The following is a 144,179-nucleotide window of genomic DNA, read 5'->3' on the forward strand; positions in this document are numbered from 1 at the left end:
TTGACGTTTTTTAAAACATTGTTGGATTTAAACAAATTCATAAGAAATTTAACTCTCAAGAAATTCTTTGCACATTCAGTTGAATCCACAGATACTACACAGCCGCTGGCTTCTACTAACACTGACTCACTTTCTTTTTCCCAATCCTGTGATGTTGTTTCTTTACAACAATTACAGTTAGAATCCAACACTGACACTCAGGCTTTGCATTACAGGGGTCCAACCATGAGGGGCAAGTCCACATTTTATCCCATACAGGTACGGGGTAATATAGTGGAAACCTTCTATCATAGGGTTGAGCAAGATCTCATTTCCCTAAAACTAAACAACAAAAAGCCCAAAAATAACCTGAGCTTCAGGGAAAGGACAGCTGTCAAGGAGTTAAAAGATAACACCTCTATCACAATACGTAAAGCCGACAAAGGCGGCATGACTGTTGTCCTAGATCGTGAAGCTTATGTAGCAGAGGCTATCAGACAACTGAGCAATAGAGAAGAATACTCAATTTTGAGAGGCGACCCTACATCAGTTTTCAGGAGGGAACTTGTGGACATTCTGGATGAGGGAGTGGAACAAGGGTTTATTGACCAAGCGACTTTTGCTTATCTGGTTCCGGATTTTCCCAAAATCCCTGCATTCCATCATTTCCCGAAGGTCCACAAGTCCCTCCTAGAGGTTAAGGGACGCCCCATTGTAAGCGGGGTGGACTCCCTGTTGTGCAACTTATCGGAGTGGATAGACAGCCTCCTACAGCCACTGGTAACCTCTTTGCCCTCGTATTTACGAGATACAAAGCAAGTGTTGCAACTAATGGAGGAGGTAGTTTGGACATCACAATCCAAATGGTTGTCTGTGGATGCTGTCTCACTCTACTCGTGTATACCGCACGAAAAGGGTTTACAAGCTTTGTGTTTTTTTCTTGAGAATTTTGCAGGTTATACTGAAGAATTTAACATTTTCATTGTCAAAGTAGTGGGTTTCCTCCTCAAACACAATTATTTTGTGTTTGAGGGGGTTTACTATCTCCAGAGATGTGGAACAGCGATGGGGGCTAAATTTGCCCCCTCGTATGCTAATCTATTCCTAGGATTCTGGGAGTTCTTCCACATCTTTGGAGATAGTAACCCCTTTCGCGTCTATGTGTCTCTATACAAGAGATACATAGACGATTTGATCTTTATTTGGACAGGTACCGAAGCCCAAGCTGAAGAATTCTTTTCATATCTTAATCATAATGACATGAATCTTAGATTCACCTTTGAATTTAATGATAGGTACATCAATTACCTGGACCTTACCCTGATAGGGCTCCCCAGGGGTAAAGTTAAGACTATTTCTTACAGAAAACCCATTTCAGGGAATTCAGTCCTCTTTGGGACCAGCTGTCACCCCAAGCATGTCCCTGAGGCTATAGCCAAAGGGGAGATGATTCGACTTAAACGTAACTGCTCAGATGGCAATGACTTCAGGACTTTAGCCAGGGATCTAGAATCTAGATTGCAGCAGAGAAAATACCCTAGAAATGCCATTTGTAGGGCTAAACAGTTAGTGACTACTAGGACCAGAGAGTCTTTTGACAGATAAAGGGGGTCCCAAAAACAAACAATTCAATGGAGTCACTTTTGTTACTACACATAGTGGTCAATACAATGACATCTGCTCCATTATACGGAAGCACTTTAAAATTTTGCAGGCTGATGACAAACTCATTGATACTGTAAAGAATGGAGTCAGATGTTCATATAGAAAAGGTCCCACATTAGGCTCTCTACTATCTCCTACTGTGTTGCCTACCAATACCAAGGATGATTGTGCCTGGATGAGACATCAGGGCATGCATAAATGCGGTCACAACAAGTGTAAACCGTGTGATTATGTAAGGACAGTCAATACTTTTTCAAGTTATGTCACAGGCCAAACATACACCATCAAATCACTTCTGAACTGCATGTGCAAATATGTTATTTACATTTTAAATTGCTCTCAATGTAGAATCCAATACATAGTTCTCACCTCCAGGGACATTAACACCAGAATTAGGGAACACCTGTCCTCCTTTACAACAGCCAAATCCAGTACCCCGGTAGTACAGCATTTTGGAGTATATCATGGTGGTAATCTCTCTACTTTCTCATGGAGTGCAATAGAAAAAGTGCACAAACCCAAAAGAGGGGGTTCTATTGATCGCATATTGGAGTTGAGGGAGGCATTTTGGATTTTTACACTAGACACCCGCATTCCTGGTGGCCTCAACTCCAAATACAACATAATGAACCTATGGTGAATACTCCCTTTCTTGTTCCCTTTCTTGTCCCCCCCCTCAGTCATAAATTTTAAATTTTAGTCATACTTTCTCTTACTCTTACATACATCCCATCACTTTCATTTTCATATATACTTTTTTGCCTGATCTATGTATACATGGTTTTGTGCCATGTACATATATTTTATATATTTTTTGACATCTAAAGCATGTTAGTTCTTTCATATTTCAGTGCTTTGACATTTGGTAATAAAATAATGCCCCCTTCTCCATGTTACCAGGGCCTCGAACTTTAAACTGTCTAATTGGATATACCCTGGCATTTTAATTTCTTTCTCCAGTGTCTATTTGAGAGTATATAACACACAGTATATTTTGTGTATCTTCCATACATGCTCCATACTTTATATATGCCTATATTTTTGTTCCCTTTAGTGTCTCACTGTTCTATAGTTCACTAGTATAAGCATAGGTCCCTAGTGGGTACAATAAGCATCAGCACTTTGTCTTACTAGGGAGGTTGTATAGTTAATGTTTTTCCATTATGTATATTATTCAGGCAACAGGTGTGATAAAATACTTTTAACCAATTAGATTTTAGGTAAGCGTATATAAGGGGTGTGACACATAGCACTACAGGCTATGACTACGGCTACAAGCCGAAACGCGTAAGCCATTCAGTGCCACACCTGATTGCTCTTATGTTGTTTGTATGCCATCGATATTTTAATATTTTTCAATAAAGACGTTTTTATCAGAATCTCCAGGGTCTCCGTTTTCTAATTTTGCTGTTCTGGCCAGTCTTCCTGGATTTTTTGCTGTGGGGAGGTGTGTGCATTATCCCTTCAGCCATTGGTGGAGTACGTGATTGGATTTGTGCAGCCGTGCTGCTTTGGGTGAGTGACGGAACCAAGCAGCCAATAGGAAGCAACGCCGAGGATTTCAAATTTACCTACAAGGACGCCAAGCGAGCAGAACCGGTGGACAGACGAGCACTTGGAGAAGGTAAAAGATTAACCGTGCATCGCAGAGCCTTTCATGTTCCGGTTACAAGGTAGCTCGTTTTGGGCAGCAGTGGGGACATTTGAACTGTGATTTGAGATTTTGGCTATATACCTGTGTTCGTTAAGTCACGCCCTACATCCAGCAGACAAGCACTTGTTGGACTTTGACAATTTATCCACAGTACTGTCGGGACATTAGTAGTTACTAACTACATATTGCAAAACGTAACTGAGTTTCTCTTTTGTATGTATGGATATTAACTAAATAAAATAATTCAGATATTTATATTAATTGTATGGTCTAGTAGGTGCATGTTGATTAAGGGTTTCTATTTTTAAGGAAAATTATTAATTATATTGTGTTATAACCCTGCCATAAGCTGATATATTATTTGGATAGCACTACTAAGATTTTCATAAATATACTGACACTATAGTGGCTAATGCTAGATATTTGCCTATAGTGGCTAATGCTAGATATTTGCCTATAGTGGCTAATGCTAGATACTTGCCTATAGTGGCTAATGCTAGATACTTGCCTATAGTGGCTAATGCTAGATACTTGCCTATAGTGGCTAATGCTAGATACTTGCCTATAGTGGCTAATGCTAGATACTTGCCTATAGTGGCTAATGCTAGATACTTGTCTATAGTGGCTAATGCTAGATACTTGCCTATAGTGGCTAATGCTAGATACTTGCCTATAGTGGCTAGTGCTCTTTTGCAGCAATTTTACATGAACCTGTGCAGATTTATGTATATAGTCCTGAGGACTTGCAGACTATGAAGTTTTATTTTTTAAATACTTTGTCTTTGAAAGACTTCCCTTTAGTGTGTAACAAGGCAGGACAGAGCGTAGGTGTGCTGTAAATAGACCTCCTTGGTTTACCTAAAGCTAGCTAACTATATTATTAATACTGGTACAGCTATTACTGAGCTAGCATTAATATCTTATTATAGCTATTCCTATTAATACTGGTACAGCTATTACTGAGCTTAGCTCAGTAATAGTTGTACCAATATTAATAATAGGAATAGCTATTATAAGATATAATTAGTGCTAGCTCAATAATAGCTGTACCAGTATTAATAATATAGTTATAATAAGATATTAGTGCTAGCTCAGTAATGGCTGTACCAGTATTAATAATATAGTTATAATAAGATATTAGTGCTAGCTCAGTAATGGCTGTACCAGTATTAATAATAGGAATAGCTATAATAAGATATTAGTGCTAGCTCAGTAATAGCTGTACCAGTATTAATAATATAGTTATAATAAGATATTAGTGCTAGCTCAGTAATAGTTGTACCAGTATTCATAATAGGAATAGCTATAATAAGATATAATTAGTGCTAGCTCAGTAATAGCTGTACCAGTATTAATAATAGGAATAGCTATAATATTTAGCTATAATAAGATATTAATGCTAGCTCAGTAATAGCTGTACCAGTATTAATAATATAGTTATAATAAGATATTAGTTAGTGCTAGCTCAGTAATAGCTGTACCAGTATTAATAGTAGGAATAGCTATAATAAGATATTGGTGCTAGCTCATTAATAGCTTTACCAGTATTAATAATAGAAATGACTATAATAAGAATTAGTGCTAGCTCAGTAATAGCTGTACCAGTATTAATAATAGTAATAGCTATAACAAGATATTAGTGCTAGCTCATTAATAGCTGTACCAGTATTAATAATAGTAATAGCTATAATAAGATATTAGTGCTAGCTCAGTAATAGCTGTACCAGTATTAATAATAGTAATAGCTATAATAAGATATTAGTGCTAGCTCAGTAATAGCTGTACCAGTATTAATAATAGTAATAGCTATAACAAGATATTAGTGCTAGCTCATTAATAGCTGTACCAGTATTAATAATAGTAATAGCTATAATAAGATATATTTGTGCTAGCTGCTAGCACTAATCTCTTATTATAGCTATTCCTATTATTAATACTGGTACAGCTATTACTGAGCTAGATCTTATTATAGCTATTAATACTGGTACAGCTATTACTGAGCTAGCTATAATTATATCGTATTATAGCTATTCCTATTATTAATATATATAATTGGCTTTGTGAAGCCAAAGAAAAAAGTATAATAGAAGAGATCTGTAAACACTTCATACATTTGCATCTCTTCCAGTAAAAAAGGACAATACAAACACTTTTTTATTCAAGAACTTCTTAGGATATTATTTCAAAGAGTTGAAACAGAAAGTTCACTTTAGGTATACCAAGGAGGTTTGGCCACTAAAGGGATTAAAAGAACACCTGAAAAAAAACCTGAAAAACACGGATGCTTTATTTAGGCTGCTGGTGCCTGTTCGAATATAGCTGGCACTCTTTATGTCCTAGTTTGGCCATTTCTAAAGTTATACCTATGTGGTGCTGCTTAGGCTCAGGAATTGCAGCCTACATGGGACCCGGATCGCAACACACTGAACTTGACCCTGAGTTCAGACGAGAGCCGTTAGAAGCCGCGGTCTGAAAATCTCTTACCTAATATCGGAGTCTCTGCTGTCTGACGGTCACTACGGTGTTTCCCGGATATGAGTTAGACTCACTTGTCCTAATGTCCTGGCAGGTATGGTGTGGAGATGGGGACGACGACGAGACCCTTTGCCTAATATTACACTAATGCGCGCATGCGTAATAGCACTCACCCCCCCGGCACTAATTGGATTAAAATTGGCGCCGCCAGCCAATGCGAAGTAGATTATTCAGATGGCTGGCGGATGACCAAGGTAGAGTGGAGGTGTGAAAAGGGACACTAGGAAACAGAAGGGAAGTAAAATGAAGGCGCCAGGGATAATTTGCACTGTGCTGTTAAATTACTGTTAAATTTCACTGGATGCAGTCTGCTTCTACTTGCCCGCATCAGGGCTAAATGGGGGGAAAAAACACATGCCCTGTGCCCAGAACTGCTTGTCCCGGGCGTCGGGCGATAGGAATTGCACATCCCTGCAAATATCCATGCCACCACCACCACCAGTCTTCAGGTAACCGCAAGAACAGTATGCTCCCAGGCATGAGCATGGTTGGATTGCTTCAGTTGAGGAGTTGGGAGTGATGCCACCACCATTGCCATATGACCCCTCACAAGATTCCTGGCCAGAGGAATATCCTCCCTTTTGGCTTTGAGGGGGAGCCAATACAGCCACAAAGGGTCCATGTATTTACCCCCCTCCCCCACAAGACAATCTCATGGCAGTCATGGATTTTACCCACAGACTATGTCACAAGAAGTGCCAATTGGACAGGCTGAGTGGTCACACACTGGTCCTCAGTGGGACTATCAATTAACCATAAGAGCTCCACCATCCTCATCACTTGAACGAGCTCCACCATCCTCATCACTTGGACGAGCTCCACCATCTGCAGATGGAAATATAGCAGAAACTACAGCTGCACCTCAAGCACCATTGGTTGCAGCTGAACCTGCCCCACAAGAACCATTGGTTGCAGCTGAACCTGCTCCACAAGAACCATCAGATGTAGCTGAACCTGCCCCACAAGAACCAGCAGATGTAGCTGAACCTTCCCCACAAGAACCAGCAGATGTAGCTGACCCTGCACCTCAAGCACCAGCAGTTGCAGGTGACCCTGCCCCACAAGCAACTAGAAGCCCTGCTGCTCAAGAGCCTGTGGATGCATTGTATTCTCCCCTGGGTGAGGAATACATTGCACTCCAGAGGAGGCTCATAACAAGCCCCGAGAGCATACAAAGAGGCCAAGAGAGGTTCTTCAGGAACCAAGAAAGGTTCATCAGGAACCAAGAGAGGATACAACAACTTAGCATAGAGCTACAGAGGGACATGGCAGCATCGTTAAGTGCAAGTGTTCAGAACCAGTCACAGATGATGTGAATTCTGTCTTGATACGCAGATGTAAATGGACAATAGATGGAGAGAACAAAATCAACTCTTGGGTGTGTTGGTTGAGCACTTTAGACACCAGCAGGACACTGCCTCCAGCCTATCATCTGTGGCCAGCACACCAGCAGAAATACTAGAATCTTCTCAAACCAGGAGAACATGGACATCCACTACAGGCACCTCAGCTCCCTCGTCCAAGAAGCAAAAAAAATAATAATATTCTTATAGTTCACCATAAACCTTGTCCTCAGTTATTTACCATATAATTATCATACACATCCATGTGAGGTGTGTTTTATTACACTAATATTGTTAAAAAATATGATATGACCTGTGTAGAAATGGCAATAAAAACAGGTAATAACATGTTTATGACATATTCTTGTACTATAACTCACATCCACAATAGTTGTTTATGAAGGGTACATATAGTAATATTCACTTCCAAGATATAAATCAATGTATCTCACATCCAATATAAATTGAAACATGGGTATATAATACTGATGTTACTGATAGGGTGTGCATTATCAGGTGTTTTAAGGCTGGTACAGCTATTACTGAGCTAGATCTTATTATAGCTATTAATACTGGTACAGCTATTACTGAGCTAGCTATAATTATATCGTATTATAGCTATTCCTATTATTAATATATATAATTGGCTTTGTGAAGCCAAAGAAAAAAGTATAATAGAAGAGATCTGTAAACACTTCATACATTTGCATCTCTTCCAGTAAAAAAGGACAATACAAACACTTTTTTATTCAAGAACTTCTTAGGATATTATTTCAAAGAGTTGAAACAGAAAGTTCACTTTAGGTATACCAAGGAGGTTTGGCCACTAAAGGGATTAAAAGAACACCTGAAAAAAAACCTGAAAAACACGGATGCTTTATTTAGGCTGCTGGTGCCTGTTCGAATATAGCTGGCACTCTTTATGTCCTAGTTTGGCCATTTCTAAAGTTATACCTATGTGGTGCTGCTTAGGCTCAGGAATTGCAGCCTACATGGGACCCGGATCGCAACACACTGAACTTGACCCTGAGTTCAGACGAGAGCCGTTAGAAGCCGCGGTCTGAAAATCTCTTACCTAATATCGGAGTCTCTGCTGTCTGACGGTCACTACGGTGTTTCCCGGATATGAGTTAGACTCACTTGTCCTAATGTCCTGGCAGGTATGGTGTGGAGATGGGGACGACGACGAGACCCTTTGCCTAATATTACACTAATGCGCGCATGCGTAATAGCACTCACCCCCCCGGCACTAATTGGATTAAAATTGGCGCCGCCAGCCAATGCGAAGTAGATTATTCAGATGGCTGGCGGATGACCAAGGTAGAGTGGAGGTGTGAAAAGGGACACTAGGAAACAGAAGGGAAGTAAAATGAAGGCGCCAGGGATAATTTGCACTGTGCTGTTAAATTACTGTTAAATTTCACTGGATGCAGTCTGCTTCTACTTGCCCGCATCAGGGCTAAATGGGGGGAAAAAACACATGCCCTGTGCCCAGAACTGCTTGTCCCGGGCGTCGGGCGATAGGAATTGCACATCCCTGCAAATATCCATGCCACCACCACCACCAGTCTTCAGGTAACCGCAAGAACAGTATGCTCCCAGGCATGAGCATGGTTGGATTGCTTCAGTTGAGGAGTTGGGAGTGATGCCACCACCATTGCCATATGACCCCTCACAAGATTCCTGGCCAGAGGAATATCCTCCCTTTTGGCTTTGAGGGGGAGCCAATACAGCCACAAAGGGTCCATGTATTTACCCCCCTCCCCCACAAGACAATCTCATGGCAGTCATGGATTTTACCCACAGACTATGTCACAAGAAGTGCCAATTGGACAGGCTGAGTGGTCACACACTGGTCCTCAGTGGGACTATCAATTAACCATAAGAGCTCCACCATCCTCATCACTTGAACGAGCTCCACCATCCTCATCACTTGGACGAGCTCCACCATCTGCAGATGGAAATATAGCAGAAACTACAGCTGCACCTCAAGCACCATTGGTTGCAGCTGAACCTGCCCCACAAGAACCATTGGTTGCAGCTGAACCTGCTCCACAAGAACCATCAGATGTAGCTGAACCTGCCCCACAAGAACCAGCAGATGTAGCTGAACCTTCCCCACAAGAACCAGCAGATGTAGCTGACCCTGCACCTCAAGCACCAGCAGTTGCAGGTGACCCTGCCCCACAAGCAACTAGAAGCCCTGCTGCTCAAGAGCCTGTGGATGCATTGTATTCTCCCCTGGGTGAGGAATACATTGCACTCCAGAGGAGGCTCATAACAAGCCCCGAGAGCATACAAAGAGGCCAAGAGAGGTTCTTCAGGAACCAAGAAAGGTTCATCAGGAACCAAGAGAGGATACAACAACTTAGCATAGAGCTACAGAGGGACATGGCAGCATCGTTAAGTGCAAGTGTTCAGAACCAGTCACAGATGATGTGAATTCTGTCTTGATACGCAGATGTAAATGGACAATAGATGGAGAGAACAAAATCAACTCTTGGGTGTGTTGGTTGAGCACTTTAGACACCAGCAGGACACTGCCTCCAGCCTATCATCTGTGGCCAGCACACCAGCAGAAATACTAGAATCTTCTCAAACCAGGAGAACATGGACATCCACTACAGGCACCTCAGCTCCCTCGTCCAAGAAGCAAAAAAAATAATAATATTCTTATAGTTCACCATAAACCTTGTCCTCAGTTATTTACCATATAATTATCATACACATCCATGTGAGGTGTGTTTTATTACACTAATATTGTTAAAAAATATGATATGACCTGTGTAGAAATGGCAATAAAAACAGGTAATAACATGTTTATGACATATTCTTGTACTATAACTCACATCCACAATAGTTGTTTATGAAGGGTACATATAGTAATATTCACTTCCAAGATATAAATCAATGTATCTCACATCCAATATAAATTGAAACATGGGTATATAATACTGATGTTACTGATAGGGTGTGCATTATCAGGTGTTTTAAGGCTGCAGGTGAGAGGTTGTGTTGTTTGTGATTGGTTTGACACAATTGCAAAGAGGCGGCCTTCAAGAAGGTCTTAGAAATTATCATATGAGCCATCCTAGGTTTAGCTTTCAACTAAGAATACCAAGATATCAAAGCAAAATTGGTGTTAGAATTAAATTTGAAAGTTGTTTGAAATGACATGCCCTATTTGAAAAAAGAAGGTTTTCTTTGGACTTGACTCAATGCCAAGCTGTATTGACATTAGAATAAATTATACTCCCAGTGGGTTCTAAAGAGATAAAGGTAATACAATTATGATTTCCCATTGTTCTCTCCAAGTATTGGTGATTGTTTTAAGAACAAATATAAAGTAAAGAAGCAAGTATATGTACACAATGTGATAAAGTAATGAGATCTGATTATACTTACAAGCTCAATCCATTTGATTAGGTTGCGGCTTCAAAATACAAAATCAGCTATTTCAAATACACAAATAAACCTTAAAAAACAATATCATAGTATACTGTCCCTTTAACTATTTGAGATGCTGCTTAAATGTATGTGATTGTTAAGGCTTCCAGGGAGTTACGTTGCTCTTTTAGTCAGTGCAAAGGTTGCTGCGCCTGCAATGTGTGGCGAGATGAGAATGTAGTAGATTTTTTTTAATTCTGCGTGCGTAAGTCCTTACGATGTATATTGGATACCAAATTGCACGGCTGTTCTATGTTAATCTATGGGAGAAAAATACGGCCGACGGGTGAAATATATGTACGTAACTTGTATGCTATGCCGTATATGTAATACCAAAATCGTGTAAAAACAGGCGGCGGAGGATTTTACGGGCAACGCCGCATATGTGATAGAGTCCCTAGAGCCCAAATAAGCATTTTTACTCTGACCACAAAGATTAGAGCTGTCATTTCCTGCAGATTTACATTGCTGAGCTCCCCATCAAAACAGAAACCCTATAGATGTGCATTCAAATAAATGTGTTATCCACCCTAATTTCACATAGATGATCCCAAAAAAGAGAAATACATAGAAAATCCACCTGTGAGAGTCCATGTGCATGGTCTAGGGAATAATTAGATCCATACAATTGAGAAATCACTGGTCTGTACTTTTTAGTTTCCGTCATTGCCATAATAAATCTATAATATATTGTATATGTGTTCTGCTTGAGTTAACCCAGGTGTAGACCCTGCTGAGTAGTGTTAAGTGTACCTGGAACACAAACATTTCATGATTTAGGTAGAACATACACTTTTATACAACTTTGCAGTTTACTTCTATTATCAAATTTCCTTATTTCCTTTATTCTCTTTGTATCATTAGTGAGCTAATGACAATCGGTGTATATATAAGCAGCCACCAATCGGCAGCTAGTACCTAGGTTCTTTGCTGCTCCTGAGATTACCTAGATAAACCTTTCAGCAAAAGATAACAAGAGATGGAAGCAAATTAAATAATAGAAGTCAGTTGGAAAGTTGTTTAAAATTATATTCTCTGTTTAAATCATGAATGTCAAATGATGACTTTACTGTCCCTTTAATTACCATACAATTCTGCTATACACAGAGCAGCAGATGATGCATATAAGGGACACGTGAAACATTTCAGCTTTAACCCTTTAGCAGGCACAAAGGGTCCTCACTGGAACCATTATTTGTTTAAATTAACCCTTTTTGTTATACCAGAGAGTCGTCAAATTGTTGATACCCTACTGATCTGGAGCATTGAGGCCTAAGACAGACTCTTCAACGAGAGGCACTCAACACCTCCCCCCCTGGTATCTTGTACGCTGGGTATACAGTGCTTTGACACTGCTAACATCACCATCTGTGGTAAACATGGAGAAGCATATACTTCAGGAGTTGGAGAACTTACTTTTACAGCACTTTTCCCAATTTGAGGAGGACTCGCTTAAATCTATGCAGTCGGTCACTAACGAGGACTCCTGTACCCAATTTACCAATGTGGCGCAGATGAGCGATACAGAGTTGGAAACTACTAGCCTGCCCCCTAACCTACCGCTGTGAGGGTCTCTAATAGGGACAGACTCTGATGTTGCACTACAGTCCTGCAGATGGGAGACACTAAAAGGTAGCGGTTCACCACATGCAGAGACCGGAGCTATTGCTGCAGCGTCTTACCAGACCTCCACACAGTAGCCGGTTATAGTTCTGGAAGGACTGCAGACCAGCAGTGCATATGAAATGATGCGTAGTTCTAGCTCGCTGCCTATGCCCCTTACCAACTTACCCTTGTATATTCAGCCTAAACCTCTCCTGTAAAATGTGGAGATGGCATCAACAGATCCCAGGGGACTTCCTTCAGATACACAGCTTATAAGTGAGAAGCGTCCTCTTATCTCTTTGCCTGTACTCTATACATATGAGAGGGATACTATCTTATCTTTACCTCTGTCCTGGTACGGAGCGGCTAGATCCCTGAAACAGGATATAGGGTTCATGCATCGCTGGGCCATCTCACATTACACGTAGCCAGCCTTATTCAGCAGACAGTGTCAAGTCTTTATTTTGATTAGTGACAATCTCCTAACTAACGATAAAGTCTATGAGAGACATGATCCGGTTTGGCGGCTTGTGGTCAAGTCCTACAAAGAGATTAAGGCTAACATTTATTTGGTCTTTGTATTTTTGTACTTGCGTTTTGGCCATCGAACTCGGTTGCAGCCCATCAGAATAGTTGGAGTAGGCTAATCCTCATGTCTGTTCTTGATGAATAATATCTCTCCTTATATTCAGCCTAAAATTTTTTTTGTTGTAAGGCTGTACCATATACTGGCTGAAATAATATATTATGTCTTTTTATTGCTATTTATATATCAGCCGTTTATTTTCGGTAATATCTGAGATCTTCTGTGTTCTTATGCTTTAATCCTATACAAAGCCTGTTTCTTCAACCGTGGCTTCCAAATAATAAGTAGCCTCGTATCCTGCTTAGATTTATTTAGCCTACTTCTTGGTTCACTGAAGTATTAATAGTAGTGTGTTATAGCAAAGTCCCAAAAATAACTTTATATAGCACAGCAAACGCTACTGAGATGTAGAATAAGTTATTTTCATTGATGTTCTTTGATCCTGAAATATTTTTAGAGTCTTCTTTACTGCAAGTTTAAGAGGGGTCAGAATATGTTATGATTTTTTATGATTTGTCTATAAAGTTTAACAACTTAAGGTACAGTCGTGTAAATAGTGGAAAGGGCAACAACTTAAATGACTATTTTCATGTCCTGCTGCCTGTGTCCGGGGTGGTAGGATGACGATCTTGATTTATAAACTACTATGCCCTGTCCTGTTACAATTTGAAAATTAGGAGATTATTTAATGCTTAAAGGGACACTGAACCCAAATTTTTTTTTGTAATTCAGAAAGAACATGCAATTTTAAACAACTTTCTAATTTACTCCTATTATCAATTTTTCTTTGTTCTCTTGCTATCATTATTTGAAAAAGAAGGCATCTAAGCTTTTTTTTGGTTTCAGTACTCTGGGCAGCACTTTTTTATTGGTGTATGAATTTATCTACCAATCAGCAAGGACAACCCAGGTTGGTCACCAAAAATGGGCCGGCATCTAAACTTACATTCTTGCATTTCAAATAAAGATACCAAGAGAATGAAGAAAATTTGATAATAGGAGTAAATTAGAAAGTTGCTTAAAATTTCATGCTCGATCTGAATCACGAAAGAAATTTTTTTGGGTACAGTGTCCCTTTAATACTCCCAGTTGTATACGGTAAACCCAGGCTAATATGGCATATATGAATACAAGTAGAATGTAACAGGTCAGAGTACTGGTCTGTAAACAAGCAGCATTCAAAGTAGCGCTGATCAGGGAGAGTAAGGTCTTTAGCAGCTGTTAAAAGACAAATACATCAGAGGGTAGTACAGAACTCCCCAATAGATGTAAGGGTTAAAAATGTGTACAAGGGTATAACAGCGCTTAAAGATTCCTCATCTAAAACAAGAAACATATAAAATAGTAACTTTGTGGGTGTGGATAGGATTGAAGAAATAAGTAATTAAACGTAATTATACTGTCTTGTAGGATATCAGTGTCCTCCACTGATTATAGCCTTAGTGCTGGCAGAGATTGCCAAATCTGGATTCCTCCTTGAGGTAACGTCAGTAAGGCACAGGAGGTAGGTGAGTGACGAGATTGTCTCGCAGCCAAGAAAAGCATGCATGAGCAATGTTCCTTGAAGTAACGTCAGTAAGGCATGGGAGGTAGGCGAGTGACGAGATTGTCTCGCAGCCAAGAAAAGCATGCATGAGCATTATTCCTGAACAGAATATTGCTCATGCATGCTTTTCTTGGCTGTGAGACAATCTCGTCACTCGCCTACCTTCCGTGCCTTACTGACGTTACCTCAAGGAATATTGCTCATGCATGCTTTTCTTGGCTGCGAGACAATTTCATCACTCACCTACCTGCCGCGCCTTACTGACGTTACCTCAAGGAGGAATCCGGATTTGGCAATTTTTGCCAGCACTAAGGCTATAATCAGTGGAGGACACGGCCACTAGTACTGCACATAATAGCTGCGTATTATATTTGCACAAGTCCCCCTCTTCAGGAAACAAAGCGATTGCTGCCTACTGAATACCCTGACCCAGACTTTAAGAGAGAACTGAAATGGCTGAAGAGGAGGTGGAAACAAAATTTAAAGCTACATACTCCAAGAGGTGGATGGCATACTTGAATATCCTGGGAGGAAAGTATTGGATGTGAATCTATTCATCACTACAAACTCCAAGAGGTCAATGAGATCTGTAAGGCACCCCTCGCTACACCGGACCTACCTGTACCAGTATATGAGTACCCCTTTCCTATCCACACAGTTACTATTTTATATGTTTCTTGTTTTAGATGAGGAATATTTAAGCGCTGTTATACCCTTGTACACATAATATGGCATATACTTTATATTTCTTGTGTCACATCAAAGTACTCTGTCCTTTGTATACCCATAACCTCCAACCAAGACATGTCAGCTGAACTGATCACACAATCATTATAGTTCTTACTACCTACACGCACTAACTCCTTTCTGATCCTATTAAACTAGAACTGATGTTTTTTTATGTAGGATAAATAAGTGGCGCAACTCTATCAGGCTTCACATTACATATGAACCACTTAGGTTAATTTCTAATTTACCTGGTGCAAATTGATCCTAAGATACCTTTCTCACTTATTACATAATTGTCCACTATCCTAGAGCTGTTCATCACTCCCCTCTGGTCACACATGCGGGTAAACCTTATGTTGATCTCCATACAAAAATCCTCTACCTAGATACTTTACAATCTCCTGAAATACAAGTTACAAATATCTTAACTCAACTTTATATAACCATAGTTTACCACCCCCTTAATGTTGCCTATCTCTAGCTTAAAGAGGTCTATCATAACCTCCTTTGTTCTTGGGGACCTTTCAAATTCTAATCAGAACATTTTATTCTATCATCTTGTTATCAGTATAACATAATAAAATAAAATGAGATCTCTCACTAGAGGCTCATGAGTAGTCTCCTTTTTTCTAGCAAACCCACCGCTATTTTAAAATGCCTTATAAGCTTTGGAGGTCCATAAGTGGCCTCACCAGATGATCGGAGGGTTTAGAATTTTATCGGCATCCTATTTATATACAGTTCTTTTCAGACTTATAGCTTTAACTTTGAAACAGTGAAAATTGTTATATTTTATGTTTATAACTATAGCGAGTAATGTGGAAATTTCTCAGTGCTGATGTAGTATTTGTTTTGATACCTTTATCACATTGCAATGATTTATATGATTCATATATTGTTTGTTTGCCTCAAGATGCACCTCATTAAAAAAATCCCATATCGTATGGGGCTTCATTTAAATATAATAGTAATACAATAAAAAATACAAAAACATACAGTTAGCTGCAGAGTACAGCAATGCATATGTGTAGAATAAAATAGTCAGAAGAAATATAATTTATCCTAGAAAGATTAAAAAAGTAAAATTAGATAATACTGTTAGTTAACAAACAATAAAAGGGTGAGTTATTAGTATTGACGTATTCAGCTTTGTATCTCATATGTATCTAATAACATGGTAATATTATACATCTGTTTGCAACTAAGTTCTGTTAAAATAACAATTTCCATCAATAAAAACATAATATAATGCTGTATCCTGAAATATTTTAGGACACAACAGAAAAATCTCTCACATTTAAATAAACCATTTGTTTCCTCCTTACTTATCCGAATGATAATCACACCCTGAGGGGGAGGCAGGGACTCTGTATTTATGTGACACCAGAGGGGACAATAGACATCTATATGAGAACAAAAGTCCAGGTGTGACCCTCTCATTGTCTCCCAACTGACAAGTTGTACTCATGTGAGTCACACAGAGAAAGGTGACACTCCCACATTAGTATAAATATCTGTGTAACACTCTGTGATATCACAGGAGGAACCAGAGAGACTTCATACTTACAGAGCTTCTGCTAAACGGTAATATGCAAAACCTGACATAAATCTTTATTAACAGCCTCACACTGTTGTGTTTTATATAATGATGAGAAAATATTGTTCTGTATTTTGTTCTTATTTCTATTAGCTGCACCTGTTTATCATCAGAACGTTTATCCCACGGATCTGTGACTGATTCTTGTTGGGACCATTGATATTCACAGATCTATAGAGAGGGGGTCTGGTGATTTTTGATATAGTCATGCGTATGGTAGATAGTGAGATATTGATATATATAGGTAGCAGGAAGTCATGGCACACTATAGCAAAATGTATCATAAAGGTTTAGTGGAAAGTGCTGTCAATAAGTAATTATAAGAGGAGATTTCTACAGCTGTGCAATGAGAAAAAAAAATAGAGTCCTCTTAGACTGGTAAATAGAGCTAAACATAAGGAAGGGAGTATATGAGACAGCAATGACTTTTAAATCTGCATCAATGTATACCCTACATAGATAGACTTCTCACAGCTAGCAAGCGTGGGCTACATTATGACATCATATAGTAATGGGAAGCTGGGGGAATGTGAGTATGATCTAATATATGGCTTAATTAGACCTTTGACTATTTTAATATTGAGACAGACCTTGCTGCCTGCTAAATAAGGTTGAGTTTAAACTATATGCAGACAAACTGAGGGGATTGGAGAGAGAAAAGAAGCAATTTAAGCACACCTATCCCCCTACGTGGTCTCTCCATGAGAGTCTTGATCAGACCTAGTGGTCGTCATTGATACCATATTGAGAGGGGAAGCTGAGAATGGTATATTGCTAAGTTATGAGCTCATAGTAGAAGTGGACCGTATTAGCAGTGTATATTTTATGTACATTTGGCTTCAAAGATCTCAGTAACAAACATACATGATAAACCCTCATAAATTTATATCATGTATAATATATCTGGTAATTTATAGCAGACAAAATGAGGAATATGAGGGCATACAACCTCCCAGGTGATCTCTCTGTTAATACTGCAGTCAGACCATGCGGCCATCACTAACACTGTTAAGAGGGGTACGCTGAACATCATATATTACCCATAAACTTTTAACAAATATAAAGTTAATACCTACTCCACACATCGGTAGTGCATATTCTATATACAGTAGGCAGCAAAAATTGTTGGCGTTCTCTGATCCATGTAGGAAAACATTTCATCCATAATAAACAAAGATGATAGGCATGTGAGATACATAGGGGAACTTAATAGTCAGAAGTGGAATAATAAAGTCTCGTAATATGAAATACAAAAACATATTGTTGTCCATGGCTTTACATGACAATTTAATTAATAGGTTAAGATCCTTGATGTATGTACTTTTGCCTCCCAAACTGCTCTCAGCGTAGAAGGGAAGCATGTTTAATTAGGGCAGGGGGGGAATTCTCAGCCCATTCCAATGCGATAGTTCAGTACCTGGATAATTGGGAGAATATTTTTCTAGGGGTGAGGTGGCTTCGGGAGCCAGTTCAGCAAACTCGAACTTGAGGTAAGACAGTTGGGAAAGATTATCTGAGTCCTGGAGTATACTCCTCATCATCATGTATTCACAGATAGCTGTCATTTGTCGTGAGACCCGGTAATTTGCAGCGACTCTGCTAATCAATTGGGTGGCTAGCCCAAGGGTGATGAGGAAATGCATAATAGTGAAAAACAGTTAAGAGTGAGTGCACCTATTGGATTGAGACAGCTCAACCCTGATAAACAGCTGTTCCTTCAAACAACTGTGAGGGATCGATGGGGTAAAAAACAAGTGAGGGGAGCTGTGTGTATTTCAATACATAAATAATATGTGTTACCGTGACCTTTAAATGAGCTTCTCGTATTGGTTTCAAAATTCAATCATAATATATATTGCGCTGTGATAAGGTAAACAAATAGGTGAAAAATAGTGAAAATATGACTACAAGAGGTTAAAAAACAAAATATTTAATTGTTGCCATACAAAACAATATTGGACTAGATAATATATTCTGATAGGATAATAAGTGGTAAAGAGCTCTATTACCTTGCGTATATTATATATTAAAATTCCTTAATCACAAGTTAAAATTGACAATAAATTCACAATAAATTCCTGCTATAGTGTTCAAAGCATATGATAAAAACAGATTAAGTTAAAATAATTAACGTAGGAGGTGGAAATAAATGTTCATCTGATGAAATGCAAGTATCTTTTGATGTGACTTTAAATGTGACTTTTATTTGGAAATGAAATTACTCACAGTTTGCTTGAAATAATTTTTCCAGGTGTCTGATTGGTTGAAACAGACAAGCCTTTATGTGAATAAAACATTTTTTTTCGCTGTAGTTAAAACTTGTAGATAGAAATTGTAGATGAAGATAACAACTACTGGATGGTAAAGATGCTGAAACTGTTTACCTAAACTGGGTTTGCAGGAGTTTCAGTTGTTGATAAAACTTGGTTCTATATGTAACGTAGGAGGTGGAAATAAATGTTCATCTGATGAATTGCAAGTATCTTTTGATGTGACTTTAGATGTGACTTTTAGTTGGAAATGAAATTACTCACAGTTTGCATGAAATAATTTTTCCAGGTGTCTGATTGGTTGAAACAGACAAGCCTTTATGTGAATAAAATAATTTTTCCGCTGTAGTTGAAACTTGTAGATAGAAATTGTAGATGAAGATAACAACTACTGGATGGTAAAGATGCTGAAACTGTTTACCTAAACTGGGTTTGCAGGAGTTTCAGTTGTTGATAAAACTTGGTTCTGTATATTTAAACTGTTATCTAAGACTTGGTTTGCAGGAGTTTCAGTTGTTGGTATGACTTAATTATAGAAACTGTTTACCTTGTATTTATTTGCTGGAGTTTCTATTTTTCTGGTTGCGTGAGGTGTTTGAACGCTTCTCTTTGTAGGTGTCTGTTTGTAGCTGAAACTATATACCCTCCCAGGGTTTGCTGGAGTTTCAGTGATTGATGGTTGGTCTGTAGTGAAACTGTTTACCTAGGAAAGGTTTGCAGGAGTTTCAGACCACCTGTTGGTTATAAAAATCTTTTCTTAAGAGTTGCTGGAGCTGTATACCTTTTTCAAGGTTTGCTGGAGCTTCAGGTCTGGTGAGTGTCCACTTTAAGTCTTGTGGTGCTCGGTGTATAGCAATCACCGGTAACAGATTTTTTCGTGTTCAATCCTGGGTAGTCTCAGATGCAGACTTGAGTTGTTGGAGTGCACACTAGGGGCAAATCTACGCGTTTCGGCTTCAGCCTTTATCAAGATGCCCAAGGTGTGCTGGTCTTGAGTTTTTAAAGGTGTAGGCGTGATTTCATTGGAGCAATTTGAAATCTGGATCAGCCAATCAGCAAATTGATTGGTAACTACATAGGTTTGTAGCAATTAGTTTTATTATGTTGAAAAAAGGACCTTAGTTTTACCTTGAACATAGGAAAATTGATAAATAAAATATGACATTTATAGAATAGGAAACAATAATAAAATATTTTGATAATTTTAATGGACATTGTTTAAAAAAACTTTTTAAAACTTGTAGATATTAGAACAATTAAATATTTGTTGCCTCTTATAGTTGGGAGTTAAAGAATTTTTTTGCAAAAAACATATTTTAAAATTAATTGTGCGTGTCTAATTTCATTGATACAATATTTTTATTGTTATATTCTTTTCTTTGATGCATTATTTTGGACAGTTTGGTAAATGTACCATTGCTTAAATTTTATTTGGATTTTATGGACTTATATTGGTCTCCCTTTAAATTTATATCTTTGAGTGCTAATGTGAGAGGTTCTTATATTCAAGTATAGAAAGGTATTAATTTAAAGAGGAATTTTTACTTATTCTATATGTGAGGATCAATTTATTTCACCTAAAATTTATAGGTGTAAATTTGTAATTTATAGTACAGATTAGTATGACGTTATTGGCTGTTTTTTTACATGAGAAAATTAAGATCAAATTCCATATTTAGTCCGTGGGGGTGTAGAGTTTTAAAAGAGTGGATATATTCTGCTTCTTTTCTCAGAAGTAGATTTTCTATGTTTCCCCCTCTAGGGTTTAAAATGATTTTCTGAACACCCCAAAATTTCATATGTCTAGTATTGCCATTATGGCATTCTGTAAAGTGTTTGTATAGAATTGTATTAGTAGCTTTATGCTCAATGTGATGTAAGTGTTCTCTAATGCGATCTCTTAGCATTCGACTAGTTTGGCCAAAATATTGATGGCCACATAAGCATTGTATGCAATAAATTACATTTTTGTCTGAGCAGCGGATAATTTCTTTAATATTAATATATTGTTTTGTGTTGTTTGATTGTAAAGATTTAGTTTTTGTACTGTGTTTGCATGATTTGCAAGTTGGGCAGGGGAAGAAGCCTTCTACTTTTTTATTCAAGATGTTTTTGGTACCTTGGATGTTTCTTTCTTTATTTTTAAATTCGCTGGGGGAAAGAATATTTTTAAAATTTTTAGCTTTTTTAAAAATGATATCTGGTCTGTTTTTTAGTTTGTGTCCAATAATCTGGTCTTGTTTTATGTAGTGCCAGTGTTTATTTAAGATTTTTCTAATCTCTTGATGTTGGGAATTGTATTGTGTTATGAAGGGTATGAAGAGGGGATCTTCCTCTCTGTTGACATAATCTTTTTTTATTTTTGGTTTTAAAATTTGATCTCTGTTCATTTCAAGGACTCTCAATTTGGTTTTTTTCTAGAAATTGTGGGTCGTATTTCTTTTCTTGAAATCTTTTTGTTAGTATTTCTGATTGTGTTGTAAAATGATTTATATCTGAGCAGTTTTTTCTGATTCTAATGTATTGATTTTTTGGAATATTTGTTTTCCATTTCGGTAAATGACAGCTGTCATTGTGAATGTAATTATTGGCATCAGTTTTTTTGAAAAAAGTTTTCGTGGTGATTTTATTGTTTACTATTTGTATTTCTATGTCAAGGAAGTGGATATTATTAGTGCTTGATTCGTGTGTGAAACTAAGGCCTAATGAATTGCTATTTTATATATAACTCCTGCAAACCCAGTTTAGGTAAACAGTTTCAGCATCTTTACCATCCAGTAGTTGTTATCTTCATCTACAATTTCTATCTACAAGTTTCAACTACAGTGGAAAAATTATTTTATTCACATAAAGGCTTGTCTGTTTCAACCAATCAGACACCTGGAAAAATTATTTCATGCAAACTGTGAGTAATTTCATTTCCAACTAAAAGTCACATCTAAAGTCACATCAAAAGATACTTGCAATTCATCAGATGAACATTTATTTCCACCTCCTACGTTACATACAGAACCAAGTTTTATCAGCAACTGAAACTCCTGCAAACCCAGTTTAGGTAAACAGTTTCAGCATCTTTACCATCCAGTAGTTGTTATCTTCATCTACAATTTCGATCTACAAGTTTTAACTACAGCGAAAATTTTTTTTTTATTCACATAAAGGCTTGTCTGTTTCAACCAATCAGACACCTGGAAAAATTATTATAAGCAAACTGTGAGTAATTTCATTTCCAACTAAAAGTCACATTTAAAGTCACATCAAAAGATACTTGCATTTCATCAGATGAACATTTATTTCCACCTCCTACGTTAATTATTTTAACTTAATCTGTTTTTATCATATGCTTTGAACACTATAGCAGGAATTTAGTGTGAATTTATTGTCAATTTTAACTTGTGATTAAGGAATTTTAATATATAATATACGCAAGGTAATAGAGCTCTTTACCACTTATTATCCTATCAGAATATATTATCTAGTCCAATATTGTTTTGTATGGCAACAATTAAATATTTTGTTTTTTAACCTCTTGTAGTCATATTTTCACTATTTTTCACCCAATTTTCACCTATTTGTTTACCTTATCACAGCGCAATATATATTATGATTGAATTTTGAAACCAATACGAGAAGCTCATTTAAAGGTCACGGTAACACATATTATTTATGTATTGAAATACATACAGCTCCCCTCACTTGATGAGGAAATGCAGCCATACTTCTGTATTTGGTGTATCCAAGAGAATAGCTGTGATCTCAGGGGTTGCTGACAGTGTGTGCTCCAAGCTTGCTGTGGGAGATGATCCTTCCATGTCAGCAGAACCACCGCAAGTTTCTTTCATCAGAGGAAGATTTTCTCCCATGCTTGCGCAGCTCCTGTTTGCTCCATCTGTTGGTTTGTTGATTTAAAGCTGGAATGTGGCAGTTTCATTCGCAGATTCTTCCCTTGCTGTGATAGCCAGGCTGTTGGGGCTAAGCTGTGTCAGTATATCCACTGTCTCCAAATGTAGAGTATCCTGGTTGCCAGTTTCCAGAGAGGAAGCTCTTTTCCCTGCTGTGGGGTAGTCCCCTCTCGCCGTATCTGTGTCTGTCGGGTCGGAGTATAAGTAGTCGGTCTCTTGTAAGCCGGTTGGTCTTACCCTATCCGGCTTGTGGAGAGCTGGTTAAAAGATCACCACCATTCTTTCATCCAGTCTCTGGGCATGCAACTGTAGTATCGCTCACAATTGCGTAAGAAAGAAAGCTTCCTCCATTTTCAGTTAGCATGTAGGGGATAGCGTAAACTTTAGCCTTAGTATGCTGCGAATATGTAGTCCTCTCAGCAATAGGGACAGTGCTAGTTTTAGAGGAAGGACTGCACACTTAGGCACAGCTTGTTGTGGGGACGGTGTTGAGGATTCTGTGATAGGGGCAGGCCTCAGAATGAATAGCCCAGTACTGAGGGCAGTTAAGCAACGCCAAGAATTAAAACCCTAAATTTCAAATCAGGCTGTCCACAGACCAGTTTCTCCAATAGTTTGAATAATATATATCCAGTTTTAGCTTCACAATATTAGTGATTTTTGGAGATAACTTAAGGAGTTGAAGCTCAGTGCGACCATTAAGATGGCTGCCGCCCTGAAGTCCCCCCGTATTACATTGTATTTTTATTATGCATCTGTGGTTTTGTAATTCTATATTTTATGGTCCTTTTTAAATGGACTGAGGAAGCGTTCGTGAAACGCACATCAGGGGTCCGGTAGGAGTAGCTTGGTCTATCCTATGCTATGCTGACTCTTGTGGTTTAAAAATATATACAACTTTATACTTACTAATACAGCCTTTGGTCTCTTATGTGTAATAGATTAAAAGTTAATACAGGATGCACCTCTCTTCCCCAGAATACAGATGTATTTGTTCCCTGGCTGAGAATATTATCCACACGCACCTTGTTTAATGCGGCCCTATGACTTGTTTTCATCAGTAATTTAGGTTACTATGATGTAGCAATGTCTACATTCTATGTCATTCTTTTAATTTGTGATTACAGGTAAATACATTTAAAAATACAAAAAGGAAGACATTTTTGAGTACAAAAAAAATGTTTGTTTTTTTTTTAGATGGATTATATTATAAAGAATAAACATTCTTATTTTTTCTTTATTCCATTTCTTTTTATGTAGACAAACACGTCAATAGTTCATATCCATCCTTCACTACAAGAAGCATCAGAATGATACCGCAAACTCCAAAAGTCTTAGACACCAATGACTATTCACAAACATTGGGGATATCACAGCAGATATTTAAAGGAGATGGTGAATTGGCAGGGACTCGGCAGCAATCATTATGTACAGAGAGTAATTTAGTCATCAAACAAGAGGACAACATTTATGCCTTATCTAGTGAAATTATTATCCCTGAGGATAATCCACACACATTTACTGAGTTTTCAAAACATATTAAAGAAGGGAAAAGGCTACAGTCTAGCCAAATAATTGATACAAAGGAGAAACCTTTCAAATCTACAGAATGTGAGAAAAGCTTTAGATGGAAGTCTCATCTACTAGAACACCACAAAATTCACACAGGTGAGAAACTACACCCATGTACTGAGTGCAGCAAATGTTTTACACAAATGAATCATCTGAGAAATCATAAAAAGATTCACACAGGAGAAAAGCTTCTCACATGTACAGAGTGTGGAAAAAGCTTTACAAAAAAGAGTAATCTGAAAACTCATGAAAGGATTCACACAGGAGAAAAACCATTCACATGTACAGAGTGTGGAAAAAGCTTTACAGCAAAGGGTCTTCTGAAAACTCATGAAATGATTCACACAGGGGAAAAGCCTTTCACATGTACAGAGTGTGGAAAAATTTTTACATTAAAGAGTAATCTGAAAACTCATGAAAGGATTCACACAGGGGAAAAGCCTTTCATATGTACAGAGTGTGGAAAAAGTTTTACACAAAAGAGTGATCTGAAAAAGCATGAAAGGATTCACACAGGTGAAGAGCTGTTCACATGTACAGAGTGTGGAAAAAGTTTTACAGGAATGAGTAATCTGAAAACTCATGAAAGGATTCACACAGGGGAAAAGCCTTTCACATGTACAGAGTGTGGAAAAAGTTTTACAGAAAAGAGGACTCTGAAAATTCATGAAATGAATCACACAGGAGAAAAGCCTTTCACATGTACAGAGTGTGGAAAAAGTTTTACAGTAAAGAGTAAGCTGAAAACTCATGAAATGATTCACACAGGAGCAAAGCCTTTCACATGTACAGAGTGTGGAAAAAGTTTTACACTAAAGAGTAGTCTGAAAACTCATGAAAGGATTCACACAGGGGAAAAGCCTTTCACATGTACAGAGTGTGGAAAAAGTTTTTTACAAAAGAGTGATCTGAAAAAGCATGAAATGATTCACACAGGAGAAAAGCCATTCACATGTACAGAGTGTGGAAAAAGTTTTACAAAAAAGAGTCATCTGAAAAGACATGAAACTATTCACAAGGGAAAAAACCTTTAACATGTTTATAAAGTAGGGTTGCTACCTTTTGCACAGCCGATTATCTGACACTTTGCAAATGGGCGTGGTTGAGGATGTGGTTAGGGGTGTGGCTTCACACAACCTTTAAAGGGACATTCCAGCCAAATTTGGAATCCACGTGTATGCATTTCAGTTTTGAGTAGAAGCATTTTTGCAGTATACATGTATTTAAAAAAAATACTTCTAATAAAAGTTATAGTTGTTTCAAAAGTGTTTTTAAGTGTGCACCATGTACCAGCATTTTAAACACAACACTTCCACAGAGAGCCTAAGGTGCTTTTACCATCTGGTAATGACTCAATTTGTTCATTGCTGATATGATACAAGACCCACTGGTGCTATGAGCAGCTGCAGTGTTTAAAATGCTGGTGCACTGAGAATATCTAGTTATGCTTCACATGCACGTGCAGAGAAAAATATTATCGCTTAAACAGTGATAACTTTTACTAGAAACATTTTTGCCAATGTATGTTTATTGCAAATGCTTCTATCCAAAGATTTATTTCATCTGTGTATTTAAATTTTGACCGGAGTGTACCTTTAATAAAATATATATATATATATATATATATATATATATATATAACCATTTTTTTGTCTGCCATTTAAGGTTTGAGTGTTATGTTTAATTTAATACACACAGCAAAGATATATGAGAGAAAGATATATATACAGTTTGGTAGACAGACTAACAGATAGGTATATACATAAACAGAGAGAGAGACATATATATATATATATATATATATATATATATATATATATATATATATATATATATATATATATATATATATATTATTATATACACATTGGTAGACACAGATATTTAAACAGATGGATAGAAAAGATAGGCAAAGAGATAGACAGACAAATATATAAATAGATACAGACTAGTATACAGAAAGATGAGCAGGAAGAGACATATAAGGGAGATTTAAACTGAACTTGATGACAAAACATTTTATATTAACAAAGAAATGCAATAAAAACATTATGTAAATGCTGAGACATTTGTATTTAGATTTTTTGCTGATACATATTTTATTGTTCAGAATAAAGTATATAAGTAATGCAGGTTCTAGTAAACAAACTAAGATCTACTGTGTAACTTAGAGGACAATTACTTCACTAGAGCTCCCTCCATGCTACACTGATCTGTGTAATGTAACACTAAGCAGCCACTGACCTCTCTGTCACATCCGTTTATTGAGGCTCAGTGTGTGACAGATAACTGCTGTTCCAAAGTGCCTGCACATGGGTGAGTTTGGTCAGCTCAGAGTACCTTAAATTCCTGACCTCACATTTGCCTTAGCTCCCTGTAGACTTCCTGCTTGCCGTATGTGTAACGCCCCCCTTCCTCCTGCATCTGGTCAAACACAAAGTGTGAACAGATATCTGATGATCTGTGTGCAGCCTACACTGTCCGGGTGGCAACCCTATCTGAAACATGGACACATGACTCAAAATTATTTGAAACCTGTATTTTATTGGTGCAACCCTATTAGAAAGTGGAAAAAAGGTTTTTATTGAAATCAGGTATTACAAAACACCAAATATCATGGATACCAGATAGCCAAGGCTGCCCCCCCCTCTGCCTGCCTGACTCCTTGTCACACCAGATCTGGCTCTTTCATGACTAGCAGGATCTTGCTGTCTTATGCTATCTACTGATTTGCCATGCTGTGCCAGACTGCAAGAGTTGAACCCCTACCACCTCACCCCCTCCTGTTCCTCAGCAGATTTGGGCTACGGAGAGCAACCGCGATCTCCCAGACGTTTTGTTTCATTTATTTGGTGATGAGTACTTTGTCAGAGAAGAGCTGGTCTCTGATCGGAAAAACCTTCCTGGGCTGGCAGGCTCCTGGAACTCCCGGTCGGCTGCTGTGACAACAGACACCCGCCTAACCTCTCTCAGGCTGGCCAGGCTCCTGGAACTCCCGGTCAGCCACAGAACAGCAGGATACCCGCTGACTTTATCCCTGTTTGCAACAGCAGCCATTTGCCCTAGAGCGCTGCTCTTTTGGGAATTGGTAGCGCCTAGGGGAGCTCCTTTGGGAACAATCCTACCCCCATAACTTCAACGGACTGTCTCTCCAGTCCCCAGTAACGAATCATGCCGCTTTTTGGACTGTGGCATTTGGGGACCAAGAGCTTTAAAATGACACCCTGAAAGGGCCACCTCTCCACTGGGATTATCCCAAAAACACACCACAATTAAAGAGAGTCCAGCACACATATATATACCAGCTGCACGCTGCCAGGGATCCTGCAAACCCCCAAATAGACTCAACCAAAGAAGGCAGCAGCATAAATTTTCAGCAAGTTTATTTGGCACAAATATTTGGCACAAAAAGCCCACAACGTTTTGGGGGGTTTTACCCCTTAATCATGTGGAGCCAGTTGCCACTGTACCTGCCGCTGCTTGTCGGATGTTGTAGTCCCTTGAGTGGAGGCTGTACTGGGCTGTCCTTCGCTTTGGTCGCTGTCTGACCCACCAGCCTGTTCGCTAGCCTGATCGTCCTCCATCAGTTTGGCTACGAGCACTGCCTTTGTCTTGTTGCCGGCGATTTTCCCTCTAGTCTGCAGCAATGTTCTCAATGCCCATGGTACTGCTCCATCCGGCAAGATCTTCAGTTGGTGGTTTGGATGTTCCAGGTAGACGGAAGCATCCCACCACTGCCAACCAATGTGACGGTCTTCCCGCTACCCCGACTGGGTAGGGCCGCCAAACGGGTCCTTCCTCTGCCTGGAACAAGTGGCTATGTAGCCCAGGAAAGGGATTCTAGCTGGAGCCCACCTAAATGACTAGACAGACTAGTATTCAGGTGAAAATAAGAACTGCTTTATTGCACAGAAAACACAGCTTTTATATATTTCCAACACATGGGGGTAGTTACTACACAAATAGAAACAAATATTATACAATGAGACAAACATCAGACAATGGTTAGTTTAACAGATGCTAATCACATCCTGACTTACAAAAGGACAATGAATGACTCACACAATTAACAGAAAAAAACTTCACACCTAGACTAGATAACAACAGGGGTGAGGTTATAGGGGGTAGGGGTTTATTGCACAGAAAACACATCGTTTAGACATTTCCAACACATGGGGGTAGTTACTACACAAATAGAAACAAATATTATACAATGAGACAAACATCAGACAATGGTTAGTTAAACAGATTCTAATCACATCCTGACTTACAAAAGGACAATGGATGACTCACACAATTAACAGAAAAAAACTTCACACCTAGACTAGATAAAAACAGGGGGAAAGTTATAGGGGGTAGGGGTTTAACCCTTGCAGCCTGGTATCCGTGACAACTGCAATAACCGGAAAGCGACTGGAAGCTATCAGGATCGCTTCCACTGCTTTCCCAGACCAACGACGTACAGGGTACGTCTTCGGTCGCTAACTGTATTTTTTTTAGAGGATGTACCCTGTACGTCGTCGGCCGTTAAGGGGTTACATTCTGCAAATTCATAACATTAGTAACTGAGCACAGTGTCACTGCCATATCCTCTACAAGTACATTGAAGCTAAACTATATACATAAAGCTACACTATATACATAAAGCAACACAATATATATTAGCAGTTTCACTAGAACTGAGAAGAGCTGCACTTTGTATTAACCCCTTCACTAGCACAGAGAGCAGCACAGTGTGCATTAACCCCTTCACTAGCAGGGAGAGCAGCACAGTGTGCATTAACCCTTCACTAGCACAGAAAGCTGCAGTGTGTATTAACCCTTCACTAGCACATAGAGCAGCACACTGTGTATTAACCCCTTCACTAGCACAGAGAGTAGCACAGTCTGTATTAATCCATCACTAGCACAGAGAGCAGCACAGTGTATATTAACCATGGGGCGTATTTAGGTTTTGTGCTGCCCTAGGCACTCATTTTTTTTGCCATATCATTTTTTGGTTAGGGAGTTGTGACTTGCTTTTTTTTTTTTTTTTTTCTGCTGCTGCGGCATTTTAAAATTACATTTTCCCCAGCCAGGGCTCGTAAAAAGCTTGCATACAGTCTCAGGTAGGTTGAATTAGCAAGGATTAAAAAGGATCAAAATTACACAAAATACAGAAAGTGTTAAGCTATGTTATGATGAAATGAGCATGGCTATTATTTGATTAGAAACATTACTGCAATATAATTCTATTAACACAAAATATTCTAGTAAATGTTATGACTGTATTAAGTAGCATATGCACATATGCTGTCAATACCCTGTGAATAAGCAATTAAACTTTACACGCTCTAATACTAGATGTGATTTCTAATTTCTATAATGCAAATGAAGTCATCCCTAACACAACAGACCCCATCACTGGCTATCAATTGCACAGCATATGTGCGTAGTATGAAACTTAAAGCTGTCATAACATTTACTGTAAGCACTTTTTCTAGAATAAAACAAATATATATTGCTAAAATTCTTGTATTCCAGTAATACAAATTCAATGTCACATGCACTATTGATTTTTAACTACTATGATGACCCTTTAAATTAAATGAATCCCCTTGTGGTTGTCCATACAGCAATTATATAATGTACCGACGCCGAATGATCATGACAGACAGACTGAGTAGTACACACACACTCTCTGACTTATTTATTTAGAGCTTACTAGCTTAGAATAGAGCCGAGGCGCAATGACCCAATGCTAACCACAAAACAAAAAGTACCTTGGCTTGCAATTTTTGACCTGTGTCGTGACCATCTGTGTCTGCAAACTCTGCACAGTGCACTCACTGCTATGTGCCGCCTCACCCCCTCCTCTCCAGTCCAGTCCTCATCACTCTTAGCCAGGTTCTGCTCCACTCCAATCAATCACTTCACACAGACAGCACTCACTGACTGACTGAGTCTGTCTGCACTGCAGTCTATAGTCCGTGTCCATGACCGTCGATGTCTCTCACATCTGTCACTGTGACTTACCGCATGGAGAGAGGTCCAATGCCTGGGCCTGCTCAGAGATCACGTGTGCACATGTGTGGCTGTGGCTCCCTCAATCCATGTGTGGCGTGTTAGAAGACAGGAAGGCGGGCGGAAGGAGGAAAACGTCACGTGATGACGGCAAAAGCCGGGTCACGTGACTGCTGCACGGGAAATGTCCAAATTGGGCTCAAAGTGTCAATAAGTTGTGTGACCACCATTATTTTCCAGCACTGTCTTAACCCTCTTGGGCATGAAGTTCACCAGAGTTTCACAGGTTGCCACTAAAGTCCACTTCCACTCCTCCATGATGACATCACGGAGATGGTGGATGTTTGAGACCTTGCACTCCTCCACCTTCTGTTTGAGGATGCCCCACAGATACTCAATAGGGTTAAGGTCTTGAGACATGCTTGGCCAGTCCATCACCTTTATCCAGTCTCCGAAGGGAAGGGATCATGCTCTGCTTCAATATGTCACAGTAAATGTTGGCATTCATGGTTCCCTCAATGAACTGTAGCTCCCCAGTGCCGGCAGCACTCATGCAAGCTCAGACCATGACACTTCCACCACCATGCTTGAATGTATGCAAGACACACTTGTCTTTGTACTCCTCATCTGGTTGCAGCCACACACGCTTGACACCATTTGAACCAAATAAGTTTATCTTGTCTCATCGGACCACAGAACATGGTTCCAATAATCCATGTCCTTAGTCTGCTTGTCTTCAGCAAACTGTTTGCAGGCTTTCTTGTACATCATCTTTAGAAGAGGCTTCCTTCTGGGACGACAGCCATGCAGACCAATTTGATGCAGTGTGCGGTGTATGATCTGAGCACTGACAGGCTGACCCCCACCCCTTCAACCTATGCAGAAATGCTGGCAGAACTCATATGTCTATTTCCCAAAGACAACCTCCGGATATGACGCTGAGCACGTTAACTACACTTCTTTGGTTGACCATGGCTAGGCCTGTTCTGAGTGGAACCTGTCCTGTGAAACCGCTGTATGGTCTTGCCCACCATGCTGCAGCTCAGTTTCAGGGTCTTGGCAATCTTCTTATAGCCTAGGCCACCTTTATGTAGAGCAACAATCCTTTTTTTCAGATCCTCAGAGAGTTCTTTGCCATGAGGTGCCATGTTGAAGTTCCAGCGACCAGTATGAGAGAGTGTGAGAGCGATAAAACCAAATTTAACACACCTGCTTCCCATTCACACCTGAGACCTTGTAATACTAACGAGTTACATGATACTGGGGATGGAAAATGGCTAATCGGGCCCGATTTGGACATTTCCACTTAGGGGTGTACTCACTTTTGTTGCCAACGGTTTACACATTAATGGCTGTGTGTTGAGTTATTTTGAGGGGACATACAATTTACACTGTAATACAGGCTGTACACTCACTACTTTACACTGTAGCAAAGTGTCATTTCTTTAGTGTTGTCACATGAAAAGATATAATAAAATATTTACAAAAATCTGAAGAAGAAAAAAAGGGACAGAGGCGCCACATGGCCTAGTGCCGTCAGGCAGAAGGATGTTAGAATATATGAGATAGGGTACTCACAAACACAGCGCACCCAATGTGAGTACCCTATCTCATATATTCTAACATCCTTCTGCCTGACGGTACTAGGCCATGTTGGCGCCTCTGTCTTTTTTTCTTCAGAAGTTCGCATCCCAGGGATTGACCATCCTGTATCAGAGAGCGGCCACAACATTGGAACCCTAAGATTTTATTACTGGAATTTTTTGTTGTTTTTTGTTTTATTTGGCTAACATCTGATTTGTGATAAATGGTTGTTTTTTTAATTATGTTTTGACTAATTTATTGTGTATATATACTATATAGCAATTATTATTTATATATGTGTATAGTGGTATATACTTAGGAAGCACCCCCTATGGGACTGATGCCTAGCTGCATTTTTCCTTAATTTTTATTTACAAAAATGTGAGGGGTGTACTCACTTCTGTGGGATACTGTATAAGTGAGTGTGTATGTATGAGTATGTGAGTGTGTATGTATGTATATTCAGGGGTATGGTTTTGTGATAAAAATTATTGGTGCCCCCTCCCCCCAGTTTTGACTGTGGTATCTTATGTGCTCCCCCTATATATTGCTCCTTGAGTCGCCACTGGAAAGGGTAAAAATCCTTTGGGCCACTTATTTCTGTGTGGATATATACAGGGTGTGAGCCCCTTCATAATGGCCCAACGGTTTCTAAGGCAAAGAAACTGGTGCCATCCTTGTCACTTTATATATTTTACATTTTCTGAATAAGAAACTGGTATTTTAAAAGGGTTAAAATCTTTGGGTCACTCATTTCTGTGTGGATATATACACGGCATGAACCCCTTAATAGAATAGACATATTTTCAGCCTGGACCAATGCTTTTTGAGGCAAACAATCTGGTGCCAACCTTGCAACTTCATATATTTTACCTTTTCTGAATAAGTAACTGGTATTTAAAAAGGGTTAAAATCCTTTGGGCCACTAATTTCTGTGTGGATATAAACAGGGTGTGAACCCCTTCATAGGATAGACAGGTTCACAGCCTGGCCCAATGCTTTCTATAGCAAAAAAACATGCCAAACTTGCCATCTCATATATTTTACCTTTTCTGAATAAGTAACTGGTAATTTGAAAGGGTTAAAATCATTTGAGCCACTCATTTATGTGTGGATATATACAAGGCGTGCCATGAACCCATCATAGGACAGACATGGCATCAGCCTGGCCCAAGGCTCTTTGTGGCAAACAAATTGGTGACAACCTTGGCACTTCATATTTTTTTACCTTTTCTGACTAAGTAACTGGTATTTTTTAAAAGGATTAAAATCTTTTTGGACATGCATTTCTGTGTGGATATATACAGGGCATTAGCCCCTTTATACAATCCATATGTTTTCAGACTGGCAAAGGGTTTCTATGGTAAACAAACTGGTGCCAAACTTGCCACTTCATATATTTACCTTTCTGTAAGTGGTATGTTAAAAGGGTTAAAATCCTGTCGGCCACTCATTTCTGTATGGATATATACAGGAAGTGAGCCCTTCATAGGACAGACTTGTTTTCAGCCTGGCCCAAAACTTTTTATGACTAACAAACTTATTTTACCTTTTCTAAGTAAGTTACTGATATGTTGAAAAGGGTTTCTTGTTCATAGAAATCTTTGGACCAGTCTAAAAACACGTGGATAGTATAAAGGCGCTCATCCTATATAACCACACAGAAATCAGTGGCCCAAAGGATTTTACCCGATTTAAAATAATATTTACTTACTAAGAAAAAGTAAAATATATAAAGTGGCAAGGTTGGCACCAGTTTATTTCCCATAAAAAGCATTGGACCAGGCTGAGAACATGTCTCTCTCCTATGATGGGGCTCACATTCTGTATATATCGACACATACATGAGTGGCCCAACAGATTTTTACCCTTTCAAAATACCACTAACTTCTTCAGGAGATGTAAAATGTATGAGATGGCCACATTGGCACAAGTTTGTTTGCTACAAAAAGCATTGGACCAGGCTGAAAACATGTCTATCCTATGAAGGGGCTCACTCCTTGTATATATCCGCACAGTAATGAGTGGCCCAAATGATTTTAACCCTTTTAAAATATCGGATTCCTTATTTAGAAAAAGGTAAAATAAATGAGGTGGCAAGGTTGACACCAGTTTGTTTACTTCAAAAAGAGTTGGGCTACGGTGAGAACGTGTTATTCTATGGAGAGGTTCACGCCCTGTATATATCCACAGAAATGAGTGGTACAAAGGATTTTAACCTTTTTAAAATACCAGTTACTTATTCAGAACATAATCACAATTGTGTCACGTTTGCCATCTGTTTATTGCAATATAAGATCATGTAACAAGTTTTTGCAGTTGGGATGTCTGCTGTAAGTTTGTTTAGATTTTTAGAAAGTGTATTATTTTATTTAAATAAAAATAATGCTAGATATTTTGTTTATAAAGCTTTATTTTGCAAATTGCAAGTGGTTGCAGAATAAAAAGCTGACTGAATAAGAAGACAATTTCAGCCTTGTTCAGTTTGCTTTCTTGTGCTTAATGTTCACTCACAGTGGTTACTTTATAAATGACAATCAGCATAAACCACTGTGAGTGAACATTAACCCCTTAATGACCGAGGACGTGCAGGGTACGTCCTCAAAAAAAAGGCAGTTAACGCCTGAGGACGTACCCTGCACGTCCTCGGTGTGGAAAGCAGCTGGAAGCGATCCTGCTCGCTTCCAGCTGCTTTCCGGTTATTGCAGTGATGCCTCGATATCGAGGCATCCTGCAATAACCATTTGTAGCCATCCGGTGCAGAGAGAGCCACTCTGTGGCCCTCTCTGCACCGGACATTAACGGCTACGTTCGTTGGTGGGTGGGAGCCGGTGTGGGAGGTGGGTGGCGGCCATCGATGGCCTTTGTGATGCGGAGGGGGGCGGGACGTGCACGGGGAGGCCGGGCGGGCGCGTGCACGGGGAGGGAGCGGGTGGGAACCACTACGCTACAGAATTTTTTTTTGTTAGAAGTGGGGATCAAAGGCGTTAATATGTTTATTTTGGTGATCGGTTTGGCTGGTGGGGTATTGGACTGTGGGGGGGAAGCTACACTACAGAAACAAATAGTAAAAAATTAAAAAAAAAACATTTTTATTTGCAAACTGGGTACTGGCAGACAGCTGCCAGTACCCAAGATGGCCCCAATAAGGCAGAGGGGGAGGGTTAGGGAGCTATTTTGGGGGGATCAGGGAGGTTGGGGGCTAAGGGGGGACCCTACATAGCAGCATATGTAAATATGATTAAAAAATTTTTTTATTTTTTTTTTATTTTTTTTATACCTTTTATTTTAGTACTGGCAGACTTTCTGCCAGTACTTAAGATGGCGGGGACAATTGTGGGGTGGGGGAGGGAAGAGTGCTGTTTGGGAGGGATCAGGGGGTGGGATGTGTCAGGTGGGAGTCTGATCTCTACACTAAAGCTAAAATTAACCCTGCAAGCTCCCTACAAACTACCTAATTAACCCCTTCACTGCTGGCCATAATACACATGTGATGCGCAGCAGCATTTAGCGGCCTTATAATTACCAAAAAGCAACGCCAAAGCCATATATGTCTGCTATTTCTGAACAAAGGGGATCCCAGAGAAGCATTTAAAACCATTTGTGCCATAATTGCACAAGCTGTTTGTAAATAATTTTAGTGAAAAACCTAAAGTTTGAAAAAGTGAACAATTTTTTTTTATTTGATTGCTTTTGGCGGTGAAATGGTGGCATGAAATATACCAAAATGGGCCTAGATCAATACTTGGGGTTGTCTACTACACTACACTAGAGCTAAAATTAACCCTAGAAGCTCCCTACATGCTCCCTAATTAACCCATTCACTGCTGGGCATAATACACGGTTGGTGCGCAGTGGCATTTAGCAGCCTTCTAATTACCAAAAAGCAAAGCCAAAGCCATATATGTCTGCTATTTATGAACAAAGGGGATCCCAGAGAAGCATTTACAACCATTTATTCCATAATTTCATGAGTTGTTTGTAAATAATTTCAGTGAGAAACCTAAAGTTTGTGAAAAAATTTGTGAAAAAGTAAAATAATTTTTTTATTTGATCGCATTCGGCGGTGAAATGGTGGCATGAAATATACCAAAATGGGCCTAGATCAATACTTTGGGATGTCTTCTAAAAAAAAATATATACATGTCAATGGATATTCAGGGATTCCTGAAAGATATTAGTGTCCCAATGTAACTAGCGCTAATTTTGAAAAAAAGTGGTTTGGAAATGGCAAAGTGCTACTTGTATTTATGGCCCTATAACTTGCAAAAAAAGCTAAGAACATGTAAACATTGGGTATTTCTAAACTCAGGACAAAATTTAGAAACTATTTAGCATGGGTGTTTTTTGGTGGTTGTAGATGTGTAACAGATTTTGGGGGTCAAAGTTAGAAAAAGTGTGTTTTTTTTCCATTTTTTCCTCATATTTTATAATATTTTTTATAGTAAATTATAAGATATGATGAAAATAATGGTATATTTTGAAAGTCCATTTAATGGCGAGAAAAACGGTATATAATATGTGTGGGTACAGTAAATGAGTAAGAGGAAAATTACAGCTAAACACAAACACCACAGAAATGTAAAAATAGCCTTGGTCCCAAACGGACAGAAAATGGAAAAGTGCTGTGGTCATTAAGGGGTTAAAGGGACACTGAACCCAATTTTTTTTCTTTTGTGATTCAGATAGAGCATGAAATTTTAAGCAACTTTCTAATTTATTATCAAATTTTCTTCATTCTCTTGGTATCTTTATTTGAAAAGCAGGAATGTAAGTTTAGATACCAGCCCATGTTTGGTGAACAACCTGGGTTGTCCTTACTGATTGGACAGTACCAATAAACAAGTGCTGTCCATTGGTCTGAACCAACAATTGGCTAGCTCCTTAGCTTAGATGCCTTCTTTTTCAAATAAAGATAGCAAGAGAATGAAGAAAAATTAATACTAGGAGTAAATTAGAAGGTTGATTAAAATTGCATACTCTATCTAATCAAGAAAGAAAAACATTGGGTTCAAAGTCTATTTAAGCACAAGAAAACGGCAAAATGTTTAGTTTTCAGAATTATTGTCTACTGGTTGTTTGTTATATTAAAGTTGATTTAAAAAAAAAAAGCAGACAAAAAAAAAACCTTTGAGTGGAGGTCACATGATATTTCCTGTCAATAGTGGAGCTCCAGTGTTTTGTTTTGTTGTTCCCCTCCCATTTACTTCCTGTGCAGCTGTTGCTGGGTGAGTGAGTCAGGCTGTGTGTATTGTGTGATAAAAAGTTTTAGTGACTTTCTAGTCTTCTTAAAAAGTTTAATTGTTATAAATGTTGTTCTATTAGTGCATGTTATTCATCTGCTTGTGCCAGGCAATGGGATACTAAGTGCTGTTCAACTCTTTGTATTAGTGAAGGGTTAACTCACACTGTACAGCTCTCTGTGCTAGTGAAGGGTTAATGCACACTGTGCAGCTCTCTGTACTAGTGAAGGGTTAATACACACTGTGCTGCTCTCTGTGCTAGTGAAGGGTTAATACACACTGTGCTGCTCTCTGTGCTAGTAAAGGGTTAATACACACTGTGCTGCTCTCTGTGCTAGTGAAGGGGTTAATACACACTGTGCTGCTCTCTGTGCTAGTGAAGGGTTAATACATACTGTGCTACTCTCTGTGTTAGTGAAGGGTTAATACACACTGTGCTGCTCTCTGTGCTAGTGAAGGGTTAATACAGACTGTGCTGCTCTCTGTGCTAGTGAAGGGTTAATACACACTGTGCTGCTCTCTGTGCTAGTGAAGGGTTAATACACACTGTGCTGCTCTCTGTGCTAGTGAAGGGTTAATACACACTGTGCAGCTCTCTGTGCTAGTGAATGATTAATACACACTGTGCTGCTCTCTGTGCTAGTGAAGGGTTAATACACAATGTGCAGCTCTCTGTGCTAGTGAATGATTAATACACACTGTGCAGCTCTCTGTGCTAGTGAAGGGTTAATACACACTGTGCTGCTCTCTGTGCTAGTGAAGGGTTAATACACACTGTGCTGCTCTCTGTGCTAGTGAAGGGTTAATACACAATGGGCTGCTCTCTGTGCTAGTGAAGGGTTAATACACACTGTGCAGCTTTCTGTGCTAGTGAAGGGTTAATACACCCTGTGCAGCTCTCTGTGCTAGTGAAGGGTTAATACACAATGTGCTGCTCTCTGTGCTAGTGAAGGGTTAATACACACTGTGCTGCTCTCTGTGCTAGTGAAGGGTTAATACACACTGTGATGCTCTCTGTACTAGTGAAGGGTTAATACACACTGTGCTGCTCTCTGTGCTAGTGAAGGGTTAATACACACTGTGCTGCTCTCTGTGCTAGTGAAGGGTTAATACACACTGTGCTGCTCTCTGTGCTAGTGAAGGGTTAAGACCCACTGTACTGCTCTCTGTGCTAGTGAATGGGTTAATACACTCTGTGCTAGTGAAGGGTTAATACATACTGTGTGGCTCTCTGTTCCAGTGAAGGGTTAATACACACTGTGCCCCCAAACCGAACATTATCAGCCCTGCTTTATCGAGGGGAGCCCAGTAACTAGCACAGAGGGGCGCCCGGTAACTAGCACAGAGGGGCGCCCGGTCATAGTTTGCCTTATTTGTAGGAGCCAATCTGACCTTGTTACAGAGTAGACAAAGTGTCACTGCTGTTTCGTTAGCAACACTTGTATTGTTTTACATGATCTTATCACCCCTGCTCAGACTAACTAGGGGTAGATGTGTAGCAGGGTCAGTTTTAAAGGGATATTAAACCTAAAATATTTCTTTCATTTTACAGTGTTAAACTAAATACAGAACTACACAATATAATTTAGAGCTGCAATAACTAATCGGTATAATCGATAATAATAGATTATTAAAATAGTTGTCAGCGAATCTCATAATCGATTAGTTGGTCTGTGCACAGCACCAACTACTTCACTCCAGTGATGCTAATTTAGCCCATGCTCAGTATTTAGTGTCATTGGCTGTTATATGTGATCAGGTACAGACAATACATTGTGTCTAATAGCACCTTATGTCATTTACTGCCTCTGTGCTCTATACTCCCCTATACATTATCCTTCCCTATCTCCCTTCTTACCTTATCTACCCCACCTTCCCCAGCACCTATTCCTTCCAGTTACTCAACACCTTGTGCTGATTGTCACATTCTCCCTTATCTATTTGTGTATTCTCAGATAATATTGTATTTTGTTTTATATTCTGTCCCCAGAGGCAGAACTTTTTTTCACTTTTTGCGATGAGATTTTTTTAGTGAAAAACTTTCTGCAGGTCATTTTTAAATAAAATAAAATTTTAAATTAGACATTTCTGTGATGACATCTCAGATCACTGTATGTTCTGCCTTGGGGTTCTGTCTGTTATTAACTGTTTGTTTTATATATCTTCTTACTTTACTGGTCTGTGTTTTATTAATATCTCTCTGTTTCCTCTTGTCATGTGAATGTTTATGTAAATATATATAACACATTAGCAAAAACCTTACTTTAACCCCTTAAGGACTGGTCATTTCAGACTAAATCTTCCCCCAAAAGACCAGAGCATTTTTAGAATTTTTGCCATCACTACATTTAAACAGAAATAGAGCCTTGTTTTTTATTTATTTTTTATTTACCTATATAAAACTATATATTTTTAGTAGATAACCCAAAGCATTGATCTAGGCACATTTTGGTATAGTAAATGCAACCATTTCACAGCCAAATGTGATCAAATAAAAAAACTTTTTCACAAACTTTGGGATTCTCCCTAAAATTATTTACATAGCGCTTGTGCAATCATAGCACAAATGGTTATAAAAGTTTATTTGGATTCCCTTTTGTTCAAAAATAGCTGACATACATGGCCATTGCTTTTTGGTAATTAGAAGAAAGCTAATTGCTACTGGGCACCACACTTACTATTCCCAGCAGTGAAGGGGTTAACCGGGTAGCTTGTAAGGTTAAGTTTAGCTTTAGTGTAGAAATTGCTCTCCTGCCTGACACTTCCCACCTCCTGACCTCTCCCAAACAGCTCTGTTTCCTCCTCTCCCCCCACTGGTCGTCCCATCTAAGGTACTAGCAGGCAGTCTGCAGTTTTAGACCATTTTTTTATTTATTATTTTTTTCAGTGTATGATTACCCCCTTACCTTCCCACCTCTCTGATCCCTCCCAAAAAGCTCTCTAACCCTCCACCTTTTAAATAATTTCTGCCCTCTTAGGTAAGAAACCCAAAATGTATTTCATTATTTAAATAGAACAGATAATTTTTAACAACTTAACACTATACTTCTATTAAGATATTTGCTTCATTCTCTAGGTATCCTTTATTGAAGCAGCAGCAATGCACTACTGGGAACTAGCTGAGCACATAAGGTGAGCCAATGGCAAGAGGCTTGTATGTGTGACCACTAATCAGCAGCTAGCGCACCATAGTGCATTATATGCTTTGCCACAAAGGTCTCCAAGGTAAAAAAGCAGATTTGATAATAGAAGGAAATTGTAGAGTTGTTTAAATTTGAATCATAAAAGTTTAATTGTGACTTTGCTGTCCCTTTAATGTGTTTCTAATGACTTGTTTTACCGGTGTATAAAATAGTATAAAGTGTATGGGAAATTTCACCTTTAGCTTTAGTTTTTAAAATATCTTTATTTATTGAGAAAACCCTCAACGGGTGCGCCACAACAGGTAAATCACATACAGAGATATTCACATTTTACATAGTATTGACATCATAGGATGCATATAGTTCTGTTGTGTCCCTGGAGTGGGAAACACCCATGTGGGCACTCTTTTTTTTTATTGAAAAAACTGGGGGGGGGGGAGGGAGGGGGGGGACTGGGGAAAGGAAGAGAGAAGAAGAAGAAGAGAAAGGGGGGGGGGAGGGGGGGATTAGTGAAGAAAGAAGGGGGGGGGGGGAAGGCATTGGAGGAAAATATGGGGATGAGAGATCATATCACTCTCTCACCTGGACATTACAAGAAGGGTCATGCAAACATGTATTTCTTTTCAGAACAAGGTAACTAGGTTCATCTGATATACCTGATATACCTTTCAAACCTGATAAGTACGATGGGTATGTGGAGAGGAGGAGGCACCCGGTCCGCCCTCTGTGAAACATGATTCAGTCGTTATTCTGGTTTCTCACAGGCCAGTTTCCTTTTAGTCTTTCTGTCATGATATATGTGCTATTAGTAAAGGGTGCTAGTAACTGGGTGTACCTATTGGCTGGCAAGGACAGTAAATAAGGTTGCCATTTTGTACAGAAGACTTTGATTCGTGCTTCTAGGTCTCCTTTAACATCAGCCTGCTCGATCAGCACCTGTGCGTGTAGGGAGCTAATAAGTTGGGAGATGTGTGGTGGTTTGCTCACGGCCCATTGCCGTAGAATCAATTTTCTAGCTAGCAGTATGGTGATGTTTAGTAGGCGGTCATGTGCGGTACTTCTTGTGTGTCCCCTAAGAAAAAAGGTGTCTTGAGCTGTAAGAACTATAGGGGTTCCACAGATCTTTGACAGCCAAAACTGGATTTTACCCCAGTATTGGGCTATTTTCGGGCAGCTCCAAAATAGGTGTTTTACATCTGGTCTAGGTGAGGAGCATTTAAGACAAATGTCCAGCGCCTCTGGGATCCATTTGGCTCGCAGGTGGGGAGTTATGTAACTCAAGTGTATAAATCTGAGATGCATCTCCCTATGTGAGGTTGCTAGTGTGCTTTTCACTACTAGGTTAAAACTGTCAGTGATCATATCTGTAGTGACATCAGTATCAGTGTTTTGTTTCCATTTGGCACTTAAGTGCTGCAGGGTCTCTGCGGTTTTTCCCTCCAAGATTGAACCGTAAATGTATGAGATAGAATGTAGCCCTTGTTTAGTCAATGAGCAGATAGTGTCAATCGGGGTATTGATTTTGTCACAAAGTCCCTCAGAGAGCAACTTCTGCATGTAATGAGTAGCCTGAAGGTATGCAAATGTACTGTGTCTTGGGAGGTCATATCTGTCTCGTAAGTGGGTTAGTGAGAGTATCCTAGTCGTGAGCGGGTCAATTAGTTGTGAGACTGCAGTTAGTCCCCTTTCTCTCCATATGGCAAGGGTTCTAGTGGTCATACCCGGAAGAAAGGTGGGGTTGCCCTGTAGTGGAAGGTGTTTAGTGATTTCAGGAGAGAGTTTCCAGTGTTTGCATAACTTTTTCCAGGCTCTGAGTGGGTCTTTAAATAGGATATTATCTCTGATCTGATCAGGAAGTGTATGTAAGGGAGCATGTGGCAGGAACGCTAAGTGAAGTGGATGTGCTAGCGATCTTTCAAGATGTTCATCATTAAAAACTGATGTACGTGCTAACCACTCAAAGACCAGTTTTGCTAACGTCGCCCAATTATACCACTCTACATTCGGGAGTTTCAGTCCCCCTTTGTCAAAGGGTAGTGCTAGTTTCAGTCTGCTAATTCTGCGTTTCTTCGAATTCCACACAAATGTGTCAAAAGCGCTAGTAATGTTCCCCAAGTCTTTCCGCGTTAACATAAAGGGGAGCAGTTGTAAAGGGTATAACAGTTTGGGCATTGCTATCATTTTAATTAAGCTTACTCGGCCCGACAAAGCAATTGGCAGCTTAGCCCAGTTCTGTAGAAGTGTTCTGATTTGTGTGATCACCGGTGGGATATTTAATTTATAAATTAAGTTCGGGTTTACATGTAAACGGAGGCCCAAATATTTGAATGAGCCGTCTGTGACCCTGAGTGTGTTTGGCATTGATGTAGATGAATCTGTTCTAGTGAGGTAGGTCAGTTCTGATTTGTCCAGGTTTACTTTATATCCTGATATTATTCCAAACTGATGGAATATGGAGACCAACTTAGGAATATTAATGGACGGGTTATGTACGTATAGGAGTAGATCGTCTGCATAGAGTGATAGGTGCATTGAGTGGGATCTAATCTGTAGTGGTGGTATCGTATCTCTTATGTATATAGCTAGGGGCTCTATGGCCAGGTTGAATAAGAGGGGGGACAAAGGACATCCCTGCCTGGTTCCCCGTTCAAGATAGAAAGGATGAGATACTGAGCCATTTACTATTATTGAGGTGGGTGGTTTATGGTATAATGTTTGTATAAGATTATGGAAATTTCCAGTTATGCCAAATTTTTCCATAGTGATCAGGAGGTGGTCCCACTCCACCCTGTCGAACGCCTTTTCGGCGTCGACAGAGAGGAGGCATGCCTCACCAAGTGTCTCTCGATCGGTCTGATTGTTATCGTTATCTCCCTGTCTCCCTCTCCAATAATGGTCTATAACCGCTAGGGTTTTTCGGATGTTGGCAACCCATGAGCGGTGTTTCATGAAACCGGTTTGGTCTTTGTGTATGACTGTACCTAGTACTGATGCTAGTCTAGTTGCCAAGACAGAGGTGAATAATTTGTATTCATTGTTTAAGAGTGCTATTGGCCTGTAGGATGCTGGGAGCGTCGGGTCTCTACCTGGCTTCGGGATTAGACACATGAGTGCATCCGCAAAGTCAGCTGGAGGCGTGTGTGAGCCCTGTAAGTATGCCGTGAAAGTTTGTGCCAGAAGGGGACTAAGTTCCTGTTGTAAGAGTTTATAGTATTCGATTGGCAATCTGTCTGGGCCAGGAGTTTTTCCCAATTTGGTCTTTCTAATTGCCCTCAAGATTTCTGACGTTTGAATTGGGGCATTGAGTTTGTCTAGGTCTTCCGAGGTAAGAGTGGGGGGGGTAATTTTATCCCAAAAATGATCCTTGTCGCTCTGCGCGCTTGGGTGAGCTGTGTAGAGTGTGGAGTAGAAATTTAAAAATTCGTTTGTAATGGATTGGGTGTCTGAATGGTAAGCCCCTTGGACTTGTATGGATGGGATAAGGGATTTCGGATTAATCAATTTAACCATATTGGCTAGCAGTCTCCCTGTTTTGTCTCCAAATCTATAGAACCTTCCCTTCCTATGTGTCTGGAAAAGGCGGTCCTGTTGGGCCAGGGTGTCCTCTCTCAACTTCTTCTTCTCGTAGTAGTTATGTCTATGTCTGGGGGAAGGGTGAATCAAATATTGGTTATATGCCAATGTGACTTCTGTTGCGGTAGCAGTTGCTAATTTTTTTCGCTTGGCGTTATAGTGCGCTGTGAAACTAGTGATTTGGCCTCGCATGACCGCCTTAGATGCTCCCCAAAACACTCCTGGGTTGTTAAAATGTTGTATGTTAAAATTGCAGTAATCCCCCCAATGAGTTTTTAAGTGTTGCCTGAATTCAGTATTATGGTATAAGTAGGTAGGGAATCTCCAATTGTCGTGGGTGTGAGTTGTGGGTCTAGGGCCAAGTTGCAGCCAGATGGGTGCATGGTCTGAAATGATGATGTCTGAGATGTCTGTTTGCTGTATTTGCGGGTATAATTGTTGGGAACATAAAAAATAGTCAATGCGTGATAGTGTTTTGTGCGTTTTTGAGACACATGTGAAGTCTCTCCTGGTCGGGTGACGGGCACGCCATGGGTCTATGAGGCCTAGTGAGGTTTTGAAGGCGGTTATGATTGACGTCTCTTTTTTCCTTTGTTTAGCATAGATTTTCTCCTGTCGTTTTGTGTGATTGTCAGCCCTACGGTTCAGTGGTAGATCTTGCGCTAGATTATGGTCTCCTCCTATCAGTAATGGTTTATCTGTGTGTATCGTTAAGATGGTCTGAAGGGTGTGCCAGAATTGAGGATTCAATTGATTAGGGCCATATATGTTTACTAAGATGTAAGATTGGTCATTTACGGACAGATTAGCTATAATGTATCTGCCTTTCTGATCTATTGTGATGGGGCGGATTTGTGCTGAAAGTCCCTTTCTGACAAGTATCGCTACTCCCCTTTTCCTTCCTTCGGTGGGGGTGTAAAAGACTTTGTCTACCCAGCGGCATTGTAGTTTCGCATGCTCAGGTTCCGTAAGATGCGTCTCTTGCAAAAGAGCAACATCTGCATGTAGGTGCCTCAGGTGCTGTAGCACCATGCTGCGTTTGGCTGGGGAGGTGATACCTCCCACATTCCAGGAGACCACCTTAAGCAAGTGTGACATGGTGTTGACTGGTAGGGGATAAATGTGCTAGGTAGCGAGAAGTGGGTGTATAGGTTACGGAGTTATACTGTCTCAGGCTATGTAGGTTGAGGATGATGATGACGTCAGAGGGGGGGTTCGGAGGTAAACAGTGAGGTGTGTCAGAGCAAGACAAGATGTGTGAAACTGAAGTGAATGTTGTAAGGGGTAGTTGTGACTTACTATCCAATCGTTTCACCTTGAAGTGTCCGGGCAGAATCCGGGTGCTCCTCAAATGATCTGGGAAGGTAGAACAGTACAATTGTAATAAACTGGCAAGTTTAACAGCAGCATTATATAAGGCATATTGCAAGGAATTAGAAAGGGGGAAGGAGAAGGAGGGGTAGCATAGGTCAATCATACTTAAAGTTAAGTGAGCGAGGAAGCATTCATGGAGGAGATGGTTAATTAAGTTTGAACCTAAGTGACATTCAAGCATAAACATTTCTGAAGATGTAGTAACAACATTGGGGAAAAAATCCAGGCCGTTAGGAAGTAAATACCTAAACAACAGGTGTCCAAACTGGGAACTTTTGGCAATTTGGCAATTAGCAACATGTATAACATAGTGGGCTGGAGGGAGGGGAGAAGGGAGAGGGTAGAACAAGTCTCTCCTACTCAGAACTGAGAAGCTTGAGTAATGTCCATGGATTAAGTGGGAGATTGACTCTAGTCTCTTATGGAATTGAAATAGGGACAAATTGGGAAATGTAACAGTAGTAAGAGAGGAGAGCAACACAATTAGAAACATAACATTTGAAAACAAATACTTAGACTTAAAGTTGAATAAGATCAGCGATCTTAGTGTCCTAACTTCCATTTTATCAAATGGATAAGATGAGGTGCAAAAGGTTGGACTGATTGTCCCTTTCAGCCTTCTTCATGGTGGGCTTCCGTGTCAAGGAATTCCTGCAGTTGTTTCGGGGTCGTAAAGAATCTAGCACCTCCAGGTGTCGCCAATCTCAGCTTAGCAGGATAGAGAAGTGAGGCCTGACGGCCCATGGAGTGAAGTTTAGAGCAAAGGGGGGCAAACTCCTTGCGTTTTCTAGCCACCTCAGCAGAGAAGTCCTGAAAGAGGAGGAGTTTTTGGCCCTCAAAGAGGAGGTCAGGTTGAGATCTGTATGCTTTCAGGACTGCCATCTTCTCTTGATACCTGAGCAGCTTGAAGATAACCTGTCTCGGTTTTTGATTGAGCCTGGCAGGTAGATGATCAGGCCCAATTCTATGTGCTCGCTCTATATCTAGAGGCATGGTTTCTTGGTCCATCTTCAGTAACTTAGGTAGCGTGTAGGCTGTAAACTCCAGAAGGTCCTTGTTTTTAATTGATTCTGGGACCCCGACAATTCTCAGATTATTTCGGCGGGATCTATTCTCGAGGTCTTCGAGTTTGTCCTGTAGTGAGGAGTTCTGGCGTTCTAATCGTTGTACGGCTATGGAGGAGGTGTGCTGAGAGTCCTCTACATCAGATATCCTCTGCTCTGCATGTTGGAGTCTGGTGGAGTATTGGCGGATCTCAGTAGTGAGAGTGTCCATTCCCGCCTGCAATGTGTCCATTTTGGGGAGGAAGAAAGCTTTGAGGTCTTGAAGTAAGTCTGGTGGTGGTTCTAGACTAATGTCTCTGTGGGCTGGAGTGGATGGTTCTGGTTGTGTCTCCGTTGGTTGTTTGTTTCTTATTTTTGTCTGATGCTTTCTGTTTGCCTGTCATGATAGGAATGGCTTGTGATGTTGACACTTTGAAATACTTGTCCACTTTCATAAGGGTTGACGTAGTGTGTCTCCTCTTTGTGCACGGGCGAGGGTGTCCCCTGGAGTAGGGTCTGAGGCAGCTGGAGAGGTAGCTACTGCAGTGATTGTCCCAGCTATGCAAGGAAGTATGTCTTTTCTGTTAGATAGGGTCACCTTTTGCTGGGCTTATATTGTATTAGTAAGAGATGCTGGGAGTTTCACATAAGGATTGGGCTTATCTGTCAAAGGTGCCTTTTTTTTAAGAGTCTAAGGTCTGGAAGTGTCTCTGATACTGTGAGCCTTTTTAAGCTGCGCAGCTCCTATGTTTCTTTTGCTAAGGTGTTACTCTTATTGTTTGTAGAAGGTTGGCTGCCCTGGAAAACAAACCCCAATCATCCGGTTCACTAGCAATGTTCCCCTGAGCTCTGTTAGGTGTCCCAGTGATGTGGGAGCAGCGTGGGTGGACTGCACGTGTGCAAATGTAAGGTGAGGCCTTCTGTTACTGAGGTCTGGCAGAAGGAATTATAGTAAAGGGTTTGGTGTTAGGAAGCTGTGAATCTGTCTTTGCTAGTAAATAGCCTTGGAGAACTACTGTAGGTCTAAATCTCTTCCCCAGGTGTGGGCATGTAAAAGTCCCCGCTCCGTAGCCAAGGGATCATGCAAAGCAGTCCGGTAAATAAACAGTAGGCCTTGGGGCCGGTGAGGCCGAGTGCGACTAGGATAGTAGCTGCTTACCCTGTTGTAAATACTATCACTGCCGGTCTTGCTCCACACAGCTGTCCACCGTTACTTGAGTACAGCCCGCACAAGTGCAAAGGGGTTCAAGGCAGGCACTCCGGTTGTGTAAGAAACAGTTCCTGCGGGGTAAGTAATCAATATGTCAACGCGTTTCTGCCCTCAAAAAGGGCCTTTCTCAAGACTCCTTTAGCTTTAGTTTTTATGTGAAATAACTGTTTGCTGTTTGTAATTTATTTTCATTATCAAATTGTACACAGCCTTTTAAATGACCTGAGGCAGCGGCTCCTACTTAACATATGCAGGAGTTCACATTCTATAAAAATATGAGTCTGTTATTGGCTGATAGCTGTCACATGGTACAGAGGCAGAAAAAAATGTCAGGAAAAATAATCTACTGATCTTTTGAAATTCACATTTTATATATTATGGTCCTTATTTAAATGGACTGAGCTTGCCAGGAGACCATAACTCATGATGTTATTACTCTATGCAAACAGGCTTCCTTTCCTTATCTCTAGCCAATATACCAATTGAAACAAACATTTTAGTGCCCATCTCTCCCACACCCCATTGCAGTGTGATTTAAGACAACTCAGTATTGACCAAGGACTGGGGTGGAGCACATGACAAAATGTCTGACAGTGAGAATTAGTAGGAAGCACAATACCAATACTGCAGTATCCAATTTAACTTATATTTAAACAACTGATATTTAATATTTCTTTCAGGAGAAAATATTGTTTCATATGAATGAAAGAAACCAAAGATTATAATATATTTGTAACGTTGTGATATGGCCCCACTTAAATAGATTTTCTACTAGATCTGGAAGATTAATATTTAAGGGTAATTATATTAGAGGATGAACAATATAAAGATTTGAAATCCTGATCACAGAAGTATTCATGTAACTAAGGTAGATATAATGACATCTGGCATCATTTTGTAAACTTCCATATGGAGTTACTCTGGCCAGATGCTTTTTTTACATTTTGTTTAATCAACGTCTGCATTTCTTTTATGTATAGAGTTTTGATTCAGGAATTGCAAATCATCAAAAGAAATCTGGGGCGCAAAGATATTTTATCCCAAAATTGTATTCCTATTCTGCTGATTTACCTCACCTTTTATTATAGATATTTTTATAATACTCAAAATGTATTAATATTTGTATATCTTACACCTTGATTTTTTTTATTGCCTCAATCCTATTATTATTCTGTTTAGTTCTAATAATCCTAGAAAGATCTTGGGCAGACTTTACAAATTGGTCAGTATAACGTGCTCAAACATCTCAATCTAAAACAGAAAGATGCCCAGTATAGTAGAAAGTAGAATTTTTATTTTTTTTCCCTCTGTTGTTGTGCCTTGTGTGGATGGTTGATGGAGAATGAATGGTAGGGGAACATGGGATATTATCCAATAGTAGAGCACAAGTACATATTGTGAGATAAAGGATAAAGGGAAATGGCCTTAATGCTTGTTACACAACTATTTGAGCTTTCTTGTAAGGGCAAGGAATAATGTGTTTAAATATGAAGATTTTCTTTCTCTTTTGCAAGGCTAAAAAGCACATGACTAGGTTGGGTAGCAGCTTTTTTTTTGTTTTTCTTTTCTGTATGGTATATAAGATCTGGCCCTGCGTGGTGCAGAAGACAGAATTTATTTCTCTTTTTTGTTCATTTGTAATGCTATACATTGCTGGTAATAAATAAAAAAAAAAAAAAAAAGGTCCACATGACTATGTAGCCCCCCGCCAAAGGAAACTAAGCCAGCTGCCTTAGATCTGCACACCTCCATCCGCTTCAGAACCTGTAAAGGAACCACAACGAACAACAAAAAACCAGGGAGGGCTGGGAGGGAAGACAAGAAACAGGTTAGTGGTTTTACTTTCAGTTCTGCAGCTCTATTATCAGCTCTGAATCTCCTCCTCCTAAAGCTCCCTCCCCCCAGCCCTGCAGGGAACACTTCCTTTTAACACAATCCCATTTTCTCCTTCCTTTCAAAAAATTAACCCTTAAATTGTTACATCCCTAAATAGGTCTTCCACTTTCCTAAGGGGTTACATTTTTAGCTAAATTCAGTTAACATAATACCAACCCTACACAATACCAAACTTACATATATGCAATAAAGACACAACACTCAGGGTTGGGAGAAAAAAACGAAATTTATGCTTACCTGATAAATTGATTTCTTCTATGGTAAGACGAGTCCACGGATTCATCCTTTACTTGTGGGATATAGTCCTCCTGCTAACAGGAAGTGGCAAAGAGCACCACAGCAGAGCTGTCTATATAGCTCCTCCCTTAGCTCCACCGCCCAGATATTCGACCGAAGGTACAGGAAGGAAAAGGAGAAACTACAAGGTGCAGAGGTGACTGAATTTTAAATCAAAAAAATATAATCTGTCTTAAAATGACAGGGCGGGCCGTGGACTCGTCTTACCATAGAAGAAATCAATTTATCAGGTAAGCATAAATTTAGTTTTCTTCTATAAAGGTAAGACGAGTCCACGGATTCATCCTTTACTTGTGGGATACAATACCAAAGCTACAGGACACGGATGAACGTGAGGGACAAGACAGATAGTTAAACAGAAGGCACCACTGCTTGAAGAACTTTTCTCCCAAAAATAGCCTCCGAAGAAGCAAAGGTATCAAATTTGTAAAATTTTGAAAAGGTATGAAGCGAAGACCAAGTATCAGCCTTACAAATCTGTTCAACAGAAGCATATCTTTTAAAAGCCCATGTGGAAGCCACCGCTCTAGTAGAGTGAGCTGTAATTCTTTCAGGAGGCTGCTGTCCAGCAGTCTCGTACGCCAAACGGATGATGCTTTTCAGCCAAAAGGCAAGAGAGGTAGCCGTAGCTTTTTGACCTCTACGTTTTCCAGAATAGACAACAAACAAAGAAGATGTTTGACGGAAATCTTTGGTCGCTTGCAAGTAAAACTTTAAAGCACGAACCACGTCCAAGTTGTGCAATAGACGCTCCTTCTTAGAGGAAGGATTAGGACCCAGAGAAGGAACAACAATTTCCTGATTAATATTCTTATTAGTAACAACCTTAGGAAGGAATCCAGGTTTTGGTACGCAAAACCACCTTTTCAGCATGGAAAACAAGATAAGGCGAGTCGCATTGCAATGCAGATAGTTCAGAAACGCTTCGAGCTGAAGAGATAGCAACTAAAAACAGAACTTTCCAAGACAGAAGCTTAATATCTATGGAATGCATAGGTTCAAACGGAACCCCTTGAAGAACCTTTAGAACTAAATTCAAACTCCATGGCGGAGCAACAGGTTTAAACACAGGCTTGATTCTAACTACAGCCTGACAGAACGACTGAACGTCTGGAACATCTGCCAGGCATTTGTGCCGTAGAATTGATAAAGCAGATATATGTCCCTTTAAGGAACTAGCTGATAGCCCCTTCTCCAATCCTTCTTGGAGAAAGAACAAAATCCTAGGAATCCTGATCTTACTCCATGAGTAGCCTTTGGATTTGCACCAATAAAGATATTTACGCCATATCTTATGATAAATTTTCCTGGTGATAGGCTTTCGAGCCTGAATTAAGGTATCTATGACCGACTCAGAGAACCCCCGCTTGGATAAGATCAAGCGTTCAATCTCCAAGCAGTCAGTCGCAGAGAAACTAGATTTGGATGCTGGAACGGACCTTGACATGTCCACCAGGTCTGCATACCAAGTCCTGCGTGGCCACGCAGGTGCTATCAAAATTACTGAAGCTCTCTCCTGTTTGATTCTGGCAATCAAACGAGGAAGGAGAGGAAATGGTGGAAGCACATAAGCCAGGTTGAACGACCAGGGTACTGCTAGAGTATCTATCAGTACTGCCTGAGGATCCCTTGACCTGGACCCGTATCGAGGAAGTTTGGCATTCTGACGAGACGCCATCAGATCCAATTCTGGTGTGCCCCATTGCTGAATCAATTGAGCAAACACCTCTGGATAGAGTTCCCACTCCCCCGGATGAAAAGTCTGACGACTTAGAAAATCCGCTTCCCAGTTCTCCACCCCTGGGATATAGATTGCTGATAGATGGCAAGAGTGAGTCTCTGCCCATTGAATTATTTTGGTAACCTCTATCATCGCTAGAGAACTCTTTGTTCCCCCCTGATGATTGATATATGCTACAGTCGTGATATTGTCCGACTGGCATCTTATGAATCTGGCCGACGCCAGTTGAGGCCACGCCTGAAGCGCGTTGAATATCGCTTTCAGTTCTAGAATATTTATCGGGAGGAGAGCCTCCTCCTGAGTCCACAATCCCTGTGCTTTCAGGGAATTCCAGACTGCACCCCAGCCCAATAGGCTGGCATCCGTCGTCACTATGACCCACGCTGGCTTGCGGAAACACATTCCCTTGGACAGATGATCCTGTGACAACCACCAAAGAAGAGAGTCTCTGGTTTCTTGGTCCAGATGTATCTTAGGAGATAAATCTGCATAATCCCCGTTCCACTGTTTGAGCATGCAAAGTTGCAGTGGTCTGAGATGCAAGCGAGCAAACGGAACTATGTCCATTGCCGCTACCATTAAGCCGATTACCTCCATACACTGAGCCACTGACGGGCGAGGAATGGAATGAAGAGCTCGGCAGATGGATAAAATTTTTGACCTCCTGACCTCCGTCAGAAAAATTTTCATGTCCACCGAATCTATCAGAGTTCCCAGGAAAGGAACTCTTCTGAGAGGCATAAGTGAACTCTTTTGTACGTTCACCTTCTACCCGTGAGATCTTAGAAAAGCCATCACTATGTCCGTGTGAGACTTGGCTAGTTGGAAAGTTGATTAAGATATCGTCCAGATAAGGCGCCACAGCTATGCCCCGCGGCCTTAGAACCGCCAGAAGGGACCCTAGCACCTTTGTGAAAATTCTGGGAGCTGTGGCCAACCCGAAGGGAAGAGCCACAAACTGGTAATGCTTGTCTAGAAAGGCAAACCTGAGGAACTGGTGATGATCTTTGTGGATAGGAATGTGTAGATACGCATCCTTTAAGTCCACGGTGGTCATATATTGACCCTCCTGGATCATTGGCAAAATAGTCCGAATGGTCTCCATCTTGAAGGATGGGACTCTGAGGAATTTGTTTAGGATCTTGAGATCCAAAATTGGTCTGAAGGTTCCCTCTTTTTTGGGAACCACAAACAGATTGGAGTAGAACCCTTGCCCCTGTTCTGTTTTGGAACTGGGCAGATCACTCCTATGGTATATAGGTCTTCTACACAGCGTAAGAACGCCTCTCTTTTTGTCTGGTTTACAGACAATTGAGAAAGATGGAATCTCCCCCTTGGGGGAGAATCTTTGAAATCTAGAAGATACCCCTGGGTTACTATTTCTAAAGCCCAGGAGTCCTGAACGTCTCTTGCCCAAGCCTGAGCGAAGAGAGAAAGTCTGCCTCCTACTAGATCCGGTCCCGGATCGGGGGCTACCCCTTCATGCTGTCTTGGTGGCAGCCACGGGCTTCTTGGCCTGTTTACTCTTGTTCCAAGTCTGGTTAGGTCTCCAGACTGACTTGGATTGAGGAAAATTCCCCTCTTGCTTTGCGGCAGGGGATGAGGTAGAGGGACCACCTTTGAAGTTCCGAAAGGAATGACAATTATTTTGTTTGGTCCTCATCTTATTCGTCTAATCCTGAGGAAGGGTATGGCTTTTCCCTCCAGTGATGTCTGAAATGATCTCTTTCAGTTCGGGCCCGAATAGGGTCTTACCCTTGAAAGGGATGGCTAAAAGCTTAGCTTTTGATGACACATCAGCAGACCAGGACTTAAGCCATAACGCTCTACGCGCTAAAATGGCAAAACCTGAATTCTTCGCCGCTAATTTAGCCAATTAAAAAGCGGCATCTGTAATGAAAGAATTAGCTAGCTTGCGAGCCCTAATTCTATCCAGAATATCATCTAATGGGGTCTCAACCTGAAGAGCCTCTTCCAGAGCCTCGAACCAAAAGGACGCTGCAGTAGTTACAGGAACAATGCACGCTGTAGGTTGGAGAAGAAAACCTTGGTGAACAAATATTTTCTTCAGAAGACCCTCTAATTTTTTATCCATAGGATCTTTGAAAGCACAACTGTCCTTGATAGGTAAAGTTGTACACTTAGCCAGGGTAGAAATAGCTCCCTCCACCTTAGGGACCGTCTGCCACGAGTCCCGCACGGCGTCAGATATGGGAAACATTTTCTTAAAAGTAGGAGGGGGAGCGAACGGAATACCTGGCCTATCCCCCTCCTTAGTAACAATTTCCGAAATCCTCTTAGGGACCGGAAAAACATCAGTGTAGGCAGGAACCTCCTAAGAATCTGTCCATTTTACACAATTTCTCTGGAACTACAATAGGGTCACAATCATCCAGAGTCGCTAAAACCTCCCTGAGCAATAAGCGGAGGTGTTCTAATTTAAATTTAAAAGCTGTCATATCTGAATCTGTCTGAGGGAACATATTTCCTGAATAAGAAATCTCTCCCTCAGCCAGCAAATCCCTCACTTCAGAACATTGTAAGGGTACATCGGATATGGCTAATAAAGCGTCAGAGGGCTCAGTGTTTGTTCTCACACCAGACCTACTGCACTTCCCCTGCAACCCAGGCAGCTTAGATAAAACCTCTGAGGGTAGTATTCTTAACTGCAGCCATATCTTGCAGGGTGAAAGAATTAGACACACTAGAAGTACTTGGCGTCGCTTGTGTGGGCGTTAACGGTTGTGACACTTGGGGAGAATTAGATGGCATAACCTGATTCCCTTCTGACTGAGAATCATCCTGCGACATATTTTTAGTAGCTAAAATATGTTCTTTACAATTTATTGACCTTTCAGTGCATGAGGGACACATTCTAAGTTTAGGTTCCACAATGGCTTCTAAACATATTGAACATGGACTTTCCTCACTCTCAGACATGTTGAACAGGCTAGTAATGACTACAAACAAGCATGAAAACACTTTATTTAGTGAAAAAAATAACAATCTTAAAAAACGGTACTGCGCTTTTAAGAGAAAAAAAGCATACATGTTCTGCAAACAGCCTAAACATGCACCAAATTTTTCAAAATTTTTGTATGTAGACACAATATAGGTAGTTAAGATTGCACAACAAATTTTTTTTAACAATTAACCCCTTAATTTGCAAACCGGATCGAAAATAGGCGCAGATCCGGAAAAAAAAACCCTCTCAGCTTCTTGCCACAGCCCTGCCCTCAGGGATCGAAAATGTGGGGTAAAAGCTTCAATTTGGCCCAAAACATACACCAGGGCCCTCAGGAGTTAGAGCTTGCTGCTTGCTGATCAAACTAACTGCGCATCTGAGGCGCGAAAATAGGCCCCGCCCATCTCACTCGATGTCTCCACAGCCTTACAGAACCGCACAAGAGAGGTTATAACTAGCCATGTGGGTTCTGAGACCCAAAAGTTAAGCCATGTGTGCCCTTAATAAAGATGGCCAAAACGTTATTGCCCACAAAACGTTAAAGCACTCCCCAGTCAAAAAACGTTTGCTCCCAAACATTTGCAATTCAGTGTCAACCATATTTGTAATTGGCCCCATATGCAAGCTAAGTAATGCCCTTCTTTTAGCTCTAGGATTACTGCTTACCCTTACCCTCCTGGGTATAATGTCAGCCTTTCTGAAATACACAGTCTCTCCAGAAAAATATGACTGAACATACCTCATTGCTGCATAGCATGAAACCGTTCCTCACACTGAAGTTTCCTGTACTCCTCAGCCTCTGTGGGAACAGCAATGTTACAAATACTAAGATCATCATCCTCCAGGCAGCAGTCTTCATCCATCTGCTGCCTGAGAGTAAATAGTACACACCGGTACCATTTAAAATAACAAACTCTTGTTTGAAGAAATTAAAAACTAATATTTTATCACCTCTTTCACTTTACCCTTCCTAGTACTTAGAGTAGGCAAAGAGAATGACTGGGGGTGGAGCTAAGGGAGGAGCTATATAGACAGCTCTGCTGTGGTGCTCTTTGCCACTTCCTGTTAGCAGGAGGACTATATCCCACAAGTAAAGGATTAATCCGTGGACTCGTCTTACCTTTATAGAAGAAAACACCTCCCCAACGGGGGGAGGGGTTGCTTTATTAAATAAGTAAATAAATAACTTTAATACTGCATAGCTACCCAGCTGGCAAGATGATCTTGTCCTAATTAATCCTCTAAGGGGTGTGGCCGCCCTGGGAATGAGGATGCCCTCATTCCGCCTACGTCTCTGCCCAAGGAAGATGGACCAGCGAGCCGACCTATCCCTAGCCCCTCGTGACTAGGGTCCTGAACGCCCGCTGTACTTTCCTTCTATGATGCTACCGGCCAATTGGAATTTTATGCCACACCCCTTTCCGCAACACTTGGGAAAGCATGCCGCCATGCAGACCCCCATCCTAACAATTTAGGGCTAAAGGAGTCTCCAACACTGGATAGTCAATGGTCCCCCAGCCAAAAGATTGTTAATTCCGAAGGGAGACCCCATACTACCAATTAGCGCCTTTGAGCTTACAAAGGTCCACATGACTATGTAGCCCCCCGCCAAAGGAAACTAAGCCAGCTGCCTTAGATCTGCACACCTCCATCCGCTTCAGAACCTGTAAAGGAACCACAACGAACAACAAAAAACCAGGGAGGGCTGGGAGGGAAGACAAGAAACAGGTTAGTGGTTTTACTTTCAGTTCTGCAGCTCTATTATCAGCTCTGAATCTCCTCCTCCTAATAGAGATGGGAAGTTCGGTTCATTTAGATGAATCGGTTCATTTCGGACAGTTCGATTAACTGAACCGATTAATCAGTTCACTTGAAAATATGATGCAGAGCCGCAGATTCTCCTATTGCAGATGATCTGACTGCGGATCCGGTTCCTGAATCATGACTCCTGAGTCACTGTCTGAGTATCTGACAGTCCAACCCCTCCTGAGTCCTCACACACAGCGTTGGCTATTGATGCATACAACACAGTACAATCAACAGAGTATGCTGCATACTCTGCTATATGTACTGTGTTGTATTTATTTAAAATTGGCATATCTAACATCTTATTTCATTATCATAAGTAAAAGTGACAAAAACACAAACAGTGGCAACTTTTTAAATAAAGTTATTATTTTAGGGACCAGTTCTTTATCTTTGATGATTGATGTCACGGGAGGCATCAAATGGGGTTAATTTAGGGGCAGTTAGGAGTAACAGGGGTTCTTAGGGGCAGTTAGGATTAACAGAGGTCCTTAAGGTTTTATGGTGAGAATTAATTTATGTAAAGGCACAGTAAGGGTTAATTTAAGATGCATTTAGGGGTAAATGTTATTTATGTTATGGCACTGTAAGGGTTAATTTAAAGTGCAGTTAGGGGGTAAAGGCAGGAGTAGATTGAGAACTGCTGTGACTTGATCTTTGAATCAGTGAACTGTTAACTGAAAGATTCATTGCAAAGGAGTTAGTTAACAGCACACTGATTCAGTACACTGATACAACAGCACTGGTAATATGATCCTAGAGTGAGGGTGTCTGATTCTGCAAAGGAGGAGTTAGCAGAAGCAGAACTCACTCTAGGATCCTATTACCAGTGCTGCTGCAGACTCATGAAGTGAACTTTCAAACGAATCAGTTCAGTCTGGTGAACTGATTTACACAGTTCACTTAAAAGAATCAGTTCAAAAGAACGATTCATTCACAAACTGGACATCACTGCCTCCTAAAGCTCCCTCCCCCCTGCCCTGCAGGGAACACTTCCTTTTAACACAATCCCATTTTCTCATTCCTTTAAAAAAATTAACCCTTAAATTGTTACATCCCTAAATAGGTCTTCCACTTTCCTAAGGGGTTACATTTTTTAGCTAAATTGGGGGCGGAACCAACTACCAGAGAGATAAGTCACACTTCTACAGAGCTCCTAAAACATTGTGCAATTTTCCAGAATATAGTAGCTATTTTTGCCCTATTTTTACCCCACTCTACAGATCTATGAAGAGAGATATTTATTTGTTGCCCTAGAAGCAGTTCAGCAGCTCTAAATTTTATTCTGGACCCTGCCCTTGGACTTGTATTGTGCGCCGCATGTACGGAGCCATGGCTGCACTAATCCTCAATCGGCTGATGGAGATGCTGGGTCGCCATCACAACGCTCTCTCCAACGCAGTGGCGGAGGCTTTCAAGCCCCCTACTGCTCTCACTGTCACCTCGGGCACTCTGGCTGCTCATGTGGGGTTGAGATCAGAAACAGTAACTGTATCACGTGAGTCGCCATCTTTGAGGACAACGTCGACATACTTCGCATTGCCCCATGATTTGAAGGAAATAGGGGGGAGGCGTGCTGGCAATGCAGCGGTCACTGTTGCATAGCTCACACCCGGGGATGCCTTGTCAGGACCTAAGTGTAACACAACGGATGGAGACACTCCGGAGCCTTACAGAGCAGATTTGGCCATGGGAGCCACATGTGTCTGCCGTTTGCTGGGCCGCCTGTTGCAACCCTTATGAGGTAGTTAGCCTCTATCACATAGACGTAAACGGGCTTGCAGGGCTCTAAGCTTGCTTATCACTGTCTTGTGGAGTCCCGCAGTATGCTACCAATGCGGCCGACTGGAAGTTAGGACTGAGATACACGCAGCAAGTGCAGCAGGCTTGTTCAGATATGGCAAAGAAAATTGACTTGTGGAGTCCCTTACCGGATAGATGGCTTACCTTCCATGATGATGTTCGACTACATGGACACTTAATAAACTTGGTATTAGATTGCCCTAGAATTGGCATAGGTTAATTTATTTTATAAAGTATGCATACAGAGCATATCCTGCGTATAGTAGATATCACACACTACTCATATGCCTGTTTGACTCATTCTTTCTTCATGATATTATTTAGCCCCAGGGCTCTTAGTATTGACTGCAGTTTTTATTCATCACATATTAATACTGTTAAATCTTAATATTAGTGTACACATATATTCAGGTTGTTTATCTATTTATGTTGATTTAGAGAGCCGATTAGAGTAAATTGTATTAGTTTATATGTTTCAAATTACACCACTAGTGGTTTTAAGGCTCTTTGTGATCAAGCACATTATTCTTCCTATATGTTATTGTCTGTGAGTTGACTAGCTAACCTTTAGATTTTAGAAACAATCTGTATGTTATTGAACATAATGCTGCATTAAGTGCTAATATTCCCAGCACATCATCGCCAATGATATTCTGCTTATATGTTCCACTATGTTTTTTCTAAAGTTATTTCGAATTGCTGTCTTCATATCTGATTTACACTATATAAACCTATATCATTTAAGCTATATATGTTTAGACAAGCAATAATGCAGAATTTGGCTTTACTCTAATGCTCCTAGATCACTGAAGTAATAGCCATTTTACATCACCAGATGGTTTAATTACAGTCTGTTTACTAAAATGCTTTGTGCTCAATATTCTTTGTATTCCCATACTTTGCCTTTGGGACTATAATACCCTTACTGTGTGGCACCGAAGTGTCTTTCAAAATAATTTTCTATTTAGAGAATATTGTAGTATACTGTAATTATAGCTACATGTTTATTCTGAAGGCTGGTACATCACTGCACTTCTCTTGCAAGCTTAGGGTAGTGTATTTCTCCCTACTAAAGACTTCTTTGCATGCACAGCATACACAGTTTATAATATTTAGTATATATATCTGGTTGCCAATGAATAACTGTACTCTATTCTTACAAGCAATCCTACAATACTACTAGTGACTGTTACTCTGTTCTACCCATATAGTTTAGTTATATTTGTTTTCTCCTTTCTAATGTTTCACTAACCATTTAAAACTATATCCAACACTATAGGTGTGAGTAGCTTCTTGGAAAAATTCATAATTTGCTACTAGACTACTTTAATTGTTTTGCCCGTCCCCTGGACATAGGGCCCATGCCCGGGTGGCGGGGATAGGTTACAAAAGGAGTGTGAAAAACTATTTACTTTTCATCATAGTTCTAGTTTCACTATATTTTAGTTTTATACTGATCTATACCTACTATATTAGGTGCTACTTTAGCCATCTCAGACTCATAGATCATCCAGAGAGAGATCATTCCCATATTTGTAGCGCTTCTCACTCAATAGTCTATAGTCACCCTACCGTGAATCCAGGCTAATACATATTTTTAAGACAGGCTGGTCCTGCGTTTATCATGTAAAACGAGGCCATAGTATGCGCTGCATAGGAATTAAATTGTCTGCAATAGAGCAATTTTGAGGACTCCAGATGGGGCATCCTTGCATATAAGAATCTACACTAGGCCAGAATATACCTAGCTTACTTTTTTTTTGCTATACGTGCACTCTTTGGTTTATATATTTGGCCCTTAACTTCTTAATTCACCACCTCCCCCCCCCGCCTACATAACATACCTCCTATAACAGGAGGGTTAACTAGGCGGTTTTTCTCGTCAATACCGCACCCTAACTATATTCTTCATTACACATTGCAGCATACCTATATATTTTACCCCGCAACTTTGCCATACGAAAGACTGGTAAAAAAGAGCCTCTTACTCTCATATGCCTATTTTATTCTTTACTCTAGTAGTTGAGAGGCTAGAATTCAAATAGCTCAAAATTTGAGGTAAACAGCGTTAGACCCATGAGTGGTCTTCCCTATTTCAGGTAGCCTTCTACTACTGCTAAAAATTCCAATTGGTTAGGGGGTCCAAGCGTGACCCTTGATTAGAAGAGTAGGCTCCAATTTGGATTGGCGTAACTGACTTATGATTCTGCATAGTATTCCAAGTGTTCCCTATGTTTGTCATCTTGCTAGTTGATGTTATTATTAATGCTAACATTTCTATTGCAATCCTTGTATATCCAGTTTTACACTATGTCTATGGTGATGACATTTATGGTGTGTTTTAATGATATCTCTGTATGCCATCTTTTACCTCAATAAAAATTATTTTAAAAAAAAATATTTTTTTTAGCTAATACCAACCCTACACAATACCAAACTTACATATATGCAATAAAGACACAACACTCAGGGTTGGGAGAAAAAAACACCTTCCCAACGGGGGGAGGAGTTGCTTTATTAAATAGGTAAATAAATAACTTTAATACTGCATAGCTACCCAGCTGGCAAGATGATCTTGTCCTAATTAACCCTCTAAAGGGTGTGGCCGCCCTGGGAATGAGGACGCCCTCATTCCGCCTATGTCTCAGCCCAAGGAAGATCGACCAGCGAGCCGACCTATCCCTAGCCCCTCATGACTAGGGTCCTGAACGCCCGCTATACTTTCCTTCTATGATGCTACCGGCCAATTGGAATTTTATGCCACACCCCTTTCCGCCACCAAAAAGAGGACAATGTACTCTTGCCCCACTAAACATAACCTGAAGCCAGGACCTGCCTAATATTTCCCAGGAACAAATCAGTACCTCTATCGGACAAATGCACCTGATCCTTCCTGAACAGTCCAGCATGATCAATATGAATATTGTCATGCATAACTACCTTCCCCCCTGAAGCCAGCACCTCCTTACTGACATCCCTATTTAGTTTCCTCTTCACTCGGAAACCCTTTAGGAGAATAAAATGAGGCCTGCCCCATCTCCTTCTGGCTTCAGCAACCTGCTCAGGCAGATGTGACCACAACATGCCCCTCCTACCCAACCACCTAATTGACACTTTGTCAGCCAGTAATCCTAACTGCTGACCTCCTGTCTGAGATGCTGCCCGAATGGCCACCCAAAGTATATATGAATGGTCAACCTTCAAAATTCTTTCCCACCCGTGTCCTGACCTGAAAAAACACCAACAAATAATAAGGTCCTGGCTTCCCAAAAATTAAACCACCAAAGCCGCTAACCCTTAAACAAACAACTAGCACGCCCTCTAACCTACAACTGCTTCAAGGGCCTGATATATTTCTTATACTGCCCCGAAGACCAATGCCCCATAGCCTTGATCTCTCCCTCTGAACATCCCAACATGGCTGCATCGGTGGCAGACCCGATGCGAAAAGAATGATGAGCCACAACCGCTGGATCCCATCCCAAACTACAAACTACCCTTCGCAACACAGACCTATATTGAAACTGAGATAAAAAGGACCCTTCCTCATGCACTAAAAACAACCCATCTACCCTAGGCCTGATTTTATTTAAAATTTCTTGCAAAGCAAAACTGGACATATCGATGGCTCTACCTGCGATTGCAAATTGAGCCATCTACCCTTCCCAACCTGATCTGTTGTAGAATTATGCCACAAACACTAGAACCACCTGGTCAACTAATCTAACGTGTCCTTTCAAGTTTTGGATTGCGCAACCAATTCACTATTCCTAAGGGCTGCAAAGTACGCCAAAGAAAATGCCAGTGAAAATAACAAAACCTCGAAACTGGAGTCACATACCACCCCTAGCTGCCCTATCAACTGCACTAGTTGAACCCTAGTAATTGGCTCCCTCAGATTTGTCCTCTTACCCCCTAACCTATGCACTCCCTTCAAAGCCGCCCTGTCCTAAAATCTCCTACTGACATCCTCTACCCCATGCAGTTTAGAGAAAAAAATGCCGCTGCCTTACCTCCTATAGCACCATTGGATAACCTGCCATTTATAGGGAACCCAACCAAGTAATGAACAACTGCACAAAAGGTGTACTCCAAGTAGTATCAAAGAGCTTTAAAAAGGTACCCAACTCCCGCCAAGCCACACTGTATGCCTGCCAAGACCTAGGTGCTAGTGAACCCTTCCACAGCCTTAGCGCAGCTTCCCAGAACTCACCACCTGCCAGAGATATGTTGGACACCCGTTACCCCGGACCTTTGCCTTTGGTGCTAGTTCCCTAAACTTATCCCACTTAAACCGAGAAAGAGCATCAGCGATCTCATTCTGAACCCCTGGGACATGTCTAGCGCTAAACACAATGTTATGCCTCAAACATCTAAGCACTAACTGCCTTAGAACATTCACCACAGGTGGAGAACTAGCGAAAAGCCCATTAATGGCATAAACCACGCTTTGATTGTTGCACCAAAAAACTACCACTCTTTTCTGTAACTTTTCCCACCATAGCTCAACAGCAACTAAGATAGGGAATAACTCCAAGAGTTTCAAATTCCTAACTAAACCTGCGCTGCTCCAATCCTGCGGCCAAGGTGAAGGACACAACATGCCGTCAAAATACGCCCCAAAACCTGCACTACCCGCAGCATCATCCCTAAGAGGTAAGCACATTTGCCAGACCCTGCAGCCCCTAAGAACAGAAAGTCATCCAGAAAATGAGCCACCTGACCGAGGCCAGACCTGCGTACCACTGCCCAATGAAGAAATGAACTAAAACGTTCGAAATATGCACAAGAGATGGCACATCCTATCGGCAGGCAGCGGTGCACATAGTACCGTCCCCAGCCCTGCAACCCATCAAATGAAAACTATCTGGATGTATCGGTAAAAGCCGCAATGCAGATTCGATGTCTACTTTAGCCATCTCTGTCTCCACCCCTAAACTCTATACAATAGCTAATGCCAATTCAAACGATTGATAGGCCACTGACATGTCAGCCTCATCAAGCGCATCGTTCACCGAATTCCCTTTCGGGTGTGACAGATGCTAAATGAATCTGAACTTCCCCGGTTCTTTCTTGGGCACAATGCGTAAGGTACAGTCGTGTAAATAGTGGAAAGGGCAACAACTTAAATGACTATTTTCATGTCCTGCTGCCTGCGTCCGGGGTGGTAGGATGACGATCTTGATTTATAAACTACTATGCCCTGTCCTGTTACCAATTGAAAATTAGGAGATTATTTAATGCTTAATACTCCCAGTTGTATACGGTAATCCAAAGGCTAATATGGCATATATGAATACAAATAGAATGTAACATGTCAGAGTACTGGACTGTAAACAAGCAGCACTCAAAGTAGCGCTGATCAGGGAGAGGAAGGTCTTTAGCAGCTGTTAAAAGACAAATAGATCAGAGGGTAGTAAAGAACTCCCCAATAGATGTAAGGGTTAAAAATGTGTACAAGGGTATAACAGTGCTTAAAGATTCCTCATCTAAAACAAGAAACATATAAAATAGTAACTGTGTGGATAGGATTGAAGAAATAAATAATAAAACGTAATTATACTGTCTTGTAGGATATCAGTGTCCTCCACTGATTATAGCCTTAGTGCTGGCAGAGATTGCCAAATCTGGATTCCTCCTTGAGGTAACGTCAGTAAGGCACGGGAGGTAGGTGAGGGATGAGATTGTCTCGCAGCCAAGAAAAGCATGCATGAGCAATATTCTGTTCAGGAATATTGCTCATGCATGCTTTTCTTGGCTGCGAGACAATCTCATCCCTCACCTACCTCCCGTGCCTTACTGACGTTAGCTCAAGGAGGAATCCGGATTTGGCAATCTCTGCCAGCACTAAGGCTATAATCAGTGGAGGACACGGCCACTAGTACTGCACATAATAGCCACGGATTATATTTGCACAAGTCCCCCTCTTCAGGAAACAAAGTGATTGCTGCCTACTGAATACCCTGACCCGGACTTTAAGAGAGAATTGAAATGGCTGAAGAGGAGGTGGAAACAAAATTTAAAGCTACATACTCCAAGAGGTGGATGGCATACTTGAATATCCTGGGAGGAAAGTATTGGATGTGAAACTATTCATCACTACAAACTCCAAGAGGTGGATGAGATCTGTAAGGCACCCCTCGCTACACCGGACCTACCTGTACCAGTATATGAGTACCCCTTTCAGTGCGGCAACTTACCTCATTAGATTGAGGTAAATTCTGGTAAGGGGATCTACATTACAAGAGAATACTTAAGAGAATATTTAAATGGACACTTACTAATCTTGCATTATATTTTGCACTTGATATCCTACAAGACTGTATAATTACGTTTTATTATTTATTTCTTCAATCCTATCCACACAGTTACTATTTTATATGTTTCTTGTTTTAGATGAGGAATCTTTAAGCGCTGTTATACCCTTGTACACATAATATGGCATATACTTTATATTTCTTGTGACACAATAAAGTACTCTGTCCTTCGTATACCCATAGCTGCCAACCATGACATGTCAGTTGAACTGATCACACAATCATTATAGTTCTTACTACCTACACGCACTAACTCCTTTCTGATCCTATTAAACTAGAACTGATATTTTTTAAGTAGGATAAATAAGTGGCACAACTCTGTCAGCCTTCACATTACATATGAACCACTTAGGTTAATTTCTAATTTACCTGGTGCAAATTGATCCTAAGATACCTTTCTCACTTATTACATAATTGTCCACTATCCTAGAGCTGTTCATCACTCCCCTCTGGTCACGCATGCAGGTAAACCTTATGTTTATCTGCATAGAAAAATCCTCTATCTAGATACTTTACAATCTCCTGAAATACAAGTTAAAAATATCTTAAATCAACTTTATATAACCATAGTTTACCACCCCCTTAATGTTGCCTATCTCTAGCTTAAAGAGGTCTATCATAACCTCCTTTGTTCTTGGGGACCTTTCACATTCTAATCAGAACATTTTATTCTATCATCTTGTTATCAGTATAACATAATAAAATAAAATGAGATCTCTCACTAGAGGCTCATGAGTAGTATCCTTTTTTCTAGCATACCCACCGCTATTTTAAAATGCCTTATAAGCTTTGGAGGTCCATAAGTGGCCTCACCAGATGATCGGAGGGTTTAGCATTTTATCGGCATCCTATTTATATACAGTTCTTTTCAGACTTATAGCTTTTACTTTGAAACAGTGAACATTGTTATATTTTATGTTTATAACTATAGCGAGTAATGTGGAAATTTCTCAGTGCTGATGTAGTATTTGTTTTGATACCTTTATCACATTGCAATGATTTATATGATTCATATATTGTTTGTATGCCTCAAGATGCACCTCATTAAAAAAAATCCCATGTCATATGGGGGCTTCCTTTAAATATAATAGTAATACAATAAAAAATAAAAAAACATAGTTAGTTGCAGAGTACAGCAATGCATATGTGTAGTATAAAATAGTCAGAAGAAATATAATTTATCCTAGAAAGATTAAAAAAGTAAGATTAGATAATACTGTTAGTTAACAAACAATAAAAGGGTCAGTTATTAGTATTGACGTATTCAGCTTTGTATCTCATATGTATCTAATAACAGGTTAATATTATTCATCTGTGTGCAACTGAGTTCTGATAAAATTATTCCCATCAATAAAAACATAAAATAAATATTTTAGGACACAACAGAAAAAACATAATTTATGTAAGAACTTACCTGATAAATTCATTTGTTTCATATTGGCAAGAGTCCATGAGCTAGTGACGTATGGGATATACAATCCTACCAGGAGGGGCAAAGTTTCCCAAACCACAAAATGCCTATAAATACACCCCTCACCACACCCACAATTCAGTTTAACGAATAGCCAAGCAGTGGGGTGATAAAGAAAGGAGTAGAAAGCATCAACAAAGGAAATTTGGAAATAATTGTGCTTTATACAAAAAATCATAACCACCCTAAAAAGGGTGGGCCTCATGGATTCTTGCCAATATGAAAGAAATGAATTTATCAGGTAAGTTCTTACATAAATTATGTTTTCTTTCATGTAATTGGCAAGAGTCCATGAGCTAGTGACATATGGGATATCAAGAGTCACTAGAGAGGGAGGGAATAAAATAAAAACAGCCATATACCGCTGAAAAAATTAATCCACAACCCAAAAAAATACGTTTATTTTCATTTTTGAAAGAAAAAAACTTAAATCAAAAGCAGAAGAATCAAACTGAAACAGCTGCCTGAAGAACTTTTATACCAAAAACTGCTTCCGAAGACGCAAATACATAAAAACGGTAGAATTTAGTAAATGTATGCAAAGAGGAACAAGTCGCTGCTTTGCAAATCTGATCAACTGAAGCATCATTCTTAAAAGCCCACGAAGTGGAGACTCATCTTGTAGAATGAGCTATAATTCTCTGAAGCGGGGATTGACCGGACTCCAAATAAGCTTGAAGAATCAAAAGCTTTAACCAAGAGGCCAAGGAAATAGCAGAGGCCTTCTGACCTTTCCTAGGACCAGAAAATAGACTAGAAGTCTTCCTGAAATCTTTAGTAGCTTCAACATAATATTTCAAAGCTCTCACCACATCCAAAGAATGTAAGGATCTTTCCAAAGGATTCTTAGGATTAGGACACAAGGAAGGGACAACAATTTCTCTACTAATGTTGTTAGAATTCACAACCTTAAGGAAAAATTTAAATGAAGTCTGCAAAACCGCCTTATCCTGATGAAAAATCAGAAAAGGAGATTCACAAGAAAGAGCAGATAGCTCAGAAACTCTTCTAGCAGAAGAGATAGCCAAAAGGAACAACACTTTCCAAGAAAGTAGTTTAATGTCCAAAGAATGCATAGGCTCAAATGGAGGAGCCTGTAAAGCCTTCAGAACCAAATTGAGACTCCAAGGAGGAGAAATTGATTTAATGACAGGCTTAATACGAACTAAAGCCTGTACAAAACAGTGTATATCAGGAAGTATAGCAATCTTTCTGTGAAATAAAACAGAAAGAGCGGAGATTTGTCCTTTCAAGGAACTTGCAGACAAACCCTTATCCAAACCATCCTGAAGAAACTGTAAAATTCTAGGAATTCTAAAAGAATGCCAGGAGAATTTATGAGAAGAACACCATGAAATGTAAGTCTTCCAAACTCTATAATAAATCTTCCTAGAGACTGATTTACAAGCTTGTAACATAGTATCAATCACTGAGTCAGAGAAACCTCTATGACTTAGTAGTAAGCGTTCAATTTCCATACCTTCAAATTTAATGAATTGAGATCCTGATGGAAAAACGGACCTTGAGATAGTACATCCGAACCAGATCCGCATACCAAAACCTGTGTGGCCATGCTGGCGCTACCAGCAACACAAATGATTGTTCCATGATGATTTTGGAAATCACTCTTGGAAGGAGAACTAGAGGCGGGAAGATGTAAGCAGGATGATAACACCAAGGAAGTGTCAGCGCATCCACTGCTTCCGCCTGAACATCCCTGGACCTGGACAGGTATCTGGGAAGTTTCTTGTTTAGATGAGAGGCCATGAGATCTATCTCTGGAAGACCCCACATCTGAACAATCTGAGAAAAAATATCTGGATGGAGAGACCACTCCCCTGGATGTAAAGTCTGGCGGCTGAGGTAATCCGCTTCCCCATTGTCTACACCTGGGATATGCACCGCAGAGATTAGACAGGAGCTGGATTCCGCCCAAACAAGTATTCGAGATACTTCTTTCATAGCTTGGGGACTGTGAGTCCCACCCTGATGATTGACATATGCTACTGTTGTGATAATGTCTGTCTGAAAACAAATGAACGGTTCTCTCTTTAACAGAGGCCAAAACTGAAGAGCTCTGAGAATTGCACGGAGTTCTAAAATATTTATTGGAAATCTCCCCTCTTTTTTTTTTTTTAATTTCTTTTTATTATTTTCAATCAATACGTACAGAAAAGAAGATGAATAACAAAAAATAGACATAAATTGTGGAGACACAGCTCCAATTTGTTCGCAACTTGTCTAGGAGACGCAGCTCCAGGTTGAAAATAAACAATTTCTAAACATCATTTAACCATTATACTGTCTAATTCTACATTGTACCTTACGCTTTCCTTTCTATTATATTCTCTATCAATCATATATCTTATAGACTTTTCAATAGCGAAACATTGTTATGGCATAACTTCCAGCTTATCTTCCGCCCTCATAACCACTCTTCTCTAAGCCTACTCTCCATTATGTAGGCGGTGTTTTCAAATCTAGTGATTAATTCACTTTGTGTGTCCCTATCTTGTATCTTAATCCAGAATTCCCATTTTTCAAAGAACCTTTTTACATTTACCTCCAAATTATACCAGATATCATGTTGTTCAATCAAGAATTGTTTATGCACTATATTTTTTAGGGCGTTCAATGTTGGTGCTCGTTCATTCTTCCACCCCTTTAAAATAAGATTCCTACTTATTATAATTAGCATTGAGAAAAAAGGTTTAGAGTGTATGACTTCAGTTTTTTTAAAATTCAGGAATATAACATGGTCTGCTTGTAATATTAATTGTTCACTGCATATTTTATTAGCCCAATAAATTACCATTTTCCAGAATCGTTGCAGTTTAGGGCATGTCCATATGCAGTGGATCAAGTTAGCTTTAATTCCGCTGCATTTTTTACATTTATACCCATTGAGATCCTTCCCCCATTTAGACATTGTTTCAGGTGTAATATATGTCATCCATATAATTTTAATATGTTGTTCGCGTAGTGTAGCTGCTAACGTAGCCTTCTCAATCCTTCCTATACTTTTTAAAATAATCTGTGGGTTCAGGTCGGGAAAATACATATCTTTCCATTTTGATGTGATTTTCTCCACATATTTCTCATATTCTGTATGTTTTATAATATTGTATAATAGAGATATTGAGAACTTGTTATTTTTATATGCATTATAGACTGGCGTCAGGGATGAGTGATCCCATTTTTTCCCATGTAATCTTATCAATTTCGAGCAATAGTCTCTAATTTGTAAGTATGCGTAATAGTGCTCCTTCTTGCATTGAAATTTATCCTGCATTTCCCTGAATTCCATAATCCTTACGTTATCTCCTTCTCTATTTATTATTTGCGTCATATTAATTAAGCCATACTCTTCCCATTCTACCCCAATGTTTGTTAAAAAGCCTAGTTGGAAATCTTGGTTCCCTCTGATTGGGAGAAAATGTGATACTGCAAATCTTATATTCAGCTTATTGCAGATTTTGTGCCATGCTATTATTGGGTCTTTAAATAAATTAATTCTCTTAATATATATGGGGAGTTTATTAGTTTCTAAGTGGACTATATTCCTTAAGTACAGGGGTTTGACTATTTGAGATTCTATATCCAATATGGAGAAGTGTCCTATGTCTAGAAGCCAGTCTACAGCGATTTTTCCTACTGCCACTAGGTTATATAGAGTAATGTCAGGTAGGGCCATTCCCATTCGATTCTTTGGGAGTGTTAGTTTCCCATGATTTAGCCTTATTTTTTTTTTCCCCCATAAATATGTTCTAATAGATGTACTTATTTTCTTCCTTTCTGTACTTTTCAAAAGTAGGGGGATGTTTTGAAAAATATATAATAAGCGTGGTAGTGCCACCATTTTTAATAAGTTTATCTTCCCATATAGGGATAAGGGGAGGGTTTCCCAGTGTTTCAGAGTTTCGGCAAATTTTTTGACAGCTTCTTTTATATTTAATGTGTATATTTCCTCTGGATCTGCTGAAAATTTTAGGCCCAGATAAGTTAAAGTATGTTTTACTTCTTTAAAAGTTTGAGTATCTGAGTCTTTTGTTTTATGCACCCATAGTACTTCTGATTTATTTTTATTAATTTTATAACCAGAGAATGCTCCGAATTCATCCACTATTTGACATATTTGTTTAAAGTTTCTATGGGACTGTTTAGTAAAAATTAGCAGATCATCTGCATATACTGCTAGTTTGATTTCCTTCCCTCGTAAACTTATTCCTGGAATCTTAGATCTAAGTATATTAAGTAGTGGTTCCAGGGCTAAATTAAAAATTAAGGGGGACAGAGGGCATCCTTGTCTAGTTCCTCTTAAAAGTGGAAAGTGCCTCGTTTTTTCTTTATTTATAATTAGAGTAGCTTGGGATTTTTTATATAATAGTTCAATCATGTTATATGAATTTCCAGAGAATCCGAATTTCTCTAAAGTTGTAAATATGTGGTCCCACACTATAGAATCGAACGCTTTGTGCGCATCCAGCGCTATTATAGAGAGGTCTTCCTCACTTATTTTCTTATTACATTTTTTGTTATACCAGACATCTGCCAGTGTTATATACAATTTCCTTAAATTAATGTTAGATGAGCGTCCTTTCATAAAACCTGTTTGGTCCTGATGGACCACCTCCCCGAGTATGACTTGTATTCTTTTAGCTATAATACTTGTAATCAATTTATAATCAGTATTTAATAATGATATTGGTCTATACGACTCTATTATTTGTGGATCTTTCCCTGGTTTTGGTATAATAATTATCGCAGATTCATTAAAATCTGTGGAGGGCATAAGTTGCCCTGTCCAGAACTTATTAAGTAATAATGTTATTGTGGGTGTGATTTCTGCAATCAGAATTTTGTAGAACTCGGGGGGGTAGTCCATCAGGACCAGCAGCCTTATTACTAGCTAAGTTTCTAATAGTTTGTGCTACTTCCTCCTCAGAAATCATTTCATTAAGTTTATTTAGCTGGGTTGTATTAATTTTTGGGACCGTTACTGTTTTCCAAAACTGTTCTTTTATATTCTTATCTATAGGAAATGATAAGTAAAGCTTTGAGAAATATTCATAAAATGTTTCTTGGATCTCTTTAGGGTCGGTTACCACCCTACTCCCTATTTTTAGCCCAGATATAAACTTGCTTTTCTTTTGATTATTACTTATTTGGGCCAGAAATCTTCCGGCCTTATTACCAAATCTGTAAAACTTTGCACATCTTTTCATATCCTCCTTAATTTCATTTTGGGTAAGAAAATTATCCCTATTCTGTTTTGCCAAAACGTATTTTTCCCAGTTCAACTTTGATCTATTATCTAGGAATTTAGTATATGCATTAGTTAAGGCTTTAGTTACTTGTTGTTTTTTATAATTTAATTTTTTTTTCATCTTAATTACGAAAGAGGTAATCTCTCCCCTAAGTACTGCTTTCGCAGTATTCCAATATATATTGGTTCTATTCCAGTAGCTATTATTAAATCTATCATATTCCTTCCATTTTTCTTTCAAAAAGCTTATGAATTTAGGATTATTTAGTAAATATTTTGGGAAAAAGAATGAACCTGGTTGTTTCATAGGGGGTATGTTAAAGGTGATGCTAATGGGGGCGTGGTCTGATAATGTAATTTGCTCTATCTTGGCTTCTTGTATCGGATTGATCAAGCTTTCCGATACCAAGAAGATGTCTATTCTTGAAAGTGAATGTTTAGTTTTGGAAAGACATGTAAATTCCCTCCCATCTGGGTTCTTAATCCTCCAGATATCCTGTACATTTAAATCTTTTTTTAAATTTTTAAGTATTATGCTTTCCCCCATATTCCTTTGACCTCTCACATCCTTTATTTTACTTCCCCCACTTACTTTCTGTCTATCCAGGAGTAAATTTGGGGTAAGGTTAAAATCTCCTCCAATTATTAGTTTTTTATCTGAATATATCATCAGTTGGTCTCTTATCTCCCGCCAGAATTCTGGATCCTCGCTATTAGGGCCGTATATATTACAGAGTATATACTCCTTGCCTTGAATTACAGCTGTCAAAATGATATACCTTTCCTCTTTATCTAGTATTATCTTGCTAATAGTGTATTCTAGCGTCTTGCTAAATAAAATGGCTACTCCTCTTTTCCTTGAACTACATGGGGTAAAAATTACTTCCTTTATCCAACCCCCCTTTAATTTCGCTGCTTCCTCGCTTTTTAAGTGTGTTTCTTGAAGGAAGATTATCTGGGCTCCCAGTTTCTTTACATGCTTCAATACAGACTTCCTTTTAATAGGTGAAGTAATTCCACCTATATTCCATTATATAATTTTGAGAGACATTTTACTCTATTTGAGTGATAGTTTAAAAATAAATCTTTTAATCTTGGGCATCTAGCCCAGTAATAAAACCAGCATTCCTGCTTCAAGAAATAAAGACTCAAAAAAAAAGAAAGAAAGCGGGCCCACTGCCTGCCTGTACCCGCTTGTAAGACCCTCTGTCTACCAACTATCCTCACATTATACTTTTTCATTGCCATGATTATTTTCTAAAAAAGATTTTACTTCTGCCTCTTCTGTAAACAATTTGTTGCCCTCTTTCAATTGTATATTTATCTTTGCTGGGTATAGTAACCTGGCTTTCCAGCCCATTTGAATAAGCTTCGTGCAGTATGGTGCCATAATGCGTCTTTTATTGGAGGTTTCTATTGAATAATCATTAAATAATAATAATTTTTTCCCTTTATACATTAATTCGTTATTTAGTTTCCTATATGCGTTGAACATTGCTATCTTATCCTGAAAATTTAACATCTTCATGATAACTGCTCTGTTAAGATTCTCTCCTTGTGTTGTTTTTTTGACTGGGCCTATTCTGTGAATTCTTTCTACTATAATTGTAGATTCAGCTCTATCAATTTTTAGCATATGCAGTAATTCCCTCTCTGCGAACTCCTAGAGTTCTCTATCTGTTATGCTTTCTGGTAAGCCGATTAACCTAATGTTGTTCCGCCTTGTGCGGTTCTCCAAGTCTTCCAGTTTTGCTTTAATTGCTTCTAGTTGTGTTGACATATTTTGTGTTATCTGGTCCTTTTGTAGCTCTCTATCTTCGATATCTGATACCCTCTGTTCTACATGGCTAATCCTTGTCGCAAAATATTTAACTTCGTTGGAGAGTTCATTTATACTATGTTGTATAGAATCAAATTTTGGAGAGAAGAGTGCATTTAATTGCCTAACTAAATCTTCATTATTATGTGCAGTGTTTTCTTCTACATCCTCCAGAACCTCTAAATTAGATTTGTTACTTTTTTTATCTTGATTTTTATTCCTGGATGACATTGTGGGTGATTTTAACTTATTTTTAGATATATATTTATCCATCAATCTATGTGTAAAGTCTTGTGCCTGTATCTATGTGTATATATTTAATTGTGAAATATCAAGTGTTTTTTAAGTATTATGTCCTAGTGAACTAATTTTACCCCGTGTTTTAAGTGCTTTATTGGGGGGGGGAAAAAAAAAAAAAAAGGTGTCTGAGTGCCTACCTACTACCCTTTCCTTCTCTCGTATTAATGTTCTATTGCTTCTTTCTTTTGTTTTACATATTACTTCAAAAAGCTACTTACATTAGTACCACCTTGTCAATCTTTTGTATATATTTCTTTATTATACTCTAGGCACTATTACTCCAATAGCGAGTTCCCTTGCTGCTGTTTACTATAAGTTCCAATTCTGTTTCCACTGTATAATCAGAGATAATGCTTCTCTAAACTATGAAAAGAGGGGCCCATGTACGAGTAAAGAGAGCCTTAAATATCAGTATATACAATATTCAGCGAATTCCTGATTTAAATGTGTACCCTTTCATAAACACTCCATTTACTCTTAGTTTCTCTGGTAAAGAGTTATCCTGTTGTTATTAGCTATTAATTCCAGACACTTTTTCAATTTAGATCTAAGCTTATTGAACTTATACATACAGGCATGCTGATCTAGTCAAAGAAATTATGCCAATTATCTTATACCAGTCTGAAAAAGGATAGCCAAAGAGGGAGAGTCAAAGCAAGACCAACCAGAAAGAGAGAGCATAAAAAAAGAAAAGAAAAGAAAGAGAAAGAGGACCAATATGTCCAGAGTTTTTATATATGTATATCCCTCCAACGTTAATCAATTTCCCCCCTTCCTATCACATCAAGTATATTAATGTATATGAGATTACAATCATAGTTAAAAACAGCCATAAAATAATATTTCAAAACAAGTAAGAAAAAGATATGAGGGAACCCATAGAGATTCACACGAAATTATTGCGCCCTTGACATTATCATCTCTTTAAAGTGTATGGTATATGATATGCTTCTTAAATCTTTAAATTGTTCAGTGTTCAATTTCAAGCTTCTTTCTTTCTCTTTTTCCTTATAAAACTTATTGCAATTTTTATCAGCCAGTTATGTTTTTAATATTCCTAGATGCAGCTTTTTAATTGTCCCAGTCAGTAAATTATGATCTGTTTTGTATTCCTTTTGATTGCAGGGTATTTACTCAGCTTATCTTCTGATCAGATCTTATGAGATATATATAGGAAGATAGGGGGAAAGAAAGCGACCCAAAAAAAAAAAGAACAGATGCTTTCCAAATCAAACCCCGATTTTTACTGCTGGAGATTTCCATTAGGGTAAAGGCAGAGGAGATATTTTAACTGTTAACTTCAGTATGTCCCTTTAATACTCAGCAAGAGGAGGAAATTCTGTTCCACCTTTCTTTACATTCAGATTATCTTAAGGGGACAGCTGCCTTGTCTTGTAAAATCCTTAAATATAGAGACTGTTTTTTTTGCATTTTAATCGTAAGAGTCCATTCAAATCATTCATTAGTCAGACTACTTTGTTTAGCTCCAGTGAATATAGGCCCACTTTATATGTAGATTACAACACCGGTGTTCTTTCCTTTTCCTTAATAAAAGTTTAAATGGCTTATGTGTTAACTTTAGCCAGTGTGCTGGTGCAGGACAGACTATTTATGGCAGTTCCAGTATGTTCTTTGACCTCTTATCAGTGTTCATTAGCAAGCCGAAGCGAGATTCTGTTAAAGGTGTTTTAACAATTTTAACGGTGTGCCTTCAACTCTGGGCCCTACATATAGCAGGTAATCCCTCTATCCACTCCTAAGGATTATCCACCCAGGTTGCCCCTTCTGTTTATCTTCACCGGCCTTTACAAAGCCTTTTATCTGCTTTGATCTCAGTTACCCTTTTAAACAATTGTATTACTTTAAACCGGGTACTTATCTGGTTGTTGTTTTCCAATGTTCGCCATCCAAGTCTGTCCCCGTTTCCCTTTACACAGCTGTGTGCCTGCACTGCTGATCCAATTTCCAGCTTTACTTGACGGCGGGTTTGTCAGAGTTCCCTGCTGGAGCTTGTCCGCTGATCTTTATACCTCGGGAACCTGTGCGTGTCCGAAGGGCTTACTTCAACCAAGTGATACCCTGGCGTCCTCTGCCCACGTGGAGGAGGGGGAACTTTAGCACGGTGCGCTGAGGATTGTAACGATATGTACAGTGCCTCCCCCTCGTGCTCTCCGACCAGACACCTGGACACCTGAGTATCTCTCCAATTCGTTAGGTCTCGGCGTGTATCCGGGACCGCCTAGAGAGATATACCCCTGGAGCTTGGCTTGTAGCTGATGCTTCGATGCAGACGCGTACTGCTTGCCTGCTGCGTGACCGCTTCCGCCGGAAGTCAGTCGGAAATCTCCCCTCTTGAGATTTCCAAACACCTTGTGCTGTCAGAGATCCTCAAACAGCTCCCCAACCTGAAAGACTCGCATCTGTTGTGATCACAGTCCAGGTTGGCTGAACAAAAGCAGCTTATTAGTGAAAAACAATTAAGAGTGAGTGCACCTATTGGATTGAGACAGCTCAACCCTAATATACAGTTGTTCCTTCAAACAACTGTGAGGGATCGATGGGGTAAAAGAAAACAGGTGAGGGGAGCTGTGTGTATTTCAATACATATATATGTGTGTAATCGTGACCTATAGATGAGCTTCTCGTGTTAATTTTTGATTTTTCTGCAATATATATTGCACTAAGAAATGGGTGAACAAATAGGTGAAAAATAATGGAGGTATGACTATAAGAGGTTAAAAAACAGAATATTTAATTGTTGTAATTAAAAAAACACAATATTTGACTGGATTATAAGTTCTGACTTGATTAAGTTAGTGGTAAAGAGCTCTATTACCTTGAGGAAAATAGTATAGTTAAAATATCTTGAAGTTAAAATGACATTACATTCATACTATAGTATTCAAAGCATTTGATAAGAACAAAAATAAAGGTAAAAATAATTGTCGTGGAAGGTGGAAGTAAATGTTCATCTGATGATTTGCATGTATCTTTTGATGTGACTTTAAGTGGAAAAGTAATTACTCACAGTTTGCATGAAAAATTTTCTAAGGTGTCTGATTGGTTGGAACAGACAAGCCTTTATGTGAATGAGATAATATATTCCGCTGTAATTTTGACTAAAATTCTTTAAAACTTGTAGATCAAGATTGTAGATGAGGATAACAAATACTTGATGGTAAAGATGCTGAAACTGTTTACCTATACTGGGTTTGCTGGAGTTTCAGTTGTTGGTATAACTTGGTTCCGTTTGCTGAAACTGTTTACCTAAACTTGGTTTGCAGGAGTTTCAGTTGTTGGTATAACTTGGTTATATAAACTGTTTACCTTATATTGGTTTGCTGGAGTTTCTAGTTGTCTAGTTGCATGGGGTGTTCTCTGTATTGTTGTTTAGAACCGTTTGAACAATTCTTTTTGTAGGCGTCTGTTGTTGCTGAAACTATATACTCTCCCAGGGTTTGCTGGAGTTTCAGTTGCTGGTAGTTGATCTATAGTGAAACTGTTTACCTTAAAGTGGTTTGCAGGAGTTTCAGATCAACTGGTAATTATAAAGAAATTTTCTTGACAGTTGCTGGAGCTGTTTACCTTTTTCAAGGTTTGCTGGAGCTTCAGGTATGGTTAGTGGGTTTTTCTTATTCAGTCCTGGGTAGTCTTAGATGCAGACTTGAGTTGTTGGAGTGCACACTAGGGGCAAATCTACGCGTTTCGGCCTGAGCCTTTATCAAGATGCCCAAGGTGTGCTGGTCTTATGTTTTTAAAGGTGTAGGCGTGATTTCATTGGAGCAATTTGAAATCTGGATCAGCCTATCAGCAAAGTAATTTGAAACTACATTGTTTTTCATCAATTAAGACCTAGATTAGATTCATACTGTTGATATAGGGTTTTTTAAAAAGAACCTTAGTTTAACTTAAACTTTAGAATAATTGAAAAATTGATAGTGAAACTAAAAAATGGATAACAATAATAAAAAAAGATAATAAAAATATATTGATAATTTAAATACACATTTTTGGAATGTATGTAATTTTTTTTTTTTAATGCAAAATTTTAAGCAAAGGGGATATCACAACAATTAGATATTTGTTGCCTCTTGTTTTTGGGAGTTAAAACGTTTTTTTACAGAAATCGTTTTTAAAATTGATTGTGCGTGTCTATTTTCATTGATACAATATTTTTATTGTTACATTCTTTTCTTTGATATATTATTTTTGTTGGACAATTTAGTAAATGTACCATTGCTTTAATTTGGTAGCAGTCCTATTTAGATTTTATAGACTTATATTGGTCTCCCTCTGTGTTTATATCTTTAAGTTCTAGTAAGGAAAGATCTTATGTTCTAGTATAGAAAGATATTATTTAGAGAGGAGTTTTTGCTTATTATATATGTGAGGATCAATTTGTATAGTACAGTGTATTTTACCTAAAAATAAATTTTTACAATTTTTTTCTTTAAATGTATAATTTGTGATTTATAGTGCAGATTGGTATTTCGCTATTGGCTGGTTATGTTAAATAAGAAAATTGAGATCAAATTCCATGTTTAGTCCGTGGGGGTGTAGAGTTTTAAAGGAGTGGATATATTCTGCTTCTTTTCTCAGAAGTAGATTTTCTATGTTTCCCCCTCTTGGATTTAAAATGATTTTTTGAACTCCCCAATATTTCATATGTCTAGTATTGCCATTATGGCATTCTGTAAAGTGTTTGTATAGAATTGTGTTAGTGGCTTTATGCTCAATGTGATGTAGATGTTCTCTAATGCGATCTCTTAGCATTCGACTCATTTGGCCAAAGTATTGATGGCCACATAAGCATTGTATGCAATAAATTACATTTTTATCTGAGCAACGGATAATTTCTTTAATGTTAATATATTGTTTAGTGTTGTTTGATTGCAGAGATTTAATTTTTGTACTGTGTTTGCATGATTTGCAAGTTGGACAGGGGAAGAAGCCTTCCACTTTTTTGTTCAGGATGTTTTTAGTGCCTTGGGTGTTTCTTTCTTTATTTTTAAATTCGCTGGGAGAAAGAATATTTTTAAGATTTTTAGCTTTTTTAAAAATGATATCTGGTCTGTTTTTTAATTTGTGTCCTATAATCTGGTCTTGTTTTATGTAGTGCCAGTGTTTATTTAAGATTTTTCTGATCTCTTGATGCTGAGAATTGTATTGTGTTATGAAGGGTATGAAGAGGGGGTCTTCCTCTCTGTTGACATGATCCTTTTTTATTTTTGGTTTTAAAATTTGATCTCTATTCATTTCAAGGACTCCCATTTTGTTTTTTTCTAGAAATTGTGGATCATATTTCTTTTCTTGAAATCTTTGTGTTAGTATTTCTGATTGTGTTGTATAATGATTTATGTCTGAGCAATTTTTTCTGATTCTAATATATTGATTTTTTGGAATATTTGTTTTCCATTTCGGTAAATGACAGCTGTCATTGTGAATGTAATTATTGGCATCAGTTTTTTTGAAAAAAGTTTTAGTGGTGATTTCATTATTTACTATTTGTATTTCTATGTCAAGAAAGTGGATATTATTGGTGCTTGATTCGTGTGTGAAACTAAGGCCTAATGAATTGCTATTTATATCTTCTATGAATAGTTCGAGAAATTCTGGTTCCCCTTTCCAAATAAGGAACAGGTCGTCTATATATCTGTAATATTGCACAAGGTTCGCCCCCTAGGGACTTGAATTAATGTATTTGTTTTCAAAGTATCCCATAAATAAATTAGCATAACTGGGGGCGAACCTTGTGCCCATTGCAGTCCCTTTTTGTTGTAAGAAAATGTCTTTATTAAAGAAAAAAGAATTATTGTGAAGTATGAAGTGTACACAGTTTAAAATAAATTTGTTTTGTTCTATGTTGAGGTCTGGGTCTCTATCCAGAAAAAATTTGGTAGCTTCTAAACCTTTTTTATGGTCTATATTTGTATATAGCGAATTGACATCGCATGTTACCAGGAGATAATTATTTTTCCAAGAAATTGTTTTTAGAATATTCAATAGTTGTGTAGAATCTTTGAGGTATGAGGGTAAGTGTGTGACATATGTTTGTAGAAAGAAATCGACGTACTGAGAGAGATTGGAAGTGAGAGATCCTATACCAGATATAATAGGGCGTCCTGGGGGTCTTTTGAGGTCTTTGTGAATTTTGGGAAGTATATAAAAAGTTGGGGTGATGGGGTTTTTGATATTCAGAAAGTCAAATTCATTTTTAGTGAGTAATCCTATGTCTGAGGCTTCTTTTAGAAGTGTCTCCAATTTTTGAATTTGATTTTTTATGGGGTTTGATCTGAGTTTTTTATACGTCACTTCGTCTTCTAAGAGTCTATAGGACTCTTCTAAATAATAAGTCGTGTCCATAAGCACGATCCCACCACCCTTGTCAGCCGGCTTAATGGTGACGTCAGGGTTGATTTTTAGGTCTTTAATAATTTTGAGTTCTTTTTGAGTCATGTTCCAATTTATGTATTTATTTTCATCAATTTTATCAATGTCTTGTTTTACCATTTTTTCGAAGAGTTTAATAGGTTCACTTTTTTCATTTGTTGGATAAAAGGTAGAAGTAGCTTTTAGATTTGTATGTTTATATCTAGATTCATTTTCTTTGAGGATTTTGTTTTCTACAGGATTCTTGATAAAATATCTTTTTAAAGTAAGCTTTCGAATAAATTGATTTATGTTTATTAGAGTATCAAATTTATTTAGTTTACATGAGGGTGCAAAGGATAGGCCTTTATTGAGTGCTGCTTCTTGTAGTGGATTTAAAGGGTATTTGCTAATGTTAAATACTCCAGTGTTAGTTATTTTTGTCTCTTTGGGGTGTTGTCTAGATTGTCTTCTATTCCTCCTGCCTCTAATCCTCTTTTGCTTCTTATGATTCTTTGTGGGAGGATATGATGTGTATTGTTTTTTGATGTACCTTCCCCTTGAGGGGCATTCTCTAAAAAAACTTCCTGTTGTGTGTGGTGGGGTGCAGGTGACCTATTGGTTTCATGTTCTAGAGCTTGAAATCTATTTCTAGTTGGTATTCTCCAATTGGATTGATAATCACTTTGGTTATTGTGGTTGTTTCTGGAATGGCCTTGATATGGGCCTTTGTCTGTGTGGGAATTGAACTGTCTGTATTGGTGATTCCTTAAATAATTTTGTTTTTGATCTTGGTCATATCTGTCTCTATAGGAGGAATAATTATTAGTTTGAGGGTAGGAATCATTGTAATTTCTCCTATGTGGATATTCTCTGTTTTGAGCATGGTCTCTATTATTGTGATATGTGTAATTTGAGGAGTAGTTTCTTTGTGATCTCATTTCTTGTCTCTTATAGTTGAAAGAATGTTCATCTTGTGTTTTGCGGTCAGTATAATAATTCTCCTGATGATAATTGTTTTCTGGGTTTCTATTCATGTATGTATGATTTTGCTGTTTATATGGTTGTTCGTCTTTGTGTCTGTATGATACATAGTGGTTTGTTTGCTTTCTTTGTACTGTGTTATTGGATGTGGTGGCTATGGTTTGTTTGGTGTTTTGTTGATTATTTTTACCAAATATGAAAGATCTGTCTTTTTTATGAGCATGGGAAGGTGTCAGATTGTCATTGTTTTCTACAATAGGATTAGTTTCTATAGGTATATCTGTGATGTCATTGTCTGAATAATCTTCTAAATCTCTGTTGTATTTAGATATTTTATTTGCTAAAATGTTTTCTTTGAACAATGAAATATTTTTAAAAATTTCTTTTTGATAATTTATGAATTCAGTGTTATTTTCAAATGTTTTCATAGTGATTTTATGTTTGTCTATTTCAGTTTTGGTTTCATTTAATGAAATATTTCTTGACTTCACTATAATTTTCATGAGTCCTAAAGACGCTGTTTCGAGTACTTCGAACCATTCATTTGAGAGATCATTATTCAGGTCAAAGGTACAGTTTTTCTTTAAGCGGAGTCCTCTAGGGACCATATTATTTGCGATTTATTTTTCTGTGTACTTGATTTCAATGGTGTTTTTTAGTTCTTTTATTAGTAGGTTTTCTAAATTTTCACATAGATCGGTGAGATTTTTAGGGGTATTGTGCAAGGTGTTAAACTCTGTGCTATTATTATCAGAGAAGATTCCTTGGAGGATTTCCTCTCTTTGAGCAAAAATGTCCATATTTAGATAAGTTTATAATTGGATAAATACAGGGAGTGCAGAATTATTAGGCAAATGAGTATTTTGACCACATCATCCTCTTTATGCATGTTGTCTTACTCCAAGCTGTATAGGCTCGAAAGCCTACTACCAATTAAGCATATTAGGTGATGTGCATCTCTGTAATGAGAAGGGGTGTGGTCTAATGACATCAACACCCTATATCAGGTGTGCATAATTATTAGGCAACTTCCTTTCCTTTGGCAAAATGGGTCAAAAGAAGGACTTGACAGGCTCAGAAAAGTCAAAAATAGTGAGATATCTTGCAGAGGGATGCAGCACTCTTAAAATTGCAAAGCTTCTGAAGCGTGATCATCGAAACAATCAAGCGTTTCATTCAAAATAGTCAACAGGGTCGCAAGAAGCGTGTGGAAAAACCAAGGCGCAAAATAACTGCCCATGAACTGAGAAAAGTCAAGCGTGCAGCTGCCAAGATGCCACTTGCCACCAGTTTGGCCATATTTCAGAGCTGCAACATCACTGGAGTGCCCAAAAGCACAAGGTGTGCAATACTCAGAGACATGGCCAAGGTAAGAAAGGCTGAAAGACGACCACCACTGAACAAGACACACAAGCTGAAACGTCAAGACTGGGCCAAGAAATATCTCAAGACTGATTTTTCTAAGGTTTTATGGACTGATGAAATGAGAGTGAGTCTTGATGGGCCAGATGGATGGGCCCGTGGCTGGATTGGTAAAGGGCAGAGAGCTCCAGTCCGACTCAGACGCCAGCAAGGTGGAGGTGGAGTACTGGTTTGGGCTGGTATCATCAAAGATGAGCTTGTGGGGCCTTTTCGGGTTGAGGATGGAGTCAAGCTCAACTCCCAGTCCTACTGCCAGTTTCTGGAAGACACCTTCTTCAAGCAGTGGTACAGGAAGTAGTCTGCATCCTTCAAGAAAAACATGATTTTCATGCAGGACAATGCTCCATCACACGCGTCCAAGTACTCCACAGCGTGGCTGGCAAGAAAGGGTATAAAAGAAGAAAATCTAATGACATGGCCTCCTTGTTCACCTGATCTGAACCCCATTGAGAACCTGTGGTCCATCATCAAATGTGAGATTTACAAGGAGGGAAAACAGTACACCTCTCTGAACAGTGTCTGGGAGGCTATGGTTGCTGCTGCACGCAATGTTGATGGTGAACAGATCAAAACACTGACAGAATCCATGGATGGCAGGCTTTTGAGTGTCCTTGCAAAGAAAGGTGGCTATATTGGTCACTGATTTGTTTTTGTTTTGTTTTTGAATGTCAGAAATGTATATTTGTGAATGTTGAGATGTTATATTGGTTTCACTGGTAAAAATAAATAATTGAAATAGGTATATATTTGTTTTTTGTTAAGTTGCCTAATAATTATGCACAGTAATAGTCACCTGCACATACAGATATCCCCCTAAAATAGCTAAAACTAAAAACAAACTAAAAACTACTTCCAAAAATATTTAGCTTTGATATTAATTAGTTTTTTGGGTTCATTGAGAACATGGTTGTTGTTCAATAATAAAATTAATCCTCAAAAATACAACTTGCCTAATAATTCTGCACTCCCTGTATATATTAATAATCGTAGTGTATCAATGAGTGAATAAGTGATGGAAAATTTTGGGAATTATAAAGGTGTGTCTCTAACTCTAAAGAAGGTTAAAGATTATTAGTGAAAAACAATTAAGAGTGAGTGCACCTATTGGATTGAGACAGCTCAACCCTAATATACAGTTGTTCCTTCAAACAACTGTGAGGGATCGATGGGGTAAAAGAAAACAGGTGAGGGGAGCTGTGTGTATTTCAATACATATATATGTGTGTAATCGTGACCTATAGATGAGCTTCTCGTGTTAATTTTTGATTTTTCTGCAATATATATTGCACTAAGAAATGGGTGAACAAATAGGTGAAAAATAATGGAGGTATGACTATAAGAGGTTAAAAAACAGAATATTTAATTGTTGTAATTAAAAAACACAATATTTGACTAGATTATAAGTTCTGACTTGATTAAGTTAGTGGTAAAGAGCTCTATTACCTTGAGGAAAATAGTATAGTTAAAATATCTTGAAGTTAAAATGACATTACATTCATACTATAGTATTCAAAGCATTTGATAAGAACAAAAATAAAGGTAAAAATAATTATCGTGGAAGGTGGAAATAAATGTTCATCTGATGATTTGCATGTATCTTTTGATGTGACTTTAAGTGGAAAAGTAATTACTCACAGTTTGCATGAAAATTTTTCCAAGGTGTCTGATTGGTTGGAACAGACAAGCCTTTATGTGAATAAGATAATATATTCCGCTGTGATTTTGACTGAAATTCTGTAAAACTTGTAGATCAAGATTGTAGCTTTTGATGTGACTTTAAGTGGAAAAGTAATTACTCACAGTTTGCATGAAAATTTTTCCAAGGTGTCTGATTGGTTGGAACAGACAAGCCTTTATGTGAATAAGATAATATATTCCGCTGTGATTTTGACTTAAATTCTGTAAAACTTGTAGATCAAGATTGTAGCTTTTGATGTGACTTTAAGTGGAAAAGTAATTACTCACAGTTTGCATGAAAAATTTTCCAAGGTGTCTGATTGGTTGGAACAGACAAGCCTTTATGTGAATGAGATAATATATTCCGCTGTAATTTTGACTAAAATTCTTTAAAACTTGTAGATCAAGATTGTAGATGAGGATAACAAATACTTAGGTTTTTTATCCTGAGGCAGAAAAACTCCCTTTCCCCCAGTAACAGTTGAAATAATAGAACAAAATAAGCCCCTTGAACTAAATGATGGTGATCTATCCACCATGTCAGAGAGTGTCGTACATTGGGATTTAAGGATATTAATTGTGATATCTTTGTATAATCCTTGCACCATTGATTCAGCACACAAAGCTGAAGAGGTCTCATGTGAAAACGAGCAAAGGGGATCGCATCCGATGCTGCAGTCATGAGACCTGAAACTTCCATGCACATAGCCACTGGAGGGAATGACTGAGACTGATGGTGCCGGCAGGCTGCAACCAATTTTAAACTTCTCTTGTCTGTTAGAGACAGAGTCATGGACACTGAATCTATCTGGAAGCCTAAAAAGGTGACCCTTGTCTGAGGAATCAAGAAACTTTTTGGTAAATTGATCCTCCAACCATGTTTCTGAAGAAACAACACTAGTTGCTTCGTGTGAGATTCTGCAGTACGTAAAGACTGAGCTAGTACCAAGATATCGTCCAAATAAGGAAACACCGCAATACCCTGTTCTCTGATTACAGAAAGTAGGACACCCAGAACCTTTGAAAAGATTCTTGGAGTGGTTGCTAGGCCAAATGGAAGAGCAACAAATTGGTAATGCTTGTCTAGAAAAGAGAATCTCAGAAACTGATAATGTTCTGGATGAATCGGAATATGAAGTTATATATCCTGCAAGTCTATTGTGGACATAATGTCCTCGCTGAACAAAAGGCAGAATAGTCCTTATAGTCACCATCTTGAAAGTTAGTACTCTTACATAACGATTCAAAATTTTCAGATCCAGAACTGGTCTGAATAAATTTTCCTTCTTTGGGACAATGAATAGATTTGAATAAAACCCCAAACCTTGTTCCAGAAGAGGAACTGGCATGATTACCCCTGAAGACTCCAGGTCTGAAACACACTTCAGGAAAGCCTGAGCTTTTACTGGATTTACTGGGATACGTGAGAGAAAAAATCTTCTCACAGGAGGTCTTACTCTGAAACCTATTCGATACCCTTGAGAGACAATGCTCTGAATCCATTGATTTTGAACAGATTTTATCCAAATATCCTTGAAAAAACCTTAATCTGCCCCCTACCAGCTGAGCTGGAATGAGGGCTGCACCTTCATGCGGACTTAGGGGCTGACTTTGGTTTCCTAAAAGGCTTGGATTTATTCCAATTTGAGGAAGGCTTCCAATTGGAGGCAGATTCCTTGGGGGAGGATTGAGTTTTTGTTCCTTATTCTGATGAAAGGAATGAAAACGGTTAGAAGCCTTAGATTTACCCTTAGGTTTTTTATCCTGAGGCAGAAAAACTCCCTTTCCCCCAGTAACAGTTGAAATAATAGAATCCAACTGAGAACCAAATAAATTATTACCTTGGAAAGAAAGAGATAGTAATCTAGATTTAGATGTCATATCAGCATTCCAAGATTTAAGCCACAAAGCTCTTCTAGCTAATATAGCTAAAGACATGGATCTAACATCACAAATAAAATGATTTGCATGTTGCAGTAAGCGAATAATGCTAGATATGTCAGAATCCAATTCTTGTTGCGCTAAATTCTCCAACCAGAAAGTTGATGCAGCCGCAACATCAGCCAAAGAAACTTTGGGGTTCTTTTCCCAAAACTCTAGATTTTGCTGGCAAAGGATACAATTTTTTAAACCTTGAAGAAGGAATAAAAGAAGTACCTGGCTTATTCCATTCCTTATAAATCATATCAGAAATAGCCTCAGGAATAGGAAAAACCCCTGGAGAAACCACAGGAGGTTTAAAAAACAGCATTTAAACGTTTATTAGACTGAACGTCAAGAGGACTGGTTACCTCAATATCCAAAGTAATTAACACTTCTTTAATAAAGAACCCATATACTCAATTTTAAATAAATAAGTAGATTTGTCAGTGTCAATGTCTGAGGAGGATTTTCTGAATCAGATAGATCCTCATCAGAAGAGGATAAATTATCATATTGTTGGTCATTTGAAATTTCATCAACTAAATGAGAAGTTTTAAAAGACCTATTACATTTATTTGAAGGTGGAAATGCAGACAAAGCCTTCAGAATAGAATCAGAAACAAATTCTTTAAAATTTACAGGTATATTATGCACATTAGAAGTTGAAGGAACTGCAACTGGCAATGTACTATTACTGATGGACACATTATCTGCATGTAAAAGTTTATCAAAACAACTATTACAAATGACATTCGGCGATATAATTTCTACAATTTTACAACAAATGCACTTAGCTTTGGTAGAACTGATGTCAGGCAGCAATGTTCCAACAGAAGCTTCTGAGGCAGGATCAAAGTGAGACATCTTGCAAAATGTAAGAGAAAAAACAACATATAAAGCAAAATTATCTATTTCCTTATATGACAGTTTCAGGAATGGGAAAAAATGAAAATAGCATAGCCCTCTGATAGAGAAAAAAATCAAGAGGCAAACATCAATGGGGTATTGAAATAATGAAAGAGTTTGGCGCCAAGTATGACGCACAACGTAACTAAACTTTTTTGGCGCCAAAAAATAACTGGAAATGACACACTCGCGTCACTAATGATGCAACCGTGTGAAAGGTCTTGGCGTCAAGTATGACGCCGGAAATGACTAACTTGCATCATAGACGTACTTTTTCGCGGCAAAAATTTTTTCGCGCCAGCAATAAAGTTTAGCATTTGTCGCACCCGCGGGCATAATACCGCCCTCAATTTGTAAGAAGTAGTCAATTGAAAAAAAGACTAAACCCCAGGTAAGAAATAAATTTCATTTTTAAAAGATGTTTATATTCCCCAAATATGAAACTGACAGTCTGCAGAAGGAAATACATGAACCTGACTCATGGCAAATATAAGTACAATACATATATTTAGAACTTTATATAAATGCATAAAGTGCCAAACCATAGCTGAGGTGTCTTAAGTAATAAAAAACATATTTACCAAAAGACACCCATCCACATATAGCAGATAGCCAAACCAGTACTAAAACAGTTATTAGTAGAGGTAATGGTAAATTGAGAGTATATCGTCGATCTTAAAAGGGGAGGTAGGAGATGAATCTCTACGACCGATAACAGAGAACTTAAGAAAAATACCCCCGTTAGGGAAATCATCGTATTCAATAAGTGATACTCCCTTCACGTCCCTCTGACATTCGCTGTAATCTGAGAGGAATCGGGCTTCAACAATGCTGAGAAGCGCATATCAACGTAGAAATCTTAGCACAAACTTACTTCACCACCTCCATAGGAGGCAAAGTTTGTAAAACTGAATTGTGGGTGTGGTGAGGGGTGTATTTATAGGCATTTTGAGGTTTGGGAAACTTTGCCCCTCCTGGTAGGATTGTATATCCCATATGTCACTAGCTCATGGACTCTTGCCAATTACATGAAAGAAATCTCTCACATTTAAATAAACCATTTGTTTCCTCCTTACTTATCCATATGATAATCACTCCCTGAGGGGGATGCAGGGACTCTGTATTCATGTGACACCAGAGGGGACAATAGACATCTATATGAGAACAAAAGTCCAGGTGTGACCCTCTCATTGTCTCCCAACTGACAAGTTTTACTCATGTGAGTCACACAGAGAAAGGTGACACTCCCACATTAGTATAAATATCTGTGTAACACTCAGTGATATCACAGGAGGAACCAGAGAGACTTTATACTTACAGAGCTTCTGCTAAACGGTAATATGCAAAACCTGACATAAATCTTTATTAACAGCCTCACACTGTTGTGTTTTATATAATGATGAGAAAATATTGTTCTGTATTTTGTTCTTATTTCTATTAGCTGCACCTGTTTATCATTAGAACATTTATCCCACTGATCTGTGACTGATTCTTGTTGGGACCATTGATATTCAAAAATCTATAGAGAGGGGGTCTGGTGATTTGATATAGTCATGTGTATGGTAGATAGTGAGATATGGATATATATAGGTAGCAGGAAGTCATGGAACACTATAGCAAAATGTATCATAAAGGTTTAGTGGAAAGTGCTGTCAATAAGTAATTATAAGAGGAGATTTCTACAGCTGTGCAATGAGAAAAAAAATAGTCCTCTTGGACTGGTAAATAGAGCTAGACATAAGGAAGGGGGGTATATGAGACAGCAATGACTTTTAGATCTGCATCAATGTATAGCCTACATAGATAGACTTCTCACAGCTAGCAAGCGTGGGCTACATTATGACATCATATAGTAATGGGAAGCTGGGGGATGTGAGTATGATCTAATATATGGCTTAATTGGACCTCTGACTATTTTAATATTGAGACGGACCTTGCTGGCTGATAAATAAGGTGGAGTTAAAACTATATGCAGATAAACTGAGGGAATTGGAGAGAGAAAATAAACAATTTAGGCACATGTATCCCCCTACATGGTCTCTCCATGAGAGTCTTGATCAGACCTAGTGGTCGTCATTGATACCATATTGAGAGGGGAAGCTGAGAATGGTATATTGCTAAGTTATGCGCTCATAGTAGAACCGGACCGTATTAGCAGTGTATATTTTATGTACATTGGACTTCAAAGATCTCAGTAACAAACATACATGATATACATGATATAAACTTATGAGGGTTTAATATATTTGGTAATTTATAGCAGAAGAAATTAGGAATATGAGGGCATACAACCTCCCAGGTGATCTCTCTGTTATTACTGCAGTCAGACCATGCGGTCATCACTAGCACCATGTTAAGAGGGGTACGCTGAACATCATATATTACCCAGTCTTAGGCCTAGATTTGGAGTTCGGCGGTAAAAGGGCTGTTAACGCTCCGCGGGCTTTTTTCTGGCCGCACCATAAATTTAACTCTGGTATCGAGAGTTTAAACAAATGCTGCGTTAGGCTCCAAAAAAGGAGCGTAGAGCATTTTTACCGCAAATGCAACTCTCGATACCAGAGTTGCTTACGGACGCGGCCGGCCTCAAAAACGTGCTCGTGCACGATTCCCCCATAGGAAACAATGGGGCTGTTTGAGCTGAAAAAAAACCTAACACCTGCAAAAAAGCAGCGTTCAGCTCCTAACGCAGCCCCATTGTTTCCTATGGGGAAACACTTCCTACGTCTGCACCTAACACTCTAACATGTACCCCGAGTCTAAAGACCCCTAGCCTTACACTTATTAACCCCTAATCTGCCGCCCCCGCTATCGCTGACCCCTGCATATTTTTTTAAACCCCTAATCTGCCGCTCCGTAAACCGCCGCAACCTACGTTATCCCTATGTACCCCTAATCTGCTGCCCTAACATCGCCGACCCCTATATTATATTTATTAACCCCTAATCTGCCCCCCACAACGTCGCCTCCACCTAACTACACTTATTAACCCCTAATCTGCCGAGCGGACCTGAGCGCTACTATAATAAAGTTATTAACCCCTAATCCGCCTCACTAACCCTATCATAAATAGTATTAACCCCTAATCTGCCCTCCCTAACATCGCCGACACCTACCTTCAATTATTAACCCCTAATCTTCCGATCGGAGCTCACCGCTATTCTAATAAATGGATTAACCCCTAAAGCTAAGTCTAACCCTAACACTAACACCCCCCTAAGTTAAATATAATTTTTATCTAACGAAATAAATTAACTCTTATTAAATAAATGATTCCTATTTAAAGCTAAATACTTACCTGTAAAATAAATCCTAATATAGCTACAATATAAATTATAATTATATTATAGCTATTTTAGGATTTATATTTATTTTACAGGTAACTTTGTATTTATTTTAACCAGGTACAATAGCTATTAAATAGTTAAGAACTATTTAATAGTTACCTAGTTAAAATAATAACAAAATTACCTGTAAAATAAATCCTAACCTAAGATATAATTAAACCTAACACTACCCTATCAATAAAATAATTAAATAAGCTACCTACAATTACCTACAATTAACCTAACACTACACTATCAATAAATTAATTAAACACAATTCCTACAAATAAATACAATTAAATAAACTAGCTAAAGTACAAAAAATAAAAAAGAACTAAGTTACAGAAAATAAAAAAATATTTACAAACATAAGAAAAATATTACAACAATTTTAAACTAATTACACCTACTCTAAGCCCCCTAATAAAATAACAAAGCCCCCCAAAATAAAAAATTCCCTACCCTATTCTAAATTAAAAAAGTTACAAGCTCTTTTACCTTACCAGCCCTGAACAGGGCCCTTTGCGGGGCATGCCCCAAGAAGTTCAGCTCTTTTGCCTGTAAAAAAAAACATACAATACCCCCCCCCCAACATTACAACCCACCACCCACATACCCCTAATCTAACCCAAACCCCCCTTAAATAAACCTAACACTAATCCCCTGAAGATCTTCCTACCTTGTCTTCACCATCCAGGTATCACCGATCCGTCCTGGCTCCAAGATCTTCATCCAACCCAAGCGGGGGTTGGCGATCCATAATCCGGTGCTGAAGAGGTCCAGAAGAGGCTCCAAAGTCTTCCTCCTATCCGGCAAGAAGAGGACATCCGGACCGGCAAACATCTTCTCCAAGCGGCATCTTCGATCTTCTTCCATCCGGAGCGAAGTGGCAGGATCCTGAAGACCTCCAGCGCGGAACATCCATCCGGACCGACGACTGAACGACGAATGACTGTTCCTTTAAGGGACGTCATCCAAGATGGCGTCCCTCGAATTCCGATTGGCTGATAGGATTCTATCAGCCAATCGGAATTAAGGTAGGAATTTTCTGATTGGCTGATGGAATCAGCCAATCAGAATCTAGTTCAATCCGATTGGCCGATCCAATCAGCCAATCAGATTGAGCTCGCATAGAATCCTATCAGCCAATCGGAATTCGAGGGACGCCATCTTGGATGACGTCCCTTAAAGGAACAGTCATTCGTCGTTCAGTCGTCGGTCCGGATGGATGTTCCGCGCTGGAGGTCTTCAGGATCCTGCCACTTCGCTCCGGATGGAAGAAGATCGAAGATGCCGCTTGGAGAAGATCTTCAGGGGATTAGTGTTAGGTTTATTTAAGGGGGGTTTGGGTTAGATTAGGGGTATGTGGGTGGTGGGTTGTAATGTTGGGGGGGGGGTATTGTATGTTTTTTTTTACAGGCAAAAGAGCTGAACTTCTCGGGGCATGCCCCGCAAAGGGCCCTGTTCAGGGCTGGTAAGGTAAAAGAGCTTGTAACTTTTTTAATTTAGAATAGGGTAGGGAATTTTTTATTTTGGGGGGCTTTGTTATTTTATTAGGGGGCTTAGAGTAGGTGTAATTAGTTTAAAATTGTTGTAATATTTTTCTTATGTTTGTAAATATTTTTTTATTTTCTGTAACTTAGTTCTTTTTTATTTTTTGTACTTTAGCTAGTTTATTTAATTGTATTTATTTGTAGGAATTGTGTTTAATTAATTTATTGATAGTGTAGTGTTAGGTTAATTGTAGGTAATTGTAGGTAGTTTATTTAATTATTTTATTGATAGGGTAGTGTTAGGTTTAATTATATCTTAGGTTATGTATGTTTTTTTATGTAGGATAAATGTGGCGCAACTCTATCAGGCTTCACATTACATATGAACCACTTAGGTTAATTTCTAATTTACCTGGTGCAAATTGATCCTAAGATACGTTTCTTACTTATTACATGATTGTCCACTATCCTAGAGCTGTTCATCACTCCCCTCTGGTCACGCATGCAGGTAAACCTTATGTTTATCTGCATACAAAAATCCTCTACCTAGATACTTTACAATCTCCTGAAATACAAGTTACAAATATCAACTTTATATAACCATAGTTTACTACCCCCTTAATGTTGCCTATCTCTAGCTTAAAGAGGTCTATCATAACCTCCTTTGTTCTTGGGGACCTTTCACATTCTAATCAGAACATTTTATTCTATCATCTTGTTATCAGTATAACATAATACAAATAAAATGAGATCTCTCACTAGAGGCTCATGAGTAGTCTCCTTTTTTCTAGCATACCCACCGCTATTTTAAATGCCTTATAAGCTTTGGAGGTCCATAAGTGGCCTCACCAGATGATCGGAGGGTTTAGAATTTTATCGGCATACTATTTATATACAGTTCTTTTCAGACTTAAAGCTTTTACTTGGAAACAGTGAAAATTGTTATATTTTATGTTTATAACTATAGCGAGTAATGTGGAAATTTCTCAGTGCTGATGTAGTATTTGTTTTGATACCTTTATCACATTGCAATGATTTATATGATTCATATATTGTTTGTATGCCTCAAGATGCACCTCATTAAAAAAAAATCCCATATCATATGGGGGCTTCATTTAAATATAATAGTAATACAATAAAAAATAAAAACATATAGGCCTAGATTTGGAGTTTGGCGGTAAAAGGGCTGTTAACGCTCCGCGGGTTTTTTTCTGGCCGCACCATAAAATTAACTCTGGTATCGAGAGTTCAAAAAAATGCTGCGTTAGGCTCCAAAAAAGGAGCGTAGAGCATTTTTACCGCAAATGCAACTCTCGATACCAGTTGCTTACGGACGCGGCCAGCCTCAAAAAACGTGCTCGTGCACGATTCTCCCATAGGAAACAATGGGGCTGTTTGAGCTGAAAAAAAACCTAACACCTGCAAAAAAGCAGCGTTCAGCTCCTAACGCAGCCCCATTGTTTCCTATGGGAAAACACTTCCTACGTCTGCACCTAACACCCTAACATGTACCCCGAGTCTAAACACCCCTAACCTTACACTTATTAACCCCTATTCTGCCGCCCCCGCTATCGCTGACCCCTGCATTACACTTTTAACCCCTAATCTGCCGCTCCGTAAACCGCCGCAACCTACGTTATCCCTATGTACCCCTAATCTGCTGCCCTAACATCGCCGACCCCTATGTTATATTTATTAACCCCTAATCTGCCCCCCCACAACGTCGCCGACACCTACCTACACTTATTAACCCCTAATCTGCCGAGCGGACCTGAGCGCTACTATAATAAAGTTATTAACCCCTAATCCGCCTCACTAACCCTATCATAAATAGTATTAACCCCTAATCTGCCCTCCCTAACATCGCCGACACCTACCTTCAATTATTAACCCCTAATCTTCCGATCGGAGCTCACCGCTATTCTAATAAATGTATTAACCCCTAAAGCTAAGTCTAACCCTTAATTAAGGTATGAATTTTCTGATTGGCTGATGGAATCAGCCAATCAGAATCAAGTTCAATCCGATTGGCTGATCCAATCAGCCAATCAGATTGAGCTCGCATTCTATTGGCTGATCGGAACAGCCAATAGAATGCAAGCTCAATCTGATTGGCTGATTGGATCAGCCAATCGGATTGAACTTGATTCTGATTGGCTGATTCCATCAGCCAATCAGAAAATTCATACCTTAATTCCGATTGGCTGATAGAATCCTATCAACCAATCGGAATTCGAGGGACGCCATCTTGGATGACATCCCTTAAAGGAACAGTCATTCGTCGATCAGTCGTCGGGCCGGATGGATGTTCCGCGCTGGAGGTCTTCAGGATCCTGCCGCTTCGCTCCGGATGGAAGAAGATAGAAGATGCCGCTTGGAGAAGATGTTTGCCGGTCCGGATGTCCTCTTCTTGCCGGATAGGAGGAAGACTTTGGACCCTCTTCTGGACTTCTTCAGTGGATGTCTAGCCCCCGCTTGGGTTGGATGAAGATATCGGAGCCAGGACCGATCGGTGATACCTGGATGGTGAAGACAAGGTAGGAAGATCTTCAGGGGATTAGTGTTAGGTTTATTTAAGGGGGGTTTGGGTTAGATTAGGGGTATGTGGGTGGTGGGTTGTAATGTTGGGAGGGGGGTATTGTATGTTTTTTTTTACAGGCAAAAGAGCTGAACTTCTTGGGGCATGCCCCGCAAAGGGCCCTGTTCAGGGCTGGTAAGGTAAAAGAGCTTGTAACTTTTTTAATTTAGAATAGGGTAGGGAATTTTTTATTTTGGGGGGCTTTGTTATTTTATTAGGGGGCTTAGAGTAGGTGTAATTAGTTTAAAATTGTTGTAATATTTTTCTTATGTTTGTAAATATTTTTTTATTTTCTGTAACTTAGTTCTTTTTTATTTTTTGTACTTTAGCTAGTTTATTTAATTGTATTTATTTGTAGCAATTGTGTTTATTTAATTTATTGATAGTGTAGTGTTAGGTTAATTGTAGGTAATTGTAGGTAGTTTATTTAATTATTTTATTGATAGGGTAGTGTTAGGTTTAATTATATCTTAGGTTAGGATTTATTTTACAGGTAATTTTGTAAATATTTTAACTAGGTAACTATTAAATAGTTCTTAACTATTTAATAGCTATTGTACCTAGTTAAAATAAATACCAAGTTGCCTGTAAAATAAATATTAATCCTAAAATAGCTATAATATAATTATAATTTATATTGTAGCTATATTAGGGTTTATTTTACAGGTAAGTATTTAGCTTTAAATAGGAATAATTTATTTAATAAGAGTTAATTTATTTCGTTAGATTAAAATTATATTTAAGTTAGGGGGGTGTTAGGGTTAGGGTTAGACTTAGCTTTAGGGGTTAATACATTTATTAGAATAGCGGTGAGCTCCGATCGGAAGATTAGGGGTTAATAATTGAAGTTAAGTGTCGGCGATGTTAGGGAGGGCAGATTAGGGGTTAATACTATTTATTATAGGGTTAGTGAGGCGGATTAGGGCTTAATAACTTTATTATAGTAGCGCTCAGGTCCGCTCGGCAGATTAGGGGTTAATAAGTGTAGGCAGGTGTCGGCGACGTTGAGGGGGGCAGATTAGGGGTTAATAAATATAACATAGGGGTCGGCGGTGTTAGGGGCAGCAGATTAGGGGTACATAGGGATAACGTAGGTGGCGGCGCTTTGCGGTCGGAAGATTAGGGGTTAATTATTTTAAGTAGCTGGCGGCGATGTTGTGGGGGGCAGATTAGGGGTTAATAAATGTAATATAGGGGTCGGCGGGGGTTAGGGGCAGCAGATTAGGGGTACATAAGTATAACGTAGGTGGCGGTCGGCAGATTAGGGGTTAAAATTTTTAATCGAGTGGCGGCGATGTGGGGGGAGCTCGGTTTAGGGGTACATAGGTAGTTTATGGGTGTTAGTGTACTTTAGGGTACAGTAGTTAAGAGCTTTACAAACCGGCGTTAGCCAGAAAGCTCTTAACTACTGACTTTTTTCTGCGGCTGGAGTTTTGTCGTTAGAGCTCTAACGCTCACTTCAGAAACGACTCTAAATACCGGAGTTAGGAAGATCCCATTGAAAAGATAGGATACGCAAATGGCGTAGGGGGATCTGCGGTATGGAAAAGTCGCGGCTGAAAAGTGAGCGTTAGACCCTTACCTACACGACTCTAAATACCGGCGGTAGCCTAAAACCAGCGTTAGGAGCCTCTAACGCTGGTTTTCACGGCTACCGCCGAACTCTAAATCTAGGCCATAGTTAGTTGCAGAGTACAGCAATGCATATGTGTAGAATAAAACAGTCAGAAGAAATATAATTTATCCTACAAAGATTAAAAAAGGAAGATTAGATAATACTGTTAGTTAACAAACAATAAAAGGGTGAGTTATTAGTATTGACATATTCAGCTTTGTATCTCATATGTATCTAATAACAGGTTAATATTATACATCTGTGTGCAACTGAGTTCTAATAAAATAATCCCCATCAATAAAAACATAAAATAATGCTGTATCCTGAGATATTTTAGGACACAACAGAAAAATCTCTCACATTTAAATAAACCATTTGTTTCCTCCTTACTTATCCGAATGATAATCACACCCTGAGGGGGAGGCAGGGACTCTGTATTCATGTGACACCAGAAGGGACAATAGACATCTATATGAGAACAAAAGTCCAGGTGTGACCCTCTCATTGTCTCCCAACTGACAAGTTGTACTCATGTGAGTCACACAGAGAAAGGTGACACTCCCACATTAGTATAAATATCAGTGTAACACTCAGTGATATCACAGGAAGAACCAGAGAGACTTCCTACTTACAGAGCTTCTGCTAAACGGTAATATGCAAAACCTGACATAAATCTTTATTAACAGCCTCACACTGTTGTGTTTTATATAATGATGAGAAAATATTGTTCTGTATTTTGATCTTATTTCTATTAGCTGCACCTGTTTATCATCAGAACGTTTATCCCACTGATCTGTGACTGATCCTTGTTGGGACCATGGATATTCACAAATCTATATAGAGGGGGTCTGGTGATTTGATATAGTCATGCGTATGGTAGATAGTGAGATATGGATATATATAGGTAGCAGGAAGTCATGGCACACTATAGTAAAATGTATCATAAAGGTTTAGTGGAAAGTGCTGTCAATAAGTAATTATAAGAGGAGATTTCTACAGCTGTGCAATGAGAAAAAAAGAGTCCTCTTGGACTGGTAAATAGAGCTAGACATAAGGAAGGGGGGTATATGAGATAGCAATGACATTTAGATCTGCATCAATGTATAGCCTACATAGATAGACTTCTCACAGCTAGAAAGCGTGGACTACATTATGACATCATATAGTAATGGGAAGCTGGGGGGATGTGAGTATGATCTAATATATGGCTTAATTGGACCTCTGACTATTTTAATATTGAAAATCTTCAAAGAATGCAGCAGCACCACTTCTCATATAAAAAGTTCCTTTATTAAACACATAGTAGGAGCAGGTACAATAGAACGACGTTTCGGGTGGTTATCCCTATAAAGGAACTTTTTATATGAGAAGTGGTGCTGCTGCATTCTTTGAAGATTTTGGATACTGTTTGGATCCTTGCAGTGATCCTATGCTAGCTTGCACACACCTTGGGTCTGAGTGCTGGATTTCAATCTTATTTTAATATTGAGACAGACCTTGCTGGCTGCTAAATAAAGTGGAGTTTAAACTATATGCAGATAAACTGAGGGGATTGGAGAGAGAAAAGAAGCAATTTAAGCACACCTATCCCCCTACGTGGTCTCTCCATGAGAGTCTTGATCTGACCTAGTGCTCGTCATCGATACCATATTGAGAGGGGAAGCTGAGAATGGTATATTGCTAAGTTATGCGCTCATAGTAGAACCGGACCGTATTAGCAGTGTATATTTTATGTACATTGGACTTCAAAGAACTCAGTAACAAACATACATGATATACATGATATAAACTTATGAGGGTTTAATATATTTGGTAATTTATAGCAGACAAAATGAGGAATATGAGGGCATACAACCTCCCAGGTGATCTCTCTGTTATTATTGCAGTCAGACAATGCGGTCATCACTAACACCATGTTAAGAGGGGTACGCTGAACATCATATATTACCCAGTCATAGACTTTTAACAAATATAAAGTTAAGACCTACTCCAGACCACATCGGTAGTGCATATTCTATATACAGTAGGTAGCAAAAATTGTTAGCTTTCTCTGATTCATATAGGAAAGCATTTCATCCATAATAAACAAAGATGATAGGCATGTGAGATACATAGGGGAACTTAATAGTCAGAAGTGGAATAATAAAGTTTCGTAATATGAAATACAAAAACATATTGTTGTCCATGGCTTTACATGACCATTTAGTTAATAGGTTAAGGTCCTTAATGTTCTTACTTTTGCCTCTCAAACTGCTCTCAGCGTAGAAGGGAAGCATGTTAAATTAGGGCGGGGGGGGGGGAATTCTCAGCCCATTCCAAAGCGATAGTTCAGTACCTGGATAATTGGGAGAGTTTTTCCTAGGAGCGAGGTGGCTTCGGGAGCCAGTTCAGCAAACTCGAACTTGAGGTAAGGCAGTTGGGAAAGATTGTCTGAGTCCCGGAGTATACTCCTCATCATCATATATTCAGATAGATGGCAGTTGTCGGGAGACCCGGTAATTTGCAGCGTCTCTGCTAATCAATTCGGTGGCTGGGCCAAGGGTGATGAGGTAATGCAGCCATACCTCTGTGTTTGGTGTATCCAAGAGAATAGCTGAAATCTCAGGGGTTGCTGACAGTGTGTGCTCCAAGCTTTCTGCGGGAGATGATCCTTCCATGTCTGCAGAACCACCACAAGTTTCTTTCATCTGAGGAAGATTTTCTCCCATGCTTGCGCAGCTCCTGTTTGTTCCATCTGTTGGTTTGTTGATTTAAAGCTGGAATGTGGCAGTCTCAGGCGCAGATTCTTCCCTTGCTGTGATAGCCAGGCTGTTGGGGCTAAGCTGTATCGGTTTATCCACTGTCTCCAAATGTAGAGTATCCTGGTTGCCAGTTTCCAGAGAGGAAGCTCTTTTCCCTGCTGTGCGGTATTCCCCTCTCGCCGTATCTGTGTCTGTCGGGTCGGAGTATAAGTAGTCGGTCTCTTGTAAGCCGGTTGGTCTTACCCTATCCGGCTTGTGGAGAGCTGGGTAAAAGATCACCGCCATTCTTTCATCCAGTTTCTGGACATGCAACTGTAGTATTGCTCGCAATTGCGTAAGAAAGAAAGCTTCCTCCATTTTCAGTTAGCATGTAGGGGATAGCGTAAACTTTAGCCTTAGTTTGCTGCAAATATGTAGTCCTCTCAGCAATAGGGACAGTGCTAGTTTCAGAGGAAGGACTGCACACTTAGGCACAGATTGTTGTGGGGACGGTGTTTAGGCTTCTGTGATAGGGGAAGGCCTCAGAATGAATAGCCCAGTACTGAGGGCAATTAAGCAACGTCAAGGTTCAAAACCCTAAATTTCAAATCAGGCTGTCCACAGACCAGTTTCTCCAATAGTTTGAATAATATATATCCAGTTTTAGCTTCACAATATTAGTGATTTTAGGAGATAACTTAAGGAGTTGAAGCTCAGTGCGACCACTAAGATGCCTGTCGCCCTGAAGTCCCCCCTATTACATTGTATTTTTATTATGCATCTGTGGTTTTGTAATTCTATATTTTATGGTCCTTTGAAATGAACTGAATTTGCCAAAATAACATCTCATTATATTATCACTCGATGTAAACACAAATGTTTTCTTAACTCTATCCAATAAAACAATTGAAATGAACATTTTAGTGCCTATCTCTCCCACACTCCCTTGCAGTGTAAAACAACTCAGTATTGACCAAGAGAAGTTAAAGGACTGGGGATGGAGCACATGACAAAATGTCTGACAGTGATAATTAGTAGGAAGTACAATACCAATACTGCAGTATCCAAATTAACATATTTAAACAAATGATTTTTAACATTTCTTTCAGGAGAAAATATTGTTTCATATAAATGATAGAAAATAAAGATTATAATATATTTGTAATGTTGTGATATGGCCCCACTTAAATAGATTTTCTACCATTATGTTGTATAGATCTGGAAGATTAATATTTAAAGGGCAATTATAACACCCACAGTGATATCTGTACTAATTGCTTGTGCTGAATCAACATCACATATGTAATAATCTAATCAGCTGATCTGTATCACATGAACTGTTATGTGTGCCTTTAATTATACCATACATACAGTTAATCAGAGCCATTATTTATTATTATCCCTTTAAACTATTTAATATACTTTTTACAGACACGGCCAGAGCACTGAGAGATATCAGGTATTGATGTAACTGGAGTGAATAAGGGAACCTTCTTCCTGAGCACAGACATTGGAGCCTGTTATCAGCATGAACTCATATGTGTTAGGTGAGTGAAATAGATATTATGCTGACTTTAATTACTGGGAAAATAGAATAGATCACTCATTAAACAAATATAAACTATTATATTTATATCTGCATCTTTTAAGTACATTTGTGTCAGTGACAGTTATAAAGAAAGAGCAACCTCTATTGGGCTGAGGAGTAGGGTAAAAAATACTACCCCCCTTCTGTCCTTTTTAAGTGAAACATTTTTTTTTTTTATTTATTGAAGTCTCCCAACTCCACCAGTAAAATAACAACAATGTATACAACACATCACATATCAATACAAAATAATAGCGCATGGAGCACAGTGTGTAAGATAGCTATAAAGGGTATCTAGTTCGCATACAAGAACAACATAGTTTTGATCTTATTATCTCCTTATGGTAGAGTAAAGAACGACCTCTTATATTACAGATAGAACTCATTACACTCGAAAAGAAAGAAGGAGTAATAAGAGTACCTATCTTAGAGAAGAAGGAAAGAAAGAGAGGGACAGAAATGGAAAAGTAAAAAATGAAGTAAGGATTGAGTGCTCGCAGAACTTTCTATGAATTAATTCCAACCTCCTATTAGGCTCTTGTTTCAACAGCTCTTCTTGTTTGCATCCTAACAGTGTCTTCCCAAACTATCCATTCTTCCCAAACTTTTAGGAACTCCTGTCTTTTGTCTAATAAGGATGATGCAATATTCTCCATTTGATAATAGTATCTAATTTTGTTTAGGATAACATCGTAGTGGGGGACTGATGTTTTCCAATATTTAGCCATCACTGTCCTAGTTGCAGTACATATTATACCTACTAGTTTTAATGATTGTCTGTGTAATCCCTCAATAGGGAAGTGTAGTAGGGCCTGTTCTATACTTAGTGTAATCCGTCTATTAAAGATGTTGCTTAAAAGTTCAGAGGTGGAGTCCCAAACTCTTACTCTCTGGACAATCCCACCACATATGAATGTATGTACCCTCTATCTGACAACCTCGGTAGCACTGAGATGGCCCAGCCATGTTAGATTCCAGCTGATAGTATTTAAATCTACTGGGGTAATTATACCATCTATATATAACTTTAATATAATTTTCCTTTAGGTTTGCGCTAACAGAACACGCTAGGCTTTTCTGGATCGTGGTTGCCCATTCTGATGAGTCTCTAACAAGGTTAACCTCGTCTTCCCACTTTTTGATAAAGTATAACTTCTCAGGGTGTATGCTAACAGACAACCACCTGTAAAGACTAGAAATTGTACCCCTGATTCTGGAATCGGATTGACAAAATTTCTCATATAGTGTGGGAGTGTTCAAGGTTCTCAGTCTGCGGATCTTATCTATCTTATTTTTGAGTTGGAAATAGTGGAACCAGGAATGCGGTGTGGAAGGTTGAAGTTTGTGATATTGCTGGAACGAGATAATCTCAGAATTTTGTAGTGCATCAGCAATTCTATACAAGCTTTTGTTGGCCCATATTGTGTTAGTGTGGGTATTATGGTGGTCCGAAAAAATGGACAGCGGTGTAAGAGGGGAGCCCCCCGGAATCAAATTATATCTTTTTTGTAGTTTATCCCATAGTCTCAGGGTGTGTCCTAGCGAGGTACAATTTGACCAGTAGTCTGGTCTATCTTTTTTAGGTGTCCAGAACATCTGATAGACTGGTTTAAGGTTTAATATATCTCCCTCTAGCTGGACCCAGGCTAGTTCACTATTAGAATTATGTAGGAGTGCTGTTTGAGCTAACCTAGCAGCATTGTAATATACTTGGAGATCAGGTACTCCCAATCCCCCTTCAGTTTTAGGTTGCAAAAGGGTACGCCTATTTATTCTCGCTTTCTTATTAGCCCAAATGAATTCAAAAATGTTTTTTTTGGATGATTTTAAGATCTTTTGTGGGGATATCTACAGGCAGTGATCTAAATAGATACAGTAATTTTGGAAGTATCACCATCCTACTGACCACCATTTTGCCATAAAACAAAATTTTATATGTGCTCCAGGATTTCATTTCTTTATGGAGGTATTTGTATATCGGAGGGTAATTAAGTTTATATAACTCTTTTAGGTTGGAAGGGAGGAAAACTCTGAGATATTTGATCGCCCTAGTAGCCCACTTAAAATCAAAATTGATTTCCAACAGTTTTTTGGTATGACTGGGGAGATGAACCTCAATGGCTTCACACTTGTCGTTATTAACCTTGTAACCCGAAAGGGTGCCAAAGGTTGATAGAAGCTCGTATAAAATTGGTAGAGATAGTAGTGGTTTGCTGATTGTTAGGATGATATCATCAGCGAATAAGGAGAGTTTGTGATCCTTTTTACCTACTGTTATACCGGAGATATCTCTGTGGTTTCTTATGCTAGCGGCTAAGGGCTCAATGCACATGGCAAATAGCAGGGGCGACAATGGGCACCCTTGTCTGGTACCATTATTGATATAGATTCTTTTGGATTGGTAACCTGCTACTCTAAGATAAGCTGATGGCTTACTATATATGGCCTGAATCGCTTTACTAAAGGAACCTGATATTCCAAACTGTGATAGAGTTTCATTCATGTAATCCCAATGGATTCTGTCGAATGCCTTCTCTGCGTCCAAAGATAGGAACAGAGAAGGCACTCTTTCTTTATTCGCAAAGTCAGTCAAGTCGATGACCCTGCGAACATTGTCTGGGGCTTCTCTCCCTATAATAAACCCCACTTGGTCATTCGAAATCAATTTGGGTATATGTAGATTTAACCTAGTGGCCATTATTTTAGTAAGGATTTTGAGATCTAAATTTATGAGCGAAATTGGCCTATAATTTTTGCAATGGAATTTGTCCCAACCAGGCTTTGGGACCACACATATTCGCGCCATTAATAATTCCTCTGGGATCACACCACCCTCTAGGATATAGTTAAATGACTCTACTAAGTGAGGGACAAGCTCCCCTGTGAATTTTTTTTTTTTTTTGAAATCAGCTTTATTGAATGATCAGACATCATATTACAATCATTATCACACAGTGGCATATCAAAATGCACGGAGCTCAACATATTTCAAAATAACATTGTATTGTGCGTATCTTAAAGCATTATGAGCATTATGTAATAACAAGACATCCAATCATTTTTTAAATCAGAAAAACTCTTAACACAGAAAACAATTTAGTCATCCCTAGCCGAGTGTTTCGGTATAACTCTGTTATATAAAACAAAACTGTTTGTAATCTGAGGATCTAAGTTTGCCTTATACCATAGCTGGTTGATTATTCGGCACACTCAGCCTGGTCAGGTCTTTGTAAGGAGGTTGAAGAAGTGTTAAGTGAAGGTGTATAGGGGAAGGGATGAATAAGAGGGGCATTAGTAGAGGGACAAAGGTATCAGCAAGGGGGTTAAGAAGTTCAGGTCGGGGGGGTATGCGAAGGTCAGAAAGGGGGGGGGAAAAAAAAAAAAAAAAAAAAAAAAAAAAAAGGGGGGGGGGGGGGGGGGGGGGAGAGGGGAGAGGTTTCCACTCTTCACGGGTTCATCTCAGTAACTCATGCAAGTCAGGTCCTGTATACTCTGCCAAATCGGCAATGGCTTATATGTCTCTACCTTCCCAAATTAGAGTCATGTACTCATGCAGCTCTAGTTTCCCAGTTCGCAGGTAACCCCTGTGAATTTTTTATAGAAGCTCCCTGAGTACCCATCGGGTCCAGGAGCCTTATTGCTTTTAAGTTGTTTAATTGCTATGATAATTTCCCGGGCTGTAATTGGGGCGTTTAATTGATCTGAGGCAGTTCTTTCTAATTTAGGGAGACGGCAAGCTGTTAAAAACTCCTGTATTCTATGTTTCCTAGAATCGGCTTGATCTCTCGGTATTCCATATAGAGACTGGTAAAAGTCTGCAAATGAGTTAGCAATATGCTTAGGGTTGTTTATGACCGAACCCGACCTAGTCTGCAACTGGGGGATAGAGGAAGACCTGGTAAGATTTCTAATCTTTCTGGCTAGCATGCGATCTGGCTTATTGGCATAGACAAAATATTGTGCGTCAATAATCCTTAAATAAGCTAATGCTTCCTCATCAAGTAATTTATCTAGTTCTTTTTTTTTTAATGTTATTAGTTTGATTAAGTTGGGGCTTCTGGTCCTAATTAATTGCCTATTTAGGTCTTCAATCTCTCGTTTCTTTTCCTCTATCTTTTTTTTCTGGTTATTTAGGTTAGCTTTTTCTTTAATGAGGAAACCTCTCAAGAAGGCCTTAAACGCTCCCCACGCAAATAAAGGATTGGATGTTGAGTTTTTGTTATTTGCCCAAAAGTGTCTAATTTCCTGGGTAAGTTTCTGGCATATCACATCATTCCGTAGTAGGGATGTGTCAAGGGACCAGGATCTATCCCTAGATGGATCAAAAAGCCTTTGATCGCGACTTCCACAATGGAATGGTCCGACCAGCTGGTTTGTGCTATATTGGCGTATGTAGTTAGGGGGCATAAGATCTGACTCGCGAATATGTAGTCGATTCTAGAAAAGGAGTTATGTGCCGCCGAGTAATACGTGTAGTTCTTAACTCCTGCGTTATGGAGTCTCCAAATATCTAGTAGATTATGGTCTAATATAAAATCGCTTTATATTTTTTTGGGGGGTGAACCTGTCTGGGGAGATCTATCAATGTTATCATTAAGTGTCAGATTAAAGTCCCCACCCATAATAATTTTATATTTTTTCCAGGAAGTCAACAATTTACTAATTTTGGCCATAAATCGGGACTCCTCATCTGTTGGCCGCAGCCTGGGATTGCTGAGTCTTTTCCGCCCTTGATGTTTCAGTAGGGCGGCTATGAAGGCCCGAACTTCCAGGAACTCTGCTCCACATCTGTGACATCTGCTTCGTAGGTGGTCTAGGCGGCAGTGGTGTAGGGGTGTCTTTTCCACTCAAATGCAGGCGTCGAATTAAATCTGTACCTTCCTCAATAGAGGTGCAAGAGTAGGTGGTTTTGTTATAGAGGAAAGTGAGTCTGAATGGGAACGACCACCGGTACTTAATCTGAGCTCTCATGAGGGCCATGGTAACTGGTTTGAATTCCCTTCTTTTTCTGAGGGTAATGGGTGACAGGTCAGCAAAAAATTGGAGTTGATGTCCTTCAAATTCTAGTTTTGGTTGTGATCTGGTGACCTGTAGGAGCTGATCCTTAGTAGTGTAGTAATGGAATTTAAGGATGACATACCTGGGTATGTTTGGAATTTTTGGTTTATTCAGGGCCCTGTGAATCCTGTCAATCAGAAAGAAACTCTCCTCCACCTCTGGTAAGAGGTGTCGAAGTATTCGGAGGACATCATTAAGTTTATCATAGGTCTCCGGGAGATTCCTTAATCTAACATTAGACCTCCTAGATCTATTTTCTAAATCTTCAAGTTGTGATTCAAGTTGTTCAATCTTATCTTGATGTGTTTGCATAGCTCTCTGTATAGTTGGGATTTCTTCGATGATTTCTCCTACTTTATCTTCTAGATCAGAGGTTCTCTGGCTTATTTCCTTTATATATCCCCTAATATCTTGTATAGCAGCTTTCAGTTCTATTTGAAATACTTCTTTGATTTGTTGAACCAAGTTGTTGGTTGAGGGCTGTGGTTGATCATCTGTACTGATGTCCGACATAGCCTCTGATATGTCCCCCTCTGTAGCTACTGGTCTGTCTTGAAGCATAGCCTTCTTCTTTGCTTGTGCTTTAGATAGACAGTCTCTCACTGATTGGGTTTTTCCTTTCATTGTATGAAATTCGAATTATGCCCAGGGAAAAGCTAGATCACTTGCAAAAACCCCACCTACACCCCCAAAAAGCAGTGTCTGGATAATGTCCTTAGATATATACGAATACCTCTGTGTATCCAAGCATATTTAACACCTTGAGAACCAATAAGCAGGACCTATGGGGACATTTCTCTTGCTAGCATGTCTGCCTTTCAGCCTTTAGTCCACCATCGGTTGTAGTGAGCGAAATAGAGTATTCAGCTAATAGAACCCCAATTGTACCTCAGATCCTGCAGTATGTAACCTAAGGCTCTGAGACAGGACTCCTAACTCTTTTCCACGTGGGGAGCAGAGGAGCTGAATATCTTCCAACTGGGAGCACTTTACAACATGTCTCAGCAACAGTCTGAGTATAAAAAAGTCTTAAAGCGGCTCACCTGGGGTCTAGATAGTGGGCCCGCAAAAGTGACTGCAGCTAAGAACCGCTACACTCTTTTAATAATGTCCAACCCTTTCAAGAAAGACCTTTAAGTTGTTGAATATCTAACACACTGTTATCTGCAGTAATCTTTTACAGTGTGTGGAGGGCCAGATAGTCGCAGAATTAAGATCAGTTAATCCAAGACCCTTTACTCTATAGGGCCTCCTTCTTTCTGTACTTTGTTAGCAGCCCTCAGTTAAGCCCATAAACTTCTCCCAGGCTAACCCGGCATACAGCTGCAGTCAGGTACCCTGCTATCTAACGTATCATCTATGTGTTACACAGCTCCCACACAGTTCACACTTTTGTGTGCTGGTATTTAAGGCTTGCCCCATACAATAATTGAGCTGGCTTGACAGGGCCAATATGGCGGTTTTTCGCGCCACTAATCCTCCCGCTTTCTTGCTCAACAGTCTCTTGTGCCCAAAGTTGCTTCTGTGTCTCCTTCCTCCTCCCTTATACCTCGGTCTTACCCGGCTTCTCAATCAATGTCCCAGAGGTCCTCAACCGTCTGCTCCGCTGTGCTCCGGAGCGGAGCCCCGACCCTCCAGAGCAACGTGTGTGCGGCGGTGCCGAAGGTGATTGTTGCAGCTCTAACTCCCTGTTAGCTCTTGCCCCTTCTGTCCTTTTTAGACAGATCATGTCCAACTACCTAACCTCACCCCCAGACCTGGTTCATTACTCAGAACACCTGCAACTTCATCTTCCTCTGCCCTGAACTCACTCATAGAACACCCATAACTACACTTATGCCTACCTTGTTGCCACAACTCCCCCATTGTTCCCCATGCCAGAACCACCACTGATTTGTGTGTTTAATTTTACAGTGACTATTATTATTATTATTATTATTATTATTAAACTAATAAAGTTTTTGGCTATTTATATAAATCAAACAACCACACCCTCTCAAAACATCTCACACTTATCATTAGTCTGTGATGATTAAGGCATCATGTTCTCACCCAACTGGTTGAGCATGAGCCGGGCAGGGCTGTATTTGCAGTTGCTTGTTAAATGAGAATGGTGGATGCACCTCTCTTGCCCAGAATAAAGATGTACTTGTTCCCTGGCTGAGAACATTATCCACACGCACCTTGTTTATTGCGGCCCTATAACTTGTTGTCATCAGTAATTTAGGTTACTATGATGTAGTAATGTCTACATTCTATCTCATCCTTTTTTAATTTGTGATTACAGGTAAATAAATTTAAAAATGCAAAAATGAAGACATTTTTTAGTATAAAAAAAATGTTTTTTTTTATTGAGATGGATTATATTATAAAGAATAAACATTATTTCTTCTATAAGGTACGACGAGTCCACGGATTCATCCTTTACTTGTTGGATATTATCCTCCTGCTAACAGGAAGTGGCAAAGAGCACCACAGCAGAGCTGTCTATATAGCTCCTCCCTTAGCTCCACCCCCAGTCATTCTCTTTGCCTACTCTAAGTACTAGGAAGGGTAAAGTGAAAGAGGTGATAAAATATTAGTTTTTACTTTCTTCAAGCAAGAGTTTTTTGTTTTAAATGGTACCGGTGTGTACTATTTACTCTTAGGCAGCAGATGGATAAAGACTTCTGCCTGGAGGATGATGATCTTAGTATTTATAACTAAGATCCAGTGCTGTTCCCACAGAGGCTGAGGAGTACAGGAAACTTCAGTGTGAGGAACGTTTTCATGCTATATAGCAGTGAGGTATGTTCAGTCATTTTTTCTGAAGAGACTGTGTATTTCAGAAAGGCTGACAGTATCCCCATGAGGGTAAGGGTAAGCAGTAATCCTAAGAGCTATAGAAAGGCATTACTTAGCTTGCATAAGGGGCTAATTAAAAAATGGTTGACACTGGTTTTTGAATGTTTGTGGGCAAACGTTTTATGAACTGGGAGTGCTATTAACGTTTTGTGGGCAATAACGTTTTGTTGGCAACTTTATTGAGGGTACACTTGGCTTATTTTTTGGGTCTCAGAACCCACATGGCTAGTTTAAAACTGCTCTGGTGTGGTTCTTTGAGGCTGTAGAGACATATAGTGAGATGGGCGGGGCCTATTTTCACGCCTCAGATGCGCAGTTGTTTTCACTCAGCAAGCTCCAACTCCTGAGGGCCCTTGTGGATGTTTTGGGCCAAATCGAAGCTTTAACCTCATATTTACTATCCCTGAGGGTGCTGGGGGTGTTTTTTTCCGGATTTAGGCCTTAATTCAATCCGGTTTGCACAATAAAGGGTTAAATGTTAAATTTTCTTGTGGGGCAAACTTAACTACACATATTGAGTCTGCTATCAAACATTTGAAAAATTTGGAGCATTTTAAAGCAGTTTTGCAGAACGTGTATGCTTTTTTTCTCTTAAAGGCGCAGTACCGTTTTTTTAAGATTTGTTGTTTTTTTCACTAAATAAAGTGTGTTCATGCTTGTTTGTAGTCATTACTAGCCTGTTCAACATGTCTGACATTGAGGAAAGTCATTGTTCAATATGTTTAGAAGCCATTTTGGAACCCCCACTTGGAATGTGTCCCTCATGCACTGAAAGGTCAATAAATTGCAAAGAACATATTTTAGCTACTAAAAGTATGTCGCAGGATGATTCTCAGTCAGAAGGGAATCGGGTTATGCCATCTAATTCTCCCCAAGTGTCACAACCATTAACGCCTGCACAAGCGACGCCAAGTACTTCTAGTGCGTCTAATTCTTTCACCCTGCAAGATATGGCCACAGTTATGAATACTACCCTCACAGAGGTTTTATCTAAACTGCCTGGGTTGCAGGGGAAGCGCAGTAGGTCTGGTGTGAGAACAAATGCTGAGCCCTCTGACGCTTTATTAGCCATATCCGATGTACCCTCACAATGTTCTGACTTGGGGGTGAGGGATTTGCTGTCTGAGGGAGAGATTTCTGATTCAGGAAAGATGTTCCCTCAGACAGACTCAGATATGACGGCTTTTAAATTTAAACTAGAACACCTCCGCTTATTGCTCAGGGAGGTTTTAGCGACTCTGAATGATTGTGACCCTATTGTAGTTCCAGAGAAATTGTGTAAAATGGACAGATTTCTAGAGGTTCCTGCCTACACTGATGTTTTTCCGGTCCCTAAGAGGATTTCGGACATTGTTACTAAGGAGTGGGATAGACCAGTTTTTCCATTCACTCCCCCTCCTACTTTTAAGAAAATGTTTTCCATATCAGACACCATGCGGGACTCGTGATAGACGGTCCCTAAGGTGGAGGGAGCTATTTCTACCCTGGCTAAGCGTACAACTATACCTATTGAGGACAGTTGTGCTTTCAAAGATCCTATGGATAAAAAATTAGAGGGTCTCCTAAAGAAAATATTTGTTCATCAGGGTTTTCTTCTCCAACCTATAGCATGCATTGTTCCTGTAACTACTGCAGCTGCTTTTTGGTTCGAGGCTCTGGAGGAGGCTATTCAGGTTGAGACCCCATTAGATGATATTCTGGATAGAATTAGGGCTGTCAAGCTAGCTAATTCTTTCATTACAGATGCCTCTATTCAACTGGCTAAATAAGCAGCAAAGAATTCAGGTTTTGCCATTTTAGCGCGTAGAGCGTTATGGCTTAAGTCCTGGTCTGCTGATGTGTCATCAAAATCTAAGCTTTTAGCTATCCCTTTCAAGGGTAAGACCCTATTCGGGCCTGAACTGAAAGAGATAATTTCAGATATCACTGGAGGGAACGAAAAATATTTTTCGTTCCTTTCGAAACTTTAAAGGTGATCCCTCTACCTCTTCCCCTGCTAGAAAGCAAGAGGGGAGTTTTGCTCAATCCAAGTCAGTCTGGAGACCTAACCAGACTTGGAACAAAGGTAAATAAACAGGCCAAGAAGCCCGCTGCTGCCCCCAAGACAGCATGAAGGGGTAGCCCCTGATCTGGGACCGGATCTAGTAGGGGGCAGACTTTCTCTCTTTGCTCAGGCTTGGGCAACAGATGTTCAGGACTCCTGGGCTTTAGAAATCGTAACCCAGGGGTATTTTCTAGATTTCAAAGATTCTCCTCCAAGGGGGAGATTCCATCTTTCTCAATTGTCTGTAAACCATACAAAAAGAGAGGCGTTCTTACGCTGTGTAGAAGACCTATATACCATGTTCTGAAAACAGAACAGGGGCAGGGGTTCTACTCCAATTTGTTTGTGGTTCCCAAAAAAGAGAGAACCTTCAGACCAATTTTGGATCTCAAGATCCTAAACAAATTCCTCAGAGTCCCATCCTTCAAGATGGAGACCATTCGGACTATTTTACCAATGATCCAGGAGGGTCAATATATGACCACTGTGGACTTAAAGGATGCGTATCTACACATCCCTATCCACAAAGATCATCACCAGTTCCTCAGGTTTGCCTTTCTAGACAAGCATTACCAGTTTGTGGCTCTTCCCTTCGGGTTGGCCACAGCTCCCAGAATTTTCACAAAGGTGCTAGGGTCCCTTCTGGTGGTTCTAAGGCCGCGGGGCATAGCAGTGGCACCTTATCTGGACGATATATTAATTCAGGCGTCGACTTACCAACTAGCCAAATCTCACACGGACATCGTGTTGGCTTTTCTAACATCTCACGGGTGGAAGGTGAACGTAAAAAAGAGTTCACTTATCCCTCTCACAAGAGTTCCATTCCTGGGAACTCTGATAGATTTGGTGGACATGAAAATTTTTCTGATGGAGGTCAGGAAATCAAAGATTTTAACCACCTGCCAAGCTCTTCATTCCATTCCTCGGCCGTCAGTGGCTCAGTGTATGGAGGTAATCGGACTAATGGTAGCGGCAATGAACATAGTTCCGTTGGCTTGCTTGCATCTCAGACCACTGCAACTATGCATGCTCAAACAGTGGAATGGGGATTATGCAGATTTATCTCCTCAGATAAATCTGGATCAAGAAACCAGAGACTCTGTTCTTTGGTGGTTGTCACAGGATCATCTGTCCCAGGGAATGTGTTTCCGCAGGCCAGCATGGGTCATATTGACGACGGACGCCAGCCTATTGGGCTGGAGTGCAGTCTGGAATTCCCTGAAAGCACAGGGTTTGTGGACTCAGGAGGAGGCTCTCCTCCCGATAAATATTCTAGAACTGAGAGCGATATTCAACTCGCTTCGGGCGTGGCCTCAGCTGGCTTCGGCCAGATTCATAAGATTCCAGTCGGACAATATCACGACTGTAGCATATATCAATCATCAAGGGGGAACAAAGAGTTCTCTAGCGATGATAGAGGTTACCAAAATAATTCGATGGGCAGAGACTCACTCTTGCCATCTATCAGCAATCTATATCCCAGGAGTGGAGAACTGGGAAGCGGATTTTCGTCGTCAGACTTTTCATCCGGGGGAGTGGGAACTCCATCCGGAGGTGTTGGCACAATTGATTCAGCAATGGGGCACACCAGAATTGGATCTGATGGCATCTCGTCGGAACGCCAAACTTCCTTGTTACGGGTCCAGGTCAAGGGATCCTTAGGCAGTACTGATAGATGCTCGAGCAGTACCCTGGTCGTTCAACCTGGCTTATGTGTTTCCACCATTTCCTCTCCTTCCTTGTTTGATTGCCAGAATCAAACAGGAAAGAGCTTCAGTGATTTTGATAGCACCTGCGTGGCCATGCAGGACTTGGTATGCAGACCTGGTGGACATGTCATCTCTTCTACCATGGACTCTGCCACTGAGACAGGACCTTCTGATTCAAGGTCCATTCCAGCATCCAAATCTAGTTTTTCTGCGGCTGACTGCTTGGAGATTGAACGCTTGATTTTATCCAAGCGGGGTTTCTCTGAGTCGGTCTTAAATACCTTGATTCAGGCTCGAAAGCCTGTCACTTGGAAAATTTATGATAAGATATGGCATAAATGTCTTCATGGAGTAAGATCAGGATTCCTAGGATTTTGTCCTTTCTCCAAGAAGGATTGGAGAAGGGATTATCAGCTAGTTCCTTAAAGGGACAGATATCTGCTTTATCAATTCTACTGCACAAGCGTCTGGCAGATGTTCCAGATGTTCAGTCATTCTGTCAAGCTTTAGTTAGAATCAAGCCTGTTTTTAAACCTGTTGCTCCGCCATAAAGTCTGAATTTAGTTGTTAAAGTTCTTCAAGGGGTTCCGTTTGAACCTATGCATTCCATAGATATTAAGCTTCTATCTTGGAAAGTTCTGTTTTTAGTTGCTATCTCTTCGGCTTGAAGAGTTTCTGAACTATCTGCATTGAAATGCGACTCGCCTTATCTTGTTTTCCATGCTGATAAGGTGGTTTTGAGTACCAAACCTGGATTCCGTCCTAAGGTTGTTACTAATAGTAATATCAATCAGGAAATTGTTGTTCCTTCTCTGTGTCCTAATCCTTCCTCTAAGAAGGAGCGTCTGTTGCACAACTTGGACGTGGTTCGTGCTTTGAAGTTTTACTTGCAAGCAACCAAGGATTTCCGTCAAACATCTTCTTTGTTTGTTGTCTATTCTGGAAAACGTAGAGGTCAAAAAGCTATGGCTACCTCTCTTTCATTTTGGCTGAAAAGCATCATCCATTGGGCATACGAGACTGCTGGACAACAGCCTCCTGAAAGGATTACAGCTCACTCAACTAGAGCGGTGGCTTCCACATGGGCTTTTAAAAATGATGCTTCTGTTGAACAGATTTGTAAGGCTGCGACTTGGTCTTCGCTTCATACCTTTTCAAAATTTTACAAATTTGATACTTTTGCTTCTTCGGAGGCTATTTTTGGGAGAAAAGTTCTTCAAGCAGTGGTGCCTTCTGTTTAACCATCTGTCTTGTCCCTCCTGTTCATCCGTGTCCTGTAGCTTTGGTATTGTATCCTACAAGTAAAGGATGAATCCGTGGACTCGTCGTACCTTATAGAAGAAAAGTAAATTCATGCTTACCTGATAAATTAATTTCTTCTATGGTACGACGAGTCCACGGCCCGCCCTGTCATTTTAAGACAGATTAAATTTTTTTTATTTCAAATTCAGTTACCTCTGCACCTTTTAGTTTCTCCTTTTTCCTGAAATGTTTTACTATGTTTGAGAGGAAATTATCAGCAAGGGACAATTTTCCTATTTCATTAGCGCGTGTAATGTTAATAAAAACCATCCTATTCCCAAAGCTATTATATCTACTTCAGAATCTACCTTTATTACTTCTAAAGAAAGATATAAAATTCTTGCAAAAAATATTTTCTAAATTTTTATGGCATGGGAAGAAAGCCAGGATTTCACTTGTTAAACTGTCTTTCTTTAAGACACATGGTGGATTGGCTCTTCCCAATATTCAATTTTACAACTATGCCACACTTACTAAATTTGTGCTGGATTGGCTATCAGAAAAGGAATATGTCTCTTTTTTGATTTAGAATCATAGCTGATAGCTCCATTTTCACTTAAAGCATTGATTCATATTCCATTTGCAAGATTACCAGTAAATGTGTCACATTTGTACACTTTTAAGTACATAATCCTGGCATGGCAGAAAGTTTGCTCTGAGATCCAAGTTAATTTTCCACCTGGGCTCATGCATGAAGTTTTCTCTATATGGCCAGGAAAGGTCTTAGAAACTTAAAGGACATTTGTGTAAATGAGTCATTAATGATAAGGACATTTACGGAGTTAAGATCTAGTTTTAATTTACCAAAAACCTCTTTCTATGCCTATCTTCAGACTCAGCATTGGATTGGAACACTATGTGTGGAGACTGGGACCAACCTTTCTCTTGGGGGTTTGGATGATATTATTAGACTATATCATTGTGGGAAGGTTTCTATTTCACTTCTCTATAATATGCTTATCAAGTATCATGGGTTAATACATATTGATAATTTAGTGAGGAAGTGGAACAAAATTCTTCCAAACCTTACTAAAGAACATATTCTCCAAAGCTTTAAGCTAACCGATCAAACTCTGGTCTCTACAGACTGGAGGGAATCACACTTTAAATTAATAAATGTATTATATATCACTCCAAGTAAGATGACAAAATGGTATAAAAAAGCAGACAACTGTCCGAAATGTAATTTCATTGATGCAGACGAAATGCATTGCTTTTGGACCTGTCCTAAAGTTTCACAGTTTTGGAGTAAAGTCTGCTTTTGGATAAATAAGGTATTTGCTTGTAGTCTTATTCTCCGACCAAGACATATTTTCTTTCTTCTGAGTCATGATGAACCATATAAGAACATCAGGCTTATAAATACGGTAATTCTAGTTGGACGCAATGTCATCCTTGGAAACTGGAAAACTACACGGGAACCTAAATTTAAGGAGTTTGTAAATAAAATTCATAATCAGATAATATTGGAACAATTCAGTTTGAGAAATCCCAATGACAAACAAATACAAAGATTTTTCCTTAAATGGGAGAAAATAATATTAACTCTACCCTTAGAGGCTCAATTACAATTAATTGCCCCATTAAGGGAATCTAGTTGGTTTATGCAACAAGTGGAACTTGTGGTTTATTTTCATCTAACTGGCAAGTATAATTGAGCGGAGGGGGGTTTCCTTTTTTTTTTATGTCCTCCCTTCCCCTACCCCAGGAGCTGGTTGGTCATCTTAAGGTGTCATATGGAGTTAGTTGTAATTATTATAGAAGTATATTATTATTATTTTATACTATTGACAAGATAAGGTCGATATGTTCCTCTCCTTATGCAAAAGGTTCTGTTTTTTTTTTTTATATACACCTAATAAGTTTCAATAGGTGTCCAATTCTTTGTGTTGTGGTTATTTCCCCCCCCCCCTCTTTTCCTTTATTTACTTCCTCCTTTTTTAGGAGGGTTTGATACATAATTAGAAATGTATTTTTCCCCTAATATGCATTTATTGTGGTGATAACTCACCTCTTTTCTTTTTTCTGTACCCTGAAATGATATTTCAATAAAACTTGGAAAGGAAAAAAAAAAAGGATTACAGCTCACTCTACTAGAGCGGTGGCTTCCACATGGGCTTTTAAAAATGATGCTTCTGTTGATCAGATTTGTAAGGCTGCGACTTGGTCTTCGCTTCATACCTTTTCAAAATTTTACAAATTTTATACTTTTGCTTCTTCGGAGGCTATTTTTGGGAGAAAAGTTCTTCAAACAGTGGTGCCTTCTGTTTAACCATCTGTCTTGTCCCTCCTGTTCATCCGTGTCCTTTAGCTTTGGTATTGTATCCTACAAGTAAAGGATGAATCCGTGGACTCGTCGTACCTTATAGAAGAAAAGTAAATTCATGCTTACCTGATAAATTAATTTCTTCTATGGTACGATGAGTCCACGGCCCGCCCTGTCATTTTAAGACAGATTATATTTATTTTTTTTATAAATAGTTTTTATTGAGGTTGAAATAGCATAGTGGCAACAGTCTCATCAACAGAATAAATTTTACAACATATATTATTCTGGCATGACATAACAGATTAGGCACCTCATTTTTTAAATCTTATAGGTTTGCGAATTCCTCAAACAGGCAGGTCCAGTCGTGGGACCAAAAGTTAAACAAAGCAATTGAGGACATGTCAACGTAGATAACAGTAAAAATTGCAATTTCAGCTTATGTGGGATAAATACAAATTGTGAAGTGCATATACAATATCAATATAGTGAAGCATAATAAAAGCATCAAGATAACTCTCTATAAATCGTCAATTGGGAAAGTATGGAGCATAGCATCCCTCAGATTTTAGTGTAATCCAATAGCCATTAGCACTGAGCTTCTATTAAAACATAAGCAATTTTAAGACTATTATCTTGAATAAACTTCAGGAAAACAGGATATCACTGCAAAGTCAATGTTCCTGTGTTGAACCCCCGTGAGCCATTCTGCATTGGCGTAGGGAAAAACTAGGTCATGGCTCTACGGGTTGGGCAGAGACTACTAAACTCTGCAAGATTAAATTTTTTTGATTTAAACTTCAGTCACCTCTGCACCTTTTAGTTTCTCCTTTTTCTTCCTGTACCTTTGGTCGAATGACTGGGGGGTGGAGCTAAGGGAGGAGCTATATAGACAGCTCTGCTGTGGTGCTCTTTGCCACTTTCTGTTAGCAGGAGGACAATATCCCACAAGTAAAGGATGATCCGTGGACTCGTCGTACCATAGAAGAAATTAATTTATCAGGTAAGCATAAATTTACTTTTTTTTTTTTCTTTATTCCATTTATTTTTATGTAGACAAACACGTCAATAGTTCATATCTATCCTTCACTACAGGAAGCATCAGAATGATACCGAAAACTCCAAAAGTCTTAGACACCAATGACTTTTCACAAATATTGGGGATATCACAGCAGATATTTAAAGGAGATGGTGAATTTGCAGGAACTGGGCAGCAATCATCATGTACCGAGAGTAATTTAGTCGTCAAACAAGAGGACAACATTTATGACTTATCTAGTGAAATGATTATCACCGAGGATAAAGAACACACATTTACTGAGTTTTCAAAACATATTAAAGAAGGGAAAAGTCTACAGTCTAGCCAAATAATTTATACAAAGGAGAAACCATTCAAATCTACAGAATGTGAGAAAAGCTTTAGATCTAAGTCACATCTACTAGAACACCACAAAATTCACATAGGTGAGAAACCACACACATGTACAGAGTGTGGAAAAAGTTTTACAGAAAAGAGTAATCTGAAAACTCATGAAATGATTCACACAGGAGTAAAGCCTTTCACATGTACAGCGTGTGGAAAAAGCTTTACAGCAAAGATTAATCTGAAAACTCATGAAATGATTCACACAGGAGAAAAGCCTTTCACATGTACAGAGTGTGGAAAAAGCTTTACAAAAAAGAGTCATCTGAAAACTCATGAAATGATTCACACAGGGGAAAAGCCTTTCACATGTACAGAGTGTGGAAAAAGCTTAACATATAAGAGTCAACTGGAAACTCATGAAATGATTCATACAGGGGAAAGGCCTTTCACATGTACAGAGTGTGGAAAAAGTTTTAAGGAAAATAGTAGTCTGAAAAAGCATGAAAGGATTCACACAGGGGAAAAGCCTTTCACATGTACAGAGTGTGGAAAAAGTTTTACAGAAAAGAGTAGTCTGAAAACTCATGACATGATTCACACAGGGGAAAAGCCTTTCACATGTACAGAGTGTGGAAAACGTTTTACACAAAAGAGTGGTCTGAAAACTCATGAAAGGATTCACACGGGAGAAAAGCCTTTCCCATGTACAGAGTGTGGAAAAAGTTTTACAAAAAAGAGTCATCTGAAAACTCATGAAGTGATTCACACAGGGGAAAAGCCTTTCACATGTACAGAGTGTGGAAAAGATTTTATAGAAAAGAGGAGTCTGAAAACTCACGAAAGGATTCACACAGGGGAAAAGCCTTTTATATGTACAGAGTGTGGAAAATGTTTTACACTAAAGAGTAGTCTGAAAACTCATGAAATGAATCACACAGGGGAAAAGCCTTTCACATGTACAGAGTGTGGAAAAAGCTTTACAAGAAAGAGTCATTTGAAAACTCATGAAAGGATTCACAAGGGAAGAAACCTTTAAAATGTTTAGAAAGTATGGTTGCTACCTTTTGCACAGCCGATTATCTGACACTTTGCAAATGGGCGTGGTTGAGGATGTGGTTAGGGGTGTGGCTTCACATGACCTTAAAGGGACATTCCAGCCAAATTTGGAATCCACGTGTATGCATTTCAGTTTTGAGTAAAAGCATTGTTGCAGTATACATGTATTAGAAAAAATGCTTCTAATAAAAGTTATAGTTGTGATGTATTTACCATGTGTTAGTTACTTATTGCATAAAGGAAATGGGGAGACCTAGGACCTCCCATAGGAGTATGGGCACTTGCCCAGCGGTACCCGCTCTATTCCCTAATTAACCATCTTTTTACGCTGGGACTCATGGGGCCTCCCCTTTCCTTTCAGTTCTCTAGGTTGCTTGATCTCCCTCAGGCACCTCCATGTTGTTGAACTAAACTGTTTTGAGAGTTAATAGAGTTTAAAGCGTATTTTATACCACTAACGTTACATGCTAATATGCTCGTAGAAATGTGATGTATTATTTAGTTTAAGGGAAAGACACTGGTATATAGTCCACAAAATGATAACTAAATAGCTCTGGTCTGTAGCTAGTAAACATGTATATATTGTTCGATGTATCTACCATGTGTTAGTTGCTTATTACACGAGGGAAATGGGGGGACCTATGACCTCCCATGGGAGAATGGGCGCTTGCCCAGCAGTACCTGCTCTATTCCCTAAGTAACCATCCGTTTTCGTAGGGACTCACGGGGTCTCCCCATTCCTTTCTGTTCTACAGGTTGCTTAATTTCCATCAGGCACCTATATGTTGCTGATCTAAACTGTTTCAAGAGATAATAGAGTCTACAGCATATTTTATATCACTAACTTTACATGTTACTATGCTCGTAGAAATGTGATGTATTATTTAGCTTAATGGAAAGACACTGGTATATTCTTTTTATTCACACTCCCCCAATGACAGTCAATCTCTACATACAAGTTAAATACTTGTACTACCTCCCCCCCCCCCCATACACGCAAATTTTATTTGTGTTATCCCCTCCTACAGGGACTGGAGAAGTCAGTTTCGTATCTAGATACACTTCTCCTTTTGGTGATCCAGCGGTTCACCATATCTGATAAAATATTTAAAACCTCACCTAACTAACACTGATACACTTGGTTCAAACTTATAAGACACCCATTATATTGTCTGAACTGAATAGTTGGGTTTTTTTTTTCTTTTTTTTTTTTTTTTTCTTCTCTGTTCATTTGTTCAATGTTTTCTCTTTTCATCATCCTCTAGGTGAAAATCAAAATCCTTATAGGAAGTAATCCCTAGTGGTTCTTTCTGACCGCTAATACGAATAACACGCTTTGTGCCCGACGAGGGCCACACTCAGGTGCGCATTTCCAGGCGGGGTGAGTCTACCACCTGAACCCTTCCCCCTAGCTTCCCTTTCCCTGTCCACCCCCCCCTCCAAACTTAAGATGGCGACAACCTCTAATAACATTTCCTTTGCAACATTAAATGTCAAGGGACTTAATTCACAGGAAAAGAGAAGTATGCTTACCAATACCATGAAGTCTCTGAAAATACAAGGCATGTTTTTAAGAGACACATTGGTTAGCGTCAACCCAGACTCCATACAGGACCCCAGAATACCCCGTAGTGGTCCTAGCTTCTCATACTGAGAAATCTAGAGGAGTAGCGATTGCCATACATAAATCTCTACATTTCGAACATATCCACGCAGAGAAAGATAGCCAAGGGCGGTTCCTACTGCTCAACTGTAAACTAAATGGTATACTATTCACTCTGGTTAACATATATGCCCCAAACCAATTGCAATCTAAGTTCCTGAAAGGTGCACTGTCCAAAATTGAGAAACACAAAACTGGGACGATAATTCTAGGAGGTGACTTTAATATGATATGGGACCCCCTTCTAGACAAGAAGGTTCAGAGTGGGAAAACAATAGACGCATACTCTATAACTACTGCCAATAAGTTCCGACAATACATTATCCAACACAATTTGTATGATATCTGGAGGGCACTACACCACAATGACAGAGACTATACATATTTCTCTAGACCCCATAATTCCTACTCGAGGCTTGACCACTTCTTCACTGACTCATGGACACTCAATAGAGTCCTAACGTCACATATTAGGGTCTGCCCATGGTCGGATCATGATATTCTGATGTTCACTCTCTCTACTGACCTAACCACAGAGTCTAGACCTAGCTGGAAATTCCCAAAACAAATGTTCCAAGATAAAGCTTTCAGAACCTCCCTCCAAGCCTCTATTGTAGAGTTTTTGAGAATAAATGACACCCCAGATGTGTCCTCCCAAACAATATGGGCCGCTTTGAAAGCATACATAAGAGGGATATGCATTCGGAGAAAGGCAATGTTACGAGTTCAAGCAGGTCTGCCCCTAGGCCTTCTCATGGCCGAGCTACGCTCTGTAGAACAGGAGAATAAAGACTCTCCAACTACAAGCCTAGCCGATAAAATTAAGGAACTAAGAACACAATTGGCGGATAGAGAACTGCAAAGAGTTAAAGACTCTTATGCCAGATTCAAGAAGCTGATGTATTGTCAAGGCAATAAGGCCTCAACCCTCCTTGCCCATAAACTAAGGAACAGGACAGCGGCAGCTAGAATCTTATCTCTTCAAAGAGGTAACATTTCGGCCTCCTCACCCAAGGAAATTGGAGAGACGTTCGCGGCCTATTACTCTGACCTGTACCATCTTAAGCCCTCCTGGCTATCAAAGAGTCCTCTTCACGTGAAGTAGTAGACTTTTTACAGACGCTAGGCTTACCAATCCTCCCAGACGAAGATAGAGAAGCACTTAAAGCCCCATTTTCCTCAAATGAGCTTAGTTTAGCCATTAAACATACCCATAATAACAAGGCTCCAGGTCCTGATGGTTACCCGGCAGCCTTCTATAAACTGTTTAAAACAGAATTAAACAAAATCCTCCTCAAGGTCTTTGCTGAAGCTCGAGAGGCAGGCTCATTCCACAAAGAATTTTTACAAGCAGTAATTCTGCCCATTCCTAAACCAAACAAAGATCCCTCACAATGTACGAGTTACAGACCAATCTCCTTGATAAATGGTGATGTAAAGCTATATGCCAAGCTATGGGCTAATCGCCTTAATAGCCTGCTCCCGAAGGTGATACATACAGACCAGGTCGGTTTCACGTTTGGCAGAGAGGGCCCAGACAATTCCCGAAAAATGCTAAACATACTTACAGAAGCCTCCCGTCTGAGGTTGCCCATGCTGGCCCTGTCGTTGGACGCAGAAAAAGCGTTCGACAGGGTCAGATGGGATTACTTATGGCACACGCTTGCCCAATTTGGCATACCAGGGGACGTGATTACGGCAATTCGAGCCCTATATTCTTGCCCCTCTGCAGTAGTTAAAGGTCTGGGTTTCGCCTCTCCGGAAATATGTATTACCAACGGCACCAGACAAGGATGCCCCCTGTCACCTCTAATTTTTTCCATGGCCATTGAACCCCTAGCCCAGGCTATTAGGCAATCACACATAGTACGAGGTGTTCAGCTTGGCGGCACGACTGCGAAGATTGCACTGTACGTGGACGATGTTACGCTCTTTTTAACAAACCCAATAGGCTCCTTGCCAGCACTCTTTGATATTATTACTGAGTTCTGAGCTCATAGTTACTACAAGGTAAATGTCGCCAAAACGGAGGCTCTACCAGTATGCATCCCAGCATTTGAATTAGATATATTGCAAACATCGTACTCTTTCCAATGGTCGCGAACCACCATTCGGCATCTGGGGGTACAACTTGGTCCAGACCCGAAAATAGTTATTACCGTTAACTATGCAAACCTTATTAGAGAGGTTACTGAGCTTACCTCCTCTTGGAGTCTTAAAGAGATTTCATGGCTAGGCCGCATCGCATCTTTCAAAATGACGATCTTGCCTAAAATTCTGTACTACTTTCGCTGTATCCCTCTTAATGTCCCCAACTCTTTAATAGATAAGCTCCAATCTCTTGGACAACACTATATTTGGAATAAGTCTAGGCCTCGGGTTGCAGCGAAAATACTCCAAAAAAGATATGAACATGGAGGGGTTGCAATGCCTAGCATACGCGGATACTATGAGGCAGCTAGGCTTTCTCACATCACAGCGTGGGCAGACAAAGGGGAACTACAGGGTTTGAAAAGCATAGAAGCATTAGCCCTTCCTCTGGGCTTAAAGTTGGCAGACTTACCCTGGATCCCTAGTCACAGCTTTGACAGCTTGAGACTAAAAAATGTCATTATCAGAGATAATCTGAAAGTTTGGTATAGCCTTAGAAATCTACGAGACATTGCCCCACACCCGTCTCCCATTCATTCCATACCAGCCTTACTGGCGGCTTTCCCCGACACACACATACAACAGTGGAGTGAATGGGACCTGAAAGTGGTCTCCCGTCTATACCCCTCAGGCATTCTACTCACTCCCCATAATAAAAGAACAATTATCCCAGAGCCCCCCCCCCCCCCATGGGCCTCTTTTGAATACTTGAGACTTTATGCTTTTATGACATCATGGGGATTCACCAAAGCTCTAAATAGACCCTTGACTAACTGGGAAAAGTTATGGCAGCTTCCTATTAAGACTCCTAGGCTCATATCGTTCCACTATGATCTCTTACAGTTGTCCACTAATAGAGACAGACCCTGGCAGTTGAGGGCATGGGAGGGAGATCTATCCAGACCTATTTCAGATAAAGACCTATGTACAGCTATGACGTTAACTAAAAAGACGGTACACTGTGCAAATACCTTGGAGGCCTATATGAAATTATTCCTAAAATGGTACTATACTACCACGAGGCTGTCACAGATGTTCCCTACAACGTCTCCTTTATGCTGGAGAGATTGCATGCAAAGAGGCTCAGATATACATATTTGGTGGGATTGCCCAAAACTGGCACCTCTCTGGAATCGGGTGAAAACCCTCTGTGCTAAGCTTGGGCTCTCTATTCCACTCACTCGTGCAATTGCCCTCCTACACATCTTTCCGAGGAGCGTCCCAACCCACGTTTCTAAATTGGTCATCTTTGTCCTAGCGGCCACGAAACTGGCGATAGCAAGGGCCTGGAAGCAAACCCAACCCCCAGATATTACAGCCATCTATAATGCAGGTATACGCCAAAATGGAACAAAGTTTCTATTCTAGCATGGATAAGGAAGAGCTATATTGGCAGATTTGGGAGACCTGGTTTAACTATCAGGGAGATCACAGCTAAATATATAGTCATGGTAAAGTTTCCGACCACTCCAATTATCATAATTAAACTTTCATACCCAATTAAAGAAGTGCTAATTAGCCGATAGCACCCGCTTCTCTAAACTTCCTACCAAAAACTGATCGCCCCCCCTCTTTCTTGCCCTAACCCCCCCCCACCCCCCCCCCTTACCCCCCCTTACTATAACATGGGACCTATTTTTTCCCCTAGCTCGTGTTTCTCCTTCCCTTCCTTCTTCCCATAAAAGGCCTCCCCCGCCTGGAGATGCGCACTGCGATTACTAGATGAAGTGTACGGACAGATTTTCCTAAGCTGACTTTATGAAGTCCCTAGAAAGTTGAGTTAATATATAGGACTGAAGTATTACTCGGTCCCTGTGTTTAAAGTCTGTTCATATTATTCAAAAATGAGGTTTCCATAGTTGATATTTTTATTCATATTAATCGAAAATGAGGTTTATGTGGTAGATATTTTATTTCATACTTGACATGCTCGATTTATATGCTCTGCATTTCCATCAATAGCTATATTTACTGTGTTATTACAACAACATAATGTCTATATATATGTGAATTTGTTAGTCACCTACGTTGTGACATCTGATGTAATGCTTAATCCTCAATAAAAAATATTTAAAAAAAAAAAAAAAAGTTGTTTCAAAAATGTATTTAAGTATGCACAGTGCACCAGCATTTTAAACACAGCACTTGCTCAGAGAGCCTAAGGTGCTTTTACCATCTGGTAATGACTCAATTTGTTCATTGCTGACATGATAAAAGACCCACTGGTGCTATGAGCAGCTGCAGTGTTTAAAATGCTGCTGCACTGAGAATATCTAGTTATGCTTCACATGCACGTGCAGAAACAAATATTATCACTAAAATAGTGATAACTTTTACTAGAAACATTTTTGCCAATGCATGTTTATTGCAAATATTTTCTTTTGCATGATGTACCGAGTCCACGGATTCATCCTTACTTGTGGGATATTGTCCTTCCTACCAGGAAGTAGCAAAGAGAACACCACAGCAGAGCTGTCTATATAGCTCCCCCCTTAACTCCACCCCCCAGTCATTCTCTTTGCTGGCTCTAAGCTGGAAGGGTAAAGAGAAGAGGTGTTAAACTGTTAGTTTTTATTTTCTCTTCAATCAAGAGTTTGTTATTTTCATATGGTACCGGTGTTGTACTATTTACTCTCAGACAGGACATAGATGAAGATTTCTGACTGGAGGATGATGATCTTAGCATTTGTAACTAAGGTCCACTGCTGTTCCCACAGAATCTGAGGAGTATAGGAAAACTTCAGTGTGAGGAACGGTTTCTTGCTATACAGCAATGAGGTATGTTCAGTCATATTTTCTGCAGAGACTGTGTTAACTCAGGCTGACAGCGTCCCCATTAGGGGAAGGGGAAGCAGTAATCCTAGTGTTATCAGAGGTTTTTACTAGCTTGCATAAAGGGTTAATTTTTTTGTGGGCACTCAGTTTGTTATGTGAATTTGGGACAAACTTTTTGTGTCTGGGAGTAACGTTTTCAGTTTTATGGGACATTTGCTTGAGGGTTTTTTGGGGTTATTTATAACCCACATGGCTTTCAGGCAGGGTTTGTTAGTTTTGTGTAGGCCCCAGCAACATCGAGTGAGGTGGGCGGGGACTATTTTCACATTTACAAGCAGCAAGCAACTTCTCCTGAAGTCCTGATAGTCTTCTGAGGGACTAATTGAAGCTTTAAACCCCATATTATTGTTTCCCAAGGGCAGGTAGGGCCACAGCAGAGCTGTGGCAAGGTGCTTTAGGGGTTTTTAACCGGTTTTAGAAAATTATCAATCCGGTTTTTTCATTTGGGGGTCTATTGCTTTTTTACTTGTGGTGCAATCCTTCTAAAGCTTAGTGTGTACACTGTTAAAATTTCAGAAAAATTGAAGCAATTTTAACCTGTTTTGCAGTTTGTGTATGCCTTTTTTTCTCTTAAAGGCACAGTACCGTTTTTGCAAATTGTGTTTTTTTCATTAAATAAAGTGTTTTCCAAGCTTGCTTGCTTTATTACTAGTCTGTTAAACATGTCTGACACTGAGGAAACTCATTGTTCAATTTGTTTAGAAGCCATTGTGGAACCCCCTCTTAGAATGTGTCCCACTTGTACTGATATGTCTATAAATTGCAAACAGCATATTTTGACTTATAAAAGTTTGGCATTAGATGATTCTCAGACAGAAGGAAATCAGGTTTTGCCATCTAGTTCTCTCCAAGTGTCACAACCGGAAACGCCCGCACAAGCATCGCCAAGTACTTCTAGTGCATCTAATTCTTTCACCTTGCAAGATATGGCTTTGGTTATGAATACTACCCTCACAGAGGTTTTATCTAAGCTGCCTGGGTTGCAAGGGAAGCGCAGTAGCTCTGAGTTAAGAACAAATGCTGAGCCTTCTGACGCTTTAGTAGCCGTATCCGATATTCCCTCACAATGTTCTGAAGTAGGGATGAGGGATTTGCTGTCTGAGGAAGAGATTTCTGATTCAGGAAAGATGTTCCCTCAGACAGATTCAGATATGACCGCATTTAAATTTAAGCTAGAACACCTCCGCTTATTGCTCAGGGAGGTTTTAGCTACTCTGGATGATTGTGAACCTATTGTAGTTCCAGAGAAATTGTGTAAAACACATATTTAGAGGTTCCTGTTTACTCTGATGTTTTTCTGGTCCCTAAGAGGATTTCGGACATTGTTACTAAGGAGTGGGATAGACCAGGTATTCCGTTCTCTCCCCCTCCTGTTTTTAAGAAAATGTTTCCCATTTCTGACACCATAAAGGACTCATGGCAGACGGTCCCTAAGGTGGAGGGAGCTATTTCTACCCTGGCTAAGCATACAACTATACCTATTGAAGACAGTTGTGCTTTCATTGATCCTATGGATAAAAAATTGGAGGGTCTCCTAAAGAAAATTTTTGTTCATCAAGGTTTTCTTCTTCAACCTATAGCGTGCATTGTTCCTGTAACCACTGCGGCTGCCTTTTGGTTTGAGGCTCTAGAAGAGGCTCTTCAGATGGAGACCCCCACTAGATGATATTTTGGACAGAATTAAGGCTCTTAAGTTGGCTAATTCTTTTATTACAGACGCCGCTTTTTATCTTACTAAATTAGCGGCTAAGAATTCAGGTTTTGCCATTTTAGCGCGTAGAGCGTTATGGCTTAAGTCCTGGTCAGCTGATGTGTCATCTAAATCCAAGCTTTTGTCCATCCCTTTTAAAGGTAAGACCCTATTCGGGCCTGCATTGAGAGAGATAATTTCAGACATTACTAGAGGGAAGGGTCATACCCTCCCTCAGGATAAGTCAAATAAGACAAGGACCAAACAAAATAATTTTTGTTCCTTTTGAAACTTCAAGAGTGGTCCCACTTCCTCTTCCTCTGCTACAAAGCAAGAGGGGAATTTTGCTCAATCCAAGCCAACCTGGAAACCTAATCAGGCTTGGAACAAGGGTAAACAGGCCAAAAAGCCTGCTGCTGCCACTAAGTCAGCATGAAGGGGTAGCCCCCGATCCGGGACCGGATCTAGTAGGGGGCAGACTCTCTCTCTTTGCTCAGGCCTGGGCAAGAGATGTTCAGGATTCCTGGGCAGTAGAAATTGTTACCCAGGGATACCTTCTAGATTTCAAGGATTCCCCTCCAAGGGGGAGGTTCCATCTTTCTCAATTGTCTGTAAACCTGACAAAAAGAGAGGCGTTGTTACGCTGTGTAGAAGACCTTTTTATCATGGGAGTGATCTGCCCAGTTCCAAAAGTAGAACAGGGGCAAGGGTTCTACTCCAATCTGTTTATAGTTCCCAAAAAGGAGGGAACCTTCAGACCAATTCTGGATCTCAAGATCCTAAACCAATTCCTAAGAGTCCCATCTTTCAAGATGGAGACCATTCGGACTATCTTACCATTGATCCAGGAGGGTCAATATATGACTACCGTGGACTTAAAGGATGTGTATCTACACATTCCAATCCACAAAGCTCATCGCCAGTTCCTCCAACTAGCCAAGTCTCACACGGACTTAGTGTTGGCCTTTCTAAGATCTCACGGGTGGACGGTGAACGTACAAAAGAGTTCTCTTTCCCCCCTCACAAGAGTTTCATTTCTAGGGACTCTGATAGACTCAGTGGACATGAAAATATTTCTGACAGCGGTCAAAAAATCAAAGATTTTGTCCACCTGCCAAGTTCTTCACTCCATTCCTCGGCCGTCAGTGGCTCAGTGTATGGAGGTTATCGGTCTAATGGTAGCGGCAATGGACATAGTTCCGTTTGCTCGCTTGCATCTCAGACCACTGCAGCTATGCATGCTCAAACAGTGGAATGGGGATTATGCAGATTTATCTCCTCAGATAAATCTGGATCAAGAGACCAGAGACTCTCTTCTTTGGTGGTTGTCACAGGATCATCTGTCCCAGAGAATGTGTTTCCGCAGGCCAGAATGGGTTATAGTGACGACAGATGCCAGTCTTCTGGGCTGGGGTGCAGTCTTGAATTCCCTGAAAGCTCAGGGTTTGTGGACTCGGGAGGAGGCTCTCCTACCGATAAATATTCTGGAATTGAGAGCGATATTCAATGCTCTCCAGGCATGGCCTCAGCTGGCTTCGGCCAGATTCATCAGGTTTCAGTCGGGCAACATCACGACTGTGGCTTATATCAATCATCAAGGTGGAACAAAGAGTTCCTTAGCGATGATAGAGGTCTCAAGGATAATCCGATGGGCAGAGGCTCACTCTTGCCATCTGTCAGCGATCTATATCCCAGGTGTAGAGAATTGGGAGGCAGATTTTCTAAGTCGTCAGACTTTTCATCCGGGGGAGTGGGAACTCCATCCGGAGGTTTTTGCTCAGCTGGTTCGGCTATGGGGCACACCAGAATTGGATCTGATGGCGTCTCGTCAGAACGCCAAACTTCCTCGTTACGGCTCCAGGTCAAGGGATCCTCAGGCTGTACTGATAGATGCTCTAGCAGTACCCTGGTCGTTCAACCTGGCATATGTGTTTCCACCTTTCCCTCTCCTTCCACGTCTGATTGCCAGAATCAAACAGGAGAGAGCATCAGTGATTTTGATAGCGCCTGCGTGGCCACGCAGGACTTGGTATGCAGACCTGGTGGACATATCATCCCTTCCACCATGGTCTCTGCCATTGAGACAGGACCTTCTGATTCAAGGTCCATTCAAGCATCCAAATCTAATTTCTCTGCAACTGACTGCTTGGAGATTGAACGCTTGATTCTATCAAAGCGGGGTTTCTCTGAGTCAGTCATAAATACCTTGATTCAGGCTTGAAAGCCTGTTACCAGGAAAATCTATCATAAGATATGTCGTAAATATCTTTTTTGGTGCAAATCCAAAGGCTTCTCCTGGAGTAAAATCAGGATTCCTAGGATTTTGTCTTTTCTCCAAGAGGGATTGGAGAAAGTATTGTCAGCTAGTTGCCTAAAAGGACAGATTTCTGCTCTGTCTATTTTGTTGCACAAGCGTCTGGCAGATGTTCCAGACGTTCAGGCTTTTTGTCAGGCTTTAGTTAGAATTAAGCCTGTGTTTAAACCTGTTGCTCCGCCATGGAGTCTAAATTTAGTTCTTAAAGTTCTTCAGGGGGTTCCGTTTGAACCCATGCATTCCATAGATATTAAGAATTTATCTTGGAAAGTTTTGTTCCTAGTTGCTATCTCTTCAGTTTGAAGAGTTTCTGAACTATCTGTATTACAATGTGACTCACCTTATCTTGTGTTCCATGCTGATAAGGTGGTTTTGCGTACCAAGCCTGGGTTCCTACCTAAGGTTGTTACTAAGTGGAATATCAATCAGGAAATTGTTGTTGCTTCTCTGTGTCCTAATCCTTCTTGTAAGAAGGAACGTCTGTTGCACAACTTGGACGTGGTTCGTGCTTTGAAATTTTATTTGCGGGCAACCAAAGATTTTTGTCAAACATCTTCTTTGTTGTCTATTCTGGAAAGCGTAGGGGTCAAAAGGCTACGGCGACTTCTCTTTCTTTTTGGCTGAAAAGCCTCATCCGTTTGGCTTATGAGACTGCTGGACAGCAGCCTCCTGAAAGGATTACAGCTCATTCTACTAGAGCGGTAGCTTCCACATGGGCTTTTAAAAATTTATGCTTCTGTTGAACAGATTTGTAAGGCTGCGACTTGGCCTTCGCTTCATACCTTTTCAAAATTTTACAAATTTGATACTTTTGCTTCTTCTACTTTTGCTTCTTCGGAGGCTATTTTTGGGAGAAAGGTTTTGCAAGCAGTGCAAAAACAGTTTAGGTTCCTGTCTTGTCCCTCCCTTCATCCGTGTGCTAAAGCTTTGGTATTGGTATCCCACAAGTAAGGATGAATCCGTGGACTCGGTACATCATGCAAAAGAAAACAAAATTTATGCTTACCTGATAAATTTCTTTCTTTTGCGATGTACCGAGTCAACGGCCCGCCCTGTCTATCAAGACAGATAGTATTTTTTTATTGAAAACTTCAGTCACCTCTGCACCTTATAGTTTCTCCTTTTCTTCTTTGGCCTTCGGTCGAATGACTGGGGGGTGGAGTTAAGGGGGGAGCTATATAGACAGCTCTGCTGTGGTGTTCTCTTTGCTACTTCCTGTTAGGAAGGACAATATCCCACAAGTAAGGATGAATCCGTGGACTCAGTACATCGAAAAAGAAAGAAATTTATCAGGTAAGCATAAATTTTGTTTTTCTATCCAAAGATGTAATTCATCTTGACCGGAGTGTCCCTTTAATTATATATATATATATAAATTTTGTTTAATTTATTTGGTGATGAGTACTTTGTCAAAGAAGAGCTGGTCTCTGATCGGAAAAACCTTCCTGGGCTAGCCAGGCTCCTGGAACTCCCTGTCGGCCGCTGTGACAACAGACACCCGCCTAACCCCTCTCAGGCTGGCCGGGCTCCTGGAACTCCCGGTCGGCCACAGAACAGCAGGACACCCGCTGACTTTACCCCTGGTTGCACCAGCGGCCCTTTGCCCCAGAGTGCTGCTCTTTTGGGAATTGGTAGCCCCTAGGGGAGCTCCTTTTGGAACAATCCTACTCCCATAACTTCAACGGACTGTCTCTCCATCCCCAGTAACGAATCACTCAGATTTTTGGACTGTGGCATCTGGGGACTGAGAGCTTTAAAATGACACCCTGGAAGGGCCACTGCTCCACTGGGATTATCCCGAAAACACCACCCCTGGGTACTGGGATTCTGTGGGACTGTGGCTGCTATGGAGGTGACATCCTATTTGGAGATGCGGGAATGGTGGGAGAATTGTGGGATTGTCCAGTGTCTTATCAACATTAGCTTCGTGTATAAAGGGAATGTGTTTTCCAAAAAAATCAGTTCTTCCACCTGAATGCTAGTATGTCTAGTTATTTGGGTGGGCTCCTGTTAAATCACTTCTCTGCTACATAGTGGCCCCTTCTCTGGCAGAGCAACCTAGTCAGGGTAGTCGGAATCTGTCACAGGGTGGGACCCTGAATACTGGTGCTGTCGGGCATCAGGGGTGGCTACAGGCTGTGGTCACTTGCCAGCTACATAGCTGCAGTTGGCAGGGAGGAATCAGGACCCGTTTGGCAGAGCTACCCAGCTGGGGTAGTAGTGGGGTATCCGTCACACCAAATATTTACACACAAATAAACTTTATATACACAGTGTACAAACCTTTTTACAATTATCCTAAAGAGGACAAACTATCTAAATAGAAGCATCAAAATGGATGATAGTGTAAATAATACTTTCTAAATCCCAGTTATAGAAGCCTCAGATTGGAAGTGCTCTCCTGCTGTCCTTTGTTCCTCTATATATGTGCACTTCAGTTTCTCTCATATAAATGTGATAGAATCCAAACACCACACAGGAATATACAAATCTGTCCTCATACTGATCAGTTTACACAACCATTCACCTCCAAAGCACCCCCAGTGTTGTTTATTAATATGCCAGTGTTAGGAGTTGTACGTTTGATTTACATAGAGGAGAAAATAATTACATTTACAGAATACATTTATATGAATAGAGTGTTAGACAATTATATAAACAAGAACATCAGTTTCAAATGATTGACATCTGGGAGATATAAATAATGTGCACATCATGTGGATAAACCTTTTCTTATAGCAATAGATGCTTAGCATTGTACATGTTAAATACCAAAGGAATTACTGAGGGGAAACTGATTTTATTTCATGAGACACAATATCAGTAACCTGTACATATGTGATCATAATCAGTTTAATTTAAATGGCTACTATAACTAAATGGGACATTATATATCTGATAAATCCCTTTGTATCGAGAGCACAAGTGTTAAGTATATTTATACCATTGTGTGCATATATCATGTAATGCTGCTTTTTTCTATACAATGATATACAATGTTTTTTCATGCAAATAAAAAGTGATTGTAATCCAGACCAGTATTTTGTGTTTTTTGTATAATTAAAAACACTATCACAGAATAATTAGGAAAACATCATCAAATACAGAAGCCAAATCTGACAGTCAAAGTTAAATGCTGATAATTTAGATAGAGTAGGAATTTTACCCAACTAATTTGTTTTGTTCTTTTGGTATTCTTTTTTTTTTTTAATATTTATTTTCAGATTTTCAATCTTTACATATACAAAAAGAAGAAATAAACAACAAGTAAAACGTACATTGTGGAGACACAGCTCCAGTTCATTCTATAGATCCAACGTACCCTTACAGAGAGAAGGGGAAAAATAATTTCTGAATCTGACTCAATCAGAGCAATATCTTATATTTCATACATATTGGATTTTCTTGCATGTCTACCTCTATAAGCATAGATTGCAGAGTCCCAGCTCCAATTCTTTACCTCTTCAGTTTCTTAAACCCTCCCCTTACTCCCCAATGGGGCATAACATAAACAAAAACCTCACAAATAGCCAACACACAAAAAAACAACAAACAAAGAGAAAAAAAAAAGAAGAAGTTTTTTTTTCCTCTCTTTTCTCCCCTCCTCCTTCCCCTCCACCCGTTCCCTCTGCCTGACCCCTCCAAACCCTTCACTCATCTCCCACTGCCCAGTCTCCAGTGAAACGGCCGGCTAAAGTGTTTATCAAAACAAACTCGGACTCACCAAATGGTTCGATCATTTTTTTTTTTGGTATGCTAAAGGTAAAGATAGAACTAACGTTTCCCATTTCCTAAAGAAAACACGCAAATGCTCTTCTTGTGGATAAGGTATATTGATCTGCTCTATCGTAAATTGGTTTATTAAGGCCGCCTTAAAGTGTGACATTTTAGGTGCAGAGCGTGCCTTCCATAATTTAAGGATAAGGTTACGTCCTTTTAATATAATTGTATTTATAAGGCTATCATTTTTAATTACTCCTTGAAATTTTACTAAAAAAAAATCTCAATGGGTATCAGTTCGTGTTCCAAGTGTAAAACTGTGTTCATCCAACAGGTGATCTTTTTCCAGAATTGTAAAATTTTTGGGCACCCCCAAAGACAATGAAATAAATCTGCCTCCGTTATCGAGCATCTAGAACACAGAGAACCCTTGAACTATACCACTTAGATAGAATTCCAGGAGTAAGATACCTCTGAAGGCCGATTTTTATCTGAGATTCTCTCCACGCTGTTGTGACCCAACTCTGTTGAACTAATTTGAAGATACCAATAATAGTTTGTTCATTTATATCTGAGAATTGAGTGGACCATTTTGCTACCATATCGCTGAGCTGCAAACTAGAAGCTTTCTGAATTAAGAGTTGATACAGTGGGGAAATTGCATACAATCCTGATGTATAGATAGATATCCTGGACTGTAATTCACCCACTGACCAATTGTTTCCATAATTATTAAGTAACTCTTGAAGGAAGTGTCTATCTTGAAGGTAAGCATAAAATTTGCGAACACCTAGATCAAATTTTTTTGCTATTTCTGCAAATGTAAGTGGATGACCCTCTGATCCCAAGATTTGACTCATGGTTTTTAGGCCTTTTAGCTCCCAGTTTTTAAATATCTGGTTTGAGAGTCCCGGGCTAAAGTTAGGGTTACCACATATAGGTAAATAATGTGAGACATAAGGTGAGCAGTCCAGCTCTGTACACAGTCTCTGCCATGCCACTATAATATTCCTGAACGTAGACAGATAAAATATATTTGAAGGAAGTGAAGTCAATGGACAGTGAAGTAGGACCTTCAACTGGAAGGGGGCCGCTAAGCACGATTCCCAAGCAAAGGAGGAAATTTGATCTTTTTCAGTTACCCAGTCCAACGCAAATCTAGCCAAAATAACTAAATTGTAACTCTGGATATTAGGAAGAGCTAAGCCAACAGCCATTTTAGAGTTCATAAGATGATGACAGGCAATCCGCGGTTTGGCTCCTTTCCACAAAAATCTAGAACAGGCTCTATTGTACATAACAATGTCCATTTTGTGTAGAAACAACAGAATATTTTGAAGAATATACAAAAGTTTGGGAAAAATAACTGTTTTAATCAATACTACACGGGCGGATAAAGCTATAAGCAACGATGTCCATTCCTCTAACTTTTTGCTGCAGTGCTCCAAGCCAAACCCATGATTTAACTTGTACCAATCCTCCGGATTTCTAGATAATCGAAGGCCTAAATATGTAATTTGAGAGACTTCCAAGAAAGGATGCTGAATATTAGATGTAGGCTTTTTGTACAGCCACATTAGTTCTGATTTTAAGGTGTTGACCTTAAATCCAGAGATCTCACCAAACTCTTGAATAATGTCCTGGAGAATTGGCAAAGTGGTCTCCAGATTGGATAAAAATAACAAGAAGCAGGACCAATTTCTCGCCTGCCAGTGAAATGCCATCCAGCTCCTGGCGTAATAGTATAGCCAGGGGCTCCAAGCTGATGTTAAATAGCAAGGGAGAGAGTGGGCAACCCTGTCTAGTCACTCTATGCAGAACAAATCGATGGGAGATCACATTATTGACAATGACCGCTGATGTAGGGGCACTATAAATTAACCGGATATAGTTGTTAAAAAACCCTGAGAGCCCAAATTGGTCTAGGGAGAAGAACAAATGCTCCCAGCTAACCCGGTCAAAGGCCTTTTCCGCATTGACTGTTACAATGGCCTTATCCGAAATCTCATGTGAGCTGATAGACTTGTGTCTATTCCAAAAAGACTCAATGAGCACTAAAAGTTTTCTCGTGTTTCTCACAGGATTCTGGCCTGACATAAATCCGGATTGATTCCCATGGATTAGATCACCAATACATGGTTTCAATCGAGAGGCTAGAATGGACGCTAAGAGCTTATAGTCGGTGTTAAGGACTGAAATGGGTCTGAAGGAACTTGGGAGCTCAGGGTCCTTACCCTTTTTTAAGATTAATGAGATATTCGCTGCTGCGAAACAAGGTGAACACCTAGTATTTTCTGAGAAATAAAAGTTAAATAGCTTAGTCAATATGGGAGTCACCTGGATTTGTAGCATTCTATAATATTCAATGGGGAATGCATCTGGCCCGGCCGCTTTATTGGGTTTAGCGTTCTTAATTGCTAATAGAATCTCCTCTTCAGTAATGGGAGCATTAATAGATTCTCTAGCTTCCATCGATAATTTTGGGGTCTTAATTTTCTCCCAAAATTCAATTTTCTTTACTAAATTGGGAGGCTCTGGCTTGTACAGATCTTGAAAGAATTCAAAAAACACTCTTTCAATGTCAGAGTGACTAGTATACCTAGATGCGCCTTGTTTAATGGCGGAAATTGCCTGCCTTGGAGAAGATTTAGCTATTCTAGCTAAAAACTTAGCCGATCTCCCTGTAAATCCACCGTATAAAGCTTTTGTTCTAAGCTCTTCTTGGGCACTGTTCTGTTTAATATGGATATCTCGAAGTGTCTTTGCCCTCACATATGTATCCCAACGGCCTCTATAGGGTTATTTATATAAGCTCTATAAGTATTCTTCACTTGATTGGCAAGCTGTCTAGCAACCTGACTACATTTCTTTTTCCAGAGTGACATATAGGATTTGATCTCCCCTCGTAGAACGGCCTTGGAAGCCTCTCAAAATACTTCAATTTTATCTAAATAACTTTCATTATTTTTATAAAAATCTACCCACTTCAATCGTAACCAATTTTGAAAACTATTATTGTTACTTAAAAATCTAGGAAAGTAAATATAGTTATTACCTGAGTTCTTAAGAACAGGTTTACAGTTCAGCGAGATGGCAGCATGGTCAGAGATTATAATGTCCTCGATTTTAGTCACCCAATTCCATCTAAGCAGGGAGTCTGAAATAAGAAAATAATCAATCCTAGAGAATGCTTGCTGAGCTTGTGACATGCATGTATATTCAATGGAAAAATCTTGAAAAATCAATAACATAAATGAACCTAGGACAAAAGGATTAAATTTTCTGTAGTACTTAAGATATAACAATTTGTATTGAAAATTAACAAATTTGAATATCACAGGCCTCGGTCTATAGCCTTCAGTGTGTTCTCTACGATACCCTAACCTATGCACCCTCTCTATCTGGAAGGGAGCAGCAGGAGCTGGAATCTGAAATGCCTGTGGTAGTGTTTTTGTCACAAAAGCCATCAAATCTTGAAATTCTGGCGATTCAGGAAGACCGATCACTTTCAGATTATTACGTCTTGAACGGTCTTCAAGATCTTCAATCTTAGCTTGTAATATTGCATTCATTTTGGTGTGTGAATCCTTTAATTGGGTATTGTACATTATATCTGTCTTCCAGATCAGAGACTCGATTTTCGACTTTGTCTAATCTTATAGAGAACTGCCTAACCTCTCCCGTGAGGTTTGATATTTCATTCCTAATCTCAAGTTTAATCAAGTCAAATTGGGGAATCAAAATTTTAGCAACTTCAGCTGCATATTCTGCCATATTATTGTACGTGGGATTAATAGTACCTTTTTCATGCGATGTGTCAATGCTAGAGTCCAGATTCCTGCTACTCCATTTCTTATCCTTTGACTTAGGGGGCATATTGGAAGGCAAGCTCTTTTGGAGCATGTATCTGTCCATGAACCAAAAGTTCCCAGGAACCTTATGTTTAGTGTTGTGGGTAATTAATGAGAGCAAGGTGGAATATGCAAAAGATCAAAAGTAGACCGGAATTCTACTACGGCCCAGTGTATTTTGTAATATAAGATTACTCTAAGGGTTATGGTTCCTCTCCTACACAAGATTTTCACAGATCGGGGTATACCACCAAGATATAATCCCTAGACTATAACAAGTGAATTCCTATGGTGCTTAAACTTCTATTATTTATACGTGTTGTACTTCCTATAGTGCTTACTTCAGTAATTGATATAATTTAATTTTAGCTAACTCAGAGCAAAAAAAAAGAAAAAGACTATAATAAAGTGCTTCCTATAGTGCATATGATGATATTATTAGTAGTACTTTTATTCTTAGCAGCCCCAAGAAAAGGAAATAAAAAAAGGCTTCCTGTGATACTTATACTACTATTATAGTGATACTTATATTGTTGACTAACCCAAGAAGAGAGAAACTGTAATAAAATGCTTCCTAAAGTGCCTGTATATCTATTATTAATGTTATTTTTATTCTTTAACTGTAACAAAGTGTTTCCACTGGAGCTTATGCTTCTGATAATAGTGTTACTTTAGTTCTTAACCGCCCCAAAAGGAAAAAAACTGTAACAAAACACTTCCTATAGTGCATGTGCTTCTATTATTAGTGATCCACAAATAATTTTGAAGAAACAGCACACCTTTGCTTTTTCAGTGGGGCACGGAACAAAACGGACTTGCCAGGTCCCAGTCAATCCAGATTCAAAGAGTATTCCAGCCACCAAATTTTCTTAAAAGACCTTTATTTCACATAGGGTCCCAAACAAGCAGTTACAACGTATCAAGCCACACCAGGCTCTTACATGATTAAGAGCCTGGTGTGGCTTGATACGTTGTAACTGCTTGTTTGGGACCCTATGTGAAATAAAGGTCTTCTGTTATTAGTGTTAGTTTGATCTGGGGTAGCCCAGGAAAAGGGGACTATAACAAAGTGCTTCTTATAATACTTAAACTTCTATTAATGTACTAATCTTATTTTTAACTGACACAGGGAGACACAAAACTGTGTCAGGGAACATCTAATAGTGATTATATTTCTATGGGCCTCGATAGGAATCTAGTAGTGCTTATACTTCTATTATATGTGCAAATTCTATGCTTTGTGTTTAACCAGCATTCTAGCCTTTGCCTAAGCCCCAATTTCTAGCAAAACACTTTCTATAATAATTAGGGCAAATTATTTACCGGTTTAAACTCACGTGTGGACTTCAATGCCTATTCTACATAGACATTACTAATCTCTGCTTTAAACACAGAGAGACACAACTATAGCAGGGTGTCTATACTTCAGATGTTTAAACAAAAATTAGAGTCAGTGTCATACTGTGTCGGAGTGCGTCTTATAGAGCTTAACGTTTCATATAGTTGCCCCACATTGACTAAAACTTACACAAGACTTAAAAATCTCCTAAACAAATAGCATAACACTCTCACTGCTGGAGTTGCTCTTAGAAACTGTAGTAAGTCATAGCAGGGCAACTGTTAATGTAACCCAGCTGCCCATATACCGTAGTTAGAAGAATGTTTATAATGCTGAGAGCATCAACATAACCAATATATAGACAGAATGAAACACAATTGCATAGAACCCACAACAGATATTGACAGTAGTAAACTCATTAGGTATATGATAACCTTAGCTCTACCAGATCAAAGTATTTGAACTTCTCTGCATATAGGACAGTTTGTAGTAAAGCAGTCTGGTGAGGTAGCGAAATATTACACAGAATATAACTTGTATTTCGTGCGCTGTCGGATACAAGGGCAAGACAGGCGGCAGTGGATCTTACCACCAAATCAGCAACTCCATTACCACCACAGCAACTTGAACTGTCGACCCGGGCACAGTTTCATAAAGGTACTTATAGTCCGAGCACGGGGCCCAACGGCTGACTGTGACCGCCCTCAATGCCGCTCTCACCTGCTGTACCGAGGAGCTATATACTGATTTTAAGGCAGCCCAAGGCACAGTGTTTTACAGCTTCCTGCCAAGTCACTGCTATCTTCTGCCCCTCTATGGTCTCACCTAAGGCTGAGGGACACAGCTCTTCCTTAGCGGTTTCCTGCCACCACTACTGCGCTCCGAACTCTCCTTGCCCACTCGCTTTCCGTGAAATCCACCGGAGCGGGAACTTGGCGTCTTGTCTGCCTCGAAGATCGAACTGCTGCTGGGGATAACCTCTGGCCCCACAGAGCCGGTGATCGCTGAGCCCAGACTGGCCAACAATAGGATCTTTCCATTATGTAGCGTAGATAGCGGAGTTTTTTTTCTTTTAACAGAGACCTTCCGCTACATGTAGTTATGTTCCACTGCGGCCAGCAATGCCTCCGTCCCAGCCGGGGTAAAAGTGCTGCTACTTAGCCCTTCCAGGTAGGCTAAAAAGACCGCTCCTCTATTAAAGGTGAAGCCAGGCACCTCTGAGCAAGCGTGTCCAAACTTTCAAGCATACTAGCAGCGGAGCTCAGGTGACCCCATTATCGTCAGTGTCCTCTATACAGAAAGCGGGTCTGAAACTCACCCACAGCAAACAGGCAGGTAAGAATGCTCTTTAGATGAGTGACATAATAATGGTTAACCGAGCACCTGAATGCTCCTAAAGAAATGGCGTGCACCAGCCATCGTGCACAATTAGGCTGTTTGAGCAGACTTCCATATGCAGGATCAGAAATCTTAAAAACCCGAGCCTGAGACCGGCCAAGGGAAGCAGCATAGACTGGTGATGAATTTGGCCTCTCGTAGAGGCGCGGAGCTCCAGCAACACCTGCAGTTACCTGTACACCCCACCTCCAGCCGGAAGATTAAGCCTCTTTTGGTATTCTTTGTTATTAGAGTAAACCTAGGAGTCTGATATTATATGAGCTTAGGGGCGTGCACGTGTATTTAGCACTCTGTGCAGCATTGTTTGTAACTATGTATAACAGCTATAAATGTTGTTGCAAACTCTGCTGTCTGAAGATACGTGCACGCTCTTGAGTTCACCTAGGATTACTCTTTAACAAAGGATACTAAGAGAACTAAGCACAAATGAAAATATAAGTAAATTGGAACGTTTATTGAAATATCATGTTCTATCCAATCCATTTAAGTTTAATTTTGACTTTACTGTCCCTTTAACAGTACATAAAACAATATCAAATTAACCCCCGACCTACACCAACCCAGATTAATAATCACCAGCAAGACTTTATATACAGACATTTTCTGTTACTTAAATCATACTTAAAGGGATAGGACATTACACTTTCATGATTCAGATAGAATGTGTAATTTTATGATACTTTTAATTTCACTTCTGTTATCAAACATTTGTACTACTGAGAGCTGACTGTTGGCTATACACATGCGCCCCTTGTCATTGGCTCACCAGATATGCTCAGCTAGCTCCCAGTAGTACATTGCTGATCTATAGCTGAGTTTATAGGAGTTAAAGGGACAGTCTACACCTTGGTCATCTTAAAGTCTTACCTTAGATTAAGCTGCAAATAGCCTCCTGCACCACTTTCTATATCATGCAACAGGAACAGTAAAAAAGTTATTTTAAAATAAATGATGGCTGCCAAGCTCAGCCCACTGATGACATCATGATCTGGGCTGCATCTAGGCACTCTGCTGAATAGCAATGGCAGTCTGTTAAATCCAACTAGTGAGCCTTTTGTGATTGGATGCCATATGCAGCCCAGATTATGATGTCATCAGTGGGCTGAGCTTGGCAGCCATTTCAAAGTAGCCAGAAACAATATTCATTTTAAAATAACTTTTTTACTGTTCCTGCTGCATGATATAGAAAAGGTGCAGGAGGCTATTTGCAGCTTAATCTAAGGTAAGACTTTAAGATGACCAAGGTGTAGACTGTCCCTTTAAATACATAGTTATATACAATCAGTGGTACAAAAGCGCCGGTATTTTGAGTTTGCCTGGGAGGCTAAAAAAATTGAGCAGTACGCCTTATACCTACAAGATTCCTACTGCCATATGAAAGTCAGTAGTTATGAGTTTTACGTTACAAAGCTGTACCATAAAACTCATAACTAAAATGTTAAAATGCACACTAACACCTATAAACTACCTATTAACCCCTAAACCGCTGCCCTCCCGAATCGGAAACACTATTTAAATATTAACCCCTAATCTGCCGTCCGCCCACACTGCCGCTATAATAAACTTATTAACCACTAAACTGCATGCTCCCACAACAAAATATACTGTAACTATTAACCCCTTAAACCCCCCACAACGAAATAAACAAATTTAAACTATTAACCCCTAAACCTAACGCACCCCTAAATTTTTATTAAAATTACAATTTCCCTATCTTAAATTAAATTAAAATTTACCTGTCAAATTTAAAAAATTAATTTTAAACTAACAATTAAACTAATATAATTATTAAATTACAATTAAACTAACTACCAATTAAAAAAACATACTACACATTAGGTTTTTTTTAAGGGTTTTTTGGGTGGGCTTTTTTTTTTAGCTTAGGGTTTGGGCTTGGCAAAAGAGGTTCAGGGCATGGGAAAAGAGCTAAATGCCCTTTTAAGGGCAATACCCATACAAATGCCCTTTTCAGGGCAATGGTTATTTTAGGATTATTTAAATAGGTTTTTATTTGGGGGTTGATTGTGGGTTTTGCTGTTGGGGGGTTGTTTGTATTTTTTTTACAGGTAAAAGAGCTGATATCTTTGGGGCAATGCCCCACAAAAGGTCCTTTTAAGGGCTATTGGCATTTTAGTGTAGGCTAGGGTTTTTATTTTTATTTTGGGGGTCTTTTTTATTTTGATAGGGCTATTAGATTAGGTGTAATTCTTTTTTAGTTTTGATAATTTGTTTCTTATTTTTCGTAATTTTTATTTTTTGTAATTTATTTATACTATTTTTGTGTAATTAGTTACTTTGTAATTTTTAGAGTAGTGTTAGGATTTTTTTTAATGTGTAGTTTAGGTTTCTTTAATTGGTAGTTAGTTTAATTGTAGTTTAATAATTATATTAGTTTAATTGTTAGTTTAAAATAAAAAAAATAAATTTGACAGGTAAGTTTTAACTTAATTTAGGGAAATTGTAATTTTAATATAAAGTTAAGGGTGCGTTAGGTTTAGGGGTTAATAGTTTAAATTAGTTTATTTCGTTGTGGGGGGCTTGTGGTTTAGGGGTTATTAGGTTTATTATAGCAGCGGTGTGTGCGGACGGCAGATTAGGGGTTAATAATATTTAACTAGTGTTTGCAATGCGGGAGGGTGGCGGTTTAGGGGTTAATAACTTTAATATAGTGGCGAAGATGTCGGGGAGTGGCGGAATAGGGGTTAATACATTTTAATAGTGGCTGCGATGTCCAGAGCAGCAGATTAGGGGTTAATAAATGTATTATAATGTTTGCGGTACGGGAGGGGCTCAGTTTAGGGGTTAATTAGGTAGTTTATGGGTGTTAGTGTACTTTTTAATACTTTAGTTATGAGTTTTATGGTACAGCTTTGTAACGTAAAACTCATAACTACTGACTTTAGATGGCGGTACAGAATGTTGTCGGTATAGGCTGTACCGCTCACTTTTTGGCCTCTCAGGCAAAACTTAATACCGGCGCTATGGAAGTCCCATTGAAAAAGGACTTTTTATAAAAAGTGCAGTACTGACACAAATGACATGCAAAAGCGTGTATGTGGTGTATTTAATAACATGCATCTGTGCAATGCAGTACTGTGGGCGCACAAGTAGGTGCTAACGAACACAATGGGGAGAACACCACAGAAACGTCAAAAATAGGTACAATAAACAAAGTGTGTCCCAGCATAGTACACTTATGCATGAGGGTAGGGAAGATACATACCACATTATCCCCATTGAATATATCCCCAAATCTTTGTGCTACAATAGATTCAATAGGTTACGACAGAGGGAGACCTACTGGATATGGAAGATGAAGATATTATTCCCTGAAGGGTTAAATGAAAATATTGATCTGGCGGCTTTCCAGTAGGTTTCCCATACTGTCTGTGATAGTATACCTGTAGATCCAAATAGGAGTATTATTTGTAGTATTATATTTAACTACATGTGCGTTTGCATGTTTGTGCACAATCTGTATAGCATGTCAGTCAATATAGTATATTTATATGAATTTCTATAGATGATTTTGCAATTTTCTACTTGTATATTTGTAATTTTTGGATAGACGCTTATTGTATAGTGATGTCGAGAACAGTTCGCCGGAGAACAGTTCCCGGCGAACATAGCTTGTTCGCGCTCGCCACTGCGGGCGAACATATGCGATGTTCAATCCGCCCCCTATTCGTCATCATTGAGGAAACTTTGACCCTGTATCTCACAGCCTTCAGACACATTTGAGCCAATCAGCAGCAGACACTCCCTCACAGACCATCCCAGCTCCTGGGCAGCAGCCATTTTAGATTCATTACAATTCTGCTTTCTTAGTGAGAGGAGGTTTAGTGCTGCTGCTGCTGACATTATAGGGAAATAGATAGCTAGGCTAGTGTATTTAGTGTCCACTACAGTCCTGAAGGACTCATCTAATCTCTGCTGTAAGGACAGCACCCCAAAAAGCCCTTTTTAGGGCTAGAACTTCAGCCCAAAAAGCCCTTTTTAGGGCTAGAACTTCAGTCGTTTTTTTTTTTTTATTTGTAATTTTATTTGCATTTGCCTGGCTTTCAGCCTGTGTGTGAGGCTCACAGCATATACTGTGATTAGTGCCACCACTGATATCTGCTTAACATTAGTGCAAATTTAAAAAACTAAAAAAAAATGTAAATCATTTTGCTAGTGTAATCTAATTTCATTTTCTATCAGGCCTGTGTGTCAGGCTTACACAGCATATACTGTGGTTAATTGCTGTGCCAGCCACCACTCATATCTGCTTAACATTATTGTAAATTTAAAAAAAGCAACTTTTAAATCATTTTGCTAGTGTAATCTAATTTCATTTTCTATCAGGCCTGTGTCTCAGGCTCACACAGCATATACTGTGGTTAATTGCTCTGTGCCAGCCACCACTCATATCTGCTTAACATTAGTGTCAATTTAAACAACAAAACTTTTAAATCATTTTGCTAGTGTAATCTAATTTCATTTTCTATCAGGCCTGTGTGTCAGGCTTACACAGCATATACTGTGGCTAATTGCTGTGCCCGCCACCACTCATATCTGCTTAACATTATTGTAAATTTTTTAAAAAAACTTTTAAATCATTTTGCTAGTGTAATCTAATTTCATTTTCCATCAGGCCTGTGTGTCAGGCCCACATCATATAGTGTGATTAATAGCTCTTTTTTCCACCACTTATATCTGGTGTAACATTAGTGTAAATTTTTTTTAAATTTTTTTTTTACATCAGTCCTCTTCTAGTGTTATTTAATTTTAGTTGTCAGGCCAGCCTGGCTGCCATTAGTGCCAGCCTGTGTGTCAGGCTGCCAGCATATACTGTGCCTACTTCCATCCTCAGTGCCAGTCCACCACTCCTATCTGGTGTAACATTAGTTTAATTTTTTTTTTAAAAAACTTTTACATCAGTCTTCTAGTGTTATTTAATTTTAGTTGCCAGGCCAGCCTGCCACTAGTGCCAGCCTGTGTGTCAGGCTGCCAGCACATACTGTGCCTACTTCTATCCTGAGTGCCATCACTCCTATCTGTTATAACATTAGTGTAACTTTTTAAAAAAAACACTTTTACATCAGTCTGCTATTGTTATTTAATTGCAGTTGCCTGTCTGCCAGCGTGCGTGCCAGGCCCACTTGCCAACTAGTGCCACCAATCATATTTGTTATAACAGTATTGTAAATATTTAAAATAAAAACTTTTTTGACTGTGAATCATCAGTCTGCTAGTGCAATTGAATTGCAGTTGCCTGCCTGCCAGCGTGTGTGCCAGGCCCACTTGCCAACTAGTGCCACCAATCATATTTGTTATAACAGTATTGTAAATATTTAAAATAAAAACTTTTTTGACTGAGAAACATCAGTCATCTAGTGTAATCTAATTGCAGTTGCCTTCCTCCCAGCGTGTGTGCCAGGCCCACTTGCCAACTAGTGCCACCAATCATATTTGTTATAACAGTAGTGTAAATATTTAAAAAAAAAAAAAATTTGACTGTGAAAGATCAGTCTGCTAGTGTAATCTAATTGAAGTTGCCTGCCTGCCTGCCTGCCAGAGTGTGTGCCAGGCCCACTTGCTGCCAACTATTGCCACCAATCATATTTGTTATAACAGTTTTGAAAATATTTAAAATCAAAACTTTTTTGACTGTGAATCATCAGTCTGCTAGTGCAATTGAATTGCAGT

General features: G+C 39.5%; 1 protein-coding gene across 1 annotated transcript; it reads left to right on the forward strand.

Annotated features, from left to right (window-relative positions):
* The first annotated feature begins 24,046 nt into the window (after positions 1-24,046).
* LOC128661354 (zinc finger protein 585B-like) lies at positions 24,047-117,738 on the forward strand. The gene is made up of 4 exons (XM_053715618.1): positions 24,047-25,453; positions 81,092-81,207; positions 101,897-102,031; positions 116,173-117,738. Exons 1-4 carry the CDS (start codon positions 24,169-24,171, stop codon positions 117,508-117,510), a joined length of 2,874 nt encoding a protein of 957 aa, XP_053571593.1. The 5' UTR covers positions 24,047-24,168; the 3' UTR covers positions 117,511-117,738.
* Positions 117,739-144,179: the final 26,441 nt, after the last annotated feature.

This window comes from Bombina bombina, chromosome 5 (assembly GCF_027579735.1).
Source record: "Bombina bombina isolate aBomBom1 chromosome 5, aBomBom1.pri, whole genome shotgun sequence".
NCBI classification, from domain to species: Eukaryota; Metazoa; Chordata; class Amphibia; order Anura; family Bombinatoridae; genus Bombina; species Bombina bombina.

Bases quoted from the DNA above. Each gene is read 5' to 3' on its own strand.
- LOC128661354 (XM_053715618.1), top strand. From the start codon at position 24,169: ATGATACCGCAAACTCCAAAAGTCTTAGACACCAATGACTATTCACAA. The intron at 25,454-81,091 runs AAAACCTTTAAC...TGTCTATTTCAG, and splicing joins TGAAACTATTCACAAGGGAA to TTTTGGTTTCATTTAATGAA. The intron at 81,208-101,896 runs GTACAGTTTTTC...TAACTCTTTTAG, and splicing joins GATCATTATTCAGGTCAAAG to GTTGGAAGGGAGGAAAACTC.